Source organism: Monodon monoceros, unplaced genomic scaffold (genome assembly GCF_005190385.1).
Source record: "Monodon monoceros isolate NGI ecotype Baffin Bay Population unplaced genomic scaffold, NGI_Narwhal_1 Super_Scaffold_18, whole genome shotgun sequence".
Lineage (NCBI taxonomy): Eukaryota > Metazoa > Chordata > Mammalia > Artiodactyla > Monodontidae > Monodon > Monodon monoceros.
The window spans coordinates 80,702,431-80,846,609 of NW_021703774.1; the positions used below are offsets into that span (position 1 = coordinate 80,702,431).

At 39.0% G+C, this 144,179-nt stretch overlaps 3 protein-coding genes and 1 pseudogene across 5 annotated transcripts in view; 3 read left to right on the plus strand and 1 right to left on the minus strand.

The window, feature by feature from the left end:
* Nucleotides 1-16,304: 16,304 nt before the first annotated feature.
* DENND2C (DENN domain containing 2C) lies at nt 16,305-53,569 on the plus strand. 2 transcript variants are annotated; one of them, XM_029226740.1, is made up of 18 exons: nt 16,305-17,318; nt 18,004-18,140; nt 18,570-18,682; nt 19,265-19,435; nt 22,625-22,721; nt 27,030-27,074; nt 28,845-29,032; nt 33,023-33,132; nt 34,723-34,792; nt 35,711-35,788; nt 36,374-36,514; nt 36,996-37,144; nt 37,619-37,796; nt 44,421-44,462; nt 45,398-45,503; nt 49,726-49,965; nt 50,205-50,291; nt 51,544-53,569. In XM_029226740.1, the coding sequence occupies exons 1-18, from the start codon at nt 16,495-16,497 to the stop codon at nt 51,573-51,575; spliced, it is 2,808 nt and encodes a 935-aa protein (XP_029082573.1). In that variant the 5' UTR covers nt 16,305-16,494; the 3' UTR covers nt 51,576-53,569. The 2 variants fall into 2 exon arrangements, with proteins under 2 accessions (XP_029082573.1, XP_029082574.1); XM_029226741.1 differs by having other exon boundaries at nt 49,729-49,965.
* An 863-nt stretch (nt 53,570-54,432) lies between these two features.
* Nucleotides 54,433-70,022, plus strand: BCAS2 (BCAS2 pre-mRNA processing factor). The gene is made up of 7 exons (XM_029226861.1): nt 54,433-54,675; nt 54,785-54,877; nt 57,387-57,457; nt 59,184-59,345; nt 67,561-67,611; nt 68,317-68,397; nt 69,713-70,022. The coding sequence occupies exons 1-7, from the start codon at nt 54,583-54,585 to the stop codon at nt 69,837-69,839; spliced, it is 678 nt and encodes a 225-aa protein (XP_029082694.1). The 5' UTR covers nt 54,433-54,582; the 3' UTR covers nt 69,840-70,022.
* Nucleotides 70,023-116,445: 46,423 nt separating this feature from the next.
* On the minus strand, nt 116,446-121,822 carry LOC114899780 (annotated as a pseudogene).
* Nucleotides 121,823-124,569: 2,747 nt separating this feature from the next.
* The window catches only part of TRIM33 (tripartite motif containing 33), a 152,028-nt gene continuing 132,418 nt past the window's right edge, over nt 124,570-144,179 (plus strand). Inside the window, exon 1 of one of the 2 annotated variants that reach the window (XM_029227741.1) lies at nt 124,570-125,206. In XM_029227741.1, coding sequence (XP_029083574.1) covers nt 124,681-125,206 — 526 coding nt within the window. In that variant the 5' untranslated portion in view covers nt 124,570-124,680. The remainder of the gene's footprint in view (nt 125,207-144,179) is intronic. The other variant, XM_029227742.1, reaches the window with a different exon arrangement.

Here is a 144,179-nt window from a genome sequence, read left to right on the forward strand (position 1 = left end):
ATTGAGCTGTGTAGATCCTTCTCTTATGGTGGGCTGACTACTGTGGACAGTCTGGTAGAAATGGCTGGCCCCCAGCCTGGTTAGTTGCCAGGCCCTGCCTTGTGAGGAGGCTGCCAGCTGCTTTTTGGCAGGGCTGGGTCATGAGTTGGCTGGCTGAAGAACCCCACATGGCCCTGGGGCTAGTGCTGGCTCACTGGTGGGTGGAGTTGGGGTCTAGGAGATCCCAGGGTTGGTATCCACCCACCACTGAGTTAAGCTAGATCTTTGGGTTAGTGCCAGCCCACTAGTAGGCAGAGCTGGGTCCTGAGTTCTGGCTGTGGAGCACACGTGTCCCAGAGCTGGTGTTGGACTACTGGTGGGTGTGGCCTGTTCCTGACACAGCTGACTGTGGGGTCCAGGGTGTCCCAAAGCTTGTGTTGGCCTGCTGGTGGGCAAGGCTGATTCCCAGATTGTCCCAAGGCTGTTACTGGCCTGCTGCTGAGTGGGCTGGGTCCTGCCATGGCAGGCTGTGGGGCTGTAGTCCTGGGGGCTGGTGTCTGCCCACTGGTGGGTGAGGCTGGTCCGGAGGCTAGTGCATGCTTGCTGGTGGGTGGGGCTGGAGCTCAGGAGATTCTGGGGCTGGTGCCTGTTCATTGGTGGGCAGAGCTGGGTTCTGGGTTGTCTGGCTGCAGGACCCTGAGGGTCCTGGATCTGGTGTGTGGGGCCAGGTCTTGGATCCTCTGGTGGACAGGGCTGTGTCCAAGGGCGGCTGTGAGTTCAGGGGGTCTTAAGGCAGCTTGTCTGCTGGAGGGTGGAACTGTGTCACTGCCTAGTTAGTTGCTTGGCCTGAGGTGTCCCAGTACTGGTGCCTAAATGTTCGTAAACAGGGGTCCTGAGGCTAATAAGCTAGAGGGAGGATTCCAAAATGGCACTTGCCAGCACCAGTGTCCACGTGGTAGAACAAGCCCCCCAAATGGCTGCCACCAGTGTCTGTGTCCCCAGGGTGAGCTGCAGTTGCCTCTTGCCTCTCCAGGAGACTCTCCAAGATCAGCAGGTTGTTCTGACCCAGGCTCCTTTCAAATTAATGCTTCTGCCCTGGGTCCTGGAGTGTGTGAAATTTTGTGTGCACCCTTTAAGAATAGAGTTTCTATTTCCCACAGCCCTCTGGCTCTCTCCAGAGTAAGTCCCGCTGGCCTTCAAAGCCAAATGTTTTGGGGGCTCATCTTCCTGGTGCAGGACCCCCAGACTGGGGAGCCTAATGTGGGGTTCAGACCCTTTGCTCCTTGGAGAGAACCCCTGCAGTAGTTGTAATTATTCTCCCGTTTATGGGTCACCCACCCAGGATTATGGGTCTTGACTATACTGCATCTCTGCCCCTCCTACGTGTCTTCTTGTTGTTCCTTATATCTTTAGTTGTAGAATATATTTTCTGGTAGATTTCAATCTTTTTCAGCAATATTTGTTCTGTAAATAATTATAATTTTGGTGTGCCTGTGAGAGGAGGTGAGCACAGGGTCCTTCTACTCTGTCATCTTGGGATACTTTTTCTGCATCTATTAAGATAATCATATAGAGGTTTTTTCATTTATTTATTTATTTATTATTTAATTAATTAATTTTGTGGTACATGGGCCTGTCACTGTTGTTGCCTCTCCCGTTGCGGAGCACAGGCTCCGGACACGCAGGCTTAGCGGCCATGGCTCATGGGCCCAGCCGCTCAGCAGCATGTGGGATCTTCCCGGACCGGGGCACGAACCTGTGTCCCCTGCATTGGCAGGTGGACTCCCAACCACTGCGCCACCAGGGAAGCCCTATTTATTTTTAATTGATGTATATTTGATTTACAACACTGTTAGTTTCAGGTATACAGCAAAGTGATTTGGTTATGCATATATATATGCATATATCTATACCCTTTTTTCAGTTCTTTTCCATTATAGGTTATTACAAGATACTGAATACAGTTCCCTGTGCTATACAGTAAATCCTTGTTGTTTATCTATTTTTACATATGGTAATGCGCATCTATTAATCCCATACTCCCTCCCAATTTATCCCTCCTCCCACTTCCCCTTTGGTAACCATGAGTTTTCTATGTCTGTGAGTGTTTCTGTTTTGTAAATAAGTTCATTTATACTATTTTTTAAGATTCACATATAAGCAATATCATATGGTATTTGTCTTTCTCTATCTGACTTACTTCACTTAGTATGATAATCTCTAGGTCCATCCATGTTGCTGCAAATGGCAGTATTTCATTCTTTTTGATGACTGAGTAGTATGCCAGTGTGTATATGTGTGTGTGTGTGTGTGTGTGTGTGTGCGTGCGTGTGCGTACCCACACTACATCTTTTTTATCCATTCATCTGTTAATGGACATGTAGGTTGCTTCCATGTCTTGGCTATTATAAATAGTGCCACTATGAACATAGGGGTGCATGTATCCTTTTGAATTAGTTTTCATCTTTTCCAGATATATGCCCAGGAATGGGATAAGGTTTTAAGGAACCTCCATAGTGTTTTCTATAGAGGCTGCACCAATTTACATTTCCACCGACAGTGTACAAGGGTTCCCTTTTCTCCACACTCTTCATTTATTATTTGTAGGCTTTTTGATGATGGCCATTTTGACCAGTGTGAGGGTTTTTTTTTTTCTTTATGTCATAAATGTGATGGTTTTTCATGTTAAAGCAACCCTTGCATTCTGTTACAAAGTATACTTAATCACTGCATAGTATCCTTTTTGTATTTATTTATGCAATTTTTTGGCTAATACTTTTAAAGTATTTTTACATGTATTTTCATGAGTTATATTGTTCTGTGTTTTCCTTCTCTTGTAAAGTCTTTGTCTGGTTTTCTAACAGGGTAATGCTGGCCTCATAAAATGAATTGGAAAGTGTTTCTTCTTCCTCTGTTTTCTGAGAGAGTTTGTGTAAGGTTGACATTGTCTCTTTACATGTTTAATGAAATTCACCAGTCTCTAGACCTGGAATTTTCTTTATGGGAAGGTTTTTAACTAAAATTTAAAATTAATTTTTAAGTAAATATAGAGATATTCAGAATTCCTATATCTTCTTTTTTTGTTTTTGTTTTTGGTTACTTTAAAAATTTAATGGTAAATCTTATGGGCTTTTTTTGTTTTATCATCCCACCCTACTCAAATTTGTACATGAAGCCATTCCAGACAAAAATTTAAAGTACTTTAAGCTATGTTATCAGCACTACACATTTCCAGTAATAGTCTGCATTCAAATCATGGTGAAAACAAGCTGGCTAGTTTAGCCCAGGGAAAACAGAAATCATGCTTAAGAAGGAAGACTTAGACTAAGATCTGAAACACCATCATTTGAAGGGGTTATTTTTTCCATTGCCAGAAGTCCAGTTTTCTAATAAAGACCAAAAGACAGTTTCTTTTTGATGCAGTGTTTGCTACATTAAATATTAATTTCTGTTTTAATCTTCCCACTCACTCACATACTAGGGTAGTATTTGATGAGGTTGACAGTTCTCAAACTGATCTAATGTAGATGCCATAGGTTCTTTGGAAGGGGTCCCTGTCTGTATGATGATGATATTAATATCACCTAGCATGCACTGAGTGTTTTCTATGTGCCAGGCACTGATCTAAGTATCAATAGTTGAAATGTATCAGCTTATGAATTGGCACATTCATGGAGGGAGAGAGAGGTTAAGGAACCTTACTAAGATTACTCAGAAAGTAAAAGCTGCAGCCAAGGCTTACATCAGTTTTGGTACTTTGCTTCTTTCAAGAAATTTGTCCCTTTAGTTGTCAAATTTACTAGCATAAATTTATTCATAATAGTCCTTTATATCCTTTAATGTGGGATCTGCAGTGATGCCCCCTTTTTCATTCCCGATATTGCTAACTTGTGCTTTTCTCTCTTTTTTATTTGTTCAGTCTACCTAGAGGTTTATCAATTTACTGATCTTTTTAAATAACGTTTTTTGTTTTATTGGTATTTTTCCATTGTTCATCTGTTGCTGTTTCATCAATATTCACTCTTTATCATTTCCTTTCTCCTACTTGCTTTGTGCTTAATTTATTCATTTTTTCTTCTTAAGGGAGAACCTTAAATCATTTATTTTTCAATTCTTAGGTGGAATAATGACACTCAAATTTCACTACATGGTTTAGAAAAATGTAACTTTGAAAAGAATGGTACATTTTGTTCAGGATTGGCTGTAAAGTAACTTAAACAAATGTTAAGCTAGAGTGTTTAACCTGGAGAGAAAATTAAAATATAACTTGAGAGAGGAACCAAGATGGCAGCGTAGAAGGACGTGCTCTCACTCCCTCTTGCTAGAACACCAGAATCACAACTAGCTGCTGGACAACCATTGACTGGAAGACACTGGAACTCACCAAAAAAGACACCCCACATCCAAAGACAAAGGAGAAGCCACAGTTAGACGGTAGAAGGGGTGCAATTATAGTAAAATCAAATCCCATAACTGCTGGGTGGGTGACTCACAGACTGGAGAACACTTATACCACAGAAGTTCACCCACTGGAGTGAAGGTTCTAAGCCCCAGGTCAGGTTCCCAACCTGGGGATCCGGCAATGGGAGGAGGAGTTCCTAGAGAATCAGACTTTGAAGGCTAGTGGGACTCGATTGCAGGACTTTGACAGGACTGGGGGAAACAGAGACTCCACTCTTGGAAGGCACACACAAAGTAGTGTGCGCATCGGGACCCAGGCGAAGGAGCAGTGACCCCAGGGGAGACTGAACCAGACCTACCTGCTAGTGTTGGAGGGTCTCCTGCAGGGGCAGGCGGTGGCTGTGGCTCACCATGGGGACAAGGACACTGGCAGCAGAAGTTCTGGGAAGTACTCCTTGGTGTGAGCCCTCCCAGAGTCCACCATTAGCCCCACCAAAGAGCCCAGGTAGGCTCCAGTGTTGGGTTGCCTCAGGCCAGACAACCAACAGGGAGGGAACCCAGCCCCACCCATCAGCAGTCAAGTGGATTAAAGTTTTACTGAGCTCTGCCCACCAGAGCAACAGTCAGCTCTACCCACCACCAGTCCCTCCCATCAGGAAACTTGCACAAGCCTCTTAGATAGCCTCATCCACCAGAGGGCAGACAGCAGAAGCAAGAACTACAGTCCTGCAGCCTGTGGAACAAAAACCACATTCCCAGAAAGATAGAAAAGATGAAAAGGCAGAGGGCTATGCACCAGATGAAGGAACAAGATAAAGCCCCAGAAAAACAACTAAATGAAGTGGATATAGGCAACCTTCCAGGAAAAGAATTCAGAATAATGATAGTGAAGATGATCCAGGACCTTGGAAAAAGAATGGAGGCAAAGATCAAGAAAATGCAAGAAATGTTTAACAAAGACCTAGAAGAATTAAAGAACAAACAGAGGTGAACAATACAATAACTGGAATGAAAATTACACTAGAAGGAATCAATAGCAGAATAACTGAGGTAGAAGAACAGGTAAGTGACCTGGAAGACAGAATGATGGAATTCACTGCCGTGGAACAGAATAAAGAAAAAAGAATGAAAAGAAATGAAGACAGCCTAGGAGACCTCTGGGACAACATTAAACGCAACAACATTCGCATTATAGGGGTCCCAGAAGGAGACGAGAGAGAGAAAGGACCCAAGAAAATATTTGAAAAGATTATAGTTGAAAACTTTCCTAACATGGGAAAGGAAATAGCCACCCAAGTCCAGGAAGTGCAGAGAGTCCCATACAGGATAAACCCAAAGAGAAACACGCCAAGACACATTGTAATCAGACTGGCAATAATTAAAGACAAAGAAAAGTTATTGAAAGCAGCAAGGGAAAAATGACAAATAACATAAAAGGGAACTCCCATAAGGTTAACAGCTGATTTCTCAGCAGAAACTCTACAAGCCAGAAGGGAATGGCATGATATATTTAAAGTGATGAAAGGGAAGAACCTACAACCAAGATTACTCTACCCAGCAAGGATCTCATTCAGATTCGATGGAGAAATCAAAAGCTTTACAGACAAGCAAAAGCTAAGAGAATTAAGCACCACCAAACCAGCTCTACAACAAATGCTAAAGGAACTTCTCTAAGTACGAAACACAAGAGAAGAAAAGGACCTACAAAAGCAAACCCAAAACAATTAAGAAAATGGTCATAGGAATATACATATTGATAATTACCTTAAACGTGAATGGATTAAATGCTCCAACCAAAAGACACAGGCTTGCTGAATGCATACAGAAACAAGACCCATCTATATGCTGGCTACAAGAGACCCACTTCAGACCTATGGACACATACAGACTGAAAGTGAGGGGATGGAAAAAGATATTCCATGCAAATGGAAATCAAAAGAAAGCTGGAGTAGCAATACTCATATCAGATAAAATAGATTTTAAAATAAAGAATGTTACAAGAGACAAGGAAGGACACTACATAATGATCAAGGGATCAATCCAAGAAGAAGATATAACAATTATAAATATATATGCACCCAACATAGGAGCACCTCAATACATAAGGCAACTGCTAACAGCTCTAAAAGAGGAAATTGACAGTAACACAATAATAGTTGGGGACTTTAACATGTCACTTACACCAATGGACAGATCATCTAAACAGAAAATTAATAAGGAAACAGAAGGTTTAAATGACACAATAGACCAGATAGATTTAATTGATATTTATAGGACATTCCATCCAAAAACAGCAGATTACACTTTCTTCTCAAGTGCGCAAGGAACATTCTCCAGGATAGATCACATCTTGGGTCACAAATCAAGCCACAGTAAATTTTAAAAAATTGAAATCATATCAAGCATCTTTTCTGACCACAATGCTATGAGATTAGAAATAAATTACAGGGAAAAAAACGTAAAAAACACAAACACATGGAGGCTAAACAATACGTTACTAAATGACCAAGAGATCACTGAAGAAATCAAAGAGGACATCAAAAAATACCTAGAGATAAATGACAATGAAAACACGATGACCCCAAATCTATGGGATGCAGCAAAAGCAGCTCTAAGAGGGAAGTTTATAGCTATACAGGCCTACCTCAAGAAACAAGAAATACCTCAAATAAACAATCTAACCTTATACCTAAAGGCTAGACAAAGAAGAACAAACAAAACCCGAAGTTAGCAGAAGGAAAGAAATCATAAAGATCAGAGCAGAAATAAATGATATAGAAACAAAGAAAACAATAGCAAAGATCAATAAAACTAAAAGCTGGTTCTTTGAGAAGATAAACAAAATTGATAAACCATTAGCCAGACTCATGAAGAAAAATAGGGAGAGGACTCAAATCAATAAAAGTAGAAATGAAGAAAGAGAAGTTACAACAGACACCGCAGAAATACAAAGCATCCTAAGAGACTACTACAAGCAACTCTATGCCAATAAAATGGACAACCTGGAAGAAATGGACAAATTCTCAGAAAGGTATAACCTTCCAAGACTGAACCAGGAAGAAATAGAAAATATGAACAGACCAATCACAAGTAATGAAATTGAAACTGTGATTAAAAATCTTCCAGTAAATAAAAGTCCAGGACCAGATGGCTTCACAGGTGAATTTTATCAGATATTTAGAGAAGAGCTAACACCCATCCTTCTGAAACTGTTGCAAAAAATTGCAGAGGAAGGAACACTCCTAGACTCATTCTATGAGGCCACCATCACCCTGATACCAAAACCAGACAAAGATACTACAAAAAAAGGAAAATCACAGACCAATATCACTGATGAATATAGATGCAAAAATCCTCAACAAAATACTAGCAAACAGAATCCAACAACACATTAAAAGGATCATACACCGTGATCAAGTGGGATTTATCCCAGGGATGCAAGGATTCTTCAATATACGTAAGTCAGTGTGATACACCATATTAACAAATTGAAGAAGAAAAACCATAAGATCATCTCAATAGATGCAGAAAAAGCTTTTGACAAAATTCAACACCTATTTATGATAAGACTCTCCAGAAAGTGGGCATAGAGGGAACCTACCTCAACATAATTAAGGCCATATACGACAAACCCACAGCAAACATCATTCTTAATGGTGAAAAACTGAAAGCATTTCCTCTAAGATCAGGAACAAGACAAGGATGTCCACTCTCACCACTATTATTCAACATAGTTTTGGAAGTCCTAGCCATGGCAATCAGAGAAGAAAAAGAAATAAAAGGAATACAAATTGTAAAAGAAGAAGTAAATCTGTCACTGTTTTCAGATGACATGATACTATACACTGAGAATTCTAAAGATGCCACCAGAAAACTACTAGAGGTAATCAATGAATTTGGTAAAGTTACAGGATACAACATTAATGCACAAAAATCTCTTGCACTGCTATACACTAATGATGAAATATCTGAAAGAGCAATTAAGGAAACACTCCCATTTACCATTGCAACAAAAAGAATAAAATACCTAGGAATAAACCTACCTAGGGAGACAAAAGTCCTATATGCAGAAGACTATAAGACACTGATGAAAGAAATTATAAATGATACCAACAGATGGAGAGATATACCATGTTCTTGGTTTGGAAGAATCAATATTGTGAAAATGACTATACTACCCAAAGCAATCTACAGATTCAGTGCAATCCCTATCAAATTACCAATGGCATATTTTACGGAACTAGAACAAAAAAATTTTTAAATTTGTATGGAGACACAAAAGACCCCGAATAGCCAAAGCAGTCTTGAGGGAAAAAAACGGAGCTGGAGGAATCAGACTCCGTGACTTCAGACTATACTGCAAAGCTACAGTAATCAAGTCAATATGGTACTGGCACAATAACAGAAATATAGATCAATGGAACAAGATAGAAAGCCCAGAGATAAACCCATGCACCTATGGTCAAGTAATCTATGACTAAAGAGGCAAGGATATACAATGGAGAAAAGACAGTCTCTTCAATAAGTGCTGCTGGGAAAACTGGACAGCTACATGTAAAAGAATGAAATTAGAACATTCCCTAACACCATACACAAAAATAAACTCAAAATGGATTAGAGAGCTAAATGTAAGACCGGACACTATAAAACTCTTAGAGGAAAACATAGGAAGAACACTCTTTGACATAAATCACAGCAAGGTCTTTTTTGATCCACCTCCTAGAGTAATGGAAATTAAAACAGAAATAAACAAATGGGACCTAATGAAACTTCAAAGCTTTTGCACAGCAAAGGAAACCATAAACAAGACGGAAAGGCAGCCCTCATAGTGGGAGAAAGTATTTACAAGCATTTGCAAACAAATCACCAGACAAAGGATTAATCTCCAGAATATATAAACAGCTCATGCAGCTCAATATTAAAAAAACAAATAACCCAGTTCAAAAATGGGCAGAAGAGACATTTCTCCAAAGAAGACATACAGATGGCCAAGGAGCACATGAAAAGCTGCTCAGCATCACTAATTATTAGAGAAATGCAAATCAAAACTCAATGAGGTATCACCTCACACCAGTTAAAATGGGCATCAGCAGAAAGTCTACAAACAACAAATGCTGGAGAGGATGTGGAGAAAAGGGAACCCTCTTGTACTGTTAGTGGTAATGTAAATTGATACACCCACTATGGAGAACAGTATGGATGTTCCTTAAAAAAGAAAAATAGAATTACCATATGATCCAGCAATCCTGCTACTGTGCATATACCCAGAGAAAACCATAATTCAGAAAGACACATGCACCCCAGTGTTCATTGCAGCAGTATTTACAATAGCCAGGTCATGGAAGCAACCTAAACACCCATCGACAGATGAATGGATAAAGAAGTTGTGGTAGATATGTACAGTGGAATATTACTCAGGCATAAAAAGGAACAAAATTGGGTCATTTGTAGACACGTGGATGGATCTAGAGACTGTCATACAGAATGCAGTAAGTCAGAAAGAGAAAAACAAATATTGTATATTATTGCATACACATGGAACTTAGAAAAATGGTACCAATGAACCAGCTTGCAGGGCAGAAATTGAGACACAGGTGTAGAGAACAAACGTATGGACAGACCAAGGGGGGAAAGCGGCGGGGTGGTGGTGGTGGTGGTGTGATGAATTGGGCAGTTGGGATTGACAATCGCTGATGTGCACAAAATTGATGACTAATAAGGACCTGCTATATAAAAGAATAAATAAAATTAAATTTAAAAAATAGATAAAATATAACTTGAAACTTAACAGGGTAAAAGGTGTTCCAATTTAAAACACCAAGAAATAGTGTCATCATTCATTGTTTTTAAGCTTTTTCTTCCTTTTGTAGTATAAACATTTATTTCCAAATATTTTGGGATTTTCCTTTTGGCTTAGAATTGATTTCTAATTCATTTCCATAGTGGGTTAGAAAACATCCTCAGAATGGTTTCAATCCTTTTAAATTTATCATGTCTTATTTTATGGCCCAATGTATGGTCTATTGGTAAATGTTCCATGTATCGCTCTGATATTTGCATTTAAAATGATATTGCACAATATATAGATGAATGGTAAAACTCATGCTAATAATTTAAATTAAAAATTTTTTCCCATAAAACATTAAATAGTAAATTTAAAACGCCATGATAAGCTGAAAAGAAGACTGCAGAAAAAGGAAAAGCTTCATATGTACCTTTAAAGCACTTTGAACAAGGGGCCTCATGTTTTCAATTTGCCCTGGGACCCACAAATTATGTCCCTGGCCCTAAGTGCAGGTCTGCTGTTAACAAATTCACAACAGTTTTGTTTAACTGAAAGTGTTTTTATTTCACCTTCATCTTGAAGGATATGTCTAGAATTCTAGATTTCACAGATTTTTTTTTCCCCTTAGCACTTTAATTTTTTTTTTTTTTTTGCTGTTCTGGACAGCTTGTGGGATCTTAGTTCCCCAACCAGGGATTGAACCTGGGCCTACGGCAGTGAAAGCGCCGAGTCCTAACCATTGTACCACCAAGGAATTCTCTAAATATTTTCCATTGTTTTCTGACTTACCTTGTTGTTCCTATATGTAATGTATATTCTTTCCTTTGGCTCTTAAGAATTTTCTCTTTATCACCAGTTTTCAGCAACTTGATTATGGTTTGCCTTGGTAAGGCTTTCCTTATATTTATCCTGTTTGGAATTTGTTGAGCCCCATGTATCTATGTGTTAAGAGTTTTCATCCAATTTAGAAAAATTTCAGCTATTATTTCTTGAAATATTTGTTCCCTGCCTCCCACTCCCTCACTTCTGGGATTCCCATTTATATGTAAGGTAAACCACCTGATATTGTCCCAGGGAGACTTTTGTTTTACTCTTTTCTTCTCTCTGTGCTTCAGTTTTTGTGTTAGTTTTTGACAGTTTTTATTACTACTTATTCAACTTCACTGATCATTTCCTCTGCAGTATCTAAAATCTGCTGTTCAAACAATCCAGCGAAGTTTTCTTTTCATATGGGGTATTTTTAAGCTCCAGAAGTTACCTTTGTTTTCTTTTTTATGTCTTCTATTTCTATACTCATTATGTTCATATTTTGCTTTAAGTTTATGAATATATTTAAAATATCTGAATTGAAGTCTTTCTCTGCCAACTGGTATCATGTCTGTCATTTTTGCTTCAGTTTCTGTTAACTGATTTTTCTCCTGATTATGGGTCTCATTTTCAGGCTTCTTTGCATGTTTAGTAATTTTGATTGGATGCTAGACATTGTAAATGTTACATTGTGGCCTGTCTGGATTTTGATGTGTTCATGTAAAAAATATTGAGTTTTGTTTCTGTGGTTATTTAAATTACTTATGAATCAACTTGATCCTTCTGAAAAGCTTATTTTTGTGGTGGTTCTAAAGTAGCCTTCACTCTAGGGCTAGTTTAGTCCCACTGGCAAGCCGTGACCTCCTACTGTTTCTACTGAATTACCCAGGCGTTTGACAAGGCCTCCCTTGTGAAGATCATTGGAAGTTGAACATTTCCCAGACCTTTGTTAACTCTGGGTGTTAGTCAGCTTTACAGGGTTCCGTTAGGCCTTCTTTCCCAGTAATATGTTGTCTAGCCTCGTGCAGTGTTACCTTATACCTTACCAGCTTAGTATTCAGCCCAAGTCTCAAGTAGATGCTATGTAGATTTCTGGAGCTTCTCTTCTGTGTTGCTCCCTCCTTTCTGATACTGTACCCTGAAGATTGTATTTGCCTCTGCCCCTCCACACTCTGGCCTCTTTATCCTTAACTCAGCATGGTTACCATGTTCTATGCTGTTTTCTGAAAAGAGCCTCCTGGGTGAAAGCTGGGCCATCTTCGTGCCCACTTCATTTGTTTTCCTTCTTTCAGGGATCACAGTCCTTTACTATTATTCAATATCTAAAAGCATTTATTTTACATATAAGTCCAGTTTTATAGTTTTTTATGTTGGGAAGGCAAGTCTAGTCCAATTTTTCTATCATACCAGAAGCGAGAGTCTTCTCGGTCCCTTTCATCTGTTTTCTTTCTAATTGAGGTAAAATTCACATAACAAAAATTAACCATTTAAAAGTATATCCTTTCATCAGTTTTTTAAGTCAACTTTTAGAATGTTCTAAATTCTTCCTATTTGGCCAGATTATACTTAATCAAATAAAATATTTTAAAGGATTTGGAGTGAGAAACTTTCCTTATATATACTTGAGTCAGTAAAATAGAATGTTAATATTCTCTTTCTTAAAGAGAATTTCACTTACCTGAATGGATTTAGATTGGTTTCTTTTAAAAGGCTAAGAACACAGAATCCTATATATGTTAGGTTATACTATAAATTACATCTTAAGCTGATAAACTGTAGTTGATGTACATCTTGGATGAAAGTAAATACTCAGAAAAGCAATAGAAAACAAGTAAGTCCCCTCATACGAACCTTCAAGTTGCGAACTTTCAAAGATGCGAATGTGTGTTCACATGTCCAGTCACGTAAGTTAGTTCACGTGTCTGGTGTGCACTGTCACGTGCATGCATCCTCTACAAGAGGTTGTGCTTTTGTGTACTTTACTGTATAGAGTACAGTAGTACAGTATCTTTATTTCAAGCCCAGGATGTCCGCAAGCAAGTGTAAAAGCAGTGGTGATCTAGCTGGTACTGCTAAAAAGACCAGGAAATGGAGGCCCAGAGAAAGGACGAAGAGAGACAAGAGGAGGAAGAAGTAACTGAAGAGCCAAAGAGATTCATGATGCAGGAAATGGCAAGGGGATTTTCTTTATTTGAGGGGGCACTGTTAGTTTTTGAGGCACAGGACCCGAACATAGAACAGTACACAAAGGTTGAAGCAGCCGTTCAGAATGCAATCCGGTGCTACCGTGTCATCTATGACAAGAAAAAAAGGGCTACTACCCAGACATCACTGGATTGTTTTCTCAAGAGGGTAGATAGAATTGAATCCAGCGAGGAACCAGAACCTGTGCCACCATCATCAGATGTGAGTGAACTTGCAGTTTGCCCTCTGTCTCCTGTTGCTGACGATCCTTCAACGCTAGCATCTCCCACCTCCTATCCTTCCTCCAGTCAGTAACTCTTCTTGCCTGTTCACTAGATGCCAGCCCCTGTATGCCAGCTGCTGTACTGTACTACTGTACTTTTCAAGGTACTGGACTGTAAGAGTAAAAATGTTTATTTTTTGTTTTTTTTTATGCATTATTTGTATGAAAAGTATTATAAACCTATTACAGTACTATATAGCCAATTGTGTTAATCTGGTACCTAGGCTAACTTTGCTGGACTTACGAACAAATCGGACTTAACGAATGTGCTCTCAGAACGGAACTCATTTGAATATGGAGGACTTACTGTAAAAACAAAAGGACATGATTAAGAATCACCTCTTTGGGAACAAAGAGTAGGAAAAAAGAATTGATTAGTAGCCTTTACTCCGAGCATTCTGTTTTATTATACTTTTAAAATCATGCTTAGTTTTTCACATTTACACTTCTTTTGCCCACCCGAGGAACTGAGTTGCTGGTTTCTTCTCTTGAGGTTGCCCATTGTGGTTATCGTGAGCTGTAGCTTCTCTTCGTGTGAGTCCTGCCTGACTTAATAGTCTTTAATAGTTGGAGAAGCTTTTGACTCATTTTGTAGTATTAAGAGAAGAGACAAAATTTTAAAAATTATTGAAGCTGTTATATTTTCTCAATCTGTGTTTCTGTGAGAACTGTTGAAGCAAGGCTCAGAAAGCAGTGTCTAGGGGCAAATATGTGAATAAGTTGGCTTTAGGGAGCTTTCAAAAGATGAAGCTTGGAGGGATCTAGGACTTGAACACTGGGCCAGCACATAGGGATTAGAATGTCTACTGATAGTGGAGGTCAAGGCAAGAAACTAGAGGTGAAGGCTGGGATATAAAGAATCTTGCAGGCTAGGAGAGCCATAGGGGAGGAGGTGCTGGGTAGCAAAGTGACTCAATTTAATTAGACTAAAAGGACAGTTAGATGTGAGGTGCCTGTAAGGAAAAAACAGGCAACTCTTGGTTTGGTGATTCTTATTTTTTGGATAGGACAAGATCACAACTTATGTATAAGAATAGGCAAGCCACATTATAAAGAGTTTAATTTGGCAAAAATTGGAGCTGTGCAATCATGTATAAAGACAGATTATAATATCAATACAGGCATCGATCTAATTAGAATGCATTAAAACTTTTTGGTTTTGAAATAATTTGTCATTTTTTAAAAGCTGCAATGTATTAATACATAGTTAGGAGAAAGTAGCATTTCTCTTCATAATACCTACCTAGATTTAAGGAGTGTCATGTTGCTATGCTACTCTCTTGCCACTGAAACACCATGAATACACATCACTTATATTTGTATGTGAATTCCATAGATTAAGCCATTTGTTGCCAGTTCTTTTCAAGTTAAACATTTTTTTTTAGGGCAAGCAATTTTCATCTTTTTCTTCTCAGTTTGACGCCTTCATACTTAAAACACATTAACAAGGGAAGAGTAATGGAAGAGTTTGGGACTGCCAGAAACCTTGACTAGGTTCCCAGAAGAGAGAAGAATACTCCTATCTTGTCTGTAGTGAAGAAAACCTGAGTCTAAAGGACACCTTAAAATCCTTTGGAATTCTCTGTAAACATCAAAAACTAGTAAAGGATTTTCAGAGTTTTAATAATGAGCAGTAGAAGCTGATTGGATGTTCAAATTCTATGCATTAGTCTTCTGTGAAGAGTTCTGCCCAACAGCTTTTATATTTTGGGTGCTTTGTTTTGTTTTTTTCCACTCACATGAGTTCAATTTCTTAAGGTTTTTTAGAATGATTTTCTTTGCATAAGACCCTCATCAAAGTTTATTTGCTAGCAAACCTGGTTTTCCTACAAACTTGAAGAAATAATTGAAAGTTGATGGTAGTCCTGACTAGCAGTTGCTCTGCCTAGAATAAATTGTGTGTGTGTGTGGTGTATGTAACAGTTTTGGTCAGCTACACTGACAGAGCTGGGCCAAGACATTTTCCTGCCTGTTAATCAAGGACACACAGACAAAGCTCAAGGAAGGATGACCCCTGTCTCAGGAAGTATCGAATCAGTTGCTATTTTTAAACAGTATACAGTAGAACTTGAGATCAGGTCTTTACTCAGTTGACAGGAAAAGTTCTCTGCCAAATTTTGCATTTGAGGAAACAGTTAATGGGCCTAAATGAGTGAAGCCTCTATGTGAAAGGAAGGGATGTGACTGTAAGTATTTTTGCTGATTTGGGTCAAGTGTGTGGTGGCAGAGATGTGGAAAATTCAGTGACAAAATAGGTTATTACATTTCAAAGTAACTGATAGTTAATGGCACCTTGGATTGTCTTTAGTGACAGTGGTGTGTATGGAATTCTGTGTTGCTAATAGTAAAGTTGAAATAAGGGTATGTGATGAGCTAATATTATCTCAACGTAGCACTGGAGAAGGAAATCAGCTGTTGGTGTGTTTCCAGACTAACTGGCTCTTCCTCTGGATGTATACATAAACTTTTTGGTTATTTGAGATGTATTTCTGTATGCTTTTTATAATACTCTGTTGGTCCTTGTTTCATTAACAGAAGGTTTCGTAAAGAATTGATTTATCACAAAATAATATTGTATACTACTATGTGTAATCTCTTATAAAACCTCATTCTACTTAACTTTAGGATATTAAATATGCAGAATGTTAAAGCAGACAATTTGAGAAATACCATAAGTAATATTTTCTCTGTAATATTATACTACCATCGTAGGAATGCCTTTATGAGGTTGAATTGCTTAATGGATGACAGGTACATCTTTACATACGAAATGTAAGCGACTTATTTAGGGATAGGTGGGCAGTGTTTTAGTGGAGTTTAAATTAGGAAATTTTAAAACTGTTAACATATTCATTTCATTTTAATAGGATTATTCAAGATAAAGTTGTAGCCATTTTCAACAAGGATTGATGATCAGAATTTTTCTTTTTAAAACATTTTCAAGTTAAAGATGAAAGGAAAATGCTGGAATTGTTTGGATTCTAACTGACAGGATAAAGAATATAGTATTTCACAGTTACTTGTAATGGAACCTCAGTAAAATTCATCACTTGTCATGCACCCAACTGGGAACATGGATGTTGGTTTTTCTCGTTCTGCTGTTCATACACTGTCAAGAAGCCACTGCAAAAACATCAAACAAAAAATTTCTCAGTGGGAAGGAAGAACTAATGGTAAATCTAATCCAGATAAGTGTGATCCAAAGGACTTTGGAGTGAGATATAATAACTGTAATCAAGAGATTCTTCTTAAGAGAAATCCTGTTGCTGAGGGAAAGAGCAAAAAGCTGGATGTCACCAACTCTCAAAATGTTGATCAGGGTATTAATGAAGATGCCAAAAGCCACAATCGAAGTGAGGATGAAAGTGAGAAACGTGAATATGATGATACACACTTCTTTAAAAATGAATCAGGATCCAACTGGGTATGTTCTCGGGCCAAACAAACTGAAAGCTGGAAAGAAGTTTTGGATCCAGAGACTTCATTACCTCCAGGAAATTTCTATACCTCACAGATATTGTGGAAGAAAATAGAAGCACTTCCCCCAGATAAAGTCTTAAATTTAGCTTTAGAACATTGTGACTCTTCAGAAAAAGAACTGAATTTCAGAGGTCTGGATAGTTCATATGGAGTAACGAAGAGCTTAGAAAACATTTACTCTGAACCTGAGGGACAAGAATGTGGACATTCTATAAATCCTTTGCCAAAACCTCGTAGGACATTCAGATATTTATCTGAATCTGGTGATATGCCATATAAAGAAAGAAACTGTGACAGAAAATACTGTGAAAATAATTCTTGTACAGAGCCCTCTTTAGCCTCTTCTCAGGAACCTGAACCAAAGAACTATGGCAGAAAAATCAGAGGGAGATCTAAAAGGTATGTTTTTATTTGAAAGGTAATGATTTTAAGTATTTTCCTTATAGAACTATTGAGCTTCTGTTTCCTTTTCAAACCAGTTTCCATTTCCATGTGTGGGTTACACCTATAATTTGATTATACAGATGTTGATTAACCCAAGGGGAAAATACATACAAGCGAAACAGTAGGAGTATAGGTAATATCCAGGACAATTTACTGACATAAGTACTGTAGAAAAACTTCCATTTTACATCTTTAAAAATGTATAGGGGACTTCCCTGGCGGTCCAGTGATTAAGACTCCGCGCTTCCAATGCAAGGGATGTGGGTTCGATCCCTGGTTGGGGAACTAAGATACTACCTGTCATGCGGTACGGCCAAAAAAGAAAAAAACAATGTATAGGGAAGCAAGTACATTCTTCTACTTCATTTAGGACATGCTGGCATTAGCCTCACTTTTTATTACAGGGTGAATTTAATAAAGTACCCAAAGAAGAGCATGAATGTAATTGGCTAAAAGCCTCCAGTTTTCTCATGGTGCGTATAGGGCATCAGCCTAATTTATTATTCTTAGGTATCTGATAAAACACCTTTGTAATTTTGTACACTAAGTCCTTTTCTTATCAATTTGTGTCTATCATACCAATATAAAGAATACTAGAGTTTTACAAGATACAACTTTAAAATGTATCTCCTTTCTTAAGGAAATCCTTTGAATTTGAGGACATTCAGCACTTTCGAAATCAGAACTCACGGAAGATTCATGAAGAACTTAGAAGAAATTCTGGCTCAGCACTTTATTACACACAGTCTGAGGACAATATCTATGAGGATATCATATGTAGGTGTCCACAAACTTTGCAATTAAATTTAGTGAGTATGTAGTTGGTGGAGCCCTTAACTAGAGTATGTTATTTTCTTTTACAATCAAGCATGTCTTGCTCTAGATTTTCCTTTCTAATATTGAAACCTTTGTTGTATAAATTCCTTAATCCTCTAATGGATTTTACAACTAGTTTATTGGACTGTTCAGTTCAGAAGTAGATGTGTGTAGTATGGTATTTTGAGAATTCTTTGAGGTTGGTTGGACGCCTGAGTGGTTTGTGAGCTTAAAGTACCATTGATTTTGAGACCTACATCCCTACAGCAATGTAGAGTAGAAAGCTGAACATATTTAGTCAGTTTTTGCTTTCTTTTCCTTTTAAGTGTAGTCAGTGTGTTCCCATTTAATTATGTTCCTCTAAACTTTTTTTTTTCATTATTTTTCAAGATCCCACCAAAGAAAATCCATATGAAGATATTGCAGTGCAGCCTTTGCCCATGTGGAGGTCTCTTTCAACATGGAAGCTACCACCCCCTAAAAGTGCTTTCAAAGCACACAAGGTATAACCAGAGAAATAAGAAAATACTAGAATCTTATTTATGATCCTACAAAAAGGTTAAAATGGTTTAACTAGGGCCAAAACTAAGAGGCACTGAAATGTTGGTTTATTGTTCTTTGTTTTATTTTGGGGGGAGCAGCACAAAACTTTTTTTTGGTTTTGGGGAGGGGTTTTTGTTTGTTTTTTTAGCGCTTGAGAAGACTTGAATACAAACACCTTTAGACAGACCATAAACCTTTTAGTTCACTATAGTTACCACAGCACTGTAATAGCCTCACATCATCCTGTGGCCTAAATTACCTGTCTGGTCCCTGCAAGCACTCACCAGCCCTGAAAGCAAAGGCTGCCTTGAGTTAATGAGGACTCTGAGCTATTGTTTTCTGGAAATTTGATTACACTGTTGTAGAAGAACTTGGATTAGAAACCCAAGAAACTTCTTTACAAACAGTGAAAATGAAATTACAGTGTCCTCATTTTAGATGATTTTAAAGGAAAGATAAATATTTTGGGGGGATAGCTTTGACTTTGAGAACACAGGCATTACCTAGATGATCTTACCTTAGCAGTACCTCTTCTGTTTTAGCTTCCTCCCAAACCTCAGTTACTTCACCGGAAGACTATGGAACCGAAGAACTCACAAGTTTATTTATGGTCAAAGCTCACAAAGGATACCACGTTGCCTGTCACTTTAACTGAATGGAAGCTTTTCCGAGCTGGAGAAGTTGCAAACAGGAAAAGGAAAAATCTTCCAAGGGTAAGAACTCCAGTACTTTGATTCTTCAACTCTTACTTCAGCATTTCCACAAATGCGAATAAATAAACTTTAGACTGAAACGAATAATAGGTTAGAACTGACCTACTGGAATTAGAAGATTTGGAAAGTAGCCTTAAGCTGAGTTTTTGCTCATGCAAGAAAAATGCATGAATGGCTTTTGCCAGGGTTTTTGTGTGTGTGTGTGGATTTGGAAAATTGATTTTAGATGGAGGGCTTCACTCTAGTTACCTTAGTTCTCATTAAAATCAGCTGCTGGTGTGAAGGAAGCCCTAGAACCTCATGTAAAAGGACCTTCTAGTAAGCTGGCTTCAGTGTTGTTCTCACTTATTTGTATAACAGCCAAAGTTAATTCCGTTTTGTGCCTGAGTTTACAAATTTTCGGTAATGACAAAGTATATGCCAAAAATGTCCACTCAAAGGAAGGAAAAAAGAAATTTTACTATTACTTGGGAAAAGAAATTTTTGCCAATTATATTAAATAAATGACTTCTTTCTCAAGGGAGAAAAGGCAATAAGTCTGTAAATCATCTCAATGAGAGCCACTGAACCAAAATAAAGAAATTTCGATTATTTGTAATATATATTTTTTAAGAGAGACATTTAAGAAATTACATGAAAATATTTAAAAACTGTTTATGTTATTTTGTTCTGTAATTCAGAATGTTTTCAGGATTACTATGCAGAAATAAAATCATTTAAATAGTATTCCTGTCTTTAATCCCATCTGAATTAGCTATATTCATTTAGCACATGATTTCTATACCTGATTTTAACATTGAACAAAAGTCATAGCTGTTTCTTGGTGTAGTAACTGCTGATTGGTTCCTTGGGAAATATTCTGTTCCACAGTTACTTTAATTCTTCTGATCCATTTCCTGCCCCTCCCTCTTTAATATGTGAAGTGTTAAAGACACAGAGTTTTTTTTAAAGCACTAAACTGATCTCTCTGGAAAAGAAAATCTTTAGGTGTTTATTCTCCTGTGTATGGTGAGGACTACTTAAAAATCAGAGGTTTAAAGAATTTCCAGGATGTATGTATATATAATGCATAACAATCACTTTCCTGTACACCAGGAACTAACACCGCATTGTAAATCAACTATACTTCCAAAAAAAAAAAGAATTGCTGGCACAACAAAGCAGCCTCCCACATGTTCCAGAAACAGCAGATCATGCGTTCACGGGGGCTAGAACACAAACACATAAGGAATTGTATTTAAGATGTGGTTCTTGGAATAGCATTAACAAATATTTAGAAATTATGGATTGTGGAATTTAATGAGACCCAAGGGTATTTGCAGTGCTTTTGATTTCATGCCTCAGTATTTTATGTACTGTGGATCCCTTGAGTACTCAAAGCCTGTTCTCTTTCTGATTATAGGTGAGATGATCCAACTTTTCCTGTTTGGATATTTTCCCAAAGGTTTTCTTGAGAAGTGGGGAAGAGAAAAATGGTGATGAATTCTTGATTGTCAGGCAGGAACAGACTGTTAGCATTTCTACCTGTGACCCTCCTTGGATTGAATCCTTTTAGGATGTTTCATTTGCAATACAAGTTTTGGTTTTGGACTATCTTCGGGAACAACATTCCTTGAGGAAAGCAGTTTTCACTTATTTCCTCTTTGATGACTAGACCTATCTCTGGAAGGGAAACTGGTTTCATAGTTTGAAAGCAACTGATCTAGTCCATATGCCTCTTCCCTACCCTTCCTTTCTTTCTCTACTGTGGCAATCTGTGTGGGATTGTTTGCTAGAGTAGATTTCCTAATGTTTTATATTGTTTGTGTCAAGTGTGTACAGCAATATGGTTTCCATCATTTCTTAGGAAAACTATTCTACAGTATTTCCTGTAACTAGAAGGTAATTATAGGCTCCTAGCTCATAATCAAAATTTAAATTTTATTACTTTATCTCATATTTCTAGAATAGATAGTTCCCTTTCCTTTATAACATTTGAGTATACTTTTAAGTATACTTTTCAAATACACATTAATAATTCTACTATTTTTGGTCCTTATGTATCCAAAATACATGTTTAATCTCATACATCTTTCCTATAGCCCCTAGCAATACCTTTTTATGTTGGATTCTCTTATTTTTTTTAATAATGCTAATATTTAAGAATATTGGTAACTTTTCACTTGAATTATAGCTATGAAAATCTTTAAAAGAATAAACTCATCCAAAAATGTGGGAATAATCTGCATATTGGAAGCACATGTTTCTCACATGTTATTTTTCTTGCAGTGGACTGATTCACTGCTTATGGATTGCCAGGATTGCTAGAGAAACAAGGACAAAGGAAAAAACAAGAACATTTTTCTCAAGCAACTTTGTTGGTTATCATATTATATAATGTTCCTAACAACTGTAATTCTGGGCATTAAATATGTTAAATCAATATTGATAAGAAAAAGTTTGGAATTTTAAGAAAAATATACATAGAAAAACTAATCAATTTCTCCTTTTAAAAGTGGCTGTTGATCAGCTTTAATTCTTTTCTCTTTTTTAAGCCCAGTCTGTCTGTCTGTCTCTTTTATACACACTTCCCAGAAGCAAAGAAAGAATTTTAATGAATAATGCATATTAAATGGAACATTGTTTTGTACTTGGGCATATTTGAGAATCTCCTATTTTTATGACATGTTTCCAAAATAAATTATAATATTAGTGCTCCCAGTAGCAAAGGAGTATTCCTTTTGACTAAAGCTTTCTAAGCGTGATTATCCTCTCTTTGCAAAAATTCCTGGGAGCAGACATAACTGTGCCTCACCCTGCCTTACAAGTGAGTAAATATCCCACTTCCTACTCTGGGCTCGCAAAAACTTGAGCCCATTGGTAAGGCTCGGTCAATATATGGAGTGCAGTAGCCAGATTTCCTGCATGTTGTGACATGGAATGACAAGCAATCTCTCTCTAAGAACCTGTGCTAAACTTCCTCTGGAAAGGAAATATCCTTTCCCACTTCTCTTACCCATGTTAAATGGAGTATGTATTAGAATAGCATATCATCTTACTAAAGATAATTTAGATTCAAAATTGAAAAATGTAAAGGTTTTTATTTATAAAATGGATCTTTCTCTGAACGAGAATCACTAATAAGTTAATATCAAGCTGCAAAACTTGTTGGTGTTTGTTTTAGCTTGTACTTTTCTGGTCTTTTTTCAGCTTGTATTGAAAATAGATGATATATTTGAATCTAAGAGAGGGAAGAAGAGGGTAAAGTTACACCCTTACACTGGAAAAGATGTACCTCCCTCTAAAGGTAAGAATTGTTCCAACTGTCCATAGCTATTAGCATATGAGGGGCAAATCATTAAATAATTTAATGTTTGATGTGAATTATAATTTTTGGTTTACTTTCCTGTCTATCCCACTTAAACATAAAACTTCTTTAGGCTAAGGGATTATTTCTTGTTCTTCCTCAAATCCCTTTTGTTTAGTTCTGTACCAAGTAATAACTATTGGATGAATAAGTAAATAAATTAAAAAATAGTTATAAACCAATGAGACTAATTTTCATGGACAGGTTGCATCCTTATTATGTAGTACTACTTTGATTTATAGTCTTTTGTCAGTATAGACTCTCTCAGTGGAGAAATGAAAATATTAAGTATATATATACTGAATGTATGTGGTATTCAACCTATAGTCATCTAATAAGTTCAGTAGTTTTATTCTTCAGATGCCTAGATAAAACTTAGATTGTCTTAAGAAACTTTCAACATCTATAGTGAATTATTATTGTAGAATCTTCTTTACAACTTTAACTTGGTTGTCTGGCAAAGGATGTGTAGAGTTTAGCAATTTTTGTCTGTGAGATTCATAAGTGAGAAACAACAGCCAAGTCATACCAGAAAAGAATATTTCATATTTTTGCAGACTTCCAAAGACAGAAATTTCTTCATTTCCATTGAAAATCTCTTCTTCATTCTAACAATTACTATGTGAAAATAAACTTCCCCATTCAATAATTCAAGACTCTTTCTTCTTACTTTGTGATGATTAAAATCATCTCATCACCATTTTAAATGTGAGTTTTCATATTTTCAAAAGCAATTATTACAACATTTCAGCCTTCTCTTCTGTAAAAGAAATACTTCTGGTTATTGTTAATAATAATAGCTACCATTTACTGAATGAAGTAATAGTTTCTTTATGTACTTTATCTGGTGTATAACGTATGACCACACTGGGAGGTAGGGACTGTCCTAATTTTACAGAGGAAGAAGCTGAGCCAGAGGAGGAAGCATCAATTTGAATCAAGGAACATGATACCACAAAGTCTTATTCTTCTCTATTATGATTGTTTTTCTAAATAACGGCATGTAGCAAATATTATTGTTTTATAGATAAGGAAATAAATTATAAATTGCAAATTTTGTGAAATATCAAGACACTGGAACCAGGACAAATGCTTAGAAAACATTATCATTGTCCCATATTAACAGCACTGTATTGATAACTGTATTCACCAGATATGCCACCCTAGGTAGATGATCACCGATCTCTTATTTTATTTGAATGCTTTATGGATTAGGAACATTTTAGTAAATTTGGCTCGAAGAAAAGTTTTTGAAGAGCCATATCCTTTTTTTCACTGTATCATTATTGAAAAGAAAAAATTCAAGAGCATAAACTGCCAACTTCTAACACATACACACACAAAAAGGAGTAGTCCCTACAAATTTTTCTTTTGCGTGGCTCAAAGGAAATATGCATTTACTCAGCCTCTGTGGCCAACTCCTTCAGTGGACCCGAGGAATTTCTCTCATGCCTGAGGATCTCCTGGCTCAGTAGTCACAGTTCTCAGATTTTTGTTTACCTCCTTAAGCTTTTGTCTGTATATCAGCAATGCCTCATAGAACCAGATGATTATATTTACCTACTCTGCTAGTACATGCTAGGTTTTGCCGAGTCTGTTGCAACCTAAACAGTTCTTTAACTCTCAGTTATCAGGTATCACAAAATGATTTATTGTCCTTCTTCAAAATTATAATTTTGTGTGTTGAAGTCACATTTTAAAAAGGGACAACCTGGTACTTTTTTGATCCCTACAGATTCTCAACAGATTTTCCTATTGGCTTATAAACCCCTTAACCTTCATTCAGTGTCTTGGAATGCAGATCGTCAAAACCCATAGATGTGAATATGTTAAAGCCATTTAAATGATCTTTTGTAAGGTCTTTTCCAGGTAAATTACCTTTCCTCCCTTCCCTCTTTCTTTTTTTTTTGTCTTTCCAAACACTTCATGGGCTCCCAAGAGGGGCTTGGTGCTAAGGACACAAATAGGGCTCAGGAGCTCACAGTGTTTGTTCTTTCATACTGAACAATATTTTATAGCCCCAGTATACTTTTTGTCATTGTAGTTAGTTTGAAGTTATAAAACCTGTACAGTACACAATATTTAAATACCTGCTTTTTCGGTAACATGTCTTGTGTACCTTTCCCACATATCTAATGAAGAGACAGTATTCTTTTTATGTTCTCTTCTTCCTTATTACAGAATTAAAATGAGCACAGCAAGAAATTACAATAATATAAAATAACATAAAACGGAAAGCCAAAGTTTCCCAAACCTCCTCCTACTAATCCCAGAAAATCTTATGCACATGCAAATATTTTTTCTTCCCAAATACTTTTATACTATTCAGACTTTGTATATCTTGCTGTTTTAAAAAATATATAATTAATATACTTTGGAGGTCTTTTGGTATCAACACATAGAGATCCACATAGCTGTACTGTATTTCTTGGTATAGATGTAAAAGAATTTTATTTAGCTGGTAGACATTTTGGCTGTTTCTAACATTTTATTTAACCTGTGGATAATTAAGTTTTATAAATAGATAGGTAGATATATAGATATAGATTTTTTTCTTCAAACAATGCTGTAATATATATTTTTTGTTTATATATTTTTTTGTATGTTGGTAAGAATACATCTGTAGAATAAGTTCCTAGCAGTGTACTTAATCAAAGAACACATACTTTAAAGAACACATAAATTAAAATTTTTATAACTGCTGACAAATTGTCTCACAAATAGATTTTAACAACTTAAAAAAAAACAGCTTTGGGCTTCCCTGGTGGCGCAGTGGTTGAGAGTCCGCCTGCCCATGCAGGGGACACGGGTTCGTGGCCTGGTCCGGGAAGATCCCACATGCTGCAGAGCGGCTGGGCCCGTGAGCCATGGCCGCTGGGCCTGTGCGTCCAGAGCCTGTGCTCTGCAACAGGAGAGGCCACAACAGTGAGAGGTCCGCGTACCGCAAAAAAAAACCAAAAAAAAACCAGCTTTATATTTCTATGAAGAGCTTTTGAAAATGGTTTTTCCCTCGTAATCTTCATTAATACTGTGTTTTATTAGAGCTTTTTATTTTTTGCCAGTATCATGGTTGAAAAGTGTATCTTACTTATTGTTTTAAGTTATTAAATTTATTTTATTAATTATGAATTTGGACAGTTATGTTTATCAATAGTTATCAATCTTTTTCTATAAATTGTCTTTTCCTACCCTTTTATTCATTTTTTTTGTTGTGCTGTGTTTTTACTTATTCATTTGTAACAGCTATTTAAATATTAAGAAACTTAGCCTTGCGTCTGCAATGTGGATTTCAAATATTCTCCCAGTTTATTTACCTTTTGAATTTACTAATGATTTTTTATTAGATTAGAAATTTTACATTTTTATACAATCAAACTTCCATACATTTTTCATTTATGACTCCTAGTCCTTGTTTTTCCTGATATATTAAAATTTTTTCCCTTTCTTTATATTTTAAAATTTTGCTTTAACTTTTCAGACTTAATTTAGAAATTTTTCGTTCACCTGTTCACGATGTTTTGTTTTGTGTTTTGGTTGTTCTCTTTCTTTCTTTTTTTTTTTTTTTGTAAATTGACAATGTGCCTAGTATTGTACAGAACATTCCCTTCTAGAAACAGGCTAAAAGTATCTTAGCCTCAAGATACTTAAAATCCAATTGTGGAAAATAAGAGCAGTTCAAAGCCGTTTGAGTACTATAAGAATTCAGAGTAAAGTTCAGTTTAGTTTGGCATTAGAGGTGGCTTAGAGGCATCATAAAGGCATCATAAATATTACTTCATAAACTTATTTGGTAATCTTTCTTAGCCTCACATTTTCCTGTTAATCTAAATTCATAGTTTGTTCCGTATTGAGATTTTTGTTTAGCCAGGTTGGTGTTTTACCTTTGATACCTTATTTGGGAATATAAAGACAATGATATGAAGGTAGAAATAAAATCCACTCTGATCAAGGCTTTCTAAAACTAGCCTGAACTGCTGTTAATTTCTAGAATTAGGGATGAGAGGGGAACTGAGGAGGGAGGTGGGTATGGGAAGAAGATGGAATGGAATAGTTTCTTCTTGAGCCTTTTATTCTTTTTTGCACCTGTCCTGCCCTGATACAGCTAAGTGGTTTGGAGAAAGGCTCAGCATCCTTAATTATTCCTTACTCCAAGTAAGTCCCCAGGTCTGTGGAGCTTTTACATTGTTTTTGTCCTCGTGTTCTGCCTGTTCTTGTTGGACAGTACAAATGGAAACACTTTCTTTTCAGGTGAAACCTGTGGGTACGAAAGTGATGCCGAGTATCTGCCAAAGAGTGAGTGCGTCAGTGGGGCTGCTCCCTTTCACGTGATGATCCTGGTTGTAGGTGGAGTGGCACCTGCCTTTGTGATTAAGCATGTTTTTTCTACACGAAGTTTCACTTTGTCGGTGATTTCTTCATTATAAGAACCTGTTGAGATTTGGGGAACTAAACAGTACACTGTCAGATGTTTGACAGCATTAAAAATCTCCCATGGTAGAGTGAGGCAGACCAGTGTAGTTCTTAAGATGGAATGTTCTTCCATCTTAAGAGGGGAGCGGCAGAGCTGCACGTTCAGACATATGTGCAGCAACCAAAACAGAGTATGTGAGTCATTCTCTGAGGCAAATACTTTGCATTAAATATCTGATTTTTTCATAGTCATTCATTTGAGTATCTTAGATATCTCTGACATTGGGACAGGAAACACTGATCTGTTTCTTATTCATAGGTATTTACATTCTAAATTATTGTGCCATTTACTTTCTGTTAGAATATAGAAGATGCTGTGCTTTTTGGGCTGTATTTGTTCAAGCAGTCATAGTGTATCCTTCATCTAATGGATTTTCACAGCAAATTATTTAATTTCTGTTTAACTGAAGCATGGAAGAAATAGGAGACCTGACTTATCAAAGCTGAGTACAGGGCAGTTCCGGGTCTGATACTCTGATCTTATGATTAATAATCATGTGCTCCTGCCAGTAGCCTAAATTGCTTCAGGTGTTTGATTCTGTAGGCTGACTGAAGGCGAAACTTAAGTCATCTTCAGGTTCAGCTTGGATGTGTAAAGATGATTAATTTTGTTCTGTTGCTACTGAGAAACAGGCCCTAAAATTTTCTTGACTTGAACTGAGCCACTGAGGCACTCCAAAATTATTTTTTAAGTGTTCTTAATATTTTGATCTACCTTGTAACTTCTTTGGGGGCAGAATGCATCATATCTCAAAAGAAAAGCGAAACAGTTAGTGGATGAGTCTTTCCATCATTGGCTCAGAATGACACATAAGCAAATCTCTGGGATGCTTAGACTATTTCTTCTGCAAGTACTGCATGTCCCCTAGTGGAGACTACCCCAAATTATTCAGAATTTAGAGATAAATGAGAATAAAGGATAAATGGTATCCACTTTTCGGTGGGATTGCTCATACTGTTTACATAGTATGCTTCTATGAATTCTTTCTTTTGAGAAATAGTCTGCTAATGGATACCTTCTTACATGTCATTTTTCTCTCTTGCATTTAGCACCATTTATTGATATAAATATATGTCCATTATTAGTAATATATGCCAAGGAGAAAAGGGAAAAGAACATTTCTTTAATGTGAGGATAGTTTTTGTTTTAATTTGATCAAACTTGTCTCTTTAGGAACTTACCTTCTATAGGACTCAGTTCTTTTATCAGATATTTTCCCCCACCTAAGATTTCATGGTCCCCAAAATGGCATCTTTTGTCAGGCCGGTGCTTTTACCTGACATTTTCTGTGTGTCCTGGTGTCATGCCATGAAAGATGGGATGGCACAGAGTATGTGTTGGGACATACATAGGTATCAGTTGGGACACAGAACATCGGTCCCACTGCAGGGCCCCCAGGTGCTTGTGAGAATCTGCACTTGTCCTCCAAGTGTGTCATAGCCCTAACAAGTATGTCTGGGTGGCAGACATTGGTTAGTCAACATTCATTAGCAACGACTGAGTGAAGATTAGTCCTGCGTGGGTCGTGACCTCTGGATGCTAGAGGGAGATAGGGCTGTAAAGGAAAACAAGACTCCGTAATCTCATCGCAGGTCGCTACAAGCGCATAGCGCAACTGCAGCAACCTTCCAAGAGGAATCCTCACTACCAGACCTTAGAGCGGGATCTAATTGAATTACAGGAGCAGCAGCTGTTTGAACTTTTTGTGGTGGTGTCTCTACAGAAGAAGCCATCAGAAATAAGCTACATTCCCCAGGTCATACAACAATTCCCTAGCAAGGTAAGTGCATGGAGGCTATGAGGCATCTGGGAACGTTTCTGTGTCTCTGTGTATTTATTCCCTCTCTTCTTGTTTACTATTGTCTCAGTTAGCTTTTACTAATACTGTACTTCTTGTAGGATCCGGTGCACTCTAATGATACCTTGTGTCAGGCATGAGCTGCAACCAAGGGGGAATTAAAGCTCATTATTCAAGTTGGGCTTTTATCTTTTGCTCTGCTATTTACTAAGTGACCTTTAGCAAGTTACAGAGCCTCAGTTTTCTCATCCTTAATGAGGGGAGTGATAAATGTGGCAGAGTAGGGTAGCAGTTCAGAGCATGGACTGGGAGCCAACTGTCTGCGTTTGCCACTTATTAGCTCTGTGACTTGGACCAGTTAAACTGCTCTGTGCCTCATTTTCTTCATGGTCAAAGGGGGATAATCTTCATAGTGTCTACCCCCGTGGAGTTGTGGTGAGGATTAAATGAGCTAATTATAATTAATACAAGGCACTTAGAACAGTGTCTAGCATACAGTAAGCACTATGTAATGTTATTCCCTATTAGTGAGGATTTAATGAGATAATGTATGTAACGTGCTTAATCCAGTTCCTTGCACATAGTAACACTTGATAAATGGTAACTGTTATTAACGGTATTATTTCATTTACTCTACCTTTTTCACAAAATAGTTCATTCATTTATTTAATCAATATTTCATAAATACCTACTATTTGCCAAGATTAGGTGCTGGGAATACAACTGAAATAGATCTTCTTGGTCCCTGCCCTCACAGAGCTTACAAAATAGACCCCAAATGTGGCTCTGAGCTTTGTGGCAGTAAATACAAAGAGCATGATCATTACATCAGGGCTTAACAAACTGATGGCCTCTGAGCATATTTAGCCCACAGATATGTTTTTTGGGTTTGCACAGTAATAAAATAATAAAAGTTTTGTTGTCAATTTTTTGTTTAAAAGTCGTATTTCACATAAAAATCTGTATTTCTGCTTTCTCCTGAGAAACTAGAAAGACTGCCAACATCCAGCCTACATTCCTAAGTGGCATGAATTGGCTGAAGCTGAGTAAGGAGCAGGACTGACTTCATGGGCATGTGACCAGTGCAGTCACACAAGGCCCCTCACTTACAAGGGCCCTGCACCCTGCTCCGCAGTCACCGTTGAAGTTCTTAATAATTTTATTTTTTTATTTTTATTCTATTTTATTTTTTACGGTATGCGGGCCTCTCACTGTTGTGGCCTCTCCCGTTGTGGAGCACAGGCTCCGGACGCGCAGGCTCAGCGGCCATGGCTCACGGGCCCAGCCACTCCGCGGCATGTGGGATCTTCCTGGACCGGGGCACGAACCCACGTCCTCTGCATCGGCAGGCGGACTCTCAACCACTGCGCCACCCGGGAAGCCCCAGTAATTTTATATTTGAATCTATGTTTTGTAAGTGAGGAGTGAGATCTGATGAGACAGTGGGGCACGTGCCAGGGTCTTAAAGCCTTGGCTCATGTATGCTGTCACCTCTCCAGGATGGGTTCTCCAGTTGTCCTCACTCCTACCCCTTGGTTCCCCAGGCCCCGTCTGGCTTCCCCCTTTCAATCCTCACTCAGTGACTGCTGCCACCCTCTGCACGGGCATGGAGGGGGTCAGGATCAGGCAAGCATTAATGCCGAAGTGTCTTAAGCAACACATGGTAGATCCTTCCCTACCCTGGGCATTGCTCCTGTGTTCAGTGGGTGGCCTGGGGGGGCAAGGCTTTTCGCCACCCCCAATCCAAGTACTAAGCACGTCCCCATGTGGAGGCTACAACCCCTTGAGGGTCACCTAGCTGCTGTGGGTTGGAGTAGTGGGCCCATGGGAAGGGAAGTCCTTGGCTCAACTTTCCCACCCCTAGTCAGGACACAGAGTTTCAGTCCTGCAGCTGGCCCGAGGGGAAACCCAGCAGCTGGTGGGCCACTTGGGCACCAGATTCCAGGCCAGGGTCCCTGGGCACCTGTGAGAGTCTGCACTTGTCCCCAGGATCCTCGTGCCTGAGGGAGCATGCCATTAAGCAGAAAATCAAAAACCCCATTGCAGGCTGAGAGAGAAACCACAGAAGAAAGTAACAAGTTTTATATTTCATTTTACATTTATTTTTGTCCTGCTTTTTGAACAAGGGGCTCACAGTTTTTCATCTTGCACTGTGCTCTGAAAATTATGTAGCTGGCCTTGGGAAGGAGCGATCCCTTTAAACAGGGACATTTACTCACACTCCAGCTTACTACTTGGACCACTTCTCTCATTATCTGCTCAGGAACTTTAGGACTTTGGGTTTAAACCCTGAGTTGCATGTTACACTAGGAAAGCTAGTGAGGGGCTTCCCTGGTGGTGCAGCGGTTAAGAATCCGCCTACCAATGCAGGGGACACAGGTTCGAGCCCTGGTCCTGGAAGATCCCACATGCCGCGGAGCAACTAAGCCCGTGTGCCACAACTACTGAGCCTGTGCTCTAGAGCCCTCGAGCCACAACTACTGAAACCCGCACGCCTAGAGCCCACACGCCACAACAAGAGAAGCCACCGCAATGAGAAGCCTGCACACCGCAGCAAAGAGTACCCCCGCTCGCCGCAACTAGGGAAAGCCCATGAGCAGCAACGAAGACCCAACGCAGCCAAAAAATAAATAAAAATAAGAAAAGCTAATGAAGCACAGCTGAACTGAAATCTGAGACATTTCCTGCATGGGTTCTCATTTTTTAAGAAAGTCCTCACCAACATTCCTGCTGTAAATAAATCAATGTTTAATTTCTTATAAAATTCCTCATTGTGGCCTGAGAGCACAGTGTCACTGCACTCTTTAGTAACACAGTACCGTAAGAGTCTAAAATAGATAGTCGAGGAATCAAATTTCCCATAAAGAGAAGCTTAATTTTTTTCTCTGTTGTTCATCCGTCTTACATTTGCAAAGAGAAATCTCGAGGTTGAACCTGTTTTCAGCACAGCCTGAATTATGGGTTTGGAACCAGATGAGGACCCAGTTGACTCTGACAGTAATTCAAGGATGTCTCTAAGCAAGTTACTTGGCGTTATTGTGCATTAGGCATCTATAAGTCTGGGAGGGAAAGAGCTGCCTGAGCCCCTCTTGATTCTGATGTGGAAAACCTTGAATGAAGATGATTGTGAATCATTTAACAGTGTAAAAATAATAGAATATGACACAACTAAAATTTTGTTAGAATGCTTTTCCATTTCTTAAGGGCTTAATCTCTAAGTGACCCAGAATGGCTGCATGTTTTGTTTTAGAAATTAAAGGATAGATCATTGGTATTAGTTACATGAAGGCAATATCGTAATTAGACTTATCTGCTTGTTTTTATACTAATTTTAAAATGTCTTTTGGTTTAACTAAATTTAGACTGTCCTTTAAAGTACAATACCAGACTTGCGCAAAAGGTCTTCCGTGCTAAAATCTTACAGGAAGTTGCAAACCCATAATTAGGTAGCAAAGATTATATGCTAAGGGAAATGATTATATATGGGATGGATTCTAAAAATAGTATCTTTTCTAAGTAACATTCACCTGCCTTTTCAAAACATCTTGGATTATTGATCAGAGAGTGTCTTGAGCTAACTAGGTTTTTGCTATCAGTATATTGTAGAATAGATTTTCATTTATTTTATGTCCCATGATTCATAAAAATATTCTCACTAGTATGTTAATTCTGAATTAAGATTCTTCCTCTAGCTAAGAAACGTTTTCAATCATTTCTCTTACATCAGATTATAGGATGTCCATAAGTACCCTCTCTATGTAAGACAGAATTCTTTTTTCTTAGAAACTCAGTTCTCAGTATGTTTTCAGTGATTACCAGTCTTGGCCTTCCTGTTTTATTAAATAGCACAAAACCACCCTGAGACACCTACCTAGACTTATCAGAGACCTCTTTTCCTAAGACCAGGCTGAGTTTATTTCTATACTCCGCTTACATAGAATATTAGTCACTTACAGTGTTATTTTTTTTCAGGGTGATCATGGCTGTAAGCAATCCAGAGACACTGAAGACAGGCTCAAAGTTATCCCAAAATTTTGTTTTCCTGATTCAAAGGACTGGGTGCCAACCTCAGAACTCAAGAGGTAAATAGACTACTTTATCTGATTTCTATTTGTTGGACGAGCAAAAGTAGAACCAGAATCTTTGAGAAACAGATAGAGTCAGCAGTGAAGCTATGTGGACTCTGTGGCAGATCAAGGATGCAGTGGGAGGAAAGGAAGAAACAATTAGGACATTTCCTGTGTGGGGCTCAAAAAAGAAAAACACAGTGTCAAAGGGAAAACAAGTTTGAGAGTCTCTTCAATTTGCCAATTCTGCAGGAAAAAAAGTTCCACTTTACATATAATCAGAAATGCCACCAAGTGGACAGAAAAGGAAAAATGACTTGAACTTAGGGACTGAGAAACAGAGATAAAACATGGCAATATCTGCATCTTGTTATCTCCTTCAAGTTGTTAGAAGAAGCCATAGCCCAGATTGTATGTTCCCTGTCGAACTTGTACGAAGAGGGGGCTGTAGTTTGGAAGGTGTAAGTATATTGAGAAGGGAATTATAAGAAATTGCTTCCCAGTATCTAGAGGAAATTACTATTTTCAATTAATAAACCATCATCGTTTCATATCCTGCTTATAAATAGATAAGTGCTTTGTTCAAAACTGTAATTATTGATCATGTATTTAGGCTGAAAAGCGTGATTATGTGAACCATATCACATGCCAATGACCTGCTGGAAGACAGCCTCAGCTATTGCCTAAGTAGCTCTGCCCTTCCACCCCACGTTGCCTCCAGACTATGCTCCTGTCTCTCCTAGCCAGTTTAGCCTGATCGCTGCTCTCATCTCTGAGCCATCAACCCTGAAGCTTTTGTGCTGTCAGTTGTACTAATTGCATAGGCAGCTTCTTTCTTATTGGCCTGGCTGCTCCATGGATGGCTTTCCCCAAGAGTTATGTGTGTTTATTCTAGAATGTCTGAAAAATACAGAGGAGTAAATAAAAAGCAGAAATTAAAAATCACTGGCATTCTGGTTACTCAGAGATAATCACTGTAAATGTTTTGAGATGTTCCCTTCCAATCTTTATTCATGGCCAAATACAGACATATGTATATGTTGTTCAGATTTGAATTTCTTTTGATTGTTAATGAATTTATTTCTTGGGCATCTCTAGGTCTTCATTTTGTAAATTATCTATGCATATTTTTTGCCAGTGTTTCTAATGAGATGGTAATTTTCCTAATAATTTTTATGTATTAAGGATATAAACTTTTCCCTATCACAGTTCCATATGACCTCTCAGAACTAAATAGAAGAATTTGGAAGGGAAGAATAGCTTATCAAAATTCTTTATAGTTTACCTATATATTTGACTAAACTGGACATTCAGCAAAAGGAAAATAGGCTTGATTAATATCTGGACTAGATAAATAAGAAAGTAAAAGGAGCCAGTGGCATCAACAGCTCATCACATTCTATTCTCTCACTCCAGTACAAAGCAAGATATTCTCAAGGGCTGGACATTCTCCCCCAGGAGGAATGTGACTTGCAATAAATATAATATTGCTGCCTCCTCTTACATCACAAAATGACTGCTGTTGGACTCTAATTTTTAATTGCTTGTTCCGAGGAATGTCATAAGCAGTTGTTTGGATCTCAAACTATTGACTGTTTTTTTCAGTGAAACGTTCTCCTTTGTCTTAACTGGTGAAGATGGGAGCCGGTGGTTTGGTTACTGTAAGAAGCTCTTGGTAAGTCCCAGACTTGTGCTACAGGCAGCTTTGGTAGAGGAACAAAAGAGTCAGACTAGGAACTTCAGAAACACGATCTCTAGATGAGTTTGGGGGCTACCCAGTGATCTGTGTATTATAAAGAAGCTAGTTAAGCTTTATATTTTTGTTTTATTTATTTTCCTTATTTTTTTGGCTGCGGTGGGTCTTAGTTGCAGCATGCAGGATCTTAGTTGCGACACACAGGATCTTAGTTGTGGCATGCGGGCTTTTCTCTAGTTGTGGCACACGGGTTTCTCTCTAGTTGTAGCGTGCGGGTTTTCTCTCTCTAGTTGTGGCTCACGGGCTCCGGAGCATGTGGACTCTGTAGTTTGCAGCACACAGGCTCTCTAGTTGAGACGCATGAGCTCAGTAGTTGTGGCTCACGGGCTTAGTTGCCCTGCGGCATGTGGGATCTTAGTTCCCTGAGCAGGGATTGAACCCGAGTCCCCTGCACTGGAAGGAGGATTCTTTACCACTGGACCACCAGGGAAGTCCCAAAGCTATGTTAGCTTTAAACAGTAAGAGCAAGGTGGAGGTTAGCCACAGAGTGTTCCATAATAGAAACGGTATGGATTTATTTTATTTATTTGTATGTTTGTAATAGATGAAGAAAGCACTGACATTGTAGCTGAAGTCAGTCTGGTTATATTTGAGGAATGGAGTACAGTGAGCCAATCGAGGGAGCTCTGAGTTACTTCTTGCTTATATGCCATCACTAAACTGGAATAAATCATACTATCATTTTTTTTTTAGCATTTTCTCATCTTTCAGTGTTCATTGAGAATGAGAGCTTTGGTTCCTACTCTATACTAAGGAGTATTAAGAGGTATTAATAGTCCAAATTAGTAAAGACTCGTGCTGCTTAATTTTTGCTTTGTTGTTGTTTTTTTTTTTTAGCCAGAAGGCAAAGGAAAGCGACTCCCTGAGGTATACTGCATGGTCAGTCGCCTAGGCTGCTTCAACCTTTTTTCAAAGGTGAGTGGAGAATGGGCCCTATGAAAATTGGTGTCCTTTCTGAGCTCTGAGTGAGTTTTTGTTTCTGATGACTTCACTAGGCAATGTTAAGTGGCATAGACTTTAACATACTACTTTAGAAAGGGTTCCCCATTAGTAGATTAGAACTACGGGTTTGAAGGCTTAAATTTAGACCTCTAATCCAGATGATGTTGCCCCGTCATCCTCATTTTGGTTTGCTAAACCTCCCAGCTTAAAGCAAAACATTGCCTGAAGTTTATCTTGTCTCATCTCTTTCCCAGACACCAAACTGCAGGGTATTATTGTGTCACCTTCTTTGCCCCTGCCTTAGTGATATAAAAAGGGGCTTCTCTTCTAAAATTAAGTTGATTTACTTTAGTAACTTTTCTTGGAGATTTAAAGGTACCTCTAAGAGAAATGATGCCTTTAATGAACTTTTATTGGTTGCAGAAGCTTATCTGTCTTAAAATCTGTTGGTATTATTTTCAAGTTTGTGCACCCAGTTTGACAGTTCCTTCAATAGGATTCTTTTATGTTTTTGAACTGAGTCTCTAATTAAAAAAAAATTCTTTTGTGTGTATGTAGATTCTGGATGAAGTAGAGAAGAGAAGAGAAATGTCTCCAGCTTTGGTTTACCCATTTATGCGAAGTGTCATGGAAGCTCCTTTCCCAGCTCCTGGACGCACCATCACAGTAAAGAGCTACCTCCCTGGGGCTGGAGATGGGGTAAGTTAGTTCATTTTGGAAAGGTTTGATAGCTTCCAAAAAGCAGGCCTTACACTAGTAGGCCTTACCTGATAGAAACCTTACAGGATAGTTTTCTCTTTTTCATGAACTGCACAGAATATGTTTTGGTCACAAAAGCACTGGAGAAACATCCAGTTGATCTGTGAGATAGTTGATCCTAGACCCAGGAACCAGAGGTTTTCTATCATTTGTAGACTGAGCCCCTGCATAATGTCTATTTCAGTGTGATAAATGAAGATTATACATACTATTGTCCAGTGGGATGAAAGATTTCACCAGAAATTTACAGCCCAAAAATAAGGTATTAAGTCTTGGCATTAGCGTAGGCAGCTTCACAAACTCCTTGTAGCAGACCCTCTGTCTTGAATTTAACCTGTAAAAGAATGACAGGATCCATTATTATTGTCATTAGGGATTGTTTTCCCACCTCAGCTCCCCTGATTCAAATTTTGCATTTCAGTCAATTGAACTGTGCCGACCACTGGACTCACGATTGGAACATGTTGATTTTGAATGTCTCTTTAAGTGCCTGAGTGTGTGCCATCTCATTCGGGTCTGTGCCTCTCTCCTTTTGGAGCGGAGGATAATCTTTGTTGCCAACAGCCTAAGGTGAGAAATAAGTAAAATATGTCACTTCAGCCTGTTGTTTTACTTGTTCTTACTATTTTAAAATTTGGGCATATTAGAAAACACTTAGGTAGGATCTCAGTTACCTAATGCTATAGTGACATGGATAATCCAAAAGCTATTTGCATTCGGCTGTAACAGTGACTTTTGGGGGTTGCAATTAATTTACCTTCAAAATGTGTTTTGTTTAAACTGTGGTTAAAAATTGGGATTGCTTTTCTAAGTACACACTAGCTTTTAGCAATATAAATTGTGGGAAACAGCTAGATTGAGATTAAAGATATTCAGTAAATTAAGTTAAAATTTAAATAAAATGTTAAAATTTAATGAGTAATCACAGAATTGTTAATCTATGATCACTAACTGGCATCACTTTTGTAATTCTGTAACGTAATGTTTGAAATGCCCTCCATTGTTGTTCTTTATATGACACCGTTTGCTTTCTCCTCTGGCTAGCACCCTGTCAAAATGTGGCCATGCTGTGGTTGCCACACTGTATCCATTCACCTGGCAGCATACCTACATCCCAGTCCTGCCAGCCTCTATGATCGACATTGTGTGCTCACCTACTCCTTTCCTTATTGGAATCCTGTCTTGCTCCTTACCACGGCTCCAGGACCTACCCATTGAAGAGGTGAGATGGGAGAAATAGTACCTGTGGAAAAGACTGGGGCACTGGCAAATGAAAACAAGTGATCTTTAACAGTGGTGGATATGTCATTAATTAATAATAATATGTAATTATGATTGTTAATACATTATGCTATCATATTTTTGTATCTGTTTATGAAAGTGAGAAAAATTCTATAGTACACATGAATCTGAAGTTGTATCTTATTTGCAGTATTGAGCCGTGGGCTAATTCTTGTGTTATTCTGAATAGGTCTTTTTTTTTTTTAAAACATCTTTATTGGAGTATAATTGCTTTACAATGGTGTGTTAGTTTCTGCTTTATAACAAACTGAATCAGCTATACATATAAATATATCCCCATATCTCCTCCCTCTTGCATCTGCCTCCTGCCCTCTCTATCCCACCCCTCTAGGTGGTCACAAAGCACCTAGCTGATCTCCCTGTGCTATGCAGCTGCTTCCCTCTATTTTACATTTGGTAGTGTATGTATGTCCATCATGCCACTCTCTCACTTCGTCCCAGCTTCCCCTTCCCCCGCGCCATGTCCTCAAGTCCATTCTCCACATCTTCGTCTTTATTCCTCTCCTGCCCCTAGGTTCTTCATAACCTTTTTTTTTTTTAGATTCCATATATATGTGTTAGCATACAGTATTTGTTTTTCTCTTTATGATTTACTTCACTCTGTATGACAGAGTCTAGGTCCATCCACCTCACTAAAAATAACTCAATTTCGTTTCTTTTCATGGCTGAGTAATATTCCATTGTATATATGTGCCACATCTTCTTTATCCATTCATCTGTTGATGGACACTTAGGTTGCTTCCATGTCCTGGCTATTGTAAATAGAGCTGCAGTGAACATTGTGGTACATGACTCTTTTTGAATTATGGTTTCCTCTGGGTATATGCCCAGTAGTGGGATTGCTGGGTCATATGGTAGTTCTATTTTTACTTTTTCAAGGAACCTCCATACTGTTCTCCATAGTGGCTGTATCAATTTACATTCCCACCAGCAGTGCAAGAAGGTTCCCTTTTCTCCACACCCTCTCCAGCATTTACTGTTTGTAGATTTTTTGATGATGGCCATTCTGACCGGTGTGAGGTGATACCTCATTGTAGTTTTGATTTGCATTTCTCTAATGATTAGTGATGTTGAGCACTCTTTCACGTGTTTGTTGGCAGTCTGTATATCTTCTTTGGAGAAATGTCTATTTAGGTCTTCTGCCCATTTTTGGATTGGGTTGTTTGTTTTTTTGATACTGAGCTGCATGTGTTGCCTGTATATATTGGAGATTAATCCTTTGTCAGTTGCTTCATTTGCAAATATTTTCTCCCATTCTGAGGGTTGTCTTTTGGTCTTGTTTATGGTTTCCTTTGCTGTGCAAAGGCTTTTAAGTTTCATTAGGTCCCATTCGTTTATTTTTGTTTTTATTTCCATTTCTCTAGGAGGTGGGTCAAAAAGGATCTTGCTGTGATTTATGTCATAGAGTGTTCTGCCTATGTTTTCCTCTAAGCGTTTGATAGTGTCTGGCCTTACATTTAGGTCTTTAATCCATTTTGAGTTTATTTTTGTGTATGGTGTTAGGGAGTGTTCTTATTTCATTCTTTTACATGTAGCTCTCCAGTTTTCCCAGCACCACTTATTGAAGAGGCTGTCTTTTTCTCCATTGTATAGAAGAATAGGTCTTTTTTAAAAAATCATACACAGAAACTACTCTGGGTTAATTTAATAAATTGTTTCAGATATAAAACACGTATAGATAAATGCCCAAACAAAATGTATGGCTCAGTTAATTATCACATAGTGAATGCTTATGTAACCAACATTGGAATAGAATAGAAATATTATGGCAATGGAAACAGAAGTCCCCATCTTGCCTTTTTAATTTAATTTTTTTAATTATTATTATTTTTTGGCCATGCCGCGTGTCATGTGGGATTTTTTGGCCATGCCGCGTGTCATGTGGGATCAAACCCGCACCTCCAGCATTTGAAGCGTGGAGTCTTAACCACTGGACTGCCAGGGAAGTCCCCCATCATGCTTTCTTCTAATCACTGTTCCCTTCCCCACCCCTTGCAAAAGGTAACCATTATCTTGACTTTCATGGTGCTCATTTTCTTGTTTTGTTTATAGTTTAACATCCTAGGCATGTATACCTAAACAATGTAATTCAGTTTTGCCTGGTTTTAAGCTTGAAATAAGTGAACTCATACAGTATCTTCTTTCTTTCTTTCTTTCTTTTCTTTTTTCAGTCTGGCTTCTTTGGAGCAACATTATGTCTTTTTTTTTTTTTTTTTGGCTGCGTTGGGTCTTCGTTGCTGCGTGTGGGCTTTCCCTAGTTGCGGCAAGCCGGGCTACTTTTTGTTGTGGTGTGCAGGCTTCTCATTGCAGTGGCTTCTCTTGTTGTGGAGCACGGGCTCTAGGCAAGTGGGCTTCAGTAGTTGTGGCACGTGGGCTCAGTAGTTGTGGCTCGTGGACTTTAGAGTGCAGGCTCAGTAGTTGCAGGACGTGGGCTTAGTTGCTCCGTGGCATGTAGGATCTTCCCTGACCAGGACTCAAACCCATGTCCCCTGCATTGACAGATGGATTCTTAACCACTGCACCACCGGGGAAGTCCCCAACATTATGTCTTTAAGATTCATCCATGTTGATGGGTTTAACAACAGTAGTTTGATTATTCTAATTGTGTATAGTATTCCATTGTGTGAATGTGCCACAATTTTGTTATCCATTCTACAGTTGATTGACATCTGAGTTGTTTCCAGTTTGGAGTTATTAATAATGCTGCTATGAATATTCTTGTTCATGACCCTTGGTACATATGTGCATGCAGTTTTATGGACATATACTTGGAAATGGAGCTGGGTCATAGAGTAAACCTTCAACTTTAGTAGGTAAAGTCAAGCTTTTCCAAAGTAGCTGTGCCAAGTTAAACTTCCTCCAGCACTGTATGAGAGTTCCTGTTGCTCCACGTCCTTGACAGCCCTTGTTGTCATCAGTTTGTGTAATTTAGCCTATCTGATGGGTATGTAGTTGTACTCATTGTGGTTTAATTGGCATTCCTTGATTATGGTTGAGGGTGAGCATCTTTCTATATGTTTATTGGCCATTTGAATGTCATTTTTTGTCATCTTTTGTAAAATTCATAGGCTATATCCTTATACTGAATTGTTTACCCTCACTGATTTGTAAGAAGCGTTTTTATAGCTTCTTTTATAGCTCTGGATACGAGCCCCTTTGTAGCTTACCTTTTCATTCACCAAAATGGTGTTTTTTAAATACAGTGGTGTTCTTAATTTTAATGTGGTCAGAATTATCAATTTTTTTATGGTTAGTGTTTGTGTGTGTGTGTGTGTGTGTGTGTGTGTGTGTGTGAACTGCTTAAGTTTTTCTTTATATTAACTTGATGGACATAGCCTCCTATATTATCTCTTGGAAGCTTTATTATTATGCCTTTAATTTTTGTTTCTGAAGTCGGGGGCTTGATTTTTTTAATATATAATAGGAGGTAGGGGGAATTCCCTGGCAGTCCAGTGGTTAGGACTCCCTGCTTTCACTGCTGTGGGCGTGGGTTCAATCCCTGGTCAGGGAACTAAGATCCTGCAAGCCACACAGTGTGGCCAAAAAGAAAAAATGGAGGTAGGGGTCGTTTCATTTTTTTCATATGGATGGCCAACTATCCCAGTACCACTTATTGAAATAGCTCTTCTTCCCTATTACACTGATGGGTTAACCTTTTTTTCTCCCCCAGTTTTATTGAGATATGATTGACGTATAACATTGTATTAGTTTGAGATGTACAGCATAATTGATATATGCATATATTTCAAAATAATTACACAGTAAGTTTAGTTAATATCCATCACCTCACATAGTTAGAAATTTTTTTTTCTTGTTATGAGAACTTTTAAGATAGACTCTTAGCAACTTTCAAATATACAGTGTAGTATTATTAACTGTAGTCACCATGCTGTACATTACATATCCAGAACTTATTTATCTTATAACTGGAAATTTTTGCCTTTTGACCCCCTTCACCCATTTCATCCATCCCCCACCCCCATGTCTGGCAACCACCAATCTGTTCTCTGTATCTGTGAATTCATTTGTTTTAGATTCCACATGTAAGTGGTATCTGTCTTTCTCTGCCTGACTTATTTCACTTAGCATCCATGTTGTCACCAGTGGCAGGATTTTCTTCTTTATATGGCTGAATAATATTCCATTGTGTGTTTGTGTGTGTTTGTGTGTGTGTGTGTATGCATACACACATACCACATCTTTAGTCATCTGTTGATGGACATTTAGGTTGTTTCCATTGTCATGTCTGTTGTAAGTAATGCTGCAGTAAACATGGGGGTGCAGCTATTTCTTCAAAATAGTGATCTTATTTCCTTTGGTTTCATGCCCAGAAGTGGGATTGCTGAATCATGTGCTGATTCTATTTTTAATTTTATGACGAACCTCCTTACTGTTTCCATAGTGGCTGAACCAATTTACATTCCCATAAAGAGTGCACAGTAGTTCCCTTTTCTCCACATTCTTGCCAGTATTCGTTATCTTTTGTCTTTTGTTGCTAGCCATTCTAACAGGTGATGATATCTCATTGTGGTTTTGATTTGCATTTCCCTGATGTGGAATACCTTTTCATGTGCTTGTTAGTCATTTGTATGTCTTCTTTGGAATAATGTCTATTCAGTTCCTCTGCCTATTTTTTAATTGGATTGTTTGGGGTTTTTTTGCTATTGAGTTGTATGAGTTCTTTATATATTTTGGGTAGTAACCCCTTATCCAATATATGATTTGCAAATGTTTTCTCCCATTCTTTACATTTCCTTTTTATTTTATTGATGGTTTCCTTTGCTGTGCAGAAGCTTTTTAGTTTGATGTAATCCCACTTGCTTATTTTTGCTTTTGTTGCCTTTGCTTTTGGTGTCAAATCCAAAAAATCATTGCCAAGACCAGTGTAAAGGTGCTACCCCCTGTGTTTTCTTCTAGGAGTTTTATGATTTCAGGTCTTATGTTTAAGTCATTAATCCATTTTGAGTTGATTTTTGTGTATGGTGTAAGATTGGGATCCAATTTTATTTTTTGGCATGCAGCTATCTAATTTTCCCAACACCATTTATTGAAGAGATTGTCCTTTCCCCATTTTATATTCTTGGCTCCTTTGTCATCAGTTAATTGACTGGGACTTCCCTGGTGGTCCAGTGGTGAAGACTGTGTGCTCCCAATGCAGAGGGCCCGGGTTTGACCCCTGTCAGGGAACTAGATCCCTCATGCCACAACTAAAGATCCCATGTGATGCAACTAAGACCCAGTGCAGCCAAATTAATAAATTAATTAATTTTTAAAAAATTATTAAAAAAAAGTTAATTGACTATGTGTGGGGTTTATTTACGGACCCTCTATTCTGTTCCATTGAGCCATGTGTCTGTTTTATGCCAGTACCATACTGTTTTGATTACTATAGCTTTGTAATATAGTTTGAAATCAGGAAGTATGATGGTCTCTACCTTTATTCTTCTTTCTCAAGATCATTTTGGCTATTTGGAGTCTTTTGTAGTTCCATGGAAATTTTACAATTGTTTGTTCTCTTTCTGTGAAAATTGCCATTGGAATTTTGGTAGGGATTGCACTGACTCTGTAGATTGCTTTGGGTAATTTAGACATTTTAACAATATTAATTCTTCCAGTCCATGAGCATGGAATATCTTTCCATTTATTTGTGTATTGTTCAGTTTCTCATCAGTGTCTTATAGTTTTCAGCACAAATATCTTTTACCTCCTTGTTTAAATTTATTCCTAGGTATTTTATTCTTTGTGGTGCAATTGAAAATGGGGTTGTTTTCCTAATTTATTTTTCAGACACTTCATTGTTAGTGTATAGAAACACTTCTGATTTTTGTATTAACCTATTTTTTTAACTTGTTATAATGGAAAATTTTAAACATATGTAAAAGTAAACAAGAGAGTAAAATAAATCCAATCACCCTTCTTAAATACTTACAAAGTTTTGGCCAATCATACTTCTACCTCTCTCCCATAATATTTTGAAGTATATCCTGACATAATTTCATAATTCTAAATATTGCAATATGAATTTCTATAAGGTCATTTTTTAGCATAATCACAATACCATTATCACACCTAAAAAATTTAATAACAGTTCCTCAATATCAGAAAAATTCAGTATTCAGCTCTCTAATTACTTCATAAATTTTTAATAGTTTGAATTAAGTTCCAAATAAAGTGCATGCAGTGCATTTGGTTCGTGTGGTTTTTTTAGTCTCTTTTAATCTCTAGGTGCGCTGCCATCATTTTTTTTAACTTGAAATTCTTTTTACTTGTGTTGATGAGTTAACTTTTAAATGGGCTGACACTTTAAGTTAGTGTATAATAATATTGAATCACTTTATACACCTGAAACTAATATAATATTTAAGTCAATTATACTTCAATTTTTAAAAAAGGAAAGGAAACAAAACAAATAAACCTTTAAGTTTATTTTAAACTATTCCCCTTTGCATGAAAGAATCAAAACACTCTTCCTGATCTAGCAGTGTCTAATGTATTTCTCTGTGACTGTCTCTGGTTTAACTTGTCTGGCTCCTTTATTCCGTAGGTGCTGATAGTTGATCTCTGTGCAGACAAGTTCTTACAGGAGGTGAGTGACAAAGGAGGTGATTATGTAATGTTTGGGTATAATTGGCCAGAAAATATGTGAAAGTACTTAGAGAAGGTGACTCAGGCAAGACTTACAGTTCCTACACATACTTGACTTGACACTGCGGCCAATCATACAAGATTGACCTGAAAAATTTGATTTGGGTTCATAGCTCACTGTCCCAATTTAGGGAAGGAGGAAACAGATTAAATGCCATTCTCAAAAGAGGTAACCCTCCCTTCAAGTCTTATGGGCTGATGTATAGGTCTCTAATTTAATTAAATTTAACAAGCATTCAGCACCAATTATTTCTAGATATTCTGTTAGCCAGTCAGAAACTAAAGATGAGTAAGATACTCAGTTTGATCTCTCAGGCCTTATAGTTTAAAGGGGAGGGGAGAGGGAGCAGACATAGCCATAAAGTTTTAGAAATGGTGTAATAGAAACTTATACAAGATACAGTAGGGGCAGAAAGGAAGTGTCACTTATTCTGGATAGTGAAGTGGAGAGGAGAGTTAGTAAAGCCTTAGAGCAGCCCTCTGTATGTAACCTGTATATAGTTTTGTGAGCACTGAGGGCAGGGTGAAAAGAATGTTTCCCAAGACTGTCTTTTTTCAGAATCAGTCAGCTCGTCACATGTGAAGCACCATTTATTTGGGGATGATCTTTGTAATATAGCATAAGACTTGGAGATGAGAAGCATTTTGTGGGAAAGTACCAGAAAATTTTATAGGCATATTATTTATTTTTCTTAAATGTAATGAAGATGTATGCACCATAAGTTTTGTGGATTCTGCTCAATGTAGGGAAGGAAGCTTGAGACTGACTCTTCAGCCAAAATATATACAAAGCCACCTGTGGACTTTGAGGGACTTAAATAAGGCATGTTTGAGACTTTCTCAAAGCTCATGAAAATCTCAATTTCTTCTCTTAAGGTATCTGATGAGGATGAAATTCTACCACCTAAACTCCAGGCTGCCCTGATACAAATTTTGGAAGAACGAAACGAAATTTTGGCTCAGGAGCAGAATTTTTTACAAGGTATGAGACAAGTGGTCTGAGGATTTAAGGTCAAGGCAGTAAATACCAAATGCCCAGCACCCTGCCAAAGCATATGCAATAGCAGTATGAGATTGCCTGTGCCTTCATAAGCTTATAGTCAGCTTTCTTGCTCACCCTCAGCTGTGCCAAGTCCCCTTCTATTTCAGGACTTTTGCACTTGCTCAGTTCCATGTATGGAATGCTATTCCCCTAGATATCCACATGGCTCCTGCTCTTTGTTCTTGCAGGACCATGCGCAAATGTCACTTTCTTAGTGAGGCCTTTTCTGACTGTCCTGTTTAAAATTGTTCCTGTTCCCTTAGCATGTCCTATCCTCCTCCCTGACCTTATTTTTCTCCATGGCTTTCATCACCATCTGATGTGCTAAAATGTAAGTTCCATGAGAGCAGTGACCGTCTATTTGTTTTCTATTTCCAGTACTTTAAACAGCATTCAGTAAATAGGTATTCAATAAGTATTTGTTGAATAAAAGGATGAATAATATTTTATGGGTGGCTTACTCTGTGCCAGGCATTGTTTTAAGCACTTAGCATACATCTTATTTCATCCTTGTAATATCTTTATGAAGCAGGTGTTATGATTTAATCCCCATTCTACAGAGGAGAACACTAAGGCTGTTTACCAATGGGGAACATTAGAGAAGGGGCAGGTTTAGAGGACTAACTAAAAGTTCAGTTTTTAATATTAAGTTTGAGATACCTATTGGACATCCAATACCTGGCAGACTTTCAGCTGGAGATATCAAGTAGGCATTTATATACGTGAATTTGAGATTCAGAGGAAAGATTTGGGCTAGAGACATACATGTAAAAGTTGCTATTTTAAAGCTGTGGGAACAGATGAAATAGCCCAATAGAGTAAGTATAGAGAGAAAATTAAAAAGATTTAAGGATTGAGCCCTGGTTGGGAATGAGGTGCTTAGATTTCCAACTTTTGGTAGTTGGGAAGAGGAGAAGGATCCAGCAAAGGAGACTAAAAGGAGCAGCTAGTGAAGTAGGTGAAAAACCAGGAGTATGTGATATTGTAGAAACTGAGTGAAGAAAGTATTCCATGAAGGAAAGAGTAAGCAGTTATGTTTTTTTGTTTTTATTTTTGTTTTAATTTTTATTGGAGTATAGCTGCTTTACAATATTATGTTAGTTTGTACAGTACAGCAAAGTGAATCAGGTATATGTATACATATAGCCCCTCTTTTTTGGATTTCCTTCTCATTTATGTTACCACAGAGCACTGAGTAGTTTGCTGTGCTATACAGTAGGTTCTCATCAGTTATCTGTTTTATAAATGGTATCAATAGTGTATATATGTCAACCCCAATCTCCCTAACCCTAAAAGAAATAAAAAACAAGCCTTAAACTAGATGAAGGCATTTTCAACAAATATAACTAACAAAGGAATAGTATCTAGAATTTAGTTTTTAAAATTCCTACAGTTTAAAAGTAAAAAGATGAACAACCCAAGAGGAAAATGGGGGAAAGATATGAACAGTCATTTCATAGAGGAGGAAACATGAAAGGCCAATAAATATATGAAAAGATACACAACCCCATCAAAATCAGGGAAATGTAAATTAAAACCACAGTGAGATACCATTTTATACCCACCATATTGGCAAAAATTTAAAAGTCTGACAGTATCAGGTGTTGATGAGAATGTGTAAGTTACTTCAACCCCTTTAGAAAAACAATTTGGCATCATCTAGTAACATTAAAGGTGTACATATCCTGCAACCCAACAATTCCATTTTAGATATATACACAGAGAAACTCTTGTACATTATAACTAGGAAACAAGTACAATAATTTTTATAGTGTTATTGTATGTGATAGCAAAAACTGAAACAACCTAAATGTCCACTGACAGGAGAATATAGCATTTAAAAAAAAGAAGCTTAAAAACACACATTTTGAAGATCTGGCGTGCCGCAACTAAGACCCAACACAGCCAAATAAATAAATATTTTTTTAAAAACACGTTGAATTAAAACAGTAAGTTGCAGAAGAATATAATGTTTTATATAATGTTCAAAGACATACAAGACCTAACAATATGTTGTTGGTGTTGGATGTGTATGGTAAGACTGTAATGTAAAGCAAATGATACACACAAAATTACAAAAAATGGTCACCCTCTATTGCAAAGTAGGGGAAGAACACCACTGAGAGAGCATCACACAGGGAACTTCAGAGATACACGTGATGTTCTATTCTAAGCTTTGTGGTGGGCACTTGTGTGGTCGTCTCACTCCTGATCTTATGAAATATTCATACATGTTACAAGAATCTATAAAGTTATTCATTAAAACAGAAACAAAGAATGGAAAATAAGTTATAGAAAAACATAATTTTTTAAAGAAAGGGAATTAGGTGTAAGAAAGTAGGTACAACAGGTATAAACAACTCTTCCAAGAAATTTTTTGCTGCAAACTGGAGGATAGATGGGACAGTAACTGGAGGTGATGGGAGAGTGGGGCAAAAGTGTTAATGATAAAGCAGTGATGGATTCTCAGCTGCAGAAAGAAAGAGATGAGAAGGAAGTCTGTTGAACAAAATATAACAAATATAACAAAAATCTAGATTAGAATAAAAGTGTAGGGACTTCCCTGGTGGTCCAGTGGTTAAGATTCTGCTTTCCAATGCAGAGGACATGGGTTCGATCCCTGATTGGGGAACTAAAATCCCACATACTATGGGGCAACTAAGCCCACGTGCCAGAACTAGAGAAAAGCCCACGCGCTACAGCTAAGACCTGATGCAGCCAAATAATAAAAATGAAATTTTTAAAAAAAGAATAAAAATGTAATGTCGGAAGAGAGCTCAGAAATTGCCTAATCAGCCACCTCATTATACAGATATGGAAAGAGAGGCGATGAGAGGTAAAGCAAGTTGCTTCATGGTAGAAGTCTGATTAAACCTGGGTCCCAGATCCCCAGTCAGCCCACGGGAAAGAGCAAGAGACATTGTGAGGAAAAGAATACTATTTTGTTATGGGAGGAAAAGGAGGAGTCTAAGTTGAACCTGAGGTTTGAGCCTGGAACCTGGAAGGCAACACATTGTGCTATATTATAGTGGTTAAGAATCACTTGACTTGGGAATCCTGCAGCTTCTCCATGGTACTGGATGAGGGGACCCTGGAGAATGTCTTTGATTTGAGCCTCAGTTTCCTCAGCTGTAAAAGGGAAATAATAGACTTACCTCACTGGATTATTTTAAAATTTGTAAAAGCACTCAATACATTATTATTTATTATGGAATAATCATGATGCAATATGAAATGAGAAAGTTGAGAGAGAAACTGATTTGGTGGAGAAATATAATGAATTTGGTTTTTGGCATGTATTGTTTATTTGATTTGTAGTCTACCAATTTCCCAAAAGAACCTGAGATGGTGACTTTTTTTGTTTTTTTGGCTGTGCCGGGCAGCTTGCAACATCTTAGTTCCCTGACCAGGGATCAAACCCATGCCCTCAGCAGTGAGAGCACAGAGTACTAACCACTGGGCCTCCAGGGAATTCCCTAGATGGTGACTTTTAGACAAATGGAATGTAAGTGCTAATGGGACAGCCAAATGATGATCACCTATAGGTAGCCTGAAAATGTAGAAAGTGAATTTTGGTGAAATATCAGGACTGGAGATCTGAGGTTGAGAATTATTGACAAAGAAAGCCAGCTCTCTCTGTATATACCAGTTAGCTCTTTAAGGAAAGGAATGTTGAAGAGAAGGGGTCCAAAGACCATGCCTAGGAAGAAGAAGAAGAGGCAAGAGCAAAACAAATGTTTGGTCCTAAAGGCAGGAGAGGAATCAGGAAATCAGGAGAGCATAAAGTTGTGGGAGACAAGAGGAATGAGGAGGAGGTCAGCGCAAATGCAGCATAGAGTTTAAAGGAGGGTAAAAATAGAAAAGGAGATTAAATTTGGCTGGTTCTCACTGGTGGCCTTTGAAAGAGCCATTACAGTGAAATCACAGATGTGCAGACCACAGTATGCGTGGGAAGAACATGAAGGTAAGGATATAAGCCATTTGCTTTTTTTCAGGTCATGAAGAGTACAAGAAAGCTAAGAATGAGGATTCCTACATTTATTCTCTGTCCTTTAATCTGTGATCCCCTAGGCGTCACTTTTATAACTGGAGCCAGTGTCCCTATAAACACAAAACTTAGGGGATTTTTCCCCCCTTCTTTCTTTCTTCGTTCATTTTGCAGAAGATGTGACACTCAACTCTCTGGTGTCCGAAGCATTTGTCAGGTTTTTTGTTGAACTGGTGGGACATTATTCTTTGAGCATGACTGTCACTGAGCATGGGGAGCGTGTATTCCAAAGGGAGCCATTCCGTAAATCCCACACCTCCCGAAGTGTACGCCACTTCCTGGATCTCTTCATGGAAACTCAGATGTTTGCAGGATTCATCCAGGACCGAGAGCTTCGGAAAAGTGGGGTGAAAGGTCAGTTTCATCATAAAGTTCTCCCTCTGTATTTAGTGAGTACTTGAAAGATTTGAAAATAATATTAAAAAAAAATAGCATAAAGCTGCAAGGGCTCACTGTGAGTTATTATGGGAAACATTTATTTTGTGATATTGTTTTAGCTACGGAAGTACATTGGTAGTGAGTACAGAGTTTTATTCAATTGATTTTCAGTCTTAAATGTATGGCAGTTTCATCAACATGAGTTTTTCTTGTAGGTTTGTTTGAGGTCCGGGCCCTCCAGTATTTGGAAACAATTCCTGAGTCTGAGCCCAGTGGAGTGAATAGAATTTTGCGGACTCTTGGTAAGTTGCTGTGTTTTCCTGTTAGATAAATATAGTTAAAAAAAAAAAAAAAACTTTTGCGGTAAGCATGCCTCATCACAAAAGCTTTATCATCACATCAACAATATAACCTCAAGGAGGGTGACCAGAAACCATGACCCTATTTCCAAAGTGTTTTGGAGAAAGACAAAACTCTTTCTCAGAGGTTAGGATTCTCCATCAGAGTCGTCCATGGGGCTGTTTTCCTCAGATGAAGCTCCCTCATGATATAAGAATTTTGCATATCATGATTATTAATCTTTTCTAGGCCACATCCCTGGAAGAATCTTATTAAAATCTGCACCTTTCCCCAGAAAAATACACTTGGAGCATACAAACAAATTATGCATATAATTTTAGGGTGTTAATGGACCCCCTTGAAGCCCGTCCATATGCTCCAGGTTAAAAATACCTGGTTCAGAGGGCATCTGAGGCAAAAGAGGATTTACTGCAAGTCTCTAATTTTACTCTTCATAAGGAAACACAGTTGTTTATGATTTTTCAATTATAGTTAACTTTTAATTATCCAGTATGATGTAGGAGAACAGTGGTGTGGTAGCCCCAAACAATGAAGAACCTGTACTCTATGGTATTTATATTGATCTTTGAAATATATGCCCCCCTAATTAAAATTAGCCCCTAATTAGCTGAGAGACCATGGACAAATTATGTCTAGGGCTATTATTTCATCTTTATACCATGGTGTTAGATTAGATCAGTGGTTCTCAGCTCTGATTACAATATTATAATCTCTGGGGAATTTAAATGAAAATCCAGGGAATTTCCTGGCGGTCCAGTGGTTAGGACGTCACGCTTCCAATGCAGGGGCATGGGTTCGATCCCTGGTCAGGGAACTAAGGTCCTGCAAGCTGTGTGGTGCGGCAAGAAAAAGAAAAAACAAAAAGAAAATCCACCCCACACCAGGCTCCACAAAATCTCTGGGGAGCAGGACAGCTGATTTTAACCTACAGTCAGGTTTGAAAACCATGGGATTAGATGATGTCTCAGTTCTCTTCTACCTCTACAATTAGAAATGTGGGGATTTTGTGTGTGTGTGTGTGTTTGGTTTGGTTTGGTTTGGGGTTTTTTGGTGGTTAAACACATCAACTGATAGCTTGAGATGGCAGCTTACTTCTGGGCTGTTCTGAATGACTAGGGTTAATCCCTTGCCTCAAATAATGTATAATAAATAAAAATGAACTAATGAGAGTTCACTCTACTTTTTTTCCTTTAGGAAGTAAAATGAAATTTCTTCAGAAGAAATGAAACCTTTGATTGACAGCCACCATCCTAAATAGAACAGAAAGTGACAAAGAAACTATTTTTCCAAGAGTCAAGGTGTCCTGAAGTATTCTACAAAGTCTTGAAAGTTGAAAGGTTACAGAGCGGGCCAGGTTCTCGGAGCAGGATTCTCCTGTTGCTGCTGTACTAATCACTGGAGAATTGTTGGGAGTAGTCTGGAACCAATGCTCCCTTTACTCTGCCTCCAGATTTTTTTTAAGTGGCCTTTCTTTTTGATTCTTGAGCTCATTCTTTGTGTTTTGAGCTTAGTCTATGAAGGCACTTGTCTTTTACAAGAAAGAGGTGGTGTTGCATTTTAAAAACAGCTCAAAGATGAGCACAATGAGAAAAGTGCTGCATTTAAGGTACTACGGAGGCATGATAGAAGTAGAGGACTAGCCCTTCACACATAATTCTCATCACTGAAATACCATGGCAGCTTTAAACCTATGGGCTGTTTGAGCTGAGCTAAGGACTATACTCGTCTTTTTTTTTTTTTTTTTGGTCTAATGCTCTGTCTAGGGGAATCTCACTTATGTGGAAGCCCTATGTATTATCACTGTTATTGAGTATCTTATAAAAATAGACATTTTATAGCGCCTCCTCCACATTGTGTGGCACTTGGGTAGCTTGTCCCACGCATGTCAACATTAAACTTTGGGGAATTATAGCTAATGGGGGACTTCCCTGGCAGTCCAGTGGTTAAGACTCCATGCTTCCACTGCAGGGGGCACGGGCTTGATCCCTGGTCCGAGAACTAAGATCCCCCATGCATATTCCACATGCCGCATGGCATGGCCAAAAACAAGAAAAGAAAAAAATATATAACAGGAAAATGTCCTTTAAGGGCATGAGAACTACCTTCTTTTTTAGTGTCCACCATGTGCCATGAATGGTACATGTATGTATGTCATCTTGTTTAGTCTTTAAATCAACTATATTTGCATCTGCATTTTACTAATGAGGAAAATGGAATTCAGAGTTTAAATAACTTTAAACTGAAGCTAGGACTATTAGTTTATGAACACATAGAAAGTTGGTTATTCCTACAGATGGAAATTTGAACTCTGTGGGACTATAGTTATTGAAAAAGCTTTTTTTTTGTTTTTGTTTTTTAAGCTGAAGTGTACCAGAGTCAACTTGCAGCTCTGAGAATAAGGGACTTCAAACTATAGGTGTCTAGATGAGACTTTTTTTGGTTCCTCTAGAAATGTTGGACTTTTTGCTCTAGTTAAATTGGACTCAGAATATGGACATTTCCTGGGCACACACCACATAATCACTCCAGTCCATAATATCTAAAGTAGTAGTAGTGGTATGAAAGAGGAATTTGTCAGCATTGGTGTAACGCTAATTGATAAATGTTACAGCAAGTATCAGTTTGTTTTCTTCAACTCCTGCTGATGGCTTTAACTGGGATAAAAAATATTCAAACTTAAAGCATTATAAGTTGTGTTATGATACAACTTATTAACTTGTGCAGTATTGTCACTACAACCCATTCAGGTGTGCGTGAATGGATCTGAAGCAGACACCATTTAAGATGGGTGCTGTATAATTCAATTCCTATAGATGTGGGCCAAGAAAATAGAACTAGGCCTATGTTAAAAAAAAAAAAAAGCTTATTAAGCAGCTTACCTCAGTGGGGCTTTTACCAGACATTTCCCCATTTGGTCTCCTCTAACACTCCCACCCTGAGGGAACAATTAGTAACTGGGAATTGAGTGTTTATAAAATGGGGGTATAAGTTGTTACTGTGGTGGATCCCAGACATCCCTCTGTGAGGAGACCTTTTCTTCAGGGATGGGAGTCTTATCCCTGCGATCTGAAGCTGCTTCCTTTTCTTCAGTCTGTTTTATTTTTTGTTTGTAAAGTATTACAAATTCTGGACACACTTGTAAAATAATCGCTGAAAATTTGTATAAAATGTTTACAGATCTTTTAATGAATAAACAAACACAAAAAATTCCATGGATCTTCTGGAGAATTTGAAATAAAATTGTTTAAGCTGTAAAGATATTTTACTTCACTTAAATCTATAGCTAACACATTTATCTAATGGTAGGTAAAAGGTAATCGATCCAAGACTAACCAAGCTTAATTACAGTGGCCAACATTTCCAGGCTCTTGGCAAAGTCGGGGTCTAGATTTGCACACTGGGCACGGTATATATAGTCCGACTACCTTATTTGGTCTTTCCCTGCTTAGTCAAAAGGAACTGGAAGCCAGGGACCAGAGACTGGGCACCAGCAGTAGCAGGAGTGGTCGGAGGCAATGAGAAACTATTCTATTACCAGAAGTTCTAAAGGCAAAATGATTGGATTTTATACACGCCCTGAATGCGAAATCACAGTCTTTTTAAAAGATGGGATTAGCGGGTAGTTATCTAGCGCTGGGGGCGAGATCAGGTTCGTTTTGTTACGCAGAGTCTAAAGCCTCGCAATTTTAATTGGAGACTAGCGCCCACTTCCAGAATCTGTGAAAGAACTGCACTTAGTGCAAAGACCCTCGGGGCGCCGAGAACGAAGAATCATGGGGATACAGCAAGGAAGTGCAAAAAGAGAGAAGTTTAACGGAAAAAGGTGGAAGGTTAGGAGAGTAAAGCCGAGGTGGGAAACCAGTATCTTGCTCCCCGCCAAATCCTGCAGCCAGTTCCCTCCAAAAGTTTTAAAGGATTCCCCAACCAAATATCAGCGTCCTGGAGGAACCCAAAAGTCCCAACTCCTCTCCACTTTGCTGCCAGTCGGAGGCAAAACGGTAGAGCACATGGGGACAGGAAGTTGAGATGTACCGCTGACTAGGGGAAACCACAACGTGACGTCAATTCCGACCAAAACAAAATGGCCGGGCAACTTCTAGCGAGCGCGCCATCAGAATTAACTTAGGCGCCAAAGCTGATGCGCAGGCGACGTCATTACGTTAGCGTAGGGCGCAGGAGTATTTAAGTGAACCTGAGCCAGCGCAGAGTCGGAAAACTTCGGCGAACCTAAGAATGGCGGGTACGGGTTTGGTGGCCGGAGAGGTTGTGGTGGATGCGCTGCCGTATTTTGACCAAGGTTATGAAGCGCCTGGTGTGCGGGAAGCGGTAAGTTCGTGGTGTCTGTGTAACTGACTCAGCGCTTGCTGGCCCTTAGTGCTGGAAGAATCGCTTAACAATTTGCTGCCTCTACCCTGGCCTCTGTTCTCGTTCTTAGGCTGCGGCATTGGTGGAGGAGGAAACACGCAGATACCGACCTACCAAGAACTACCTGAGCTACCTGACAGCCCCGGATTATTCCGCTTTTGAAGTAAGATGTGATGTTTTGAGCCTAGCGTATGAACCAGGATCCTGTGAATCCTTATTTTGGATTGAGAGGCTTCGCCCCGTAGAAGTGAATTTTAAATTCCAGCTTTAACTGTTACTTGCTTAGCTACTACTTACCCTGTTGTATAGGTATTGTCAGTCAGTTGAAAATAGCTACACAGATAAGCCTTCCCCGGGGTTCTTATTCTGAGAACCACGGAAGGACTTTGTGGGGCTCCGCGAACTGACCTAACAATGCAAAATTTAGTGTTACGTTTTTCCGAGATAGGTTTATTGCGTAAATACTCAAAGGGATCCTCTTCTCTCTAATTAAGGACTACTGTAAAACAAGTGATCTAGGGTTTTTTAAATATATTTACAAAAGCCTAATTACCTAAGCCTCTGAGAACCACTGGAGGGCGGCCTTTGTATCAAAAGTCTTAAAATATTTACTGGGTGGACGTGAATGACTGTACAGATAAATCATATCTAAGTGAACCATATCAAACCATTTAGCTATTTAGCCCAGAAGTGCACCCAAAATACTATTTAGGGTCTAATTAGCTGAATGAAATGTAAAATATCATTTCTAAGTTAATGGATTCTGTTAGGTGTTTTTTTCCCCCATTACAGTTAACCACTTATTTATGAAAATTCTGTTATTAAAATGCAGGATTTCCTATTGAAGTAACATGAAAAAAAATATTGGTTAAGTTTTAAGTAGGAGAGAGATGTTCCTATGGCATGCTGTTTTCCCATGCTTTTTGTAAATGATGTTGCCCAAATATAGATGTTATCACATTAAGAACTAAGGACAGTAATGGGTACTTATTAGCTTGATTTCTGAAAGTTTTAGATAACTGCATTCAGTCACAAACTTTTAAATACTTGAGCTAGTTTTCTTTTTACCTCTTTTAGATACAACCTGTGTTTCCTGTCTTTATAATTAGAATGCTGATTAGTTAACACTTTCTAATAGTGGAAGCTAATAGTGTATTGAGTTCACTGTCTCAGTCCTAAAAACAGCTCTGTGAACTATATAACTATGTTTATTATCCCAATTTTTTAGATGGGAAAACTGCAGGTTAGGCTAACTAATTTGCCCAAGACCTTAAGCACTCCTCAAACTGCCTTTGAACTGCTCTTTCATTGATTCATTTAACAACTATTTCTGAAAATCGATTCTATTCGAGTTATTGGGGAACAGGAGTTTAAATTCTAGAGTGTGGAGACAGATAAATCAGAAAATATCAGATTATTGATAAAGCTATACAGAGAATTAAAGTAATGATGTGATATAGAGTGACTGGGTGACTGCTTTAGATAGGATGGCTGAGGAAGGCCTGTCTAAGCTGAGAATGAGAATGCTCTATGAGCAGGGATCTTTTTTGTCTTCTTCAGCACTGTATTTTCATCACCTAAAACAGTGTTTGGCACACGATAGGAACCCAGATATTTATCACTGAATATATGAAGAGTGCCTAAGGCAGTTTAATGAATGCTTAATGTGTGCAATTCATGCCTGGAGTTCTTCTTATGACTTAGCCCTGTGAGAATTGGCTCATTCTTTGAAGAGTGTTGAGTTAAAATTCCAGATCTGTCACTTACTAGCCATGTGGTGTTACGTGGCTGAAGATTGGCTTGTACTATATTTTTGTAGTTTCTGTCTTACCTAATTGTTAGTTTTTACTCTGTCACTGTGCATAGCCTTCTAGCTAGAATGCCTTAGTTTCTGCAGGAAACTAAGTAACCACATTTTCTTAGAGTTGTGTGAAACTCAGCAATAGTCCAAAAAAAAGTCTTTCTCCAATGAAGACATGCTTAATGCACAATTTTTAAGCAAGGAATGTGACCTCTGGAAGGTCTTTTTTGCCTGCTCTTTAGTCTAAATGGAATAGGATGTTGACCAAAACACTGGACTTAAAGAGGTAGAGCTATACCACATTTTTTTAAAAATAGTAAAATTGTTAGAGCAAACAGCAGAACCAGATCCTTTTGTCCCTTCCCCTGTTACTCCTTTGCAAAGAGTAAAGTGAAAAGAGCAGCCAGGATCAAAAAGAAGGTATAGGTTTAGGCTCATAGCGCTAAAGCAAATTATTTTATGTCCCACGTCCTCTTCTCTCTTCCCATGCCCCCAGTGAATACTTAGATCCATAGTTCTCAACACTGGCTTGACTTTACAATCAACTGGTGAGTTGAAAGCAAAAGTTATAATCACGTCCTGTAGTGGGGGAGAGGAGTGATAATGTGAATTGTATTGGAATTGTTTTTGAAACTCCCATTTGATTCTAAATGTGTGCTGGACTGAGAACCACTGATTTAGGATTAATCCTTTTCTCTGAGGGCCCCTTTACATATGAAGTGTGTGTGTGCCTGTGCACTTCTCCAGATTCTAGAGAGCACTGACTGCAGAGAAGACCTGGGGGGAAGGGAAATGATCCGTTAATAATGGATAGTAATACAGTTTGTTGATATGATTTTGGAAATAATTCTTTCTTCAATTTACACATCAGACCGACATAATGAGAAATGAATTTGAAAGATTGGCTGCTCGACAACCAATTGAATTGCTCAGTATGAAACGGTAAGTCCTATTTCTGGGTTCAGCTGGCCTCAAATCATTGTTTAATTTTAATTTATTAGTAAAACTGCTGTAGCCATGTTAAAATAAATGTGGAAGAGAAAAAATTCTTGTCTGTTTTTATGCATTTATGTTTTTTCATGTAATAGTTATAATAGTGGTTCATATAATCTTATGTTAATGTTCAAAAATATTCTTTGCACCATTATTTAAAAATGCAAGCTATTTTAAAATCCAGTAACAGGGGAATGGTAAATTGTAACTAAGTTCATGTTTAAGAATTCCCGAGGAAAGGTTCCTGATTAGACATGTAGTGCTTCGCTCTTACACAGGCAACATTAGTAAACTCAAGAGTACCTGCATAGTTTGACTTTGGTTCTACTGTCTCCCTTCCCATACCACTTTACTACAAAACTGTTTCAGGAAAAAAACCAAAACACCCTTTTGTTACTTTCACTAAATTGGAGAATTGGGTTGCTTAACATCTGAGGTCCCCTTCAGCTCTAAGGAAACTATGAAATTATGAGAACCAGTAACTAATCTGGCAGAGCAGAGAGGGCCACATGAACAATAAGGTTATCCTCTCAGCATATGTACAGATTAAAAGAGGGATTTTAGTCTGTAGAACCGAAGGACCAGATTTTTTTCTTTTCTTGTGCTCCATTTCCTATGTGGCTTGAATGATAAAGGCAGGAAAACTCCTAGGACTCCTCAGTTCTGTTTCCAGGTGCTTCTGCTCTAAAGATTTTCATGATAGTAACTCCTTCATAACAGTATATTTTGAACCCCTAAGTAGGTCATGATCCTTTAAGCAGTAGATTGTGAAGTAAGTTTAGTAAGACACCGCAGCACTTTTTTAAGGAAGTAGGATAGAAAATATCAGAATGCATTGCATGTAAAGGTAAGTTTTGTTTTGTGAAACTTGTGTTCAGCTGTGTGTATTTGTGTACTAGATCACAGTGTAAAATATTTCTTACTGTGGGTTTAGAAGTTCCCAAAATGCTACATTCATGATGCATGTGTAAAGCTTGTTTTTTTTTTTTTTTTTTTTTTTTTTTAAACAAAATGGTTTATCACTTCTTAATCCCAGTTGCATATCCCTCAATTTTTCATAGGAATGATTTGGAGTTTTTACAATACCTAGTAAAAATAACAAAATGGAAATTGGAAGTTAGTTTGTAGTAACTCAGTAATGAGCTGAGATTTATGAAGAGTGTATGTTGCTGGCTATGTTGGCAGTGTTGAAGGACTGGGTACTATGAAGACAGAGAAAAGGCTGAATTCAAAATGTAAAAATTATTATACCCCTTTGCCATTTTTTCTCTAGAGGGGTGTAGGTACGTGGGTGGGATGGTGGATGGATGTAGGTGCATATTTTTTTCTATCCTTTTTTCCCTTAATGTATTACAAACATCTTAATGTTTTAACTATTCTTTAATAACATTTAATAGCTAATATAACAGTACGTTATATGAATGCACAGTGTAGCTTATTGAATTGTTCATTAAAGTGAACAATTTTTTGTTACTGTGTATAATGATGCTAAATCTTATTTGTAAATTGATTGTTTCTTAGGATAAATAGATTTCTTATTATTTCAAGGTCGGCATCTTATCTTCAGTCTTCTGTAGTTTTTACAGTGTGTGTAGACCCATGAGGCATTCTGTTGGGAGGAGAAAGAAAGGTTTGGAGGAATATGTGGTTTTATTTCATTGTTGTTTAATTTCAGATATGAACTTCCAGCCCCTTCCTCGGGTCAGAAAAATGACATTACTGCGTGGCAAGAATGCGTAAACAATTCTATGGCCCAGTTAGAGCATCAAGCGGTTCGAATTGAGAATCTGGAACTAATGTCACAGCATGGATGCAATGCCTGGAAAGTGTATAATGAGTAAGAAGCCTTTTTCGTTTCTTTTAAACCCATGCCACCTTTAGTCTTGTTTTTTTTTTTAACATCTTTATTGGAGTATAATTGCTTTACAATGGTGTGTTAGTTTCTGCTTTATAACAAAGTGAATCAGTTATACATATACATTTGTTCCCATATCTCTTCCTTCTTGTGTCTCCCTCCCTCCCACCCTCCCTGTCCCACCCCTCTAGGTGGTCACAAAGCACCGAGCTGATCTCGCTCTGCTGTGCAGCTGCTTCCCGCTATCTATCTATTTTACGTTTGGTAGTGTATATATGTCCATGCCACTCTCTCACTTTATCACAGCTTACCCTTCCCCCTCCCCATATCCTCAAGTCCATTCTCTAGTAGGTCTGTGTCTTTATTCCCGTCTTATCCCTAGGTCCTTCATGACCTTTTTTTTTTTTTTCTTAGATTCCATATATATGTGTTAGCATACGGTATTTGTTTTTCTCTTTCTGACTTACTTCACTCTGTATGACAGACTCTGCATCCATCCACCTCACTACAAATTACTCAATTTTGTTTCTTTTTATGGCTGAGTAATATTCCATTGTATATATGTGCCACACCTTCTTTATCCATTCATCTGATGATGGACACTTAGGTTGCTTCCATGTCCTGGCTATTGTAAATAGAGCTGCAGTGAACATTTTGGTACATGACTCTTTTTGAATTATGGTTTTCTCAGGGTATATGCCCAGTAGTGGGTCACATGTGCTGCTTAAAATTCAGGGCAAAGCATCTTGGGTGTTTTTAAACTAGGTTGATCCTCGGGACCCACAGTCTCATGTCTCGCACAGAGGACAGCAGAGGGTACAGGCGGTGGCTTGGCCAGTTGGCGATCTCCCAACAGCTGGATCTCCAGCAATGTGAAGCTTTTGTTTGGGTTTTCCCCCTCCTTTTAGTTTTGCTTAATTTTTTAATTTTTTGTCTTCCTTTCCCCCCTTTTTTTTTTTAAATTTAAACAATTAAGACTTCAGAAGAACAGGAAGCTATGCTGTGGACAGGCACCAATTTCTTTAAAGAAACTCAATATGGACAAAGCATATGTATAAATTTCATTTTTATAAGGGGTTAGGGAGCTATTTTGTTTTTGTCCTTTATTTTTCCTGTCTTCTTTCTTTTACCCATCTCTTAGTTCTGCTTATAACACCTCACTTCCCCAGAGAAGGCCTGCCCCTCCATGGAGAATTTGGGGATTTCTTCTGGAATGGGGGCATGAAGCCAGAAGGAGGCCTCTGTGCTGCCTCCCCACCAGGTGCAGGAACTGCTGGACTCCCTGGTGGCCTGCTCCTGGCTGGCCCTTGGGCCTTGGAGATGATAGAGGCCAAGAACCACCTGAAAGGGGAGGACCAGGGCTTGGCCAGGAGAACTCGAGAAAGAAGATCTGTATTTTGGGTTTGTCCTCTTTAAGCAGTTGGAAGCCCAGGGCCACACCAGGACTTAAGAGGGAATCCATTCCTTCTACTGCCCTTTAAAACCAGGAGTTCTGAGGTGAGGAGGGACAGAGGGTGATCATCTCATACTGCCTGGCGTTTGAACGGCCAGCCCACCCCAGCTCTACAAGCCTACCTTTCTGTTAGTGATCTTCCTCCCAGAGGATGATTCCCAGAAAAAACTGTGTGCCAAACCTCTGCCTGGGACACAGCTGGGTCTTCGGCGGGCATCTGTCACTCCTGTGAGCTCAGCACCCATCACCTCCTGCCTCCTGCATCATCGTCTTCCCAGATGTACTCGCCAGATGTCCAGGTCGTCAGACACTGCCTGAGTCCCCAAGACCCAGTTGTGACCATTGCCATAAGAACAGGGTGTCCTGAACCGGCTGCCACTGTCATCTCCTCACAGTGAGGGGTGTGCCCTGTGTGCCAGCCCCATGGTGTCACATATGGTGACAGTGTCGACCATCATCTCCCTCACTGCAGGGACTTACTGTTAGGGGCTACCCTCAGTGTAAATGTGTCTGATGGGAAAGGATGGACCTGGCTGACGGGGTGGACCATGGCCATTAGGTGCCTGTGGGCTTGTTGGCTGTGACCCTGTGATCCCACCTCCATTGTCTGTCTGTAGCCTTTCTTCCGCTCTCCAACGACTCTTGGCAGCCTCCCTACTCCTGGACTTCTGAAGTGGGGTGTCCTCTCCCCTTGCCAGGAGAAGGAGAGCTGTCCCTGTTGCCCCTCACCTGGCTTCAAAGCAAGGAAGGGAAAAGGAATTCTTCTTTTGTGTTGTTTTTGTTTGTTTTCTCTAAACCAGCATAGGATGGATAGGGGAGATGTTGGAGGGCATTTAAGTTGGTATGTGACCAAGGAGGGCTTCCCCCCCAGAGCTGCAGCCCTTCAGCCCTGGCCTTGGGCCCTGGGAGTTTAGGAGAGACCAGCCCAGACTTGCAAACTCAGCAATATGTTTGCTCACATTCTTTCCACCTTTTCTCAAGTCCTCTTCCTCCTCCTGGGCAGATGGCTAGCTGTGCTTAGCAGGATCCAGCAGGGCAGCAGGAGGTGACCAGTCCCCTCCCTCAGCTGAAATTCTTTGTCATCATCTGTCTCTTGTCTCTTCCCTCTGACTTCTCAGACGACCTAGAGTCTACTCTGAGGTGCAGCTGGGAGAGCACATCCCCTAACTGCAGTGCGCACCCCTTCTCTGCCCCATCTCCCCGCCTTCCTTCAGGGCAGCTGTCTGTCTGCCCATGAGTACGTGGGTAAAACAGTCCCCGGACTTGGCACCCTCACATTTCCCTGGCCACAGCCCACATTCTGAAGTCCTAGTGAGGGTTCAAGCCTAACAGTTTATTTACCTTTTGCTTATCCTTCCCTTCCGCCCTCCCCAGGTCTCTTAGCTCTGACTAAGGTCTTGGAACTGTAGGTCACAGGTGGCTATACCTTTCGGGTGAGGTGGGCAGCCTCCACGTACCCTTGTCTTGCAGGACTCCTAGCCCGTCCTTGCTTGGTGGCAGGACCTCCTTCCCTAGCTCCTGAGGCCCCGCTTGTTAGCCCCAAGTGCCTGTCTCTCTTCTCCCTCCCCTGTTCTCCACTTCATCCACCTCGGACACCCAGCAGCCGGGTGGAAGTCAGCCCGAAGTCAAGGCTGACTCTGCCCAGTCGGCAGACTAGCCTCAGTTAGGCCCAGGTAGCCGTCCTCTCCCTTAGCCACTCTTCACCTCTTCCCACTGGAGTCAGCCTTGTCGTCTCTTCCTGCCTTTTACCTGGGTCTCGGGCCTGGCAGCCGCCCTGGGGAGCGTCATCTCAGCGCCACCAATTTGTTAGTCCTGTCCAAGTTCTAGGAGTTTCCAACCCTTAAAATAGCAGTCAGTTATTCTTGTCTCCTGGGATCTGTGAAAAGGATAGCCTTTGGAGGGAGGATCTGGGCCTCAGCCCTACAGATCTGAGCTCCGTTCCCCCTCAGTGAGAGGAATCAGCAAGACAGATCATAGTGCCTTATTCCATTGCCCTCCCCGCCCGACTGACTGGCTCAGTTGGCAGTACAAGGCTTCCTTCTCCCTCTTGGTGTTCATCTGCCACTTAAACTCTCACCCCCTGCCCACAGATAGCCTCGTGGGAGGATGAACGCCCCAGTCTTTGCCCCATCCTTTCCTAAGAGCTGCAGCCAGGCACGTGACCCCCAGCCACCACAGGGCGCTCACTAGCAGCTTCTCCTGAGGCCAGGGCTGCGCTGCAGACAGGTGCACTCTCGGCCACCTCCTCCCCAGCAGGTCCCGCCTCTTACCTCCGGCCCGGAGGATGCAGTCTCTTCCCTGGAGACCAGCTCCATCTGACCCCGTCCTGGGCACCGGGACTAAGGTTGCAGGCCTTAGCACCCTCTCATCCCAGAGGCAGGGACAAGAGAATGGAATTCTCTCCTCTCACCCACGTGTGGTTCGTGCCCCCATGGCTGCCTTTCTGAGGGAGTGTATTAAATGTTTACTTAAGAAATACCGTGTTTACAGCTGGAGGAGAAACGTGCCCAATGCTGGGTGGAGATTTGACTCTCTGGACGGCGCCTGGCTCCTTTATGGCACTGCCAGTGGTGACCCCGGAGCGAATGAAGGCAGGGGACCGGGGCACAGGCCCTGCACCCCCTCTGCCCCCGACCCTGCAGTGCTAAGACCACTCACCAGTCTTGTTTTTTTAATGTGGGAAGTAGAGTAGGAGAAGTGGGATAAAAATAGTATAGCTGGACTTTCACTTGGGGTCATGTCCTAGAACTACAACCCATATGAAAGGCTTTGAGACCCATCTCAAAGTTTAAGGGGATGTAAACCTAACACATTTGTTGTGTAATATTGCAATAATGAGTTCTGAGGTCTGATTTACAAATCACAGCTTGGTAGAATGTAATCCTTAATGTGGGGGGTTGCTTATACAGTTAGCTCTCATTATTGCATGTTGTGCTTTATAAAGTGGCCTTGGATACTGAATTAACAAATACTGAACCATTTCTCCTAGGAGAAATATGTACATATGTATATATACACATCTCAGATAGATTATAATCTTAAATCCTTTAAAACAGCTCATCCTGGCAGATTCTGTATTTTCTTTATTTTATAAAAGAAAAGATAAAGTTCAGAAGTGTTAAGTAACTTGCCAGAGTTGGAAATCAAACTCTATCCTTTGGTCATCCCTGCATGAGACCTGAAACAAGAAGGTGGAGTATCTCCTTGTTCCAATGCAGCTGGAAATGTGCATGCCCAGCAACTAAAATTTTTTGCTGCTCTGAGCATGTCCATGAATGATGACAAAACACTGCAGGTATTGATTTTGGGGTTACACATAAATCTGAGTGAGTAGGCAAATTCACATATACAGAATCTGCAAATGATGAGAATTGACTGTAAGTAGAGAATTAACACCAGAAACAAAAGTGCCACGAGCTCCTGTTTCTGTTCCATATAACTAGCTTTAGCTTTAGGTTTTGTTATCTATTTAGGGTTCAGTTTCCAACTTGTAAAACTCAGTGGTTAGATGATCTCCATGTCTCCTTTGAGCCCTAAAATCCCGAGTCTCTTTTAAGGCGAAAAGGCCATTAACTACACAACTGTGCATAAAACTATTTGTTAGAGTATGATTCCTGAAACAGTAAAGCAAAAATCACAAAATAATAAGTACCTTTTCTCAGGTTTTCAGAATCATGTTTAAATGTCTATTGGCCACATAAGGATCTTTGGGCAAAATCCAGAATTTAAGAAACTGCAGAACAAACAATTCAGTTTCTATTGTGAATATGTTGCAAGGAGAATAAAGGGAAAATGGGGTTGGGATGATTAAGAAATTTGAGAACAAATCAATCCCCAAAATGTGTATTTCACAAAGTGGAAAAATGTGATCTTTGTCCTCAGGAAGCTTTATCTAGTTGAGGAGGCAAGATATTCTAGGCCAGATAACTAGTAGTTCATTTTTGGCAGTATGGGGGCAAGTGCTGCATTGTGTGTTGTGGTCCATAAACTACAGAGATCCAAAGAAAGGGACATTAAGGATTAGGACCATTATAAGAGAGTGAGATTAGGGAATGGGGGTGGGGGTTATTAAAGTATAGTTGATTTTTGTGTTAGTTTGAGGTATACAGCATAGTGATTTAGTATTTTTGCAGATTATACTGTAGGTTATTACAAGATAACGGGTATAATTCCCTGTGCTATACAGTATATCCTTGTTGCTTATCTATTTTATATATAGTAGTTTGTATCTGTTAATCCCATACCCGTAATTTGTCCCTACTCCCCTTCTCTCTCGCCTTTGCTAACCACAAGTTTGTTTTCTATATCTGTGAGTCTGTTTCTGTTTTGCATGAATTTTCATTTGTATTATTTTTTAGATTCCGCATATAAGTGACATCCTACAACATTTGTCTCTGTCCAATTTGTTTATGTCACTAAGCATAATATTCTCTAGGGCCATCCACATTGCTGCATATGGCAGTGTTTCTTTTTTATGACTGAGTAATATTCCATTGTATATGTGTATATATGCACCATATCTTAATACAGTCATCTGTTGATGGACATTTGGGTTGCTTCCATGTCTTGGCTATTGTAAATAGTGCTGCTGTGAACATTGGGGTGCGTGTATCTTTTCAAATTAGAGTTTTCATTTTTTCCGGATATATACCCAGGAGTGGAATTGCTGTATCACGTGGTAGTTCTATTTTTAGTGGTTTTTTTTTAGGACCCTCCATGTTATTTTCCATAGTAGCTGCACCAATTTACATTCCCACCAACAGTGTACAGGGGTTCCAGAAAAGGGTGAGATTTGGATGTTTAAAGGAGAGCGAGAACATTCCAGGAATGGAGGAGAACATAGGTGAGGGGATGGGGGGTGGGGAGGAGGCATTAAATTGAAGAGAGCATTGCTTTCATCTTGCCTAGAAACCTTTAATAATTTTCCCTTACCTACAAGGTAAGGTCCAGGCTATTTAACATGATATTCAAAGCAAAAGGCTATACCTCAGTTGTAGACTTTCACTCCAGCCAAACTAGTCCTCTCCTTGGTGATTATCATAAACTCTGCCTCCGAACCTTTACTCAGGCCTTATCTCCACCTGGAATACCTTTAACTATTCTACCCAAATTCAACTTATTGAAGGCCCAACTTTAATCTGTTTCCTTTTCTTCCCTGATTAAAATTCTGCCTCTGGTACTCTCTCTCTCCTCTGAGTAACTATACAAATTATTATGCACATCACTTGTTGTACACTTATTACATAACAGTTTATAGTGTTGGTCATTCTCCTGCACATATTTTGTCTCCTCCAAACCCAATGGATGCTTCTCCAGAGGAGCTGTACTATATTTTCTTTCTCCGTGATAGGATTTGAGGGTGTCAAATATGCTAGGCAGAAAGCTTTTAGCTCTAAGTAGGTCTTGGTGCCGAACTTCTTTAAAAAAAATAGTATTTCATTAATAAGGAGAGAATTCTGTACTGAAACTGAAGGGAAACCTTCAAGGTCAGCCCCTAATTTTACAATAAACAGACTTAGCCCAAGTGATGTCAGGTGACTCGTCAAAGGAAACATAGCTATTTAGGGCAGAGCTGGGACTAGAAGCCAAGTCTTCTGACTCCCATGATGCAGTGTGATCAGTTTCAGCATTCAGAGTACTTGAGGAGAGACCTGTGTACTTAAGAGGGAGGCTGGAAGAAGGGAGAAGACCACAAACTGGGCTTTCAGGAAGAGGTGGTTCAAAAGAAAGCTCCCTATTAATGGTTGGAGGTCAGGAATAGAGTACTAAGCTTTATTGTCCTCAGCATGGAATGAGTGTCAAAGTCAGGGAAATTGGGATGAGCTAAAGGAAAGCTGGAGAGGCACCACTTTTTGAAGACCAAATCTCTAGAGAATTGGAGTTAGTTATAGGAAATCAGTCAGTGGAGATAGGAGAATAACTCAGAAGGGCAGCAGGAAATTTGAGTCACAAAAGCCGGGAAACAATACTGGATCTAGAGCAAGAGCATAGTAGGGCCAATGTGGTTGAAATGGACTCTACTGCCTTAAGAGGAAATTGATATGGTATGTAAATTATATCTCAGTAAAGCTGTTATTTAGGAAAAGATAGATTTTGAACTTTACCCTTGAATCACTTCTCTAATGATAATAATCACATGGAACTCTGTATGGCTCAGCTTCTCCCCTCTGCTCATTAGAGCTGACTTGGACTGGAATCTGAATCTATAGCCTTCCACAAGTTTTTTTCTTCTCTCTAGCTAGCAGCAGACGGGAGAGTGACAAGATAAATGTAGGTAAAGAAATAAAGAGATAAAAGGGAGTGTAAATGAGTGCACTCATCAGATACTTCCCATCTTGTCTATGAAAAGACAATAACAGTTTAAGAAGTGATATAAGTACACAAAATCAGAATATCAGTAAATGGTTTGGGCTCAAGAGCTCCCTCTTGCAGGAGGGAGATTCCATACTTTCCTGAAGTAGAATTCACCTCTGACACTTAACCATGTTACCTTGACCAACTTACTTTATCTTTCTTAGTGTCCTAACATGTGAAATAGAGATAATCATACCTACCTCAAAGAATTCTTATGAGAATTAAATTAGTTTTATAGAGTGTCTAACATGGTGTTTGGCACAGAGAGCTAAATTAATATTAACTATTTTTAGCAGAAAAACTTGACCTTGTATCAACTAGATAGTACACTTTTAGTTGGTACTATGTGATTTTAATGTGCATTAATCTGATTTTCTTTTTCTTTTTTAGAAATCTAGTTCATATGATTGAACATGCACAGAAAGAGCTCCAGAAGTTAAGGTAAATTGTTTTTCTTCTTATTTTATAATAAAGTTGAGGTGAATCTTAATAAATAGAATGAGAAGAAAAAGGAACCATTGGACTATAGTCATATGAGAGTAAATAATTGATGATCCACTGTGTCCAGTGTCTAGTGTTGGGTTTGCCCTACCTGAGGGGAGGAGAAATAGACCTGAGGTCTGAAAACATCTCTACCAGGTCATTTGCAGTTTGCAAGTCTGCAGACATTGAAAAGGTACTTTTAGAAGGGGAAAAGTTGTAGACTAACATGTATAATCTGATTTATGTTAAAAACACAAGCAAACAAAACACCCTAATCTATACATGCACATACATATACAGGAAAGAATCTGGAAAGACACTCATCAAAACCTGAACAGAAGTTATCAGGGAGAAGGAGAAGCACATGGGAGGAGGGACTTTGGATTTTTAATCTGTTTGTGTGCATGCTTGTGTGTGTGTATTTAATTCTTCACCATGAGCATGTTTTATGAAATTTGTAATTGAAAAATAATGAGAAGAAAGTTAAAAAAAAAAAGTAAGTTATTTCCTGGAATTAGTCTATGACTATATATGTGTATATATATACACATACATATATCTGTTCTTCTCAAAGGATTAAAAATGTATTAGTTACAGATTTTTCTGCTGATTTTTGTCTTATTTTAGAATGTAGGTGGGTTGTATAAATAATTTTTTTTACAGGAAACATATTCAAGACTTAAACTGGCAGCGAAAGAACATGCAACTCACAGCTGGATCTAAATTAAGAGAAATGGAGTCAACGTGAGTATCTACAATCCCATCACCTTTTAAATTGCTTAGCACATTTTAAGATCAAGATTCAACAACATAATTCAAACGGTATTCAAATGGGGTGCCACAGGTGTCACAGAAATGCTGTTTTCTGAATCCCACTCTTCACCGCCTCTTCCTCTTTCTGAAGTATGGGCTCAGAAGGAAATGAGAGTTATAAACAAAAACTGAACCACTGCTAATTTATTCTGATCTTAGAGCACCCTGTTTTCTGCCCAGTACTTCTGCTCTGAATAGGATTTTACCTATATTCTCCTTTTAAAAGGAAAAAAGTCTATTTTTTAACTCTTGCAGGAGGAAGATTCCATACTTTCTTGATAATTTTATGTGTCTCAGGGGTTTTTTCCCTTTGTTTATATATATATATATATATATATATATTTTTTTTTTTTTCTGTACGCTGGCCTCTCACTGTTGTGGCCTCTCCCGTTGCGGAGCACAGACTCCAGATGCGCAGGCTCACCGGCCATGGCTCACAGGCCCAGCCGCTCCGCGGCATGTGGGACCTTCCCGGACCGGGGCATGAACCCATGTCCCCTGCATTGGCAGGCGGACTCTCAACCACTGCGCCACCAGGGAAGCCCCATATATATTTTTTTTAATGTTGTTCTTGTATTCAAATAAATTTGTACAAATCTCTGAATATAGTCATGATTTTTTTTATCATTTCTTTTCATTTTTGATTTGCTCTTTCCCTAACCTCCCTGCCTCCATCACCCACATCATTGTCCTTGTTCCACCTTCCCCATATCCTCTAAGTATCCCATGTTATCAGTCTATTATGCATCTTTCCACACTGTTCTTCAAACTAATATAAATCTTCTACATGTACATGTGTGTTTCTTTTCATTTGTCCTAGAGATTTTTTTCTGGGGGAAGGGGAAGATTCCTTGAATCTATGGAATTTTATCTTAGCAGTTGTAGGAATTTCTTCATCATTTTTCTTTATTGCCTCTGCCCTATTTTCTCTCCTTTTTTGTTAATCCAATTAACTACCAACTTCAATCACTCTTTCATATCTCTTCAACTCTTTCTAATTTGTTCTTTTCTAAATTAAACTTTTTATTTTGAGATAACTGTAGGTTCACATGCAATTTTAAGAAGTAATACAGAGGTCCTATACACCCTTTACTCACTTTCCCGCCTAATTACACCTCAGTTTTCGAAAATGTAAAGCTAATAGTGAAGGTAAGTGTTATGACCCTGGCTGAAAATATATATACTATAAAAATCTTATAAGGGAAAGTTCACATTAAGTAATTTCCCCCCCTTTTTTCTTTTCTAGTTGGGTATCCCTGGTCAGTAAGAATTATGAGATTGAAAGGACTATTGTACAATTAGAAAATGAACTCTTTCAAATGAAGCAGCAACATGGAGAGGCAAACAAAGAAAACATACGGCAAGACTTCTGAAAAAGACTAATCTGGTGGGTAGAAAGGAAGGCATGTTGGGCTTTCACAGAAGATCAGACATCTGAACTGTGAAAAACAACATCTTACGGTAATCATCAGTGGTTAAATGTTTAGAAAGCACAGAATGTGGACTGTTATATTCTGTTTGTACATTTCAGCAAAATAAAAAATTTCAACATGGTGACTTGTTTTGTCTTGTGTTTTTGCCATTTAAAAAAAGAACTTTAGACTTTCAACGTAAGTATGACTTTATAATAATGTTCGTAGAATTAATTTTGAGTCACCAGGACCATATTTTGTACCCAAGAGATCTTTATTGAAAGTTTTCAACATGTACAAGAAGTTGGAAACTTTTGATTTATAAGTATTTCAAATAAAGAGGTAGTTGGACTTACTTGCTGGTCCAGTAGTTAAGACTCCGTGCTTCCGATGCAGGGAACACGGGTTCGATTCCTGGTCGGGGAAGTTTGCATGCTGCTCAGTACGGCCAAAATAAAATGAAAGAGGTAGTTCTAAACGACTTCTTAATTACCAAACAAGACTAAAGAAATACAATGACTCCATATATGTCATCTATGATGATGATCATCGTCATAAGTAACACCTAAAGCTTAGTATGTGCTGAGCACTGTTCCAAGCACTTTAGGTAGATGAACTAAACTTACATGAACAGAAAAATAATTGGATCCTCACAAAAACCTATGGAATTACATACTGTTGTTCCCATACACAAACTGTAACAGGTGCTGATTAATTTGCCGAAGTTTTATTAGCTAGAAAGCATCATCCAAATTTTGAACCCAGTAGCCTAGCATCATGGTTGTGCTCTTACCCTTCTACTTGTAAAGAATGAAAAAGTAAAAAGATTCCTGCCCAATTCAGAAAAAAATATTTGCAATATATCAAATAAGTCATAGTCTTACTGTACAGAGAGACCTTTTACAAATCACTGAGAGGTGAACTCTCACCAGAAAAAAATTAAAAGATGTTTAACATTAAGAATACAAATTAAACCTAGAACTTTTTAAACCTATTATGTTGGTAATGGTCAGTGCCTTTTTTTTTTTGAGGTATAATTGACAATATTATGGGTCAGTGGTTTTGAAGGTACATGTATAGGAAAAACAGGTTACAGAATAATTTGTATAATGTAACCTCATTTATGGTTTTTTTAAAAATCATCTTAAAATTTCTGTGTATTGCACTCATACCTTCTCTATACAGTAAGTATGGAGTTTCATATGTGAGCTATCAAATATTTCATATTATTATAAGCTCATACCATCTATCAGTTCAGTTTTACTCATCTTTTGAATAGCAGTATTTATATAATTTATTGAATATTTTCATATGTTGCTCTTTCTAAAATAAAAATGACTGGGAAATGGATATATGAGATATGCTGGAACTGGCAAATCTTTAGCCTCAGTCGGAAGCTCATTGGTCTTGAGCTGTTGACTGCTTAATTACGGAGGACAATAAATTAGAGAAACGTATGAAGTACTTATGAAACGTCAAAAAAGGTATAGTGATGAAGTTTAAAAATCTTTAAAGATTTAGAATCGGTATCCAAAACACATCACAGCGAGGGGCTCCACGCTTCCACTGCAGGGGGCCCAGGTTCGACCCCTGGTCGGGCAACTAAGATCCCCGTAAGTTGTGCAGCACGCAGCACACAGCACGGCCAAACAAAGTGCATCACAATGATCTAAACCTAAACCCTGGGGAAAGTAGCATGTTAAAACTTGAGGATAATGCTTGCTACATATTTCTTTATGACGAGTTGGGGGGAAAAGGAATTACATTTTAATTTCCTCTTAACAGATTTTTTTGAATTTTAAGATGAGGTGATAATAACACTTTGCAAAGTTAGCCACACTCAAGGGGAAAAACACTAGTGTGATTTAGGATTTTTCTATGTTCTAGCTTTCTGTAAACAACATCCTTCTCCTACCCTCCCCATTTTTCTAACTTTTCTATATTTAGGAATTTATATACAAAAGTGACTTTCTCTCATATGGGCAAATACCTGAAAGGTTATATACTAAGTATTTTTAAGTAGCTAAAGATCTATGAATGGCTTCAAGGGTTCTGTGAACTGCTTCACATCCTGTGTAACGCTTTATATGTGTGTATGCAATTTTAATAGAGTAATTTACATCAGGTTGAACTTGATGTATGCAAGAAAGATCCCTCCCCGGGTAGACATGACTGTTCTGTCAAATCAAGCTCCAATCCTCCTCTGTTCGTTCTCTCCCTCCTCCCCAGATTCAACCTCAGCTGAACTGCATCCTTTTTGAATAAGAAGCCCATCGTTTCCAGTTTTCACCTGCACTGCCAAGACTGAATGGTTGGATGGAAAACATGTGGTCTTTGGCGAGGTGAAAAGAGGATATGAATGTTGTGGAAGCCATGGAGTGTTTTGGGTCCATGAATAATAGCAATACCGGCAGGAAGATCACTATTGCTGACTGTGGACAACTAAAAAGTTTGAGGGAATTCCCTGGTAGTCCAATGGTTAGGACTCCATGCTTTCACTACAAGGGCACAGGTTCAGTCCCTGGTCGGGGAACTAAGATCCTGCAAAATTTTTGACTCGTGTTTGATCTTAACTACCAGCCGATTTCTTCGTAGCTCAGGAGAGCACCCCTCCAACCCCCATCTACTCACAACCTCCTATAACCTTTGTGCTCTTACTGCAATTCTTTGGGTTCCATGTTTTCCTTATCACAAATCTAGCTGGATTGCGGAGTTAAGTTTATGATTAATGATATAACAACAACAAAGCCCATTCTGCAAGATCTGGGGAAAAGGAGACCTGCTACATAGAAAAAACCAATCAAAATATCTTCAGGCTCCTCAACATCAACTCTGGAAGCTAGAAATAAGACAATGGAGGGACTTCCCTGGTGGCGCAGTGGTTAAGAATCAGCCTGTCAATGCAGGGGACACAGGTTCGAGCCCTGGTCTGAGAAGATCCCACATGCCGCGGAGCAACTAAGCCCGTGCGCCACAACTACTGAGCCTGCGCTCTGGAGCCCGCAAGCCACAACTACTGAGCCCACACACCCTAGAGCCCATGCTCCGCAACAAGAGAAGCCACCGCAGTGAGAAGCCCGTGCACAGCAACAAAGAGTAGCCCCTGCTCACTGCAACTAGAGAAAGCCCGCATGCAGCAATGAAGACCCAACACAGCCCAAAATAAATTAAAAAAAAAAAAAGCCGATGGAGCAGTGCCTTCAGAATTACGAAAAATTTCCAACCTCGGACACTGTGTATAGTCAAGTTAACAGCTAAGTGTGGGGATACAATAAAGACATTTTTAGTCAAGTGAGATCTTGAAAACATTTACTTCCTGAGCATCTTAAGGTGCTACTGGAGGATGTGCTCTTCTGACCCAACACACGGAAAAGGTAAAGGGACTCTTCCAAAGAGGTTGGTGAAAGAGGATCCCAGGATTATATCTGTACACTCAGTAGAGGGCAGCCATTTCAGGTTGGAATAGTATGACTCAAGAGACTAACATTTTGAGAGCTCTCATCACAAGGGTGCCCACTACAATGGCGCCATCCTTATACCCTGAGGAGCAGGATGCCCAGGTGAGCTGGCCCACATTTCTGACCTACACTTGGCTTGCTCTCTGTCCTGTTGAAGTTCCTGTTCTCCCCTCCTTGACCTGCTGGAAGTGTTCTGCTATATCCTACTTCTGGAGAGCTTAGAAGTAGAAAATTCATAGGAGTTCATCTCCTGAACATATTCCTGCCAAAGGTGCAGCCCCTAGCCTGTATTCCAGCTTTGCCAGAAAGCCCAACGATGCTGATGAGTCTTTCGTCTCCCAGGATTCACTTATAGCCTTGTTGCCTAACTTCCCCAGAAGAGGCTCTTGTAGCTGTTAGGGAAGCTAAAGCCAGACCATGACCCAGAGATTGTTCAGCTTATTTTCTCCCAGGGGTCTTCATCCAACCCACTGAAATATTGCCTTCTGCTCTAGACCGAATATTTGTGCCTTCTGCCAAATTCATATGTTGAAACCTAATCTCCAGTGTGGTGGTATTTGAGGATGGGGCCTTTGAGGTGTGATTAGGTCATGAGGATGGAACCCTCAGGAATGGTATTAGTAACCTTATAAAGGTGACCCCAAAGAGCTCCCTCCCACCTTCTGCCATATGAGGACACATTGAGAAGATTGCTGTCTATGAACCAGGAAGTAGGCTGTCACAAGACACCAAATCTGCTAATACCTTAATCTTGGATTTCCTGCCTTCAGAACTGTGAGAAATCAATGTTTGTTGTTTAATCCACACAGTCTATGGTATTTCTGTTATAGCAGCCCAAATGGACTAAGATACCTTCTCTTTACATAGCTAGGTTATGCTTCTCAGTTTTTATGTTAATTACCTTTCACGTTTATTTACATGTAGCTAACTGTGGTAGGCTGAATAATGGCCCCCAAAGATGTCCTAATCCCTGGCACCTATAAGTGTGTTACTTTCCTTGGCAAAAGGAATTTTGCAAATGGATTAAGTTAAGGTTCTTGAAATGGGGAGATTATCCTGGATTATCTGGGTGGCCCAGTATAATCACAAGCGTCCTTATAGTAGGGAAGTAGGAGATCAGAGAGGAGAGAGGATGCTAAACTGCTGGACTTGAAGATGAAGGAAAGGGACTATGAGCTAAGGAATGTACGTAGCTTCTTGAAACTGGAAAAGAAAAGGAAACAAACTGCCCCTAGAATGTTCTCCCAGAGAAACACAGCCTTATAGATCAGTTTTAGACTTCTAACCTCCAGAATGATAAAATAATAAATTTGTTTTGCTTTAAGCTACTGTTTGCAGTAATTTGCTACAGCAGCAATAGGAAATTAATACAGTAATAAATAATAAAAATAACTGATTAAAATGGTAAAAAAAAATGGTTATCATAGGCAATTCAGAAAATGCAGGCAAAAAAGAAGAAAATGAAAATTATTCATAAGCCCACTACTCAAAGATAGCCACTCTATGTATTAGAAGGTGCTATTTTAATTTAATGCCAGAAGAGCACATGGTCCCAGATAGAAACCCCAAATTTCATTTAATTTCAATACATAGAATCAAAAATGAATAAGATAAACTAATGGGATACCTTGTAAACATTTATGAATGGATGTATATATTTTACCCTATTTTCTACCCTAAGGACTAACATGTATTACATTATATCCTCTTTGTTTCCTCCATCCTTAGAATGTATTTCTGTATATTGGAACTCTACTTGCAAGTGACAGAAAGCTAACTAAAACTATCTTAAGCAGTAAAAGGGTCTTTATTGGCTCATTTAACTGGTGAGGACAGAGGTGGAGCTGACTTCAGGGTCAGCTAAGTGCAGGGATTCTATGTCATCCTAATTGTTTTTCATCTTTTTCCTCTCTCCTTTTCTGGCCTTATTCTCTCCTCCTACAGATAGGCTTCCTCTGTACAAGGCAGCTACAGACTTACACCATCCCACTTCAGCAATCTCAGAGGAAAGCAAGTGTATCAGTATATATAATTCTAGAGAAGAGTTCCAATTGACCACGTTTGGATTCCATGTTCAATCCTTGGACTCAGAGGTATGGCCAGGGATTTGGGGTAGTACAATTGGCCAGGCTGTGGTCATATACGTGTGGTCTTGTGGTAGGGTGCTATAGTTGGCAGTTGATTGGATTGGAGTGATAATTCCTCAAAGTAAGATGGGGATGGTGCTTCCACCGTCAGGAGAGAAAGAAGTTGAGTAAACAAAAATAATCTGTTACACTTTGAATCTTCCCTAGGTTAAAAGATAACCCCTTTGGGCTTCCCTGGTGGCACAGTGGTTGAGAATCTGCCTGCTAATGCAGGGGACACGGGTTCGAGCCCTGGTCTGGGAGGATCCCACATGCCGCGGAGCAACTAGGCCTGTGAGCCACAACTACTGAGCCTGCGCGTCTGGAGCCTGTGCTCCGCAACAAGAGAAGCCGCGATAGTGAGAGGCCCGTGCACCGCAATGAAGAGTGGCCCCTGCTTGCCACAACTAGAGAAAGCCCTGGCACAGAAACGAAGACCCAACACAGCAAAAATAAATTAATTAATTAATAAACTCCTACCCCCAACATCTTCTTTAAAAAAAAAAAAAAAGATAACCCCTTTAACTTAGCTGCCCACTATGATAAAGTTTTCACCCACCTACTCCCCATGATGTTTTTCTTTTCTTTTTTCATTTTTTTCTTTTCTTTTCTTTTTTTTTTTTTGGCTGTGTTGGATCTTAGTTGCGGCACGCGGGATCTTCACTGAGGCATGCAGGATCTTTTGTTGTGGTGCGCGGGCTTCTCTCTGGTTGTGGTGTGTGGGTTTTCTCTCGTTGTGGTGCGCGGGTTCTGGAGCACGTGGTCTCCAGAGCCCGTGGGCTCTGTAGTTTGTGGGCTCTCTTGCTGAGGTGCGCGAGCTCAGTAGTTGTGGTGCAGGGGCTTAGTTGACCCACCAGCTTAGTTGACCCACCGCATGTGGGATCTTATTTCCCCAATCAGGGATCGAACCTGCGTCCCCTGTATTGGAAGGTGGATTCTTTACCACTGGACCACTAGGGAAGTACCGATGTTTTTCTTCATCAAGAAAAATGTAATAGACATATTTATTATATAATTTTAGTAGTGGAGAAATTTTTTTTTTTTTTTTTTTTTTTGCTGTACCAAGCGGCCTGCTGGATGTTTCCCCCACCAGGGATTGAACCTGGGCCTCTGCAGTGAAAGTGCTGAGTCCTAACCACTAGGCTACCAGGGAACTCCCAGCAGTGGAAAATTTGAGATGTTTTTACTGGTCTATTATATACTTTGGGCTGGGAAATAGCCATAAAAGTCAACAGCTCGTAACCTTGCTGTAGTGATTTGTTGAGAGATGACAGATAAGAAATTTGTTATTAACAGTAGGTCAGTATCTGAAGTTTTAAATAACTGTCTTTTAAATATATTATACAAATTCAAGATTCCCCTATAATATCTATCTGACTTGATTGGATTCGTATGTCTTTTGAGAGGGAAGGGGGTAAACTCAGCTTACTCTCTCAGTGACTTACTGTAGCTGAGACTACAACTTGTCCTTCTGGTATATGTTATCCCCTCCTATAATAGAAGTTTTAGCTGGGCACATGGCTGCTCAACTAAAAACTAATTTCCCAATTTCCCATCCAATCATGTGCATATGCCACGTGACTAGGTTGTGTTCAATGAGATAGGAACTGAAGTGATGTCTGCAACTTGCAAGTCATGCCCTTTTTTTTTTTTAAGTATAGTTGACTTGCAATCTCATGTTAGTTTCAGGTGTACAGCACAGTGATATATATATATATGTATATATATATATATATATATATATATATATGTATATTCTTTTTCAGATTCTTTTCCCATATAAGTTATTACAAAATGTTGAATATAGTTCCCTGTGTTATACAATAGGTCCTTGTTGGTGCAAGTCATGCTCTTAATTTCCACATTTTACCAACCAAGAATCTTACACCTGGACAGTGATGACTTATCTAACTTCATAGCATAAATTACTGTTAAGCTACATTAGAAGAAAGGGTGGTATACAAATGAGGAAAAAGGAGAATTCTGTGCTGATATGATGTGCACAATATGCTTAGTACTTATTTTACTTAAATGGTTAAATAGTCTGTGCACAGTAGCAGGACATTTCCATTTTAATGAGATTTGGATACAACATGGCAATACATATTCATTAAAATGGGATTTTACTGTACAGTAAAAACCACTATCATCAACTGCAATGTTTTGAGTTACCTTCAGTTATACTTTGGTTTTCCCAAAGCTGATTTTGCACCATCATTTAAAAAATTAATTTCAAGAGCATGTCAAACCAATTGAAGAGAAAAGAAAGAAGTATGCTAGTAATATTAATTTATATACAGTTTGCTACAGATAAAAGTGCCATTAAAATCGGCATCAGCATTTTGTTACAACCAAATTTTGTTCATGTGAATATATAATCTCACTCTGCAGAGCCTAGAAATAAAATGGATGGTACTCCAAATGTCCCATTATATCTCAGTAAGTGAAAAGAAATACAGTAAGAGAAGGAGGGGTGTTAATACCCTCATATAAAATTTTTTCTCTCTAGATCTTAAAAATTTTTGGTCAAGTAATTTGGGTGTGGAGTTTAAGGTTACATAATTCAGGACAGTAAAAAGCTCAGCTTCACAGAGTTAATGTGATCCCTATCAAACTACCCATGACATTTTTCACAGAACTAGAACAAATAATCCAAAAATTTACATGGAACCATAAAAGACCCAGAATTGCCAGAGCAATCCTGAGGGGGGGTGGAAAGGAGGCATAACTCTCCCAGACTTCAGACAATACTACAAAGCTACAGTAATCAAAACAGTGTGGTATTGGTACAAAACCAGGCATATGGATCAATGGAACAGAATGGAGAGCCCAGAAATAAACCCACACACCTACAATCAATTAATCTTAGACAAAGGAGGCAATAATATAAAATGGAGAAAAGACAGTCTCTTCAGCAAGTGGTGCTGGGAAAGTTGGGCAGCTGCATGTAAATCAATGAAGTTAGAACACACCCTCACACCATGCACAAAAATAAACTCAAAATGGCTTAAAGACTTAAACATAGGACATGACAGCATAAAACTCCTAGAAGAGGGCATAGGCAAAACATTCTCTGACATAAATCATACCAATGTTTTCTTTTTTTTTAATGTATGTAGTATGTTGTAACATGACCTTATTTTTTTTAATATTTATTTATTTGGCTGTGCTGGGTCTTAATTGCAGCATGCAGGATCTTCGCTGCCATGTGTGGGATCTTCATTGTGGTGTGTGGGATCTTTAGTTGCAGCATGAGAACTCTTGGTTGCAGCATGCAAACTCTTAGTTGCGGCATGTGGGATCTACTTCCCTGACCAGGGATCGAACCCAGGCCCCCTGCATTGGGAGTCTTAGCCACTGGACCACCAGGAAAGTCCCCTAGTGTTTTCTTAGGTCAGTCTCCCAAGGCAATAGGAAAAGAAAAAAAAAATGGGACCTAATCAAACTTATAGGCTTTTGCACAGCAAAGGAAACCATAAAAAAAAAAAAAGAAACACGAAAAGACAACCTACAGAATGAGAGAAAACATTTGCAAATGATGCTATAGACAAGGGCTTAATCTCCAGAATATACAAACAGCTCATACAACTCAACAACAAAAAAACAAACAACCCAATCGAAAAATGGGCAGAAGACCTTAATAGACATTTCTCCAAAGAAGACCTACAGATGGCCAGTAGGCACATGAAAAGCTGCTCAACATCACTAATTATTAGAGAAATGCAAATCAAAACTACAATGAAGTACCACCTCACACCAGTCAGAATGGCCATCATTAAAAAGTCTACAAATAACAAATGCTGGAGAAGGTGTGAAGAAAAGGAAACCCTCCTACACTGTTGGTGGGAATGTAAGTTGGTACAGTCACTATGGAAAACAGTATGGTGGTTCCTCAGAAAACTAAAAATAGGTTTACCATATGATCCAGCAATCCCACTCCTGGGATATACCTGGACAAAACTATAATTCTAAAAGATACATGCACCCCTATGTTAATAGCAGCACTACTCACAATAGCCAAAACATGGAAACAACCTGAATGTCCATCAACAGATGAGTGGATAAAGAAGATGCGGTACATATATACGATGGAATACTACTCAGCCATAAAAAAAGAACGAAATAATGCCATTTGCAGCAATGGATGGACCTAGAGATTATCATACTAAGCAAAGTAAGTCAGAAAGAGAAAGACAAATACCAATGATATCACTTGTATGTGGAATCTAAAATACGACACAAATGAACATATCTGCAAAACAAAAACATACAGACATAGAGAACAGACTTGTGGTTGTCAAGTGGGAGGGGGGAGGGAGAGGGATGGACTGGGAGTTTGGGTTGGTAGATGCAAACTATTACATTTAGAATGGATAAACAACAAGGTCCTAAAGTATAGCACAGGGAACTATATTCAATATCCTGTGATAAACCATAATGGAAAAGAATATGAAAAAAGAATGTCTGTATGTGTATAACTGAGTCACTGTACAGCAGAGATTAGCACAACATTGTGAATCAACTATACTTCAATTAAAAAGAGAAAAAAAAGCACCTCAGCTTCATTCTCCCTCGGTCTTCCTTTTATCCTCCATACTATGCAATCAAATTCTTTCAAAGGAAAGAAGTGTGTACAGCTTAGGAAATAACTTTCTTAAATTGAATTCCGTTAATGACCATATATGTTAGGCTTTTGCTTATAGCTGTAATTAAATCTTTATTTATTTATTTGGTTGCACTGGGTCTTAGTTGCAGCAGGCAGGCTTCTTAGTAGCGGCATGTGGGCTCCTTAGTTGTGGCATGCGAACTCTTAGTTGTGGCATGCATGTGGGATCTAGTTCCCTGACCAGGGATCGAACCCTGGCCTCCTGCATTGGGAGCACGAAGTCTTAACCACTGAGCCACCAGGGAAGTCCCGCTATAATTAAATCTCAACCACTCACTAAAATTGGTCCTAAGAACATCTATCTAGCCACACGTAAATATTCCTTGCCTTATTTTGTCTTGTACTTTTCACTAAGTTTGAAGGTCTTTCCTTCAATTCACATTCTGTTATGCTCTCTTACTTTAAGAGAGAAACTGCTTATTTCTTGTAGTCTTGTCTGACCATAGAGGGCACAAGGTCATAAAAAGTTAAGTAAATTACCTATGCAGCAATTCGTAATACCTGTCTGCTCTCCATTTCATGACTTGAGAAAACGGAGATAATTAATTTACTCTGATGTTTCACATATTGAAGGATCCTTCTGTTTTTTTCAGAGGTTAAATTTAATTTCAAGTAGACTTCACTTTCAGTGTAAAAACTATGAAGGGCACCCAACTCACTGGATTATCATCTTGTCCTGCTAAACAAATTCATACTTTGTAGATCTGCAGAGAAACAGAGCTCTACTTTATATAGAACAGCAATCACTTTGCCACATTTAATCTCAATTTCTAACAAAAAGTAAACAACAGTGGATATTGAGGCACTCCACTTATTACAGCTCTTTTGCATTATTTTGTTCTATATAAAAATACAGTGATTTTAAAAATGCAATGATAGTATTCCAATAGCACAGGAGAAACAGATTAGAAAATTTAGAAAACAGACTAACATAAAACAATGAAAATTGTAGCATAACTAAATAAAATTTCATCATGGGTAATAATACAAATTCCCAGTATTATTCTGAGTTCACAGAATTTAATCAATTATAAAAAGGGATTTTAAAGAGGAATGAGATATCTTTATATATCAGAGCCTTCATGTGGCATAAGAGAGTATAATAAAATGAGCACATTTTTTAATGTTAATACCAACTAATCAATTGTAATTGGCATAATTACTACTTTGCTATTTTCTCCTAGTATTCATTATTTCTGAATACATAATTACAGCACAGGATATAATTTATTCTTTGGCAATATGTCAATTGCAGACCCAGCATTTTCAATGGCTGTTTCCCTTTACTGAATTTGTATGTATTATAAAGAGTGCAATGTAAGCCTATTTACTTCAGGGTTAAAAACTTGATAATTTCAGTGAGCACTGAGTGTTACTTATTTCTAAACTACATCTATAATCTTGTTAAGAAAAGGACATTTTGAAAAACAAGGCATCATAAGGACAAAATAGTGGCCGTAGCCCATCAGCAATATGGATGGCCAATCTCTCCATCCCTTTTCCATACCACTTCCTTCCCTCAAAAGCTGTCAGACCTGGAATTCCCTGGTGGTCCAGTGGTTAGGAATCTGTTCTTTCACTGCTGTGGGCCCAGGGTTCAATCCCTGGTCCGGGAACTAAGATCCCACAAGCTGTGCGGGGTGGCCAAAAAAAAAAAAGCTGCCAGACCAGTCATTGTCTTAGCAAGATATTTTTCACAGGCACTTTGATGCTGTGGACACTTTGAGGCAACCATTGTAACAATGGTAACCACTTTACCACCAATTTTAGGATGGTAATATTTTGTTACCCATTTTTATTCCAAGTTTTAAATTTCTGAACTTTGTTCAAAGTGTTTTCAAGACAGTAACGTGCTTAAGCTGAGAGCCATCTGGTAGTATAATTGTTGGTGATTTTCTTTTTAAGTAGTGCTAAGTGCAAAATATATAAAAGTAAGATATTTTGGACAACTGAAAAAAAAAAAATCAGACGGTGTCATGATTCTTCATGACCTGAAACAGCACTCTGTAAAATCTTCAGCTATGGACCACCTCTGCAGAACACCTGTGACTTGCAAGTATATTACTATACAAGACACCCAGCAATGTGCTCCATTAGCCTGCCAAGCCACAGTTACCACCAACTCAGTATTTCCTTTTGATTGATATTCATTATTTATGCTTAGCTGTTTGTAGCTGTACTCTCTTCACAAACTGAAGTGATGTATATTGCAAAAAAAGTTATGTGATCTTAGATATTACAGGTTTTATAAAAGGTAGATCTTGGTGTTCTAAACTACAAATGTCAACATTATTGAGGAAAACTGCTCAAACCAAAATCTGAGTTCATAAATTTTCTTCAGTTAAGTTGTTAAGTAGAATAGATGAAGAGTTGAGTGAAAATATTATTGTCTTGGGTGTTGCAATTTGGTTCACCAGGAAAAAAAATCCGAGGTGGAAATTAGCATGCAAAAAGTTTCTTAGGGAAGTGTTCTTGGGATCAACACCTGTGGAGGAGGGAGAGAAGAAGGAGTGGGCCGGAGGGGAAGCTGAACTGTGATACAGTTGCAAGAAAGGCCTGGATCAATCCCTACTGGGAACTCTGGAACTGGGATGACACTTTTCAGCTTTTCTGAACTGGGATGGCTTGGCTGGGCCTTTGTAAATACTGTTGAAGGTAGGCTGCTCCTGGTGAGGTAGCATGACATTGGACAAGGTGGCTGTCTTCAGCCCAAGGCAAGTTCCAGAGAAGGACTTAGCTGAGAGTTGCCAGCTGTCTACTCTCCCAGAAGCTAGAGTGCTTCAGACCTGAGGAGGGTGATTTAGGCAGCACACCGCAGCATCCACAACACTGAAATTGGCAGTGGGATAAAGTATAATATAGCGGTAAACATTTTGTGGGGTAAAATTAGCTGAGATCGATCAAATTACCTATGTCCTGTACTTTAAATATATCCCAACCCTGACCAAGAATCTATAATAGCTCTCTGCTCACTCCAGGTCAATTCTAAACCCCATTCTCTGGTTTGTAAGAACCACCATAATCTGACCTTGCGCTACCTAGTAAAACCCTACTTCCCATGAATTCCCAACTGAGATCTTCAAGTTCAGTCAAGCAAGTGGACTCACATCTTTATTTCTCTCCATGCTTCTCCTCTTCTCTACCTAAATCCAGCCCAATTCCACTCTCTTTTTCCATTAAACATTTATGTACATATTATCTTACTCTCGTCTCCGAATTTGCATCCCACAGGCTATACCACAAAATTCACCCCTTAATTATAAATAAATGATCTTCATCTCCAGTGTTGTTTTAGTATGTGGTGGGGAGGGGGAGGAGGCCAGGGTCCCCAGTATATTGAAAGCTCCTCCAGAGCGGGGTTTCTGCCTTGCATTTTCTCATACCATCTCTTGTGTTAGTGGGCGTATGATAGACACTGAATAGATTCAGAGGTTTAGAGACAAAAGAGACTTCAGGGACCACTTAGTCCAGCTTAATTTTACAGATGACTTAACAGAGGCTCAGAAAGATTAAGTTGTAATCCTCCTCTGAACTCCCACACTACTTTGTTTGTACCTCTTTTATGGTATTTGTTGCTTTCTGGTTTTTGTTAGTTATCTTCCTACCTGTTTTACAGGTCTTTATCTGTTATTTTTAGAGGCTACTTCTCTTCTGCTCATTGCTTACGTGCTGGTATTCCCTAAAGCTCTGTTCGGTTGTTTTACCTGGGGTCTCTAGTCCCATAGGCTTCAATTACCACCAATAATCTGGATGACTCAATAATCTGTATCATTAGCCTGACTCTCTCCCCAGCAGGTTTTTTTTCTTTGGCCATGCCGCGCAGCTTGTGGGATCTTAGTTCCCCGACCAAGTATTGAACCCAGGCCCCAGCAGTGAAAGTGCTGAGTCCTAACCACTGGACCACCAGGGAATTCCCTCTCCCCAGCAGTCTTTAGACAACTCCACCTAGATATTTTTCAAGGGAGGTGTTTGATACCTCTCTAATCCTTATATCCAACTGACCACCCAATCCTATTCATTTACTTTGGGCATGTCATACTAATCCTGATCTCTTCCATATTCACTGCCACTTGTCATGAATTCAGGTCCTCCTTATCTCTGAATGATAGGAATAGCTTCTTCCCTGTTCTCCTTGTAACCATCTTTTCCTACTACTCACCCTCAAAGCTGCTACCAAAGTAATCTTCCTCCCAAAGTTAAACTAATAAGTCATTACTTTCTTTAAAATTCTTTATTGGCTCTTTGTTACCTATAATTAAAAGCTAAACTGTTTACCATGGCATTGCAAAGCTTTTCAGAGAGAGGCAGATAGTAAGCCTAGTGGTTAAGTCAGACTTCCAGGAGTAAATTTTGATTGTCACCTATAGCTATGTGACCTCAGGCAAGTTTAATTATTCCTTGTGTCTGTTTCCCATGTGAAAAATACGCACAATTGAACCTGTCTGAGAGAGTTGTTGTAAGGAATACGTGAATTAACACACGTAAAGTGTATAGAATGCATACAACACTACATGGCACATATTAAGTTCTGCTACAGTTTCTAAATTTAAGACAAGTTATATTTTATGGCTCATCTGCCAATTCATTATCTGAATGCAATTCTTAAGCCATAGTGAAATTTTCATAATTCTCCAAACCTATCATGACATACCCTTTCATTATTTTGTCCCTTTTCATATGCTTTGTCCTCTCCTTAGAATACCTTCACCAATTTGCTGCTGATGAATTTATGTTCATGCTTTAAGGAGCAGGTAAGGGTCATGGCCTCCTGGCAGCCTTCCCTGATACCCTTCTCCATGTGACAATTATGTTCTTCTGTATCTGTTCTCTAAGTTGTAGACATACTTTTATATTTACTTATCACACATTGTGTTAGAACTACTTGTTTACTTGTCAGTCCTCCCAGCCAGGATATGAGCTCCTAGAGGCCATGTCTTTTTTTTTTTTGGCCACGCCACGAGGCTTGCAGGATCTCAGTTCCCCGACCAGGGACTGAACCCAGCCACAGCAGTGAAAACCTGGAATCCTAATCACTAGGTCACCAGGGAACTCCCAACCATGTCTTAATTTTTGTTTCCCTGATGCCTAGTAGAGCATCTAATGCATATTGGGCATTCAAGAGTTATTTATTAAAATTAAATATATTTTTAATGGAATAAAATTTTTAAATGTTTTTGGCTAGGAAGACTAAAATAGATTATAAGTATACCAGTTCTTCACAAAATCAATTTGTAATTTCAGTGTAGCTCCAAACCCAGATACTAATTGGTTTGTGTTTATTTGCTTATTGGTTAGGATTTCATGAAATGATAAGTTTATCTAGAAGAATAAATGTTTGAGAAGAGCCAGGTATCATCTGACAAAGATGAATAACAGGTGGCTAGCCGTACCAAATAACCAGATAATAAATCCTATTATAAAGCTATAGTAATTTAAGCATATTGGTACTGATGCAGAAAGGGACCTAAATTGGATCAAAGGAAAATACTGAAAGTAGAAAAAATAGACTGAAATGCATGTAAAATTTAGTATGCATTAACATATTTTTTTCAAATCAGTGGGGAAAGATAGATTACTCAAAATTTTAAGGCCATTTTGAAAAAAACATATACATATCAAATTTCTTCTTTATTCTTTGTATAACCATAAATTCTAGATAAATTAAAAATCATAATGTACAGAATAAAAGCACTAGAAGAAAGTATAGGTGATTTTTAAGAAATTATTGAAGTGTAATTGACCTACAACACTATGTTAGTTCCGGCTGCACAACATAGTGTTTTGATATTTCTATACTTTACAAAATGATCACCACTATGGGTGAATTATTTTAACTTCTTGGAGTGATGAATGCTTTGTTAAAAGGCACATCTAAAAACCCACAAGCCATAAAGGTAAATAGTAATAAATCAAACTACTTAAAATCTTGGGGTGTTACAAACCAAAGTTACACTTATACTAGCTTTTAGGCAAATAATTGTTTTTTTTTTTTAAATGTCTCTTAAGGGACTTCGCTGGTGGCACAGTGGTTTAGAATCCACCTACCAGTGCAGGGGACACAGGTTCAAGCCCTGGTCCAGGAAGATCCCATATGCCACGGAACAACTAAGCCCATGGGCCACAACTACTGAGCCTGAGCTCTAGAGCCCACAAGCCACAACTACTGAGCCACGTGCCACAACTACTGAAGCCCACGTGCCTAGAGCCCGTGCTCCTCAACAAGAGAATCCTGCGCCCCCAATGAGAAGCCCGCACACTGCAAGGAAGAGTAGCCCCTGCTCGCAGCAACTAGAGAATGCCCGCGCGCAGCAACAAAGACCTAATGCAGCCAGAAATAAATAAATAAATAAATTTATTTTTTTTAAGTCTCTTAAATCATGTAGAAAACAAAAAGTGAAGTTACAAACCAAAGTTACAATGATAACTAGCTTTTATAATTGCTCATGTATTTACTGAGAACTTTCTTTCTCATACAGCTTCAAGTTACTGTCTACTCTCTGTTCATTTCAACCTGCGGGACCCCCTCTGGCATTTCTTATAGTAGGTCTAGTGATAACAAACTCCCTCAGTATTTTTTGTTTGTTTGTTAAATCTGAAAGTGTTTTAACTTCTCCCTCACATTTGAAGGACAGTTTTGCCAGGTATGTGATTCTTGGTTTACAGTTTGTTTCTTTTGGCACTTTGAATATATTGGCCCATTGCCTTCTGATCTCCAAAGTTTCTGATGAGAAATCTGCTAATAGTCTTATTGAGGACCCTTTGGGACAAGTCACTTCTTTTTGCTGCTTTCAACATTCGTTCTTTGTCTTTATCTTTTGATGGTTTGATTATAATTGTACTTTGGTGTGCGTCTCTTTGAGTTCATTGTATTTGGATTCATTGAGCTTTTTGGATGTTTATATTTATGTCTTTCAAATTTGAGAAGTTTGGGGCCATTATTTCTTCAAATAATATCTCTGCCTTCTTTTCTCTCTTCTTGGAGTCCTACAATGTTTATATTGGTCCATTTGCTGTTGTCACCTAGGTCCCTTAGATTCTGTTCAGTTTTCTTCTTTTTCTTTCTATTCCTCAGACATCACAGTTTCCATTATCCTATCTTCAAATTCATTGATTCTTTCCTCTGCCTGGTCAAATCTGCTATTGAATTCCTCTAGTGAACGTTTCATTGTAACTTTTGGCTTCAGAATTTCTTTTTGGTTTCATTTTATACTTTGTATCTCCTTGGACATCTTTCAGACAGTTATTTTAAAGTCTTTGTCTAATAGGTCTGCCATTTTGTCCTTCTCAGGGACACTTTCTGTTGATTTATTTATTTCTTTTCAGTGGGCCATACTTTACTGTTTCTTTATATGTTTTGTGATTTTTTGTTGAAAACTGAACTTTTGAAACTAGTAATATGGGAACTCTAGAAATCAGATTCTCCTTCTTCCCCAGGGTTTGCTGTTTTTTGCTTTTGTTTTTATTTTTGATTATTTTAGATATCTCTGTGCTAGGAATAAACCTGAAGTGTAAACTTAGGGTCTTCTCAAGTCTCTTCTGAGCCTGCACCTTCCCCTTAGCATGCACAATGACTTTGTATATGTGGTTGCTTTGGAATATCCTAGTCCTTAAATGTTCTAGTCTGTCTCCCAAAAGTGAAACAAGAGAAAAATAAAGAGTAAGGAAAAAAGGCATCAGTCCTTTAAATACCTTGAAAGTCATTTCAGGCAGAGCTGGAGAGGCTTGTAACAATGTGGGGCAGGGCGTAACAATTGCTGCCCATATCTGTGTCTGAACTTCCATGATCAGAAGCAGCAATCATCAATCAGAACACAGATCCCCAGTATTTAGAGGACAAGATCCTTATTGCCTGCCTTGGCTCCCACAAGCTCCACACATTGCTCCTGAAACACCTGCACAGCTGCCTACTATGGGACTAGGATATAGGGGATAACTAACTGCTACTGAGCTAAGAGCTTAAATTGACCAAAATTAACCACAATTTACTGTCCAAGCCTTCCCCTGGAAGTTGTGAGACTTCCTATAGATGCCAGAGTTCCAAAATAGCTACGCCAGACAGATTTTGCCAGTGCAATTGTTGTGTAGGTAGGGAGACAGATTTCTCGTGCTTTGTATTTCACTATCTTCCCAGAATCCTCCTTCCAATGCATCACTTTTTATCCTATTAAATTGGTCAATATAGGGAATTCCCTGGCAGTCCATTGGTTAGGACTCTGCATTTTCACTGCTGAGTGCCCAGGTTCGATCCCTGGTTGGGCAACTAAGATCCCACAAGCTGTGTGGTGTAGTCAAAAAAAAAAAAAAATTGGTCAGTATAAAAGTAATTGATAATACTAAGTGTTGCAGACGATTTGGGGGAAAAGGAACTTTCATAATGTTGAGGGCAAGGTTGGAACAAAACGTATTATGAATTGTTATCGCCTATTTTTTTTTTTTTTTGTCTGTGTTGGGTCTTCGCCGCTGCTTGTGGGCTTTATCTAGTTGCGGCGAGCAGGGGCTACTCTTCGATGTGGTACACGGGCTTCTCATTGTGGTGGCTTCTCTTGTTGCAGAGCACAGGCTCTAGGCACTTGGGCTTCAGCAGTTGTGGCACGTGGACTCAGTAGCTGTGGCTTGAGGGCTCTAGAGCACAGGCTCAGTAGTGGTGGCACATGGGCTTAGTTGCTCTGAGGCATGTGGGATCTTCCTGGACCAGGGCTTGAACCCGTGTCCCCTGCACTGGCAGGTGGATTCTTAACCATTGCACCACCAGGGAAGTCCCATTATAGCTGTTTAAGAAGGAAATTTGATAATACCTGTAATTTTTTTCTGAATGCATATACTCTTTGATCCAAGAATGAACTCTACAGTTTTATTTGCAAAAGGACCCAAAAATACCTGTAGAATAGTATTCACAGAAGTATTGTTTGTAGTAGTGAAAAACCATCCTAAGTGTGTGTTAATGGAGAACTGATTAAGTAATTTATGGAACATTCATACTATTAAATATATTACAACTCTTAAAAATAATGAACACGCAAAACTGGACATCTTTTTTTTTCGGCCATGCCGCATGGCTTGTGGGATCTTAGTTCCCTGACTAGGGATTGAACCCAGGCCTTCGGCAGTGAAAGCACAGAGTCCTAACCACTGGACCACCAGGGAATTCCCAAAACTTGACTCTTTTGAAGAATACTGGACAGTTATTTTATAGGCTACCCCACAATTGGGACAATTATCCCACAATTATCTGATGTTTTCCTGTAATTATTGAGGTTCTACATTATTGGGAAGGCTACTACAAGGTGATGTACCCTTCTTAGTGCATCATATCAGGGGTACAACATGATGTTTCTATATTACTGTTGACATTAACCTTGATCACTTGGTATCTGCCAGGATTCTCCACTATAAATTATTTGTTTTATAAGAGGATAAAAACCTTAGTGATGAACCAAAAATGTCTTGGAATCACTTATGAATATATTGGGGAATACCTATATGTAATGTGAACATAAAATTATAACTTAGATATAGTATAATTTGTATGCTGTGGCTTTTATGAGCTGGTTCTTTCAGAACCTAGACACTAACATTATAAAAACATGGGTCTAGGGCTTCCCTGGTGGCGCAGTGGTTGAGAGTCTGCCTGCCAATGCCTTGGACGTAGGTTCAAGCCCTGGTCTGGGAGGATCCCATAAGCCACAGAGCAGCTGGGCCCGTGCGCCACAGCTGCTGGGCCTGCGCTCTGGAGCCCGCGATCTGCAACTACTGAGCCCATGTGCTACAATTACTGAAGCCCACACGCCTAGAGCCCATGCTCTGCAACAGGAGAGGCCACTGCAATGAGAAGCCCGCGCATCGCAGCAAAGAGTGACCCCCACTTGCCACAACTAGAGAAAGCCCACGCAGCAGCGAAGACCCAATGCAGCCAAAAATAAATAAATAAAATAAATTATTTAAAAAAAAAAAAAAGGTCGTGCCCTGACCCCTTCCCTCCTGTCTCAAAACCACACTGCAGATGGGACTTGAACCCACAATCTTCCCACTGAAACCGCACAGTTAAGTCTCAGGACTTACTGAAGTTCAGGTGCTTTATAAAAAATATACATATGCACAGTTTTAAAGGATGGTAATGATTCTTTTATCATTGTGGTGGGTTGTATTTTCTGAATTCTTAAAGAGCCTTTCAAAACTTGGACTATCCAGTAATCACACAATAAATGATTAACATATGTTAATAATAATTATATATTATTTATCCAAACACTTTAAATAAATTATATTTCAAAAGAAAGGTGTTTGGGATGAAATACAAGTAAAGACACTAGTGTCCCCCCAAAATAGAGGGACTTCCTTGGTGGTGCAGTGGCTAAGAATCTGCCTGCCAATGCAGGGGACACAGGTTTGATCCCTGGTCCAAGAAGATCCCACATGCCGCGGAGCAACTAAGCCTGTGCGCCGCAACTACTGCGCCTACACTCTAGAGCCAGCGAGCCACAACTACTGAGCCCATGTGCCACAACTACTGAAGCCCGCATGCCTGGAGCCTGTGCTCCGCAACAAGAGAAGCCACTGCAATGAAAACAGTCCGCGTGCCACAATGAAGAGTAGCCCCTGCTCGCCACAACTAGAGAAAGCCCGCACGCAGCAATAAGACCCAATGCAGCCAAAAATAAATAAATTAAATACATAAATTTATTTTTAAAAAATGAAAAAAAAAGACTTTGAAGAAAATTCAGGCAAAACCTCAGGCTTGTATTTGGGGGATTTTAGCATCCCTTTGTGTGTATTGTTTAGTTTTCCTTTGGAGGAAGGTTGAAATTTCTTTTTCTTCTCAGAGAGTTAGTGGTCAAATCAGGCTGTCAAGGAGGATCATGTGTATTCACACACTTTGGGAGCCAAACCTAGGGTGCCTACATATTCCAAAACTGTCTATGTTAAAACTCATCAAATAGTCCACTTTAAATATGTGCATTTATTGCATGTGAATTATACCTCTTTTTGCATGTGAATTATACCTCTTTTTTTTTTTTTTTTTTTCACGCTGCTACCTATCAAAGGTCCAGAAAAATAGAGTTAACAGGGGCAGGATTACTTTTGACCAGGGTGATAATACTGCTTTAAGAAAGCACTTGGCCTCTGTCTTGTTCTTGGTATAACCTTTGTCCAGTCATTTCAGTGGCTATCAGAAGAACTACTAGAACCAACGATCAGTAAACAAATTCAAGTAAAAAGTGAATTTATCCAAATTTCAAGGAAGAATTATTTGGTGAGCCAGGTAGAATGATAAAGTCATTTAAAAGGAAAGAAAAACAAATTGGCGTAGACTTCCCAAAACAGCAAAATTGAATGCCAGAAAACACAAAAGCGATACGTACAATATACTCAAGTAAAGAAAGCCAGAGATTATTTTTTATTCAGCCAAACTGTTCTTCACACATAAAGGTTACAGATGAACAGTTTTAAGTCAGCAAGAACCCAAAAGACATTGATTATACAAACCTTTCTTGAGGAAACTGCTCAAGAACTAACCGCAGGCAGCAGAGAACGTGGGCAAACTTTAGCTAAAGGGCTGGCAGTGAGAGTCAATTAAGATATAAAACAAATAAGCAAAAATAAGGGTACAGGTAAGAAAAATAAACGTGTGATTGAGGGTGACACGATGTTACAGGCTCTGACAGTGTAGGAAAACTAGAACCATCAGAAAATGGGAGGAGAGAAACAATTTGGAAGTAAAATAAGTTTTGAAAAACTTCACCTGTAAGAGCTCAGAATCAAAAGGTATCATTTAAGGGTGACAAATCAAGTAGGAATAGGATAAGCATGTTTAATGGCACAAAAGTATGCCCTGAGTCATGTAACGTTACTGATTGAAATTGGATGAAGAGAAGGAGGTGAGAGAGGAGGAAGAAGATACAGGCTCACGTTGTGCATGGCAGGGAAATAATAAATATTGCTTAAACAAAAAGAGGGAAAAGATAGTATATAAAGGTCTAATTATAAAGGTAACCTTGAGAAAAATGAAACAGCATTTTAAATAGCAGAACTACAGTAACAAAAAATGTAGAGAAGACAAAAAAAGAATTAAACTTCTAGTTACTGAGTATAACAGACCTACAGAAAAATACATTAAATATACAGAATAACCAATCACTATAAAGCACACACTCCTTAAACACTCCCCATGTCGGGGAAATGCAACATTACTAGCATTCCTTCCTGATCATAATCTCTTTCCCACGCAGATAACCACTATCCTGACTTTTATGGTAATTACATGCTTTTTTCCACAGGAATACCTCATTTTATTGCACTTCACTTTATTGTGGTTCATTGATACTGCGTTTTTTACAAAGTGAAGGTTTGTGGCAACCGTGTGTTGAGCAAGTTCAGCAGCCCCATTTTTTTTCCTCCTCATTTATTTATTTATTTAAAATTTTTTCTTCCAGCTTTATTGAGATATAATTGATATACAGCACTGCATAAATTTAAGGTGTGCAGCATAATGAGTTGACTTACCTACATCATGAAATGATTACCACTGTGAGTTTAGTGAACATTCATCATCTCATATAGATACAGAATTGAAGAAATAGATAAAATGTTTTTTCCTTGTGAAAACTCAAGATTTATTCTCTTAACAACTTTTACATATAACATACAGCAGTGTTAATTTATCATGTCATACATTACATCCCTAGTACTTGTTTATCTTCTAACTGGAAGTTTGTACCTTTTGACTGCCTTCATCCAATTCCCCCTCCCCCAACCTCTGGTAACCACAAATCTGATCTCTTTTTCTGAGTTTGCTTGTTTCTGAAGTATAACTGACCTACAACACTATGTTAGTTCCTGTAACACAACATAGTGATTTGACATTTCTATATGTTTCAAAATGATCACCTGTTACAATATGTCACCATGCAAAGATATTACATAATTATTGACTATATTCCCCCCATTGTACATTTTATGCCCATGACTCGTTTATTTTTTTAACTGGAAGTTTGTATTTCTTAATCTCCCTCACTTATTTCTCTCTTCTCCTCATCCCCTTCCCCTCTGGCAACCACTTGTTTGTTTTCTGTATCTATGTTTCTGTTTTGTTACATTTGTTCATTTGTTTTGTTTTCTTAGATTCCACATATAAGTGGAGTCATATGGTATTTGTCTTTGTCTGACTTATTTCAGTTAGCATAATACCCTCTATGTCCATGTTGTTGCAAATGTCTCAGCCCCATTTTTCCAAAAGCATTTGCCCACTTTGTGTTTCTGTATCACATTTTGGCAATTCTCACAATATTTCAAACTTTTTCACTATTATTATGTTTGTTATGGTGATCTGTGATCAGTGATCATTCATGTTACAACTATGACTCACAGAAGGCACAGATAATAGTTAGCATTTTTTAGCAATAAAGTATTTTTTAATTAAGGTATGTACATTTTTTTAGACATAATGCTATTGCATACTTAATAGACTACAGTATAGTGTAAACATAACTTTTATGTAACTGGGAAACCAAAAAAATTCATGTGACTCGCTTTATTGTGATATTTAATTTATTGTGGTGGTCTGGAACTAAAACTGCAATATCTCTGAGGTATGCCTGTATATATATTTTATATATACATAAAATATATATGTAGTTTTACAATCTACGTAGACATTCCTAGTTTTGCCTGATTTGGTACTTTATATAAATAGAATCTTACTATATTTATCCTTTCATATCTTGCTTCTTTTATTTAAAAATGTGTTTCAACATTCATTCATTATGTTACATGTATCTTTAGTTTGTGCATCTTCTTGGAAGGATAGTATTCTATTGTCTGAACATAACAACAACTTACTAATCATGATTCTGCTCATAGATATTTGCATTGTGTACAATGGATGTGTTGTGGTACCTCACTTAGGTTTTTATTTGCATTTCATTGATTACTAACCACATTAAGCACTTATTCATATGTTTGTTAATGTCCTTATTTGTGAATTGCCTGTTCAGGGCTTTTTGCCCATATTTTTGCGGTGTGTTGCCTTTATTTTCTTACTGATTTTTTTTTTTTTTTTTGCGGTCCGTGGGCTTCTCACTGTTGTGGCCTCTCCCGTTGCAGAGCACAGGCTCTGGATGCACAGGCTCAGCGGCCATGGATCATGGGCCTAACCGCTCCGCGGCACGTGGGATCTTCCCAGACCGGGGCACCAACCCGTGTCCCCTGCATCGGCAGGTGGACTCTCAACCACTGCGCCACCAGGGAAGCCCTCTTACTGATTTTTAAGATACCTTTATATAGTTAGGTTATAAACCTCTTGTGGATTATATGTGTTGTAACTATATATGTCTTTCTACTCTTTTTATGGTGTTTTTGGATGAACAAAATTCTTATATTTCATGTAGACCAATTTATAATATTTTTCCTTTATAAGTTATATTTTTAAAACTATATTAAGGTATCTTTCTCTTTCCTGAGGTCATAAAGATATTATATTCTTCGATATTATCTCCTAAAAGTTTTATAGTTTTGTTTTTCATGGTAGATCTGTAACTCTTGTGGGGTTGATTTTTGTGAATGACACTAGTTACTTTAAAAGGTGAGAATAAGGATCTGGGCTGAAAACAAGGAAAAAATTTGAAAGTCTACATACAGTGCCGTTAGCCCCACCAGGCCCCTTCTCCACCTGGGTGTAGCTACAACAACTTCTCCAGACAGATGACAAGGGAAAGTCTTCAGAATTAGGCACACCAAACACACTAGAGGGCAGGGGTTTGCCTTGGGGCTAAAAATGGGGGGAATAAGTGAAAGTTTGGTGCCTTTTCCAGCTCTGGCCCCTGAACTCAGGCAGCCAGGCATATATTCTCGGGGAGATTGGAGAGTTCTTCTTCAAAGAAATTGAATGGCCTCAGGAAAAATACCTACAGATAAAAACAATTCTGGATACTCACTACATAGGATCCTCCTAATCACCTTACATTGTAGCCCACTGTGTAACAAATTGCTCCAAAACTTAATGGCTTAAAACAACAAACATTTATTATCTCACAGCTTCTAAGTTAAGAATCATGGCTTAGCTGAGTACCTCTGGCTCAAGGTCTCTTGTGGGATTGCAGGCAAGCTGTCAGCCAGGGCTGCAGTTTCATCTGAAGATTCAACTGAAGTGAGATCCACTTCCAAGCACATTTATGTGGTTGGTGGACTCTTGCCAAGTGGGCCTCTCCATGGAGCTGGCTCAGGACATGACAGCTGTCTTCTCCCTGGGCAAGCAATACAAGAAAGAGGCTATTGTCTACAATACCCAAGATGGAAGCCTCAGCCTATTTATAAACTAATCTCAGAAGTGACATCCCATCACTTCAGTCATATTTTGTTGGCTTGAAGTGAGTCAGGAAGTCCAGCGAACATTCAAAGGGAGAGGATTACACAAAGGCATTGCAAATGTAGGGGTCCTCAAGACCACCCTCAGGTTTGATAATTTCCTAGGAATCACAGTACTCACTAAAAGTGGTCATATTCTTGGTTACGGTTTATTATAGTGAAAGGATACAGATCAAAATCACCCAAGGGAAGAGGAACATAAGGCAGTGTCCAGGAGACTTTAAGTGCAGAACATCCAGTCTTCCTCTCCCCAAGGAGCCGTGCAGATAGTACTTACTTCTTATAGCAACGCTGTGTGACAATACACATGTAACACTGCCAACTGGGGAAGCTTACCCCGGCCTTGGTGTCCAGAATTTGTACAGGGGCTCAGTCATGTAGACATGATTGACTGCCTGCCTGACTAACCTTAGTCTGTAGCTCCTCTGGAGGTTGAGCTGTTACTGCATGGTCCAGAGCCACCACCATAAATCACACTGTTAGCTTAGACTACCTCACATGGCCCTAGGCCTCCAGGTAAATAAGATACCCTTATCAGGCAGGATATTCCAAGGGCTTAGAACTGACTTCCCAGGAACTGAGGGCAGAGACCAGGCTCTCTTTGGAATAATCCTTCACTGCGAAGGCATGACTACTGGGAGCTGAGGGTCACTAGGGGCCATTTTAGAGCCTGCCTACCACACCCACCATCTACAGAACTTCCCCCATCTGAGTTCCTGATCAGTTTTTAAGTACCTCACTCTTAAATGTGATTGGATTAACACCCATTTAAGAAAAGTCTACAGTGTAAGAGAGAGGGCTAAACAGACCATGAAGAAAGAAGGAACTTAGAGGAAACAGAGACAATTTAGGGAATTACACTAAACTAAACTAAATTAAACTATAAAACCAACCAACCAACTAAGCAACAAAACAAAACAAACCCTGCAATATTACTAGAGAGATAAAATATTGCATCTGATGCCAAAAACTCGGCCTCTGTGCACTGGTGCCAAATCAAATCTCAGAGACAGAGTTTTGGGTGAAGTAGAAAAGAATAGCTTTATTGCTTTGCCAGGCAAAGGGGGACACAGCAGGTTCCTGTCCTCATAAACTGTTGTGTCACAACCTGGGAGGATTTGGTGAGGAGTTGTATAGCAATAGTACAGGGGTGGGCTTGCTGACAAGATTAGGGTGTGTACCAGGCCTGTACTCCTTTAATCTGGTCTCAGATAATCTCTTGATGAGCTTCTCTGGTTCCTTTAATCTGGTCTCAGGTGGTCTTCTCTGGTAGGAAGAATGCTGACAACTTCCATTTGTTGGGATTTAGTTCTATAAAGAGCTCAAAGGTATTATGTGTATCCCTTGAGGTGGAACCAGGAACATGCCTCAAGGCTGCACTATTGTTTCTTGGCTGCTCCTCCCTTGTCTCTGCATCCCCTCCCTTCCCTGATCAGCAACTGTTCGAATCTGCCCTTTGGAAGTCAGGGAAGGTCATGGAGGCTGGAGTCTGTTTCCTACAAACAAGGAATGGGGACACGGAAAGGCTTCCGTGCCCAGGAACCCCACAGGGTCCTGCTCAATTTCACACCCATAAGACAAAACAAGATAATGTGGAAAAGATAACAAGGAAGAGCATCCGTGGGTTAAAACATGGTAGATGACCTAAAATTTAAAAACATAATATAATTGTGTGAGATCGAGGAAGGGAAATGTATGTGTTTTGGTGTGTGTTGAAGGGAGTGGGATATAACTAAGTCTTCATTGTCCAAATTCGGTAGTAAATCATGGATGGATTCGAGTTTTGTAGGGCCAGAGGAACATATGATTCGAGGGATGGTCTTTAAGAAAAGTAATACAAAGTTATGTGTTTGAAGTTAAGAATGGGGTCTTGTAAAGGACCTGTAAAAGTGAGGGACTCTGAAACACAAGCTGTGTTATTTTCACAAAAAATCTCCCTCTATGGTCAATGGAAAGCATCTAAAATTGGAAAATCAAGAAATAAGAGTTTAGGGAATTCCTTGGCAGTCCAGTGGTTAGGATTCCACACTTTCACTGCCAAGGTGCTGGGTTGGGGAAATAAGATAATGCAAGCCTCACAGCGTGGCCCCCCAACCCCCCAAAAAAAAAGAATTTCTAAAAAAAAAAAAAAGAAAGGAGAGTCTAAAAACTTTATTTAGAAATATAGGATAAGTACCAAAAGAAAAATCTGAAAGAGCTGAATATTTGGGGCTGTGGAAATCGGAGTAGAGTGTGATGGGGCAAGGAATTACTATTTTTTATAATAATAATTATATTTTATATTAAAACCGTGAATACTATGTGGCTTTTTGCCCCATTCAGGGCCCCTCTCCTGTTTATTTATTCATTCATTCCCTTTTAACTCCATTGCCCAGTCCCAGCTCCCTTTCTTTCCCATTCTAATGTACTTAATGGCATCTTTTGACCAATATGGTGAAATAGATAGGCTGCTGTCTCCTCCCCTTGAGATTAACCTTCGAGAAACTATAGGTTTCCAGGAAATAACAAGCAAACCATAAGAACCCCTGAGCAGATTAAAGGTTTTTTTTAATATATAAATTTATTTATTTATTGGCTGTGTTGGGTCATCATTTCTTTGCGAGGGCTTTCTCTAGTTGCAGCGAGCGGGGGCTACTCTTCATCGCGGTGTGCGGGCCTCTCACTGTCGCGGCCTCTCTTGTTGCAGAGCACAGGCTCCAGACGCGCAGGCTCAGTACTTGTGGCTCACGGGCCCAGTTGCTCCACGGCATGTGGGATCTTCCCAGGCTCGAACCCCTGTCCCCTGCATTGGCAGGCAGATTCTCAACCACTGTGCCACCAGGGAAGCCCTAAAAGGTTGTTTTGAAATAGTATGTGTGTGTGTTGGGGGGATCTAGGTGGTAGTGCTGGTGCATCCTAGAACAGAGAGTGTTGTCTTGGCTCTAAGAGGGTAACTTGGAGAAAAACAACTTACATTCCTCTTGCCTGTCCATCCCCTTGGCATTGGAACAATCATTGACAACCTTTATTTCAGAAATCTCTACTGTCCAGTATTTCCGGTCCAGTGATGAATTTATCGCAGTACAAAACTCTGCTAGAGTGAAGAGTTAGGAAAGCAGTGTGGGTGGGCTAGCCATGGGCACTACTCCTGCTCTCTTACTCTCCAAACCACCATGGTTGGTAGATGACAATCCAGGGAGTACTTCCTCCTAGTGGTTCTTCTCCCACAGCGTTTGACAGTGAAGTCCAAATGCTGAATTGCTGCTTAGAGCAAGGGGAGGCGGTGTGCTTCACTAGTTTTGTAGCACCTAGGACTCCTCCCCTTCTCTCTAGTTGAATTTCTCTGGGTTGACAAAGACTATGGTCTGGCTTTCCAACCTTTCCCAATAGGCAGTGCCCAAAAGACTGGCCATCACACCCAGGGAAACATGCACTCGCGGGTTAAAATAAAGAGAGTAGAACTAGCCAAAAAGGAAGAAAAAGTAGGGGAGGAAATCACATCTATCTAAGGAAGCAGAGAAATTAGAACAGATGATAAATAATTTAAATAATAATTATTAAAAGTACATCTTTCTATTTGTGTTTGTTCTTACAAAATGTATACAGCTTTTTAGTATGAGTTATTTTTAGTTAACAAAGATGGAAAATCATGTTTTGTAATACTTCTCATTTCGTTTTCTTTTTTATTGTGGTAAAAATAAACCCATAAAATTTACTATCTTCACTGTTTTAAAATGTACAGTATCATTTTCTTATGATTTTTACTTAAAAACATGTTTTTAAGAACCATCCATGTTGCTAGCTATATAACTAGTCTGTTGCTACCAACTTCTGCATGGATCTCCATGGTGAGTACCCCCTCTCCCAGGCAGGGAAACCCAGACAGCCTCCAGTTATTCATGATCACAAATAACATTGCAGTGAGTATCCTTATATATTTCCTTGCATAGGCCCATGGGAGAATTTGAGATATATACCCAGGAGGGAAACTGTCGGACATAGAGGACGGTTACCTTTAGTTTGACTAATCTGAGCAAACGTGCTTTCCACAAGGGTGCACCAGGCTACATTCCCCACTAGCAGGGCATGAAGGTTCCCAGTTAATACAGTAACTAAAATGACATATCAGTTTTGTTCCAAATTAAATGTGTCTGATTATCAATGAATCTGAGCATTTCTTCATATGCTTGGTAGCCTTTTGAGTTTCTTCTTCTCTAAATTATCTCTTCATATCCTTTGTTCATTCTTCTGTAGGGGTTGCTGATTTTTTTTCCCTGTTAATATACCAGAGTTTACTTGTACTCTAGATATTAATCCCTTATTGAGTTTAGATTGCAAATATCTCATTCAGTCATTTGTTAAACTTTGTCTATGGTGGGTTTCTTTGAACAAAAATGTTTACATAAGAAATATACTTATTTTGAAGTAATTTTGAACTCACAGAAAAATATATTTCAAGTTATATAACAAGAATAGTACAGAGAACTTTCATTTGAGCATATGATGCACGACTCTCCTGAATAGTTTGGTGTGTGATTCCTACAAACAGGTTGTTCTCCTATATAACTACATTACAATCATCAAAATCAGGAAATTAACACTATGTAAACCTCAGGCCCCATTCAAGTTTTACCAATTGCCCCAATAATATACTTTATAACAAAATAATCCAACTCAAGAGCATACATTACCAATAGAAGGGAATTTCCTCAACCTAATAAAGGACATTTATAAAAGTCTGAGATCTAGCATCATACTCAATTGTAAAGACTGAAAGCTTTTCCTTCTAAGATCAGGAACAAGTCAAGGATAGTTGTTTTTGTCACTTCAACCTTGTACTGGAAGTTCCAGACAAAGAAATTAGGCAAGAAGAAGAAATAAAATCATCCAAATTGGAAAGGAAGAAGTAAAACTATCCGTATTTGCAGATGACATGATCTTATACATAGACAATCCTAAAGTATCCACAGAAAAACTATTAGAGCTAATAAATGAATTCAGTAAAGTTGCAGGATACAAGATCAATATACAAAAATCAGTTGTGTTTCTATATATTAGCAACAAACAACCTGATAAGAAAACAATTTCATTTATAATACCATCCAAAAGGATAAAATTCCTAGGAATAAATTTAACCAAAGAGGTGAAAGGCTAAACTACAGAACACTGCACAAAATCATCTCTTCTGCAGTCCCTTTTCCTCTTCCCTGCCTTATTTTCTTTATAGCTCTTAGAACAATCATGAATTATATAGTTTAAATAATCTGGGGTCTGGCTTCCCGTGTTAGCATGTAAATTCCATGAGAGCAAGGATTTTTGTCTTTTTTATTTATTACTAGAACAGTGCCTAGCACAGAATAAGCAGAAGATATAAATGGTCACAAGTTAGTTAAACTTGCAATGTTCCACCATTTTATAAAGATAACATGTTTTGTATTACTTGTCAATAAATATTAATTTTAGGAAAAGGAAGGCATAGTTGTGTAATGAGGGCTTAAGAAACTGATGTCTTAAAAAAACATACTGTTTGCTTTACAGTAAGTTAAAAGGAGCTGACTAGAGAACTGCTGAATAGCAGGGAAAGTGAACTTGAAGTTGGGTAACATGAATCTGCACAGAACCAGGTCTAAAAGGAACCATGTAACTGGTAACCATGGACCTGTGGTAGTGATTGCCTTCTGAAGTAGAAACTATCATTTAATTAAGGATTCTTAGAATTAATGGCAGATATTCTAAGCAAGTATTTAAGGATATAAAAGGAATAATACATAAAATACATTCATAATACTGAAACATTAGAAATGACCTAGTACCTTTTAAGGGGAGTGGTCAAGAGTTAGAGAAGCTTTTTTTTTAAAAATTAATTAATTAATTAATTTTTGGCTACATTGGATCTTCGTTGCTGCACGCGGGCTTTCTCTAGCTGCAGTGAGCGGGGGCTACTCTTTGTTGCAGCGTGGGCTTCTCATTTCTCATTGCGGTGGCTTCTCTCGTTGCGGAGCATGGGCTCTAGGTGTGCAGGCTCAGTAGTTGTGGTGCACGGGCTTAGTTGCTCTGCAGCATGTAGGACCTTCCCCGGCCAGGGCTCAAACCCTTATCCCCTGCCTCAGCAGGTGGATTCCTAACCACTGCGCCACCAGGGAAGTCCCAGAGAAGCGTTTTATTGAAGCCCTAGAATTCAGCATCATGGAGCATGAAAGAGATTACACATTGGCCTGGGAGACTTGGAATAAAGGCATTCACAAGGATCCATTTTTCCACTTTGACAACAAAAACAACATTTATATGGCTTCTATATAATATTTACCTTTTTTCAGTTTTTAAAAAAATTTCAAACCTATAGAAAACTTAAAAGAATAGCACAATGAACATTTTTCACCTAGATTCACCACTTGCTAACATTCTGTCACACTTGCCTTATTTTTAAATTTTTAATCTATTTATTATTTTTTAAACTGTTTATTACTTCATTTATTATTGCTAAACCTTTCGGAAGTAAGTTGTGGATATTATATTACTTTACCCCTAAGTAAATGGGGTAAAGCATGCTTGTCCTGAGAAGAAGGATATTCTCCTACCACTACATTACTTTTATCACATCTAGGAAAATCAACAATAATGTCTAATCATCTAATATTAGGTTCATATTTAAATGTTCCCAATTGTCTGCAAAATGTCTTTTTTATAGTTGCTTTTTTTTTCAAGGTTCACAATTTACATTTGGTGTAACGTCTCTTTACTCTTTAAAATTTTTAGAACAGTTCTGGCTTTTTAAAAGTGTTTAATTAGGCTGTTCTAAGAGTCTGGGGCAGTTTTCTTGTAGAATGTTCCACATTCAGAATTTCTTTCTTTTAATATTTATTTATTTTTATTTATTTGGCTGTGCCGGGTCTTAGTTGCGGCATGTGGGATCTAGTTCCCCGACCAGGGATGGAACCCGTCCCCCTGCATTGGGAGCGCAGAGTCTTAACCAGTAGACCACCAGGGAAGTCCCAGGATTTATTTCTTTGTTTCTCCATTTGTGCAATAAATGAAATATTTTAGCAAAAATACATGTTGTATCTTTTTTTGCATAAAATCAGAAGGCACATAATGTTAGGTTACCCAATTATTGTGATGTTAAGTGTGATCTCTGGTGTTATGAACTGAACTGTGTCCCACCAAAATTCGTAAGTTAAAGCCCTAACCCCCAAACTGATGGTATTTGAAGATGAAGCCTTTGGGAGATAATTACGTTTAGATAAGATCATGAAGATGAAGTCCTTATTGTGGGATCAGTGTCCTTAAAAAAAGAAACACCAAAGAGTTTGCCTCTCTCTCTCTCTCTGTCATGTGAGGATACAGCAAGCAGGTGACCATCTGCAAGTCAGGAAAAGAGCTCTCACCAGGAACCAAATTGGCCAGGACCTTGATCTTGACTTCCCAGCCTCCAGAACTGTGAAGATAAATTCCTGTTATTTAAGCCACCCAATCTATGGTATTTTGTCATAGCAGCCCGAGCTGACTAATACAACTTGGTAGAGGTGGTGACCAGTCTTTCCACTTAACATGTATATCTCCTTGTAATCATTAAGTAATCTGAGGGGTGGGTGATACTTTGAGACCCTGTGAATATCTTGTTTACCATTAACCTTTCATAATAATTTTAGCATAAATTAATAGTTCTTGCCTGAATCAGATTTTAATTCGAGGTTGCAAAATGGTGGTTTTCCCAATTCTATCATTCCTTTTATATGTATTAGCTGGCATTCTTCTATAATACAAGCTTACCCTTTCCCTCTTTATCTAGTCTCTTTAAACTCTTACTTTTTGTCCTTCCAAAGCAGACCCTGACACAGAAACCTGGTTGTGGGTAGTTTATTTGGGAGATGATACCAGAGGAAATGGGGAAATTTAGACAGCGCAAGCAGGAAAAGCCAGTAAACGGTTTATCAATGAACAGTTCTCCTGTGGATAATTGGGGCTCAGTCCCATTGAGAAACAATGTTTGAATTCCTTAGAATTGTGCTGCTAATCCCAACACCTGTTAGTTAAGAGCTGCCCTGGATGTATTAACTATCCCCCCATTCCTAACCCTCTGCACTTTCCCATTGCCTCCCTCAGTGGCCATACACTCTAAGTGGTTCCTGAGAAAGACCTCAGGCAGAGCAGAAAGGTGGGCATCTGTCAGAATGATGGGAACTGTGGATAGAAAAGAATTCAAGTGGGTTGAGGGTAATGTGGAAAAAGGCATCAACAGCATCTGCTACTCTCCCTCTCTCTCATGTCACTGTGAACTTGTGGAATTAAAAAAAAAAATCCCAGCATGTTATAATCCTTTACCGTCGTTATGCTGTTTGATTCCCATATTGTCTCAAATTTGGACAGTGGGAGACCCTTCACATTGGCTCCTTTGTCCTTTTGTTTCCAATAGTCTTTGAACAGTTCCTTGCTTTCTGGCACAGCCAAACACTGCAGGCTTACCTTGTTCTTTCTCTGCCCCAGAGCTGGTTTCTGCCATTTCTTTAAGGAGTTCTGATTCTTTATAGTGGAGAATAATATTTACAAATTGTTCTGGGTTGTTATTGCTTCTAGCCCTTTTCAGTGGACAAAGCTAGGAAATGCACTTAAAAATAAAACAAAACAAAAACCAAACATCACAAGGTCTTTCCTTACTTTCCCCCATTCCATATTTTATTTTCCTTCCCCCACAGAGAAAACCCTGGTCTCAATATCAATTATTTGCTCTTCCTTATATTATGCACAAGAGTTTCAGAGTTGCAACACCAATATCACTACCAACAACAAATCTTCTAAGTAGAATTTTAAGATTTCATTTTAGTTGTTTGTCTTCAAATCATACCCCACTAAATGTGTACAGTGAGAAACCTGTACTCAAAATTATTTGAATTAATTATTTTTCTGTCTGAGGTTATATCATTTTATAAAGTATTTTTTTAAGCATTTAAAAATCATTTATTTAGTTTTGGCTGCGTTAGGTCTTTGTTGCTGCACATGGGCTTTCTCTAGTTGCGGTGAGCAGGGGCTACTCTTTGTTGTGGTGCACATGCTTCTTATTGCGGTGGCTTCTCTTGTTGCGGAGCACGGGCTCTAGGTGCGTGGGCTTCAGTAGTTGTGGCACATGGGCTTAGTTGCTCCGCGGCATGTGGGATCTTCCCGGACCAGGAATCGAACACGTGTCCCCTGCGTTGGCACACGGATTCTTAACCACTGTGCCACCAGGGAAGTCCCTGAGGTTATATCATTTTATATACAATTAAGTTTGTTTTTCTTTTTAAAATTTTATTGAAGTATAGTTGATTTACAAAGTTGTGTTTAATTTCTTCCGTACAGCAAAGTGACTCAGTTATACATATATATATATATATTCTTTTTCATATCCTTTTCCATTATGGTTTATCAAATGATACTGAATATAGTTCCCTGTGCTATACTGTAGGACCTGTTGTTTATCCATCCTATATATAATAGTTTGCATCTGCTAATCCCAAACTCATAGTCCTTCTGGGGTTGGGGAGGGAAGGACTGGAAATTTGTTTTTCTTTTTATTCAAATTTGAGGTTTGATTTTAAAATTCACAGAATGGAATACTATGTAGCCATTAAAAACAAAAAGATCTCTGTGTACTAATGAGGAGTGAAATTGTAAGCCACAAAATAATATATATGGTGTGCTGAGTTTTGTATAATAAAAAAGGAGAAATACAAATATGTACACATTTTTTCCAAAAAAACCCAACACACACATACAGTAAGAAGAAACCAGTTCGTTAGCAGTCCTGTTCTGCTTTCTTGCTAATGGATGCTGTGCATCAAATATTTTATACATTCCAAACAGGAAGGAGGAAAAGGAATAAGAAGCAGCAGACTTCCACTTAACTCTCATTAGCCTGAATTGAGTCACATGGTCACACTTAGCAACAAGAGGGTCTGGGAGCACAAGCCTCTACAGTAGATTAAGGTAAGCAAAAAAGAGTTTGAAATGAAGGCTGAATGAGCCTATGTATTGTATCTGCCACTCCTTACCTTTTAGATTTTAAAATATGTAAAAGTGAAACTGAGGATGGTCATTAGTTATATCCATTAAACTAACTTCCTTGTCTAGTAAATAGTAAACTGTAATCTGTCTTCACTGATCAAGCTTGCAAAACTGCATGCCCTTCAAGCTTCACGTAGCTTAGACAATGTATCACAAGACTCCCTTCACCACCCCCTTATAGATAGCATCTCTGACGTGTCTTAAGATGTGTGCTCAAACTGTTTTTCAGGAACTGAGTCAACTCTTGTCCACATCAAGCCAGTTAAGACATGGACCCATTAACCGGGCCTGCTTGACTGTTCCATAGGTGACCTATTGAGTCAGAGGGCCAAAAATTCTACCTTTAGAGCATGCTAACACCGCCATTTTCTGAACATACATCCTACAAAGGAGCATGAAGCCCAGTTGCACCTGTGCAGAGCAACACTTACCTCACTTCCTCTTTTCTTACCTCCAGCCACCTTCCCCTGCACCTCTGACCACTCTATGCCCTTTATCCATAAATATTCAAAACCCCTCGCCTTTGGGAGAGCTGGATTTGAGATTTGCTCTCCTTGTCTCCTTGCTTGAGCTGGATTTGAGATTTGCTCTCCTTGTCTCCTTGCTTGGCTGTCTCATGAATAAACCCTATCTCTGCTGCAAACCTTGGCATCTATGGGGCAAGTGAACCTGGTTTGGTAACAAAAGGACAAGAGTCTAAAGAACTAGCAACAGCATTTTTCAAAATTGTTAAAGTCGTAATAAAATCAGCCTATTTGTGAAGCAGAAGCCAGGTAAAAAGAAAATTTAGTGAACTGTATTATACTACAAAATGGATATCTATTAAAATTATTGTGCCATGTGTCTCTACATCTTTCACAAATCAACATCTATTTCTCTAGCTAGGTAGCTATTTATCTGATCTATGCTTCAATTTACTTCAGTTTACATCTACTAATATCTGAACTCAATTAGATCTGTTTTCCCCCTGCAGCATGGCAAAATCATATGGTATGTAAATAGGGTGACTGTTTGCCCTGGTTTTCCTAGGACAATTGCAGCATAATTATTAACAGCATCCCCTTTCATTCTCAAGCATTTTGGTTTAGATGATAAGTTATATGGTTTCCATTATACATAAAGAACAAGTGCATATGAATTGGTCCAAGTGGAGCTGTTAGTAATGACCTGGAAAGGGTCGGTAAATAGTCTGCTTTCTAGAAATGATTAAATCATATTTACATTTCATGTGAAGCCCACTAGGATTTCCCTCGTGCTAATACAAAAGACCAGGAGGCATCCTTCAGTTCCTTATAGCCATAGACAAAGTCAAAATTTTTGTAGACTGGGAAATCCTAGTTCTTCCTGTTACCAGGCCAAGTTCCTTTGCCTGACACACAGCAAGCCAAACACTGCGATTGGAAATAAGGAAAAGATGAGGTAAAGTTTCACACAGGCGAAACTAAGCTACATGCTTCTTCATTGGACACATTTGTATTTATTTTAAAAATTTATTTGTATTTATTTATTTATGGCTGTCTTGGGTCTTTGGTGCTGTGCACAGGCTTTCTCTAGTTGTGGCGAGCAGGGGCTACACTTTGTTGTGGTGCGCGGGCTTCTCATTGCTGTGGCTTCTCTTGTTGTGGAGCATGGGCTGTAGGCATTTGAGCTTCAGTAGTTGTGGCACATGGGCTCAGTAGTGGTGGCTCATGGGCTCTAGTGCACAGGCTCAGTAGTTGTGGCGCACGGGCTTAGTTGCTCCGCGGCATGTGGGATCTTCCCGGATCAGGGCTTGAACCTGTGTCCCCTGCATTGGCAGGTGGATTCTTAACCACTGCGCCACCAGGGAAGCCTGGACATATTTTAAGAAAATGGCGGCATTAGCCATGTGCTGAGGGTGGAGTTTTTGGCCCTCTGATGTCAAAAGGTCATCATCAATTGGACACTTGTGCGTGTCCAGTTGGAGGGTCCATGGTCCCAGCAAGTCTTAACTAGCTCGAAATGAACAACAGCTGACTAAGTTCCTGAAAAACAACTTGGGCAAACATCTTAAGAGTCGTGACATTGTTTAGGCTACATGACGCTTGGAGGATATGCAAGTTTTTGTAAAAACAAAGCGAGCTTGATCAGTGAAAGCAGGTTACAGTTTATTATTTTTAAGCAAGTTATAGTTTAATGGATCTGATGGTTACTCTTGGTTTCACCCTCTTTTTCTTTCCTTCTCATTCAACTTTGATACTGCTTTCGTTTGTTCTTGTTAAGAATAGCTGACAGAATTTCCAGCAACTTAGGCATAGTTGGGGGTAGGACTTGGTAGTGGAGGGCAGTGAATGAGCTTTCAATAATATAGACATAAAAAAAGGGAAATTGTAGGACTCCCATAAATTTGGAAGGCATTGCACCAATCTCTTTTACTGAACTCTACTCCAAGGCACAAATTAATTTATTGTACTCATGAATTGTATATACTATCTAACAACTCTACAACAAATGTTCTCGTATCTTTGGGTGCTTGCCCAATTATTTCCTTAGAAATCCCTCTTCTATTTATTTTCTAAAATTAAACAAATATACATACTATTTTTAATACAGAATGACAATGTGTTATACCACTTAACTTACAGTACATGGGAATATATATATTTTTTCACATCTACAACACTGAATAATATTTTCTTGAACCATCTGATCTGTGACAAATAATGTCACTTTTTATTTGTATAGTTTTTTTGATTACCAGTGCACCTTTGACATTTTCATGCACTTAATATGCATTTATTTTTATTCTCATATGATTGGTTGGTCATGTTTTTTGTTTATTCTATATTGAATGCTTTTATCTTTTTGATTTTTTTGGGGGGGTGGTGGTTCAGTAGCTTTCTTTTTTATTTTAGACATCTTTTTTATAATATTCTTTTCCATTATGGTTTATCACAGGATATTAAATACAGTCCCCTGTGCTACTTAGTAGGACCTTTATTCTTGATTTTTAAGAGTTCTTTCTATACTAGTGTAACTAGTATGATCTGCTCCACAAACTCAAGGTACAAATGTGGTCAAGTACATCCATTAATTTTCAAGGCCTGCCACATGCCCTATTAGAAGAAAGTCTAGTTTTCTCCACTGTGGTTTCCCCTCGTCTCCACTGATTGTCCAAGAATACTGAGGGGGGCTTACTCAGCCCAAAGGGCACCTCTTTTAATAGCCAAATACAGAGAGAACTAGAACTGGTGTCTACTCAGTTCTCCTTTGCCACTGAGTCTTTGCACATCCACATAAATTCTCCTTAACTTCAGATCTTGGTGAGCATAAAGGGTTTTTGGTCTCCTATTCCCTATGGGTACCAGGCTTCTAAGGCAAACTGATTCACGTCCTCCCCAGTGACCCACTAGGTAAAACTAAGGTGAGGCAGCTGCTAATTGGAAAGAAACACACACACACACCCCAAAAAGTTTTTTTAAATTTAATTTATTTATTTATGGCTGTGTTGGGTCTTTGCTGCTGCACGCAAGCTTTCTCTAGTTGCGGCGAGTGAGGGCTACTCTTTGTTGCGGTGCGCGGGCTTCTCATTGCGGTGGCTTCTCTTGTTGTGGAGCACAGGCTCCAGGTGCGTGGGCTTCAGGAGTTGCAGCACCCGGGCTCAGTAGTTGTGGCACATGGGCTTAGCTGCTCTGCGGCATGTGGGATCTTCCCGGACCAGGGCTCGAACCCATTTCCCCTGCACTGGCAGGTGGATTCTTAACCACTGCGCCACCAGGGAAGTCCAACACACCAAAAAGTTTTGTTAGAATCTTCTTGCAGGACAGTGGGTGCCTTCACCAATTACATTTGCATAACTAAGACAGCCTTCATAGAACAAAGAATATCAACTTCATCTGATTAAAATTTTAAAAATAAACAATAAAAAATACTGTTAAGAGATACGATCTTAACCCTTTATCATATATGTTGTGTACATATTTTTCCATTTGTGAATTGCTTTTTAGCCTTGAATATCTTTTTTTGTTTTTTTTACGGGAGGGGGGCTACACCTGTTTTAAATTTTTTATGTAGTCAAAGGTACGGCCTCAACTTTTATTTCTTAAATCTTCATCAAGATTCAAAAGACATTTCTCATACCAAATTTATAAAAGACATTTACCCAAACTTCCTTTTGGTACTTTAATGTTTTCATTCTCTCACATTTCTAATTTTCATCTCTCCACAGTTATTTGGCAAAGGAGTGAGGTAACGACCTAATTTTCTTTTTGCTGTGTATGACCAGCCAGTTGCACAAACATCACTCATTAAGACCTAACTCTTCTCCATGATTTGAACTGTCCCTTTATCATATGTGGGCACTTCCCACAGCAATTATTTCAAAACTTTTCAACTATTTTATTCCCTATCAGCCACTTTTCCATCACTCTCAGCAGACAACTCTTCACAAATAATTGAGTCTGTCAAGAATTCCAACTTTTGCTGCAACTCCACTCTTCATATGAACATAGACCATTTTCTACCTCTAGAACAAGGCTCAGCAAACATTTCTGTAAAGGGGCAGATAGTAAATATTTTAGACTTGGAAGGCCAAGAGGCAAACTCAAGGATATTACATGGGTTTTTATATAAAAGTTCTACTAACGAGAAGAATGTTTTTTTTCTTTTTAGGAATAACATTAATTAATTGGGGACTCTGATCAGTTGCAAATATTCATCCATTAAAATCATTCTTACTTTCTGGGACCATGCAAAAGCAGGCCAGATTTGGCCCCTGACCTTTGACATCTTCCCTCTGTCCATTAACTTGAGAAGAATTGCCCCAGATCATCCCACCTATCCACCAAGGCCATTTCCGGATCCCAATTCTTCCCTGCCTTTTCAGTGACATTAGCCATCAGTCTACTTAGCAATTCTATTCCAATTCCAAATGGTCCAATCCCTGGACCATTCCTTTCAGTGATTAATTTGTATATTTACATAATAAAAGACAACCTTTTTAAGGCTAAACAAAATATAAAAGTAATTAAAAATAGGTAGGCAGCACTTTCTATTGACCATAGTATATTTACAACTAAGGGAAGTTAGTTGTAACTAACTTCCTCTAGTAAACCCACACATTTCTATGACAAGTATAATACAAAATAACAAAAAAAATTTTTTAAGTCATTTGTAGTTAGTTTTAGAATACAGACAATTTTTTGTCCATCAGCCTTGGTTTCCTATTTCCATTCTCTCTTCTTTATTATTAACTTATGGCTATCTTTCCTAAGGATACATTGTCTGGAGAATGGTGATTCATAACACAATAATGTGCTAGGTAGTTAGAAAAAGCCAACCTTTAACAAATAAAACACCATATATACAAAAATACGTACTACAATGGAGTCTTTATTATATTAACATTGTATTGACTTTATGCGAAAGTGCTCCAAGGCTATAATCTAGGAGACCTGTGCTTAAATCCTGATGCTAAAATTAATCCAGGATTCATTTTTCTCAACTATCTAACAGACCACTGCTAATTTCCACTTTTAATTTTACCTTTACATTTTTTGGGGAAATAATCTTAAGTATGTTAAAGAGTTATAAGCACAGCAGAAAAATGTTTTTTTCTTTTCCTGGCTCATTTGAGAGCAAACAGAGATGCCCCATCATTCTCAAACATTTTCAAGTATTTCCTACAAATGAGGATATTCTCCTAAGTAGCCACAGCACAACTATCAAGACCATACATCACTACTACCTCAGACCCATTTAAGTTTTACCAATCGATCCAGAAATGTCCTTTGTATCAAAACAAATTTATCATTTTAACCATTTAAAAATATACAGCTCAGTGGCATGAATACATTCACATTTTGTGCAACCATCGCCACCATCTATCTCCAGAACTTTTCCATCTTTCCAAAATGAAACTTCATACCCATGAAGCAATAATTCTCCATTTTTTTCCTTCCCACACCACGGCAACCACAATTCTGCTTTCTGTCTCTGTGAATCTGCCTATTCTAGGTACTTCACATAAGTGGAATCATACAATATTTGTCTTTTTTGTGTTTGGCTTTTTTCACTTAGCATAATGTCTTCAAGTTCCATCCATGTTGTTGCATGTGTCAGAGTTTCCTTTCTTCTTAAGGCTAAATAATATTCCATGGTATGTATATACCACATTTTGTTTATACATTCATTAATCAGTGGACATGAGTTGTTTCCAACTTTTAGGTATTGTGAATAATGCTGCTATGAACATTGATGTACAAATATCTGTTCAAGTTCCTGCTTTCAGTTCTTTTGGGTATATACCCAGAAGTGGTAGTGCTGGACCACATGGTAATTCTAAGTATAATTTTTTGAGGAAGTGCCATATTGTTTTCCAGAGTGGCTGCACCTTTTCACATTCCCATCAGCAATGCACAAGGGTTCCAATTTCTCTACATAAAAGCCAACACTTGTTTTCTTTTTTTCTTCTTTTCTTTTGATAATAGCCATCCTAATGTATGTGAAGTGGTATCTCATTGTGGTTTTGATTTGCATTTTGTCAGTCTTTTTAATCTCCTTCAATCTGGAATAGTTCCTCAGTCTCTCCTTGATGTTTGTGACCTTGATAGTTTTTCTTTTGGTCCTTCAAGTGAATAGTGGCTCAAGCAGAAGTTTAATTATCACTCTCATAAATTCCAAAACCAATGGTCCTGATCAGTAGATAGTGATTCAAGATTCCATGCTTCTTCCATATTGCAGCTTTGCCATCTTCTTAACATGGTTTCCAAATGACCTTGAAATTCTGAAGATTGGAGACATGCTATTTTGTAGAATATCTCTCAGTTTGTGTTTATCTGATGTTTCCTCATGACTAGATGCAGGTTATACAATTTTAGCAGGAATGTAAAAGAATTATGTTCTGTGTTCTCATGCCATCCTAATATAGTTTTGATTTGTCTCATTACTGGTGGCTTAAATTCAATTTGTGATTAAGGCAGTGTCTGCTACTCTTCTCCACTAAAAAGTTACTCTTTTCTTTGTAATTAATAAATATTTTGTAATATTTTGACACTACGTTAAGTATATAAATGATACTAAATTATGCAAATATGTAAACTTTGAGGATATGTTAATAAAATTTCCTCAACAAACTTCCGATTTATTTATTTCTTTTCATCAGTTTGGATTCATGGTTTCCTGTTTTATTCAGTGGGTTATAATCTGTTCCTATCATTACTTATTTTGATACTCAAATTGTTCCAGATTTGGCTACTCAAAACTTATTAAAGCTGGCTTTTCTTACCTTTTAACGTGTTACCATCATTTTATGAAGACTTCCTTACCTGCAACAATAAAATATTCCCGGCTCATCTTCTGTTTTCTCTGCTGTAGGCTTGGAATCAGCCATTTCACCAAGGGGCTCTAGTTCTTTTTAAAAGAGAAGGGTATTTAAGAGCTAGGATCTGGGTGCTAGGTGTATTATTATTATTATTTTTAGCAGACTTCAGGTTTTACTGCCAAAAATTACAAAAACAAAAAATTTCTGCTTTTTAAAACCTGTGAAGTTTTAGAATTGTAAATGAGGGGCTGTGAATCTCTAACATCTACTTTAATTTTATTTTTTTAATTTAATTTTTTTACTGAGGTATTGTTGATGTACAATACTTGCTAGGTGTATTTGTTGCTATTGGGGTATTGTTGCTCCCAAGCCTCTCAGTGGAGAGACATAAGGAATATATGTTCTATGTACACACATATACGTAAATATGTAAAGGGTGGCAGAATATGCCACCCCAAAATGTCCTAATATGGCCTAAGGATTATTTTGAACAAAATGTTCTTAAAAAACAGCAGGTGCAGGAAGGGTGTTCTGACTTCCCCTTTTCTACCTGAAAGCAGGAGATGAAACCCCCATGTAAAAGATGTATTCCTTATACCAGGAGGAAAGACACATTCTTATCACCAGAGATAGGGAGTCGATGCTGAGAAAATTGTATACAACAGACCTTGTTAAAATAACTCTTATCTTCCTTTAGTCTCCCCATATATTTAAGTTACTCTTCCACAATTGCCTCTCTTTGTTCAACTTAATATATAAGCCCTTAGGTTTCGTCATTGCTTTGGGTCATTTCCTTATGAGGGCTCCCAAGTCACGTAAAACTTATATTACATAAATCTGTATGCTTTACTCCTCTTAATGTTTTTTTAAAAAATATTTATTTACTTATTTATTTAGGCTGCCCCAGGTCTTCGTTGCGGCATGCAGGATCTTCAGTTGCGGCATGTGTACTTCTTAGTTGTGGCATGCAGACTCAGTTGCAGCATGTGGACTCTTAGTTGTGGCATGCAAACTCTTAGTTGTGGCATGCATGCAGGATCTAGTTCCCCGACCAGGGACTGAAGCCAGGCCCCCTGAATTGGGAGCGTGGAGTCTTACCCAGTAGACCACCAGGGAAGTCCCTTAATCTGTCTTATGTCAATTTAATTCTCAGGCCCAGCCAGAGACCTTAAGAGGGTAGAGGTAAAATTTTTGCTTCCATTATATATACATACATATACAATTATACACTTGTCTCATTTATGTATTTATTTCTGTAACTATCTCTATATATTGACACCCATGAGGACACATAGATACCACAATTCCAACCCAGCATTGCAGAGTTTGTTCTAGTTTTCTCTTTCCATATTTGTAACTGAGGAGGATGTCCCCACCCCACCAAGGCTCTGACACATTACGATGGGTTCCATTCCTGCACTGATGCCCTTCTTAACCCTCTTGGGCTACCCTATGCTGGGCTAACCCCTGCCCATGCAAAGCTGTTCTCCCTTTGGATGTCTTCCTGACCCTGCTCAGAGTCTAAAACCCTACACTGGGCCTTCCTGCTACACAGATGCCTTCCCCATCCATCATGGGCTCTGATGCCAGGGCCAGGCCATCCCCCTGTGCTGGCCACTCTCCTCACCCTGTGCTGGCTCTGATGTCCCATGCTGGGTGTCCCCACTCTTCTCTGGCTTTGACTGTCTGTGCTGGGTGATAATCCCCTGCATGGACACACTCTTCACCCTGCTTGTTCTCCAAACTCCTGATGGCCCAACCTCCCATGCAGAAGCCTCTCTCTTCATCCTGCAGAGGCTGACCCCTCTCCCCAGGGGGAAACCCTCCTTAGTCTCTGACTCTGCCCTTGAGCACAGCTGCTCTCTCTCTCAGGCACAAATACCCGCATTGTTGATCCCGCTTAATGGCTTCTGGGCAGAATCGCTGGGGAAGGGAAAAGAAACGGGTAAGAAGAAGAGCTCAGTGACTGTTTTTCATATTTATCAGTTATAATAGACAATGCTGATTGCCTTCACAATAACTCTTCTTTCCACCATCTTTTGTTACTTGCAGCCAAAAGAATTCTAACTGCCCAACTAACCTTACTGATGCCCCTCTCTCAGCATACAACCTTGCTTCTTTCTCAGAGGCTACACAGGCTTTTCCTACTCTTCTATCCACATCCCCTAAGGCACAAAACTACCTACATCTCCACAGTACTCTATCTTCTTTCCCATAATTTCCAGGCAGTGATATTCTTTCTCTTATTCCAAGGCTAATTTACCCATCATGTTTCTATATACTATTTTCTCCCAGATTCTTAGGGAGTCTGCTTTGGTAAAAGTTTCCTTTATTTCCTTATTTTCAAATTCTGGATTATTATTTCTTTTCTTTAAGCAGAAAAATGGCCAAGTCTCTTCCTTCTTATAAACAAAGATAAACCTTCCTCTGATCAGAAAACATTTAATATGTACATTTTTTTGATCCAATATAATTCTGCTTCTAAAAATCACTTATTGGGGCTTCCCTGGTGGTCCAGTGGTTAAGACTCCACACTCCCAATGCAGGGGGCCTAGGTCAGATCCCTGGTTGGGGAACTAAGATCCCACGTACTGCAACTAAGCCTGTGTGTCGCAACTAGAGAAGCCTGCACAGCCAAAATAAATAAATTCATTTAAAAAATCACTTATTAATTTATTGAATATTTATGAGCACCCATGTGCCAGGTACCATGAATAAAATGATAAGCAGAAACAGATATCATCCCTGATTTCATGGAGCTTAATGAGACAAATATCAATCAGATAATCACACTAATGAATGCATTATTGCAAATTGAGACCTTAATGATAAAATGAAATATTATGTACTCATATTTGTTGGTCCCTATTCCACTCTTTCCATGCATTAATTTAATCATAAATAATGTATTATACGTACTATAATATGTATATAGTTTTATTATGCCCACCACTATTATGCCCACTTGCAGAAATGAAACTGAGTCAGAAAGAGGTTAAGTAACTTGTCCAAGGTCATACAGCCAATAAGTGATAGAGTTGGAATTGAAACCCAAATTGTCTGGCCCCTGCTCTTAACCATTATGCTATACTGGTCCTTACAAGTAACTATGAAGAGGGATCTTTTTTTTTTTTTTTGATTAAAAAAAATTATTTTTTTATTGTTTCTGGCTGCATTGGGTCTTTGTCGCTGCGCACGGGCTTTCTCTAGTTGCAGCGAGCAGGGGCTGCTCTTCGTTGCAGTGCGCGGGCTTCTCGTTGTGGTGGCTTCTCTTGTTGCAGAGCACGGGCTCTAGGCATGCGGGCTTCAGTAGTTGTGGCACGTGGGCTCAGTAGTTGTGGCTCGTGGGCTCTAGAGTGCAGGTTCAGTAGTTGTGGCACACAGGCTTAGTTGCTCCATGGCATGTGGAATCTTCCCAGATCAGGGCTCAAACCCGTGTCCCCTGCACTGGCAGGTGGATTCTCAACCACTGCACCACCAGGGAAGCCCGAGGAATCATTTTTTAGTTTTATTTTTTATTTTTCGCTGCCTTGAGTCTTCGTTGCTGCTCACAGGCCTTCTCTAGTTGGGGTGAGCGGGGGCTACCCTTCGTTGCGGTGCATGGGCTTCTCACTGTGGTGGCTTCTCATTGCAGAGCACGGGCTCTAGAGCACAGGCTCAGTATTGTGGCACACGGGCTTAGTTGCTCCGCAGCATGTGAGATCTTCCCAGACCAGGGCTCAAACCCGTGTCCCCTGCATTGGCAGGCAGATTCTTAACCACTGCGCCACCAGGGAAGTCCCAGAAAGAGGGATCAATGAGGATATCCAACAAAGAAAACTGATCTAGACAGGAGCTTTCTGAGGAAGTACTGCTTGAGCTCAGACCTCAAGTTTGAGTAGGCATTAACTCTGCAAAGTGGGTGGTGGTGGTAGTAGGAGAAGCAATCATTTCACCTAGAGGGCAGAATGTGCAAAGGCCCTGAGGCAAGAGGGAGCATGGCACAGTGAAGAAACTGAAAGGTCAATATAGCCAGAATGTAGAAAGCAAGGGAAAAGTGGGACATTATATGGCTAGAGAGGTAGTCTAGGCCAGATGAAACGGGGCCTTATTGGCCCTTAGGGATTTTGTTTTTCATCCTAAGAGTAAGAGAAAGCCATGAAGATAAGGATTGGGGAAGCAGGGATCAATTTTCTTTGAAAAGATTACTCAACTCCAGTTTAGACAGTAAATTATAGGGGAGTCACAGTACATGTGGAGATGAGGCTTGTGATATCTTGAGGGTGGTAAGTTGACTTAGGGTGGTGACAGTGGAAATGGAGGGATGTGGAGAAATATTTAGAAAGTCAAATTGACAGGACTGGGTAAAAGATTAGATATGAGGGGTGAGAAGTTGTAGGTTTTAAGGACAGGACGACCCCCTCCTGTATGTAATCTGTCAATAAAATCAGTTAATGTATCTTCTAAATATCTTTCTTTCTAGCTCAAAACACCATTTATTGAGATAGGGAATGTGGAAGAAGATGAGGTTTGGGGAAAAGATTACTGAGTCTTGGACGTGCTGACTTTGCAGTGCCTTTGAGACATTCACGTGGAGATATTAACTGACCTGGGCTAAAGTCATACACTTGGCAGTTATTATATGGATGGCAAATGAAGCTGAAGCATGGATGAGTTTGCCTAGGGGAAGAAAATTGATTGAAAAGAGAAGGGGGTCTAGAGCTGATATTTCAGAAAGCCCAACACTGAATAAGTCTGAGTACAGCAAAGTGCTAACTTTGTAGGCCTGTACTGATCAAACCCTGCACATTCCAAAGAAAGGCTTGTTTTTAGAACTGTTCTTGATTGACTCCTGGGAGATGATAACCTCTGAGCCCTTGGAATACTCTGCCTGTAAGAATGGTTTGTATGCCTGAGGCCTTGGGCCACACTGTATCACTTTGACTGAATAGTTTAAGCTATCAATGTGATTTATGCTGATCGTCTGTTTTAGTATGCCTGAGGCTTTGGACCATGATGTATCAGTTTGACCTCTGTGGGCTGGCATTTGAGCAGCTGAGGTCAGTTATGTGGGTGATCCATGCCTATGTGACAGAACTTCCCCCAAAATAAAAACCCTGTATACCAAGGCTTGGGTGAACTTCCCTGTTTGGCAACACCGCACAAAGGTGTTGTCACACATCATTGCTGGGAAAATTAGTGCCTGTGCAACTCCACTGGGAGGAGACACCTGGAACCTTGTGCCTGTTTTCTTCTGGAATTTTCTCCATGGACCTTTTACATTTGCTGATTTTAATCTGTATCATTTCACTGTAATACACCATAACCATGAGCATACCAACTTTTCTGAGTCCTATGAGTTCTTCTAGTCTGTTTTTGGGGACCCTGACACAGTATGTAAAAGAAAAACAGCAGTCCAAGAAGTAGGAAGAAAACCACCGGACTATGGTGTCATGAAAGCCATGGAAGTAAGTGATTCCAGAAGGGGGAATTGTCAAAGGTGTGAAATCCCATGGAGAAAACAAGTAAGGTTAGGAATAAAATATGTCTACTGGATTTAAAAAACATGGAGGTCCTTGATGACCTTAGCAAGAGCTGTTTTAGTAGAGTGATGGAAATGGGAAGCCAGGCCAGAGTAGACTGAGGAATAAGTGGGATGTGAGGAAACAGAGAACTTTAGACAGAGAAACAAATTTGAAAAAAAAGATTGCAGGTTAATTTACCTTTATTTATAGTAGTAAAATACATCAAACATAGTCTAGTTCTTTAATAACCTAATAAGAACCCTTTGAATTTATATATTAAAAATTTTTACAACGGGTATACTTGTTGAATCAGCAATTCTATCTTTAGGAATAGTCATAAAAAATAACTATAGACATGCAAAGTATTATTCATCACAGTGCTTATCACAGTATTGTTTATAATAGCAAAAAGTTGAAAACAACCTTATTGTGTAAGAACAGACAGCTAATATATTACAGTACACTCACATTATGAAGTCTGTTTATTGTCTAAATTGGAATGTATCTTACTGGTTACAAGAATTAGAGATAATGTGTGTGAAATCATTTTGTAAACTGTAAACTGCTGTTCAAATGTCCTGTTTATTACTGGGATTAAAAATGTGCCCCCAGAAGGCCTTAGAAACATAGAAAAGCCAAAGAGCTAGCAATTAGACTCAGAACTCTGCCATTTGTCCCTCTTTTCTTGGTACTAGTGATTCTCAAACTCAGACAACTTGGCACCTGGAAGTCAAAGGGCGCTTTGCACAACATCATGAAATTCTGAGAAGTGAACTTTATTTTTTCTAAGATCTTGTTTTTAATTATCTTAAGCCTTATGATCACAAAATCTACAAATTTGTGCTGATGGTGTATCTCCCCTACTTTAATTGTCTAATGAGTTTGCAAAGACACCATTACCAATCACATATATACAGGAGTTTTATAGTTTCATGTCGTTTTGAATAGCTGTTTAAAGACAATCCTGAATTATAACTCAGTCTCACTCAGATAGTAAAGGATTTAAAAGCAAAATTTAACTTGCTATTATATCTTGTCACACTGACTTTTAAAAGCCTCTGACCTTATAGATCATCTATAAAATGTGAGAAGTGTTAAATATTCTTTGATATTTTACATAAACCACACTAAAATGCCTTTTGTTAAGTAAAAGGCAACATTTTATTTATTTATTTTTCTCTTTCCTTTTTGGACGTACTGCGTGGCTTGTGGAATCTTAGTTCCCAGACCAGGGACTGAACCTGGGCCCTCGGCAATGAGAGCGTGGAATCCTAACCATTGGACTGCCAGGGAATTCCCAAAAGGCAACATTTTGGATACGGGGAATTTTGGATTGGCATAGTTAAGACCAAAAAGATAAAATGGATATTTCTACCTTGTCTTCAGCCCTTTAAAGCCTAATGGACACAAACTGAAATGCAGGTGAGTCTTGCTCAATTGTATGAGACAACAAAGTGATTTTCCCAGTATTTAAATATTATACTCAAATAATCAGTTCTATAAACCTAAATTAAAACCAATATCCTACAGGTTTTGAGATGGCATTCACCATCTTTGTGAAAAGTTCGATATTACCAATCAAGTCTGATTATATCTTTGGAAGAGGGAAACAGTGACAGTACTTGCTGAACTGGAATTCCTATCAAAATTCAAAAAGCTCATCATACTAATTTAACCACAGCCAATCTTATTTAAATCAGGACTATCCAAAAAAAAATTCTGTCAGCCACTCATGATCTGAATTCTGGTATATGAGATCAATTTAAATATGTTACACATAAAAGAAGTTGAGACATTTCTGTTTTGTAAGAAAATAAGGCAGTGGGCCAACTATTACTCATTAGAAGCTTTGAGATAAGCTATCAAGTCTGCCCTTTCTGTCTTCTTCTTAATGCCAGCGAAGATCATTTTTTTCCAGGGATGTACTTCTTAGGATTCTCCAAATACATTTCTCCCCAGGTGATGCCCTTGTTCTTGTTGGCATCAGTGTAAGAGAATCCCAGGGGCCTGACCTGTCTTCCATCCAGGACCATTTATTATGCTTGCCTTACTTTTCCACGGTGTGGCACTGGGCATATTTCTGGACAAAAATCTTGCCCTTCTCAACATCACCCATTTTAATTTTGGTTTTTTGACATGTGCTTTAGGAAGGTCCTTGCTCTGAAGTTGGACTTCCTGCTAAGTGCAAGGATATGCTAATCCAAGGTACATGTGCTTATGTACCTGTGTTCAGAGAAGTGAACTTCAAATCACAAGATGTCCCCTTTATATCCCCTGGCCTTACCCACTCATGATTGCTAATATGGCACATTAACAGAAATTCCCCAAATCTTTTTTTTTTTTTTTGGCTGTGCCACGTGGCTTGTAGGATCTTAATTTTCTGACCAGGGACTGAACCTGAGCCTTTGGCAGTGAAAGCGTGGAGTCTAAACCACTGGAATTCCCCAGAAATGCCCCAGATCTTAACCGCAGCTCAGCATTCCTCTGCTGGTCCTCATGACCTCTTCCTTTCCCGCTGATGGCTGTAGTTGCTCTGTCCAAGAGTGGCAGAACCAGCCATTGCAAACCTTTACCCTATTCTTGGGCTACTCTGCCTCACTGTTGCCAACCTGCTGTGCTCTCACCATTGCTCACCTAGCTATGTCATTCCCAGTGCTCTTTCTCTTTGCTGGACAATTGTAAAGTTCTTTTCACTTCTGGTTACCAGCAATATCAGGGCAGTTTTCTCCACAGCAGAGCTACTAGGCATCTACTGATAGCTCTCCTTTATTTCAGAACTGTGTTTTTCTTATAATGTTTGGGCAAGCTGGTCAGGGGTAAAAGATAGCCTAGGTTAGGGGAATGGCTGGATCCTTACACTCGCTGCTCAGTTCAGCCCACAGAATGGTTTCTCTTCTTGAGATTTTTCTCTGAGGTATCTTTGTTTCTCCCTCCAGTTCTGTTCCCTTCATGAACCTTTAGGTCTGTCTACTTTTACATTCATTTCATGTTTACCATGTGCCAGGTACAGTTAGCACTTTACAAATATTTAATTGTCAACCTTGAAGTAGATCGTACTAGTAACAAAAGCCCTTTTACAAATGAGGAAACTGAGGCAAGCGAAGTAAGTTACCCCAAATCACACAGCTAGTAGGTGGTGGAACGAGGCTTCAAACTAGGCATTCTGGCTCCAGCACAGACTCAACCTCCATGCAATACAGTCTCTTCATCAGACAGGTTTATCCATATCATACGTCAGTCTTATGATTTCACAGTTTCTCCTGCAAGATTTCTGGGTTTCCATTGCAAATTGAGAACGTAGCTGATTCAATGTCCCCAAGTACTCCATGACAATTTAATTCCAGGCACTGCATTCTCAGGGCACACAGTAAATTATATTGGTGGGGGGACAGTTTGCTCTCTATAAAATTATATCGTTTTCAAAAACAACACTTTTGGGCTTCCCTGGTGGTGCAGTGGTTAAGAATCCGCCTGCCAATGCAGAGGACACGGGTTCGAGCCCTGGTCCGGGAAGATCCCACTTGCTGCAGAGCAACTAAGCCTGTGCGCCAAAACTACTAAGCCTGTGCTCTAGAGCATGTGAGCCACAACTACTGAGCCCATGTGCCACAACTACTGAAGCCCACGCGCCTAGAGCCCATGCTCCACAAGAGAAGCCACTGCAATGAGAAGCCTGTGCACCACAACGAAGAGTAGCCCCCGCTCACCGCAACTTGAGAAAGCCTGCACACAGCAATGAAGACCCAATGCTGCCAAAAATAAATAAGTAAATAAATAAAAATTTTTAAAAAGTGTTAAAAAAAACAAGCAATTTTATACTAGATTTTTATAGTATTTATTTATTTTTTGGCTGTGCTGCGTGGCATGTGCTGAACCCATGCTCCCTGTAATGGAAACATGAAATCCTAACCACCAGACCATCAGGGAATTCCCTTGTACTAGATTTTAATAAAGGCAAGTCGTAGCAGGCATCAAAAGCTTAAGAAAAATGCAAGGAAACAAAGATTTTGGTTGAGAAATTTGGTCCACTAATTTGTTTTTTTGAAGTGAATTTGGAGAAAAGTCTTTATTTGCTCTTTATTATATATACACCTTATTTTTCACCACCTGTACAGATACCACCCTGGTTCAATCCACCATTATTCCTCGGCTGAAATATTATTGTATTAGCAACCTAACTGGTCTTCCTTCTTCCACTCTGACCCCCTACAAGTGATTTCTACAGTAAACAGCCACAGTGACTCTTCACAACTTTGGGTCTTTGATCAAAACTCATCCAAGATTTCCTATCTCACTCAGCATCTTAAAACTGGAGTATGAGTATTCGGGTACTACAGTGGAGGAAATTTTTCCAAAGGGTACACAAGGATAGTTTTAAGAGATTTAATTTTATATTAATTCATATATATATACACATATGTATACATGCATTTTTTAATGCAGTGCTTATGTCAATAAAAATGAAAAATGGAATTGATACAGGACTTTATCTCTTCCTAGTAATGTTATATACATCCATGCCTACACAAACTAAAAAAAACTATGTCATCTCATTAAAAGACAGTCCCAATTAACATTTTACTTTTCATGTTTAATATTTATTTAATGAAATAGAACATTTTTGATCATGTACTTTTAAAATGGATGACGATGTTTGTTAAACTACTTGTTTACCTTTCCATTGGATAGATTTAAAAGTAATGTGACAATTAAAAAATGTTGGTATTGCAAAATGTCAGAAATGGCACTCTTTGCAACTATTTACACTCCTGATGAAAAATGTTAAGAATCAACTTATAATGTTCGAGGGAGAAAATAGTTTTTCTAAGTTCTTTTCCCGGGCACAGAAGTTTAAAAAGTTGAAGGCCATTTCTGTATATGACCTGGCTCCTTTACTATTATGTCATATTCTACTACTCTTTCCCCCTTCAAGGCACTCCAGCCACACAGACTCTTTGCTGTTCCACTTACAAGCCAAGACTGTGCCTCAGGCCCTTTGTACTTACCGTTTGTTCCTCTGCCTGGAACACTCTTCCGGAAGAGAACCACAAGCTTGTTCACCTATCAGCCGAGGCCTTCCCCAATCATCTCTAATCTCTTTTACTCTGCTTTTTTTTCTTCATAGCATTTATCACTCCCTGCATATATTTATGTCACTCTTCCTCCAGACTGCAAACTCCTTGAAAGTAAGGATCTCCTTTGTTCTTTGCTATAATCCTATCATCTCTAAAACACTACCTGACTCATAGTAAGAGGTCACTATTTTTGAACGAATAAATGAAAAATGTTTCGAGGTGGTTTAAGGACTTTTACCAGCTCAAGGATAACGGTTTCTTGGGAACACTGTCAGAAGAGGAAAGCACTTCACAATCCTAACATTAAAACAGCCGCAGTACTTGTTTCTCAATAAAGACCCTTCCTGAAAGCTTCTATTACCGACACTGTTAAGGCATTTGCAACCCAACTCCCGCCAGGGCACTAAGTGAGACTCTCAGGACATAATACTGGTTAGATCGTGACTCCCCAAACTGACGCACATCAGAATCAGCCAAAGCGCTTTCAACATTCATGAGCTCACCCCCACTTCCTGATGTAGGTCTGGGGTGTGGTCCTGGAACAGCTCTGCTTTGAAAAAGCTTCTCAGTTGATTGGTTTTCTGAAGCGTAGCAACGTCAGAGAATCAATCACCTTAAGAAGCTAAAAATAGCTGCTAAAATAGCTGTTTTTCCTCATTGGGTCTTTTCAGCCTATTTCTGGTACGCCACCAGTTAAATACAAAAATCCTCACTTTACTGCTCCCCTGAGACACAACCATCCAAAGGAACGCGGCCAGTTAAAGCACAGAGACCCAGGAGGTCGGCACCTCGGAGCCAGGAGGCCAAGGCGTCTGACCCCGCGCCGAATGAGGTTTCGGCGGAGACGCGCCCGCCTCTGGGGACCTCGCCGCCAGAGAGACACTCCGGCCTTCCACCCTTGCCCGCTCTTCCCCGCACCATCGCCGCGGCCGAGCTCTTAACCACCCAGACCAAAGGTAGTTCAGCGTCAAGAGCCTCTGACTTTAAACGCTCACTGCGAGCCGAACTGCAACGGGGCGGACTCCACGCGCCGGCCACGGAGGTCAGGAAGGGCGGCCAGAACGTCTGCGCGCCCGCGCCCCAAGTTCCCGCCTCCCTCCGGAGGACGTCCGTGCGTACGTGCGCGCGCCGCGCCCGCCCTCTTGCAACCGTGCGACGCGAGGGTGGGGGCGCCGCGTGCGCGCGCGTTCTCGTTCCTTCGTTCGCTTGCCTGCTCGCTCTCGGCGGCCGCTCTCGTTGCGGCTGCGGCTGGGGCTGGGGGCGGCGGCGGCGGCGGCGGGCGGCGCGGGGCGGTCCGGCGGGTTCAAAGAGGAAAACATGGCGGAAAACAAAGGCGGTGGCGAGGCTGAGAGCGGCGGCGGGGGCAGCAGCAGCGCGCCGGTAACTGCCGGGGCCGCCGGGCCCGCGGCGCAGGAGGCGGAGCCGCCTCTCGCCGCGGTGTTGGTGGAGGAGGAGGAGGAGGAAGGCGGCAGGGCCGGCGCGGAGAGCGGCGCGGCCGGGCCCGACGACGGGGGGGTGGCCGCGGCCTCCTCGGGCTCGGCCCTGGCTGCCTCAGCCCCTGCAGCCTCAGTGGGCCCTGGAATTCCCGGGGGGGCGGTATCGACGCCGGCCCCAGCTCCGGCTTCGGCTCCTGCTCCGGGTCCCTCGGCGGGGCCGCCTCCTGGTCCGCCAGCCTCGCTCCTGGACACCTGCGCCGTGTGTCAGCAGAGCCTGCAGAGCCGGCGTGAGGCGGAGCCCAAGCTGCTTCCCTGTCTTCACTCTTTCTGCCTGCGCTGTCTGCCGGAGCCCGAGCGCCAACTCAACGTGCCCATCCCGGGGGGCAGCAACGGCGACATCCAGCAAGGTGAGCGGGAGGCCCGGCCCGAGGTCTGGGCCGAAGGGGATTTGCGGTGCCGAGGAGGATCTGGGGACGGAGGTGTTCGGGCCCGGGGCTGCTCGGACCGGCGTAATCCTAAGGGGTCTGAGGTGAAAGACACGGCTCCTGGGACAGTTTCCCGAGAAGCTGGACCTCCAGAGATACGGGGAGGGTGAAGGGAGGGGTGCCGGCTGCGAGAGGCTGGGGGAGGGGGACACCGGCTGCAGGGGAGGTTCACGATGTGCGGATACGGGCCGGGAAGGGGTGGACTCTGGCCGAGCGCAGGTTCGGGAGCGGGTGGAACGGACTGTGAGAGAAGAGGGGGTCTGGGAATCCGCTTGTGAGAAGCATTTTGGAGGGAAGGCCTAGGCGCGAGAGGTGTTGAGGTAGTAGTTCAGAGATAAGGGCAGTGAGGATGAATTGCCTTGGAGGGAGAGGATTTGATCTGTTCAAAGCTAGGGGAAAGAAGGACTAGGGAGGTTAAAGGGCATTAGAGAATTTGGGGCTACGAGAAGCCGTCTGGTAGAGAGTAATTTTAGGATGACATTGAGAAGGAGGAACTCTGGAAGCAAAATAGCTGTGAGGGGCCTGCATGGATAGAGAAAAATCTTAAGGTTTAGGGGTGAAGGAGAAATGAACTTTGAAGGGAATTGGGGGTTAGGGAGAGCTGGGCATGAATTTCAGTTCCTTGTACATTAATGAACACTTAGTGTTTCGGATACTGTGCTAGAATTGGATAAAATACTCAATGAGGAGCTCATTCACAGTCCAACATAGGGGAAACAAACATATAAGGTACAGCAGTGGAGGTGGGTCCTTGGTACAGTGGTTGTGGCACAGTCAAGAGAAGGTCAAGGAAACTTCACTGAAAAGGAAACCCTTGAGTAGGTTTCTTGAAGGGTGAGTAGCTCCCTGGGTTGGAGAGTTTTCAGGGCACAGGGCACCTTACACATCCCTGGAGCTAAGCGATGTGTAAGGTGATTGGTGGAAATTAGGTTGGTTTGATGGGCTGAATAGGTAGGGGGTCTGCAGTGCGTTATCTGAAACCCTTGAGACCAGGTGTGTTTTAGACATCAGAATAGGTTGGAAATTTTTCTTTTTCCTGGTAAGGTCTCTAACACTACTGCAGGGTCTGGGTTAACAACTCATTATCAAATATTAATGTTTCTGCAGTGAAGTATGTGAATATCATTCTCATGGGATAGACCAATAACCTCTTGCAATTCAGAGTGGGTTTTGTTGCAGAATTATGAAAAAACTTTAAAATTTTAAAGCTTTTGAATTTTGGAACTTCAGGTACGGAAGGGATTGTGGACTTGTACTAAAGGGTTTGGGATTCATCCTGTAGAATGTATCCTGTACAGTGTAGATAGATTAAAGGGAGTCCCTAACAGATTTTTGTATCAGGAAGATAAAAGGATCACATTTATGATCTAGAAAGATCACTTGGGGGCACATTGAAGGGTAAGGGAAGAAAAGATCCAAGGCAGGGCCAGTTAGGAGAATCCTGGCAGTAATCTAGGGGAGAAATTAGCATTTGGAGTAGGTAGTAAAGGACTGATATAAGGTGCTAAAGAAGGAAGTGTTTTGGTATGGGGGAAAGGTATGGACTTTGGGAGAAACATTTGAGTTTGGATGCCTACTTTGTCACTTCCTACTTGTTACTTGGACAGATTAATTTTACAAGGACAAAATTACCTACCTCATACGGTTATTGATAGAATGAAGTGTGTTAAGTGACTAGTACATGCTAGTTATTAGTGAAATGGCAGCTAGTTTATTATTAGTGGTAACTAATTGTAAGTAGCTGTGGGAATGGATATGAGAGGCCAATTGAGACTGGAGTGAGAGAGACACACGTGTCTAGGCCAAGTTCCAGGTTTCTTGTTTGGTGGGTGGCAGTGTTATTAATGCAAATAAAAGAATTCAGGCACAGAAGCAGGTGTGTGTGGGGTGGAGGGAGGATATAGTTATTTCAGTTTTGGGTTTGAAGTATTATTGAGATCTACAGGTAAGAATGTTAAGAGTAACGGTTTGATTGATGGAGAAGATTCTAAATGATAATGGGTATATAGAGGGTGGATAATGGGTGTATAAGTAACTGCTCATGGCCTCACTGAGTGTAGTAAGACATGTAGGATTCAGTGTTCTTGTGGGAACCTGGATTAGGTGAGAGATTTAGAGTAAACACAAGATGAAAATTGTGTTTGATTGATGTGGCTGAGGGACTGAGGTTATGAAATTAGCTCTGTGTTACTTATGCAGGAGAGAGAATAATAGTGTGTAAATTCCCTCTTCATTTCTCCATCTTTTGTTTTTGAACTAGGAGAAATAAGTAGATGGGACTAAATACTGTCAATCTTAAGGCAGTGTTGCTTTCTAACTGGTATCTAAAACAAATTAAGTCTGGAAGCCATCATGTTTTTAGGCAGGGAGTCTAGAAAGTAACTTAGTATCAACTCCTGTATGTATCCTTTGCTGTTTAAAAAAATGGAACATGCTGTTCTGGAAGTAACACTGGATTTGGAGTCAGGGGGCATAGTTCTGCCCCTTAATTGTTTTCTGGTTCCCTCAGGTTCATGTTTCTGTCCTTCAGCTTCTTTATCTCTACATGTAGCTAATAGTCCTTCACTTATATCTCACTAAATCGTATTACATAATGAAAGTGAAAATGTTTTTATAAACTGTGAAATGCTTTGCAAATGTAAGGTATTATTGAACAACCTGTGATTCCATTTCTGGTCTGGGTATCCATGGTTGGTAGTTTAGTTCACCATCTTAAGTGGTCCCGAAACAATGACATTACCCTCCCTTCTAATGGACTTTTTTTCTGTTTCTCTAACACACCAGAGTTATTCAAACCTTTTAGCTGTTCCCTTCAGATCGATGATTCTCCAAGTGTGGTTTCTGGACTAGCAGCATCAGCGTCATTTGCAATCTTGTTAGGAATGCAAATTCTTGGGCCTCACTCAAGATCTTCAAACCAGAAATCATTTTTAGTAAGTCCTCCAGGTGATTTTGATGCACACTAAGTTTGAGAACCACTATTCTTTTTTTTATATATATAAAATTTATCTATTGATTTATGTATTTATGGCTGTGTTGTGTCTTCGTGGCTGCGTGCGGGGGCTACTCTTCGTTGCGGTGCACGGGCTTCTCATTACGTGGCTTCTCTTGTTGCAGAGGACGGGTTCTAGGCATGCGGGCTTCAGAAGTTGCAGCACGTGGGCTCTAGAGTGCAGACTCAGTAGTTGTGTCACAGGGGCTTAGTTGCTCTGTGGCATGTGGGACCTTCCCGGACCAGGGCTCAAACCCATGTCCCCTGCATTGGCAGGCAGATTCTTAACCACTCTGCCACCAGGGAAACCCCAAGAGAACCACTGTTCTTAAGTGAAGGGCTCCTCACTTCAAATGTTGCCTCTGCAGAAAGACCTTCTCTTGATCACTTTTTTTTTTTTTTTTAGGGCTTTATTTTTAAAGAGCAGTTTTAGATTTACAGCAAAATTAAATGGAAGATATGGAGATTTCCCATATATCCCTTCTCCCCAGACCTACATAGTTTCTCCCATTATCAACTCCCTCACTAGTGTGGTACATTTTTTAGAGTTGATGGCCCTACATCATAATCACCCAGAGTCCACAGTTTATGTTAGGGTTCACTATTAGTGTTGCACAATCTAAGGGTTTGAACAAATGTATAATGACATGTATTCGTCATTATAATATCATACATAGTATTTTCACTGCCCTGAAAATTCTGTATCTGGCTGCTCCTTTTAAGGTACAGTTGGCTCTCTGTATCTGATGGGGGTTTTGGAACCAATCCCCTGAGATTGCTGAGGGACAATTGTAGTCCTCCAGGTCACTCTTTGACATATTATCTTTATTTCTTCATAGGACAGCTAAAGTCCAGAATGTTTACTTGTTTTTGTTTACTCGTTTGTTCCTTGTTTCCCACTAGAATATTGTAGAGTGAATGTAACTTTTGGATGAATAAGAATCATCTGGAGAGCTTTTTAAAATACCATTTTGGGAGTTTCAGAGACTGTTTCAATTGACTTGGGGATGACACTAGGATTTGAATTTTTGACAAGCATCATGTGATTCTGATTCTGGAACCTGCCACACTTTGAGAGACATGGATTTAAATATTTTGAGGAGAAAGACTGATTTATGTGCTGTTGGAATATTTGGAAAAGGAAAATCAAAATAGATAATTTAGTTAATATTTGTTGAATCTCAATTGTGAGCTTTTTAAAGTGCTTTTGTGACTTTTATTTTTTTAGGTTTATTTCAGGTTCAGTCAGAATAGCTATCAGTAGTGGGTATGTACAATCTATAATGTATCAGTAAAAATACAAATATGCATTGATGCATCTGAACAACCTCTCAAATGAACTCTTGAAGGAGGTGAGACTTTTGTAGTAAGGCATAGACAGCATGGTGATGTGGATGATTATCTGGATTGGGAGTAACTTGCTTTGGGTTCTGCTGTTAATATGCTGTGTAGCCTTGGGCAAGTCACCTAGACAGCCTCTCCAGGTTTGCAATATGAAGTTGAGTTCCTATCCAGTAAAATTCTGTGTGATTCTGTTATTGTCTTTTATGCTAACTTTTTACATCTACATAAGTTTAATATTCTCATCTTTTGTGGGGAATAATCAACGTGGAAAAATGATTCTGTTTATGAATCTTCAACTTTTTGTGAAAAGTCTGAGATGGCAACAATCATGTGGTAAGTGGGAGGGAATAACTCTGGGTATAGTGTGAAGAGCACTTCCTCACAGTGGTCCTGTTTTATCACTGAGCATGGTGAGCCACTCAGGGGAATCTTCTGTTTGAGCTCATGGAAGTTCTTGTCCCAGGAGTACATGTAATATTTAGCAGTTTGCTAGTTCTGGGTGTGGCTTATCTGTTTCGGGATTTTTTTAGGTCCTACTTTCTCTAATGCTCTGTTTGACATAAATATGCTTGAGTTTTTGAATGATAACATAGTCATCAGCAATCAGTCATTAAAGACGTATCAAAGAAAAACACTTTTTAATATCTTACGGCATTGTGGTTGGTGAAATGCACACAATTCAGGAGTCAGACTGCCTGCATTCATTTTTGAGCTCCTTTATTTACTACTAGAATGACTGTGGATATGTTACTTAACATCCATAAATTGAGAGTAATAATAATAATACCTATTTCATAGTGTTAATTGTGCAGATTAGATGAGTTAATACATTGTAAGTTGCTTCATAGAGTGCCTGGCGCCTGGTAAGCCCCCAATAAATTGTACTGCTGTTGCCTTTGTGATTACCTCTATCTCACAGTAAGCAGAAAAGAAGAGGCAGGAAGGCAAATTGTTGGTGTTTTTCTAGGTTTTTCTGACATCTAATGAAGTACAGCACACCAGACAAAGTAATTTGTATTCCAAACCTCTCTTCAGCTGCCTAAAACTTACAGTGTAAAAACTTGTAAACTAATGTTCTAAATCCTAAGTTTTTACAAGGTTTAATATCTGTACACCAAAAATTTCAGTTAGGAATCTAACTGCTTTTCATTTCCTTATATATACTCCTCTAAGCAGACACTAAATGAGAATAGTACCTTAAAGTAGATTCTCAAAGTTGGTCCATGAAACTCTGAGTTAGGGGGTACGGGGGATTGTGTCTGATACCCTTTCAGGTGTTGGCAGAGTTGAAACTGTTTTCATTACAACACTGATTCATTATTTGCCTTATTCACTGTTCTGACATTTGTATAAATAATACAAAAGCAATGATGGGTAAGACTGCTTGGCACCTTAGCAGGAATTCAGATAGTGCCTCCAAAGCACTCTAAAAGTTATTGTAACTTTACCATCACATACTTAGAGTAAAACCACCGCCACCAACAAAAATTATTTTAGTTTTACTTTTATGTCCTTGATGAAGCAGTGAAACTTGTTTTTAAAATACATATTTTTTAATATTTATTTTATTTTGGCTGCACCGGGTCTTAGTTGTGGCGTGCGGACTTCTTAGTTGTGGCGTGCGGGATCTAGTTCCCCAACCAGGGATTGAACCCGGGCCCCACGCATCGGGAATGGAGTCTTACCCACTGGACCACCAGGGACGTCCCTATTTTAAAAATCTTTATCCTTAATATTCTGTGCGATGAAATGGGATAATGCATAAAGTGCTTCTGCTGCAGACTGAAGTGCAATAAGAAAAGTACTTGTGCAGTTGTTTGAATTCCAAGTTGAATTAGCTGCTTTTTTTCTTGGAAAATAATTTTTACTTGAAAGAATGAGTAACAAACTGTGGTTTTCAAGAATGGATATTTGGCAGATATTTTCTTTAAAATGAATGAATTGAGCCTTGTCACTTCAAGAGAAACAACTGATGTTGTTATATGTTGCCAGTGATAAAAATTGAGCTTTTAAATGAAAATTAGGATTTTTGGGAAACTTGTATATGCCACCATGAGCTTGACAGCTTCTCAATATTTAAAGGCTTTTCTGATGAGATTGGTAGTGATATTAACACTTTTTTTTTTATATTGTGCAATGAAATGTCAACATTTGGAAGATCTACATAGTGAACCAGTATTTGCCAAATGACCAATGCATCATGTTACAAAATCAGGCGTAGGAAAAAGATTCAAAGTGCAAAATAGACCAATAGATTTTAATGTAAGGGCGTAGTAAAAGTTCATCACTATAGTTTGAAATTTCACATTGCAACTGATGTTTAAGAAATAAATAAAAACACTTTAAATTTTTTGAATGTATCAAAGAAGAATATCCACAGATTGTATGAAAAGACTGTTAAAATACTCTTCCCTTTTCTTAAGTACATGGTTATATGAGGCCAAGTTTTCTTTATAGTATTCAAACAAAACAATCTCTCACAACAGATTAAATGCAAAAGGGTATATACAGACATCTTCTATTAAACTAAACATTAAAGAGATTTAAAAGTGAAATCAGTGCCACTCGTTACTAAAAAATTTTTTTGGTTTTGGAAATTAGTTATTTCTGTTAAAAATGTTATTTAAACATGCAGTGTGTTTATTTTTATTTATTATTATTTAATGTGTTTATTTTTAAATTAATTAATAAAGTATTTAATTTTAATGAAACAGATTATTAATTTGCTATTAATTATTTATTACAATTTTAAATATTTTTAAATCTTCAGTTTTTATTTCTAATACTGTACACATGGATGGATAAAACCCATCTGAACAAATGCTTTTTAGGTCCTTGATGATTAAGAATGTAAGAGGGATTATGAGACCAAAAAGTTTTGAGACCTCCTTCTGTGGTACGCGGGCCTCTCACTGCTGTGGCCTCTCCTGTTGCGGAGCACAGGCTCTGGACGCGCAGGCTCAGCGTCCATGGCTCACGGGCCCAGCCGCTCCGCGGCATGTGGGATCTTTCCGGACCGGGGCACGAACCCTTGTCCCCTGCTTCGGCAGGTGGACTCTCAACCACTGAGCCACCAGGGAAGCCCAGAGACCTGCTTCTTTAAAGGGGCTATAACCAAGTGATAATGTAAAGTCGTTAGGAAGAGTGTCAAACCATGGAATAGTAGAAGGTGGCAGATTCATGCATTTATAGTCCTTCATTTTGGGGTACCCATCACAGTTCATAAAGAGCTTGCCCCAAATGTAAATGTAAAGAGGAAAAAAGTACTTAATAACTAAAATTGACCTTTTGTAAATAGTGTGCTGTAGATCTGCTGATTTTTTTTTTCATATTTATTACTGGTTGACTGAGTTCTATCATTTTATTTTCCAGAGGACAAGTTCTGAGGTTGGGATCATGGTGTTGGATACATTAATCTGTGTCTCCTCTGTGGCCACAAATTGTATCTTCATCCTTAGACAGCTTCCAGAATGGACATTGGTCTCAAGGGGAAGTGGGAAAAAACAAGGATGAATGAACATAAATGCATCATTTTTAGAAAAATACTTAAATTCTATGCCTTTATGATACGTAAATAGCATGAATTACGTGGTTCTAGGGAAAAATACTTTTTGAATGCTTGTTACGTGCGATTTATGTTGTTGCTTCTGTGAATTACTTGTCCATATGTCTTCTATTTTTTTTAGTTTGCTAACTTTTTTTGTTTTGATTTACAAGAATTCTTGGTAAGTTCTACATACTGATCCTTTGTTGGTTATGTAAATTGAAGATTTGTTCTTAGCCTACTATGACTTAGTGTGGTAGCCAGCCTCTGAGGTGGCCCCAGTGTTCTTCTCTTCTGGTATTCACACCCTTCTTTAGTCTCTTCTCACAGTGACTCAGGGCTTGTTTGGGTGACCAAGAGAGTATAGCAGAATTAACAGTGACTTCTGAGGCTTCATTAAAGGTATACAGCTTTTTCCTTACTCTTTGGATTCCTTGTTCTAGGCGAAAACAACTATCACTCTTGCAGTTCTGTAAAGAACTGGGGTCTGTTAACACCCAGCACCAACTTCCCAGCCATGGGAATGAGCCACTTTGGAGGTGGATATTCCAGCATGGTCAGGCTTTCAGATGACTGCAGTCCTGGCTGACATCTGACTGCAGCCTCATTAGAGGCTCAGAGAGAACCACTTGCCATATCACTCCCAGATTCCTGACTCAAAGAAACTGAAAGATAAGGAATTATTGTTTTACCCCATTAAGTTTTGGGGTAATTTGTTACACAGCAATAAACTAATACACTTGACTTTTCTCTTTATTCTTTAGAGAGCTATCTTTTGATATATGAGAGGTTTTTTAAAAATCAGTTTTTTCCCCCATTTTTCTGCCTTTATTGCTTATTATAAAGCTATAGTAAACTTTGTTATTCGTTAAGGTAATTTCATCCCCCTCCACATATACCTTGTTCATCTTAAAGATTATCTTGACTGATCTTGGCTTTTAGCTCTTAAACATATTAGAATCATGTTGTGAAAGTTCATTTTAAAAACTTGTCAGCATTTTTGTTGGAATTGCTTTGAATATATAGATTAATTTGGGAGAAAATGCCATCTTTACAATATGGTATCTGCCTGTTCAGAAACATTGCATGCCTTTCCATTTGCTTAAATCTTTTATTTTTGAATATTATATAGCTTTTTTCCTAGAAAAGTCTTGTACGTCTTTTATGAGTTATTCTGATATATTTTATATTTTGTTTTTACTATAAATGGCTTCCCTTAACATTTAGCTGTGTTTGCTTTGTTTTCTTGTTTTTCATTTTACTTTTTATTTTTTAAATATCTGAAGTATACTTATTTCATATTTATATTTGATAATTCCATTATCTAAACTTCTTGAGGTCCTATTTTACTATTACTTGCTTCTGCCTATTCCTGATTATTGTAGATGGTGTTCTCCAGTGTTTTATAGTTTTGGAGTTTGAGTGTGTTTACTAGGGCTTTAACTATGAACCCTGCCAGACCTGATTTTTGGAAACAAGCCTCCAAAGAGTATTTTGTCCTTGCTTCTGTCAGGTACCACCAGTGAAAAGTCACTGATGTTAATTTTTAGTTTGGTGTTTCTTAGAACTGGCAGATGTTGATTTAGAGTTTACCTTATAGGCTAACCTGTATTTGAAACTTCTCAGGAGAAAATTTTTTCCCTCGCTCTGAAACCAGGGAGTGACAGTTTTTTTTTTTTCCCTATGCTAATTGTCTGATTTATTTTTTTTTAAGTTTTACTATTATTATTTGCTTATGCACCCTTCTAACTGAGGGTGTAATCTTTCAAGCCTGCCTTATGAGGAGAGTCTTGCTTCTAATTATTTTACACAGGCTTCCCCATTCTTTGTTTACTCCCTTGTTTGTACATACTAAGAAAGAATCGTTAAGAGTAAAATTTCAGAGACTTTGCATTTTTGAAGCTCTTTATTTTATTCTTCTATTTAAATGGTAGTTTGACTGTATATGGAATTCCAGGTTCAAATTTGTTTTTCTTCAGAACTTTGAAGGTATCTCCTCCCTTGTTTTAAAGTAGTCAGTGTTGCTCATGCTAGTCTGATTTTGCTCCCTTGTACAACCCCAATTGGGTTTTATTTACCTCTTCTTGGAACCTTTTAATATTTCTTCATCCTTTTCTGGAATATAGTGATTGTTTCTATGTTTTTTCCTTTATCGTTTTTAAAAGTTCACTGTGCTTTTTCTGTTAGTCTTCTGCTCTTCATTTATAGTAAGAAAAAGTTTAAACTTAAAAAATTTTTTCATAAGGACCCTCTCTCTTCATGCCCTTCCCCTTCAGGCCCCCCTTTCTCTCACTCTTTTTGGAACTGTTTCTATTTGAATGTTGGAGCTACTGGGTTCATACTCTCTCCTACGTTTTCTCTTATGCTTTCCTTCTCTTTGTTTTCTTTCTTTCTTTTTTTTTTTCTGGCCTCACCGAGCTGCTTGTGGAATCTTAGTTCCCTGACCAGGGATGGAACTGGGGCCCTCGGCAGTGAAAGTGCCAAGTCTTAACCACTGGACCAACAGGGAATTCCCCTTCTCTTTACTTTCTTATTCAACTGACATTCTGAAAGATCACCTTGACTTTATTTTCTTTCTTCCCTTTCTCTTTTTTTTAAAAAAAATATTGGTTTATTTATTTATTTGGTTGTGTTGAGTCTTAGTTGCAGCATGTGAACTCTTAGTTGCAGCATGCATGTGGGATCTAGTTCCCTGACCAGGGATCGAACCCAGGCCTCCTGCATTGGGAGCACGGAGTCTTAACCACTGTGCCACTAGGGAAGTCCTTGACTTTATTTTCTAACTTTGTTTTTTTCTTTTTGTCTTTATCTCTTCATGTCTCAAAGGCTTCCTTAAACAGTGGATAATCTTTGGTTCTTTTCCTATTTGAGTGAGGCAATAAAATTCTAATTGGAAGTTCTGTGCTTGTTAATTGTTGGCAAAATACTGCCCATGGGCCAAATCTAGCCTGCTGCCTGGTTGTTGTTGTTGTCCTCGTTTTTCAGTATCTTTATTGGAGTATAATTGCTTTACAGTGTTGTGTTAGTTTCTGCTATGTAATAAAGTGAATCAGTTATATGCATACGTATATCCCCATATCCCCCCACCATGCGCCTCCCTCCCACCCTCCCTATCCCACCCCTCTAGGTGGTCGCAAAGCACCTAGCTGATCTCCCTGTGTGATGCTGCTGCTTCCCACTAGCTATCTGTTTTACATTTGGTAGTGTAGGTATGTCAGCATTACTCTCTCACTTCGTCCCAGCTTTACCCTTCCCCCTCCCTGTGGCCTCAAGTCTATTCTCTGCATCTGCATCTGCATGTTTATTCCTGTCCTGCCCCTAGGTTCATCAGAACCATTTTTTTTTAGATTCCATATATATGTGTTAGGATACTCTATTTGTTTTGCTCTTTGTCATACTTCATTCTGTGTGACAGACTCTAGGCCCATACACCTCACTACAGATAACTCAATTTCGTTTCTTTTTAGGGCTGAGTAATATTCCATTGTATATATGTGTCACATCTTTTTTATCTATACCACTGTCGAAGGACACTTAAGTTGCTTCCGTGTCCTGGCTATTGTAAATGGTGCTGCAGTGAATATTGTGGTACATGACTTTTTAAAAAAATTTTTTTAATTTTTTATTTTTGACCATGTTGGGTCTTCGTTTCAGTGCGAGGGCTTTCTCTAGTTGCAGTGAGCGGGGGCCACTCTTCATTGCGGTGTGTGGGCCTCTCACTGTCACAGCCTCTCTTGCTGCGGAGCAGAGGCTTCAGACGCACAGGCTCAGTGGTTGCTCCGCGGCATGTGGGCTCTTCCCAGACCAGGGCTCGAACCCGTGTCCTCTGCATTGGCAGGCAGATTCTCAACCACTGCGCCACCAGGGAAGCCCTACATGATTCTTTTTGAATTATGGTTTTCTCACGGTATATGCCCAGTAGTGGGATTGTTGGGTCATAATCGTAGTTCTATTTTTACTTTCTAAAAAAATTTATTTATTTATTTATGGCTGAGTTGGGTCTTTGTTGCTGCGTGCGGGCTTTCTCAAGTTGCAGCAGCGGGGGCTACTCCTCTTGGAGGTGCATGGGCTTCTCATTGTGGTGGCTTCTCGTTGAGGAACACAGGCTCTAGGCTTGTGGGCTTCGGTAGTTGAGGCTCATAGGCTCTAGAGCGCAGGCTCAGTGGTTGTGGCACATGGGCTTAGTTGCTCCGCGGCATGTGGGATCTTCCCAGACCAGGGCTCGAAGCCGTGTCCCCTGCATTGGCAGGCGGATTCTTAACTGCTACGCCACCAGGGAAGCCCTTATTTTTGGTTTTTTTAAGGAACCTCCATACTGTTCTCCATAGTGGCTATATCAGTTTACATTCCCACCAACAGTGCAAGTGGGTTCCTTTTTCTCCACACCCTCTCCAGCATTTATTGTTTGTAGAGTTTTTGATGATGGCCATTCTGACCGGTGTGAGGTGATACCTCACTGTAGTTTTGATTTGCATTTCTCTAATGATTAGTGATGTTGAGCATCTTTTTATGTTTGTTGGCAATCTGTATATCTTTGGAGAAATGGCTATTTAGTTCTTCTGCCCATTTTTGGGTTGGGTTGTTTGTTTTTTTTGATATTGAGCTGCGTGAGGTGCTTGTATATTTTGGAGATTAATCCTTTCTCAGTTGCTTTGTTTGCAAATATTTTCTCCCATTCTGAGGGTTGCCTTTTCGTCTGTTTTTACGGTTTCCTTTGCTGTGCAAAAGCTTTTAAGTTTCATTAGGTCCGATTTGTTTATTTTTGTTTTTATTTCCATTCCTCTAGGAGGTGGGTCAAAAAAGATTTTGCTGTGATTTATGTCATAGAGTGTTCTGCCTATGTTTTCCTCTAAGTTTTATAGTTTTATAACCTTACATTTAGGTCATTAATCCATTTTCAGTATTTTTATGTCTGGTGTTAGGTAGTGTTCTAATTTCATTCCTTTATATGTAGCTGTCCAGTTTTCCCAGCACCACCCATTGAAGAGGTTGTCTTTTCGCAATTGTATACTCTTGCCTCCTTTATCAAAGATAAGGTGACCATATGTGCGTGGGTTTATCTCTGGGCTTTCTATCCTGTTCCATTGATCTCTATTTCTGTTTTTGTGCCAGTACCATACTGTCTTGATTACTGTAGCTTTGTAGTATAGTCTGAAGTCAGGGAGCCTGATTCCTCCAGCTCCATTTTTCATTCTCAAGCTTACTTTGGCTATTCGGGGTCTTTTGTGTTTTACACCACCTTCCTGCTGCCTGGTTTTATGTGACTCGTGGGCTAGGAATGATTTTTACATTTTTAAATCATTGAACAAAAATCAAAAGAAGATACTTTGTGATGTGAAAATTTTATGAAATTCAAATTTGTTTTCATGTTAAATTTTTGGGACACATTTAAGCCCATTTGTTTATGTATTGTGTATGACTGCTTTCATGCTACAGTGGCAAAATGAGTAGTTGTGACAAAGACTGTATGTGGTATTTATTGCTTTGTAATGACTTTTGGTGCACTACAAATTGCAGTGAAATAGTTATAACTTGATAGGCATATGTATAAGTATAGCATGACATTTACAAAAATATTTGTTACCAGTGCATACTTACCTTTTCAAACAAGAAAAGAGAAATGTGGATTTCAGATGTCACACTTTCAAGACACAGTGGAATGTGGGTTATTTTCCTTTAATGGCAAAGTGTTTATTATGCACTTTTACCATATACCTTTGCTGAAAAAGTATAACGTGTGGACAATACCAGACTAAGTATGGGACATGATATTCCCAATTCACAGGAAAGCAGTGGACAGAGAAATTAGAAAATTTAGAATGAAATATTTCATCGTGGCAGAATTTCTTAAAAATAAAAAAATGAAACCACGGTTTTTTACTTTGAAATATGGTTCAGAAGTAGCATTAGTCATGGCTGAAATTCACAGCTTTCGCTCTTAATGTTGGTTGGCAGGTGATGGTCTCCCTTCTCATGTGCATACAATGTGACTGATTTTGGCTCTTAGGCTTTTGGCTGTAATCCAGGCTCTTTTAACTTTGATCCAATTTTCTTTCTCTGTTTTCCATTCCCTACTTTGTTGTATGGTTTCAAGGTGGGGTATCTGAATTAGTAATGGCAGGAGAGAATTAGATAAGAGCAGGTTTATTTGAATCTGACTAGACTTCATTCCTTACCTGTAGAATAATATCAGCTTCAGTTTAAATTTTTTTTACATTTTTTTTATTTGCTTATAAAAATTTTCTCAGGTAATATTATTCTCTTTTGTTTTTTAAACAAATGAACTGAGGCAGAGAGGTAAAATTTTACCTAAATGTGGCTCTCCCGTGTGGAGAGAGTAGACCAGCCTCAGATAAATGCCTTCAGGGGCACCTAGTAGTAAGGCTTACGGAGTATCAAAGCTTGCCTTACCTAAAAGGAGTAAAATTTAAACTTTAAAAATACTCCTTCCTGATCAGATGATACCAGACTGCCAGTTTTCTACCTTTGCCCTTATTTGGATCTGATTAGTTACTTTTATCTGAGTTGGATATAATTAATTTATAATTAGTTAGAAGTCATAGTTTTAAAAGCTTAACTATTTATGTAAACTTTTTCCTTTAGAGTGTTTCAGTAAGTGATATTGTAATATTTTAATAAGAATTAAGCATCATTAGAAGATGGTTGTTCAGAGACACTAGTCTGCCATCTTCTCGGTCTGCTGGCTTCCCAAATAAAGTCGTATTTCTTGCCTCAAAAAAAATAAATAAATAAAAAGAATTAAACATCATTAGAATGACTAGTATTTTTACTAGTAAGGGAAGAAGATAAGAGAATTGTCTAGTCAAATTTGGTAAAGTGATTGAAATGCTGAAAAATGGTGATTAGCAAGTTCACAAAAGTCTGTTTAACTGATGGTATAGGTGCCTTCAAAATTTTACTAATTCTGTACCAAACCCATATTATAATATACTTCTGAAATTTACCTACCTGTTCTTCCCACTTCTAAAAACACTCAAGTTTTTACATGTTCAAAATGGAATTAGGTGAATGGTTCTCAGTTGATGTGTCATAGCAGCATGTTACACTTGAGCACTTCACAGGTGTACTGCCAGATTCTGAACAGTGTGAAATTAATTTTTGTTACAGTGACACATTTGATGTCTGTTTGATCTAACTGTTGAGTCCAGTGGGTCATTTAATGTGACATAAAACATGACACAACTTGCTTAATCCTTGCAGAAGCGTGGGAAAAGACAATCTCATGCCAAAGAAAAGTTGTATGAAAACTTTGCCTTTTCAGTAGAGAGCATGGTCAAGGTAGTAAACAGATTTGCTCATACAGAGTAGTTTTGTGATGGGAGACTAAAATATTGGTTTATTTTTAATGATGTGTGCAGTTTTTAAAGTAAATGTGCTATTGAAATATACATAAATGAAAGTATAAAAATCAAAAGCATATAGTTCAGTAAATACGCATAAACTCATTTGTAAGTCTAGCAACCAGAATGAGAAAGTACATTATTAGCACCCTATAAGCCTGTACTCTTTGTGTCCCCTTCCCGTTACTACTTATGAACCTAACTTCTAACACCATGGGTTAATATGCCTGTGTTAAAATTTTATTTAAATAGAACTAAACAGTATGTACTAGTTTGTGACTGACTGCTTTTGCTCAACATTGTGAGATTATTCACATTGCTTATGATGGTAGTTTGTTCATTGCCTTCACAGCATTCATTGTATAAATATACTAAAATTTATTCATCCACTCAAATGTTGGTGATCATTTGAGTTTATAGTTTTTTACTATTATGAATGTGTTCATTTAACATGTCTTTTGGGGAACATATGCACACATTCTGTTGATTACGTATCTTAGCGTGGACTTGCCGAGTCATAAGTTGCACATGAGTTCGGCTTTACTAGATATTGCCAAACAGTTTTCTTAAGTGGTTATATCAATTTACACTTCTGCCAATAGTGTTTGAGATTAATTGCTTTATATTCTTACTAAGACATAACATTATCTGTCTTTGACATTTTAGCTGTTCTGATGGGCGTGCAGTGTAGTAGGATAGCATTGCAGTTTAATTTGCACTTCCCTGGTAAACTGTAAAATCGAGCACGCTTTTTTATGTTTATCGGCCTTTGGATATCTTTTATTGTGATATGCTTGTTCAAGTTGTGCCCATACTTTTTTTCCTATGGGTTGTCTGCCTTTTCCCAGATGCTTTTGTGGAATTCTTTATATATTCCAAGCATGAGTCCTTTGTCAGATATACATCCTATTCTGTGGCTTGCCTATTTAAGTGTATTTTTAAAACTTGAATTTATTTTAGCTTTTGAATAAGTAGTACTTTCACATGGCTCAAACGTTTAAAAAGTATACAGAGCTAAATAGTGTGAAGCCTTCTTTCCACTCCTTGTCCTCATCCAGTTCCTATCTCCCCCAATATATAACATGTGTTAATAATCTACATCCAGATGATTTTTGACAGGGGTGCCAAATCCATTTAGTGGGGGAAAGAATAGTTTCTTCAACAAATGATGTTGGAACAACTGGATTTTCCACATGCAAAAGAATAAAGTTGGACCCCTGCCTCCCACCATATTAAAAAAAATGAACTCAAAATGGATCAACAACCTAAATATAAAAGCTAAACGCATAAAACTCTCAAAAGAAAACATAGAGATAAATTTTCATGACTTTGGATTTGGTAGTGGATTCTTAATATAACACCAAAAGCATGAGCAACAAAAGAAAAAGTTGATAAACTGGACTTAATCAAAATTAAAATTTTGTACATCAAAGGACATTATCAAGAAGATGAAAAAACAACGTACAAGAATAGGAGACTCAGATAAGAATCTAGTACCTGGAATATATAAAGAATGCTTACAACATAATTTAGACAAAATTCAATTAAATAATGAGCAAAAGATCTGAATAGACAATTCTCCAAAGAAGACATGTGGCCAATAAACACATGAAAAGATGCTCAAGATCATTAGTCATTAGAGATGTAAATCAAAATCATGAGATACCACTTCACATCTACTAGGGTGTGTCTAAGAAAGAAATCAAAGTGTTGGCAAGGATATGGAGAAATTAGAACTCTTGTATATTGCTGGTGGGAATGTAAGGTGGTGCTGCCACTTTGGAAGACAGTTTGGCAGTGATGGTTATATGGTTATATAACTTTGTGAATGTAGTTCAATGCTGTAGAATTGGATACCTGAAAATGGTTAAAATGGCAAATTTTATGTATATGTATTTTTACCACAATAAAAAAGTACTTTAAAAAACTTTGTTTTTCCTTCCAGAGATTTAAAAACTATATAGACTCAATTCTCAGTATTTGTGAATTCTGTATTTTAGAATTTATCTACTCACTAAAATTTATTTGTAACCCCCAAATCAGTAATTGTGGCACTTTCTCATTTGTGACACGTGCAAAGTGGCAAAAAATTCCAGTTGTTCCATGCATGTGTTCCAAGCTTAGGGAGAACATGGTAATATTCTGCCTTCTTTTCAGCTTTCATGCTGGAAACTCCGGTCCTTCTTGTGGTCTGTTTTGTGCCATGCTTTCCTCGTTTTTGTGCTTTTTTGTTTGGTGATTTCACTGCTTAAAATGGCCCCCAAGCATAGAGGGGAAGTGCTCTTGAGGATTTTTTTTTTTTTTTCCTGCACTCCACATCCCCGACTTGTGGGATCTTAGTTCCCCGACCAGGGATTGAACCTGGGCCCTGATGGTGAAAGCACAGAGTCCTAACCACTGTACTGCCAGGGAATTCCCTGTCTAGTGTTTTTAAGGGCAAGAAGACTGTGTGCTTTATTGAGAAAATACATGTTAGATAAGCTTTTTTCAGAGATTTATAGTATTATTGGAGTTATAGTGCTTTTGGCTTGAATTCAGTGTTAATGAACCAAGATTATATTGGGTTGGCCAAAAAGTTCCTTTGGTTTTAAAGTAAAAATAAAAGAAACATTTGGGACTTCCCTGGTGGCGCAGTAGTTAAGACTCCGTGCTCCAAATGCAGGGGGCCGGGTTCAATCCCTGGTCAGGGAACTAGATCCCACATGCATGCTGCAACTAAGAGTTTGCATGCCACAACTAAGGAGCCTGTGAGCCACAGCTAAGGAGCCCACCTGCTGCAACTAAGACCCGGCGCAGCCAAATAAATATATTTTTTAAAGGCACATTTTTCATTTTCATCAAGAACTTTATTGAACAACATATTCATCATTTTGTTCCACTACCTTCTGCCATTTTTCAGGCAACTTCATAATTCTGTGTTCCCAAAACTTTTTAATCTTTTTGAGCAAAGAACTGTTCCAGATGCCTTTTACAGTCTTCCAGGGAATTGAAATTTTTTCCATTAAGACAATTTTTAAAGACCGAAATAAATGGAAGTTCAAAGATGCAATGTCTGGTGAATATGGCAGATGAATCGGAACTTCCCAGCCAAGCTGTAACAGTTTTTGCCTGGTCATCAAAGAAACATGCAGTCTTGCGTCATCCTGATGGTAGATTATGCGTTTTCTGTTGACGAATTCCGGATGCTTTTCGTCGAGTGCTGCTTTCAGTTGGTTTAATTGGGAGCAGTACTTGTTGGAATTAATCGTGTGGTTTTCCGGAAGGAGCTCATAATAGAGGACCCTCTTCCAATCCCACCATATACACAACATCACCTTCTTTGGATGAAGACCGGCCTTTGGTGTGGTTTGTGGTGGTTCATTTCATTTGCCTCACGATCTCTTCCATTCCACATTATTGTGCAGTATCCACTTTTCGTTGCCCATCACAATTTGTTTTAAAAATGGAAAGTTTTTGTTACGTTTCAGTAGAGAATTGCATGCAGAAATACAGTTATTTAGGTTTTTTTCGCTTAACTTATGTGGAACCCAAACATCAAAGCGATTAACGTAACCAAGCTGGTGCAAATGATTTTCAACGCTTGATTTGGATATTTTGAGTATGTCGGCTGTCTCCCGCGTGGTACAGTGTTGAGTTTCTCAATGTCTTGATTTG

Bases quoted from the DNA above. Each gene is read 5' to 3' on its own strand.
- BCAS2 (XM_029226861.1), top strand. From the start codon at position 54,583: ATGGCGGGTACGGGTTTGGTGGCCGGAGAGGTTGTGGTGGATGCGCTG. The intron at 54,878-57,386 runs GTAAGATGTGAT...TTTACACATCAG, and splicing joins CGGATTATTCCGCTTTTGAA to ACCGACATAATGAGAAATGA. The intron at 67,612-68,316 runs GTAAATTGTTTT...TTTTTTTTACAG, and splicing joins AAAGAGCTCCAGAAGTTAAG to GAAACATATTCAAGACTTAA.
- DENND2C (XM_029226740.1), top strand. From the start codon at position 16,495: ATGCACCCAACTGGGAACATGGATGTTGGTTTTTCTCGTTCTGCTGTT. The intron at 29,033-33,022 runs GTAAGTGCATGG...ATTTTTTTTCAG, and splicing joins TACAACAATTCCCTAGCAAG to GGTGATCATGGCTGTAAGCA. The intron at 44,463-45,397 runs GTGAGTGACAAA...TCTTCTCTTAAG, and splicing joins CAGACAAGTTCTTACAGGAG to GTATCTGATGAGGATGAAAT.